Raw genomic sequence first — 143,334 nt, forward strand, 5'->3', positions numbered from 1 at the left:
GTTCTGGGTCCATCCTGGAAAGGCATGAAAAAACATGCAGCTAACTTTCACGTGTTTATGTTAAATGTCGGACTTCCCCAAAAATATTTGATTCATGAACCTTGTAAACGTCCATTCAAGGCATTTTACAGGAAATGCAATACAATTCAACTTCTCTCTATTCAGTATCTTGGGTGCATTGAAGAGAATTTGCAGTGTTCAGTGCAGACTGATGCTCAGACCAGTGGTACTTAGAGTCATTGAGATGTACATCATAGAAACAGACCCTTCAGTCCAACTCACCCATGCCGATCAGATATCCTAAATTAATCCATTTCCATTTACCAGCATTTGGTTCATATCCCCCGAACCCTTTCGTGTACCCATCCAGATGCCTTTTAAATGTTGTAATTGTACCTTTTACCACTGGGACTCCTTCTCAAGGCCAGGGAATTGATGCGACCCCTCAGTGAGAACTGAGAGAAAGGAGGGGCTCCCTTTTCACGCTCGGTCAAAGTTCACAATGGCCGTTGTTACCTCAGACCCTGAAATACCAGGTCACGACCCCACTTGGGGTCCTGAAGCCAACTTTGGGAAGCCGTGGCTCAAAGTGTGGAGGTTGCTGGCGAGGGCCAAGGGCTGTGTCAACAGCGTAGTCACTTGGGTAATGTGTGAGGCACTGGATCGAACTGGGAGAGGGGGCGTCCTGCTGTAAAAGGGGTCTGGGTACGAGATTTTGGGTTGCAAGCTCTTGAGGCCACAATGCGCTATGGTCAGCTCCGAATGAGTGCTCAGCTCCGAGACCACTTTAACTATTTTTTTCCCAAGCTGTGAGCGGGAACTAAATGACTCAACCTTAGGGCCTGGCTCCTGCAGCACCATCAATAGTAATCCCTGCATGTTTTTCAGAAGTGATCACTCCTCTCATAAGGCTTTGTGTTTCTCTCGCTGTGTTCTTCGAGATGTATTCCCCCAGCTGCCTACTTTTACAGTTCTGTCCCCCCCTCTCCCCCGTCCTGACAATTCTCATTGACGGATCTTGCCTTGAAATCAAGCCCTGGGGAAGACTTTGGAGCCCCTGGATTGGATCGAGAAGACATATGATTGGTTTAAATGTATCCAGAGGCACTATGCAAATCACAGCTATTGTTTGGGGGGTAGTAGGTTTGAAGGGATGGTATAACTCTTATCAACATTAACTCATTGGTGTCACTGTGGACAAATATATTAACTCACTGAGTTGGGTAGTAATGAGTTTAAATGGGTAAGTGGAGATGCAAACTTTTACTGCAGGTTGGAGTCATACCCACCATGTAGGAATGTGGTTGTGGTTGTTGGAGGTCAGTCATCTCTGCTCCAGGACATCTCTGTAGAGTTCCTCAGGTTGAAATTTTCCTTACCATCCTATTCAGAGACGTTAAACACCCCTAGAACAAGTGGCACTTGAACTCAGGCCTCCTAGCTCAGAGATAGGGATAATACCACTGCATCACAAGTACTTGACTGCCTCAGGATAGTATTTCCTAAGCAACCATTCCAGAGATTTTATTGCGCACCTCTGGAGCATGTGGGATTTGAACCCAGGCCGCTTGGCTCAGGGGGTAGGGATACTACCACTGTGCCTCAAGAACTGGAGTTCATCAGGATCATGTCCTAGGCTCAACTACATTCAATTGAATAGAATAGAATCCTACAGTGTGGCCCAACAAGTCCACACTGACCCTACCACCCAAACCCATTCCCTATTAGTCTACATTTACCTCTGACTAATACAGCTAACCTTGGATACTATGGACTATTTAGCATGGCCAATTCACCTAACCTGCACAACTTTGGACTCTGGGAGGGAACCGGAGCACCGAAAGGGAACCCACGGGCGGCACGGTGGCACAGTGGTTAGCACTGCTGCCTCACAGCGCCAGGGACCTGGGTTCAATTCCCGCCTCAGGCGACTGACTGTGTGGAGTTTGCACGTTCTCCCCGTGTCTGCGTGGGTTTCCTCCGGGTGCTCCGGTTTCCTCCCACAGTCCAAAGATGTGCGGGTCAGGTGAATTGGCCATGCTAAATTGCCCGTAGTGTTAGGTAAGGGGTATATGTAGGGATATGGGTGGGTTGGGCTTCAGCGGGTTGGTGTGGACTTGTTGGGCCGAAGGGCCTGTTTCTACACTGTAAGTAATCTAATCTAATCTAATCTAAATGGGGAGATCTTTGCACGGACAGTTGCTGAGGCTAGAATCGAACCCAGGTCCCTGGTGCTGTGAGGCAGCAGTGCTAACTACTGAGCCACCTTGCTGCCCAGTTGCTTCATCAATGACCTACCATCCATCATGAGGTCAGAAGTAGGAATGTTCTCTGTTAGCTGGGCAATGTTCAGTCCCATTCACAACCCCTCACATACAGAAGCAGTCCATGTCCCTATGCAGCAAGACTTGGATTTTTGATTTTGATTTTATTGTCAAGTGTGTTCAGTACAAAAGTACAGGGGTACAGTGAAAAGTGTACAATGCCACCACACAAGGTGCCATTTAGGTACAATTAGGGAGGTGTAGAATCTTCAGAACAAGTTTGAAAGAAAGAACAAAGTTAAAAGTTAACCATTGCAGCAATCATAGTCCAGTGACACCTTGTTAGTTTTAAGTAGAAAATAAAGAAGTAAAGCTGAAAGTTTAAACAATTGTTAAGTTCTTAGCCACAGTGAAACTGCACAGACAGGACCCACCTAAAGACCAGAAGTCCACTCTGAGGCCACGCTGGGCCAGGAGACTGCCATACCTCACAGGGGAGTTGCCCCACCAGGTCTGTGCTTGACGACATTCAAGCATGGGTTAGTTAGTGACGCGTAATATTTGCACTAGGCAATGACTGTCTCAAACAAGAGAGAATCTAACCATTTCCCTATTGATGTTTATTGGCATTACTATCACTGAACCCCACCCCCGCCACCAACTAGCAACATCCTGGCATTTGCAAAGATGCCTATATCAGGCCAGCGTTCTGCACCTGCATAAGCAAGTCAAAGGCATGGAGTTATGTGACAAATAGTTCGTCTCCTGACACCCCACTATTCACAAGGCACAAGCCAGGAATATGATGGAACATTTGACGCTTGCCAGGAAGCCTGAAGCTCCAACAATGCTCAAGAAGCTCAACAGCATCCAGGACAAAACAGTCCCAACTCACTTGCAACCCACCCACATCTTAAACACCCACTCCCTCCACCACCGAAATTTGGTGTGCATCACCTACAAGAAGCACTACAATGACTCATCAAGGCTCCTCCGACCTTGATGCTCTCCAACCTTCAATGTTTACTATCTTGAAGGACAAGGGCTGCAGACATATCGAAACACCACCACTTGCAAGTTCCCCTCTCAACCGCACCCTATCCTGACATCCCTTCAACGTCACTAGGTCAAAGTCCCGCAATTCCCTCTTCCCTAACTGCCCTGTAACTGCAGTGCTTTAAGAAGGTAGCTCACCAGCCCCTTCTCAAGAGAAATGGGGATGTGGATGTAGGATTGCTGGCGGAGCTGGAAGGTTCGTTTCCAGACGTTCCGTCACCCTACTAGGTAATGTTTTCAGTGGGTCTCCAAGCGAAGCACTGCTGGCAATCCCTGCTTCCTGTTTTATATGTTTGGGTTCCTTTGGGTTGGTGACGTAATTAGGGCTGGGCAAAAATGCTGCTCCAACCAGCGAAGCCCCGCATCCCATGAAAGAATTTAAAATAATCAAAATAAAAAAGACACAGACCATAAAAAAAGTGAAACGAATCTTCAAGTTCACTTCGGGGTTGAAGCAGCTGTGTGAGACTTGTCTTAAATTTTGGTTGGACCATACTTGCAAATATTTTGAACAGGTCGGGTCTCCATTTTATAAGAAGAATTCAGCAGCAATGAAGGAGTTGCTAAAGCAAACTCACAAGGATTATCGCTGCTGAAAATGTGTTGCTGGAAAAGCGCAGCAGGTCAGGCAGCATCCAAGGAACAGGAGAATCGACGTTTCGGGCATAAGCCCTTCTTCAGGAAGGGCTGTTCCTTGGATGCTGCCTGATCTGCTGCACTTTTCCAGCAACACATTTTCAGCTCTGATCTCCAGCATCTGCAGACCTCACTTTCTTCTCACAAGGATTATCGTTAAACTAAGATCACAAGAAGCCGAACAGGGTCTTTCTTGAGTTATTTGCCTGAAGGCAGATTCAACCTACAGCTCACGTCCAGGTTCAGCAAGAGCAGAATCCCTAAAGTGCAGATACAGGCCATTCAGCCCATTGAGTATACATTGACACTCCAAAGAGCACCCCCACCCACACCTTATTTCCCATGACAAATCCACCTAACCTGCACATCCCTGGACATTGTGGAATAATTTAGCATGGCTAACATGCACATCTTTGGACTGTGGGAGAAAACCAGAACATCCACAGACTCAGGGAGAATTTGCATACTCCACATGGACCATTATCTGATGCTGGAATTGATCCAAAGGGTCTGGTGCTGTGAGGCAGCAGGGCCAACCACTGAGCCACTGTGCTGCCCCATATGGAAATTGGGACTGTCCTTAGAATTAGAATTGGCTTTATTGTCCATAAGACATAGAAGTGGAAGCAAGGCCATTCGGTCCATCGAATCCACTCCACCATTTACAGTAATCACGGCTGATGGACAGTTCAATTCCACTTACCCGCCCTCTCACCATAGCCCTTGCAAGATCACAAATTTATCGATCTCTGCCTCGAAGACACCCAACGTCCCGGCCTCCACTATACTCCGTGGCAATGAATTCCACAGGCCCACCACTCTCTGGTTGAAGAAATGTCTCCTCATTTCCATTCTAAATTGACCCCCTCTATTTTTAAGGCTTTGCCCATGGGTCCTAGTCTCCCCGCCTAACAGAAACAATTTCCCAGCGTCCACCCTTTCTAAGCCATGCGATATCTTGTAAGTTTCTAATAGGTCTTCCCCCAACCTTCTAAAGTCTAATGAATGCAATCCCAGGACCCTCAGCCAATCATCATATGTTAGGTCTACCATTCCAGGGATCTGTCTGTGTGAATCTCCACTGACATGCAAAGAGGCCCACAGCCTGTGGTTTATAAGACCAGTGCTCTAACCACTGAGCTATGGTACCTGTTTGACCACATTGCACTCAAATGAGTGCACCAAAATGTGTGCAATATTGCTGCTTTTGGCGCCATCTTAGGTACAGGATACCTAGGTACAGAGACTTAAATATTTGTTACAGAATTGAAAGAAAAATAAATGAAGTCCAGCATGGGAATACAAAGTTTTTAAAAAATTACTCGAATCACCTTGAAAGATCCAGCATAAGAATAAAAGGTTTTTGAAAAATGTACTCAAATTACACATTTTCACCAAGTCCGTGCAAGCATCGAGTCTCCAGACCGCACCGGGCTAAGTATCCAGGCCATGACAGCTTTCCAAAACTCAAGGCCTCACTTCCAGTCTACAAAGGCCTTATGTTCCCTCCACAACTTCCAGGCCTGGGACTCACCTCCTCTCCACTGCCTCCGATCCGGGACTCACGCACCCCCCCCACCCCCACCACCAACAGCAGCCTGGCTTCAGAATCACCACTGGGACATGCCAGCGATAGTCGCCCGTCTGGGAGTCACCTCCTCAGTTTCCTCCGGGTCATTTTAAGAAGTTAAACGTTTGGGGAAAAGAAAACTGCAGAAAAGAGAAGGGGACAAAAAAGTAAAAGAACTGATGGAGCAGAGCATCTCCAGCTGGAGCTCCCTACGCTGCCGCCTCCATCTTGTTTTAGTTCAAAGCAAATGAGGGATAACAATAAGGAGGTCTCACTACAAACATACAATACTAAAAATCACACAACACCAGGTTATAGTCCAACATGGTTATTATATACAAGGCAGTAGTTAGGCCACAGCTGGAATTCTGTGAACAGTTTTAGTCCCATTATCTAAGGAATGACATCCCGGCATTGGAGTCTAGATTAGAGTGATGCTGGAAAAGCACAGCAGGTCAGGCAGCATATGAGGAGCAGGAAAATCGACGTTTCAGGCAAAAGCCCTTCATCAGGAATAGAGATTGCTCCATCAGGAATTGCTCCATTCCTGATGAAGGGCTTTTGCCCGAAACTTCAATTTTTCCTGCTCCTTGGATGCTGCCTGACTGGCTGTGCTTTTCCAGCATCATTCTTATCTAGACTCTGCTTTCCTGCATCTGCAGTCCTCGCTTTTGCCTATCCTGGCATTGGAGGCAGTCCAGAGAAGGGTCACTAGACTGATCCTGGAAATGGAGGGACTGCCTTATCAGGAGAAGTTGAGGCTGTACTCATTGGAGTTTAGATGAATGACCTTATTAAAACATGTAATTTTCTTAGGGAATATGACAGGGTAGATGTGGAGACCTTTGGAAGAGACTACGACCAGGGAGCATCATCTCTGAATTAGGGACTGTCCAGTTAAGGTCGAGAAGGCGAGGATTTCTATCTCTCAGAAAGCAGTGAATTTGTGGAATTCTTCAATGCAGAGGGTAGTCGAGGCTGGGTCGTTAACTATATTCGATGTTAAAAATCACACAACACCAGGTTATAGTCCAGCAGGTTTATTTGGAAGCACTAGCTTTCATACCACTGCCCCTTCATCAGGTACCACCCCCACCCCCATGTAAGATCGTAAGACTCAGAATTTATAGCAAAAGTTTACAGTGTGATGCAACTGAAATTATATATTGAAGAAGAACTGGATTGTTTGTTAAGTTGGTGTTAACCTGATTCCACAACCACCTGATGAAGGAGCGGCGCTCCGTAAGCTAATACTTCCAAATAAACCTGTTGCACTATAACCTGGTGTTGTGTGATTTTTAACTGTTGGTTTATAACCTGGTGTTGTGTGATTTTTAACTGTTGGACTATAACCTGGTGTTGTGTGATCTTTAACTGTTAGACTATAACCTGGTGTTGTGTGATTTTTAACTGTTGGTCTATAACCTGGTGTTGGGTGATCTTTAACTGTTAGACTATAACCTGGTGTTGGGTGATTTGTAACTGTTGGTCTTTAACCTGGTGTTGGGTGATCTTTAACTGTTAGACAATAACCTGGTGTTGTGTGAGTTTTAACTGTTGGACAATAACCTGGTGTTGGTTGAGTTTTAACTGTTGGACAATAACCTGATGTTGGGTGATCTTTAACTGTTAGACTATAACCTGGTGTTGGGTGAGTTTTAACTGTTGGACAATAACCTGGTGTTGGGTGATCTTTAACTGTTGGACAATAACCCGGTGTTGTGTGAGTTTTAACTGTTGGTCTATAACCTGGTGTTGGGTGAGTTTTAACTGTTGGACAATAACCTGATGTTGGGTGATCTTTAACTGTTAGACTATAACCTGGTGTTGGGTGAGTTTTAACTGTTGGACAATAACCTGGTGTTGGGTGATCTTTAACTGTTGGTCTATAACCTGGTGTTGGGTGAGTTTTAACTGTTGGACAATAACCTGATGTTGGGTGATCTTTAACTGTTGGTCTATAACCTGGTGTTGGGTGAGTTTTAACTGTTGGACAATAACCTGGTGTTGGGTGATCTTTAACTGTTAGACAATAACCTGGTGTTGGGTGAGTTTTAACTGTTGGACAATAACCTGGTGTTGGGTGATCTTTAACTGTTGGTCTATAACCTGGTGTTGGGTGATCTTTAACTGTTAGACAATAACCTGGTGTTGGGTGAGTTTTAACTGTTAGACAATAACCTGGTGTTGGGTGATTTTTCACTGTTAGACTATAACCTGGTGTTGGGTGAGTTTTAACTTTGTACACCCCAGTCCAACACTACCATCTCCAAATCATAGTCCAGCAGGTTTATTTGGAAGTACTAGCCTTCGGAGCGCTGCCCCTTCATCAGGTAGCTGGTATAATCAAGGATGAGACAGAGAGATTTATAATCAGTGAGGGTTGTGGGGAAGAGGTCTTTAGTTGGCTTGTGGGTGATCAGGTCTCATCCAGTGGAGGAGTGGTCAATGGGCTGAATGGCCTTAGACTGGGGGCTGGTCTGATAGGGGAGGCGGAGTTGACATTAAAGGGGCGGGGCCAACGCTCACGGGCGGGATTAGTCACTGCGGTGGGCGGGCAAAGGACGAAGCGGTTGGGACGCGCTGCGAGGGGGCGGAGTCAGGATGGCAGGGGCGGGGTCAGCGCGCGGGAGGGCGGAGCAGAGGCGGTGAGGGGCCGATACTGACGTGGAGGGGCTGGGGCCAGCGCAGCAGAGGGCGGGGCATAAGCTGTGAGGGGGCGAGACTGACGTGGAGGGGGCGGGGATAGCGGCGGGGAGGGCGGGGCATAAGCTGCGAGGGGGCGAGACTGACATGGTGAGGGCGGGGCATAAGCTGCGTGGGGGCGAGACTGACGTGGAGGGGGCGGGGCATAAGATGTGAGGGGACGAGACTGACGTGGAGGGGGAGAGTCTAGCGCCGGGAAAGGCTGGGCATTAACTGCGAAGGGGCAAGACTGACGCAGGAGTGGGCGGGGCCAGAGCCGGGGAGGCTGGGCAAAAGCAGAGAAGGGGCGAGACTGACGTGGAGGGGGCGGGGCTATAGCTGGGGAGGGCGGGGCATAAACTGCGAGGGGGCAAGACTGACGTGGGTGTGGGCGGGGCCAGAGCCGTGGAGGGCGGGGCAAAAGCGGAGAGGGGGCGCGACTGACGTGGAGGGGGCAGGGTCTGCGCGGAGAGCGGACGCAGGTGACGGGAGGGGCGGAGCAATCTGCCGAAGAGGGCGGAGCCTGAGCGGGGTGGGCGGGGCTGGAGGACGTCGGCGGGACCGGGACCGGGACCAGGACCAGGACCAGGACGGACGGACGGACGGAGGGAGGGAGAAGGTTCGAGTGACCAACGGCCCAAAGCCGGCAGGTTACAGCATCGCCGGAGGAGGAGGGAGAGAGAGAGCGATCGCGGCCACCGCCACCCAGGAAGCGGAGAGTGTAGGCCTGAGGCCCTCTGAGGGAGCGCCGCAGTGAGAGCAGCCGCCGTCGCCGAGTGTGGGGCCGCTCAATGCCATGTGATGTGGAGCTTCATCCGGGTAAGAGCGGGGGCGGGAGGGGGAACAGGCCTGAGGCCCAGGGGGAGACCCTTCACACACACACACACACACACACACCCCCATCAACCCCCACCCTCACCCCCCCTCACACCCCCACCCTCACCCCCCCTCACACCCCCACCCTCACCCCCCCTCACACCCCCATCAACCCCCACCCTCACCCCCCCTCACACCCCCATCAACCCCCACATACACCCCCATCAACCCCTACCCTCACCCCCACACACACCCCCATCAACCCCCACCCTCACCCCCCCATCAACCCCCACCCTCACCCCCCCTCACACCCCCATCAACCCCCACATACACCCCCATCAACCCCCACATACACCCCCATCAACCCCTACCCTCACCCCCACACACACCCCCATCAACCCCCACCCCCGTCAACCCCCACCCCCATCAACCCCCACACACACCCCCATCAACCCCCACATACACCCCCATCAACCCCCACATACACCCCCATCAACCCCCACCCCCATCAACCCCCACATACACCCCCATCAACCCCCACCCCCATCAACCCCCACCCTCACCCCCACATACACCCCCATCAACCCCCACCCCCATCAACCCCCACCCTCGCCCCCACATACACCCCCATCAACCCCCACCCTCGCCCCCACATACACCCCCATCAACCCCCACCCCCATCAACCCCCACCCTCACCCCCACACACCCCCATCAACCCCCACCCCCATCAACCCCCACCCCCATCAACCCCCACCCCCATCAACCCCCACCCCATCAACCCCCACCCTCACCCCCACACACACCCCCATCAACCCCCACCCTCACCCCCCACACACCCCCACCCTCACACCCCCATCAACCCCCACACACACCCCCATCAACCCCCACACACCCCCCCACCCTCACCCCCATCAACCCCCACCCACCCCCCATCAACCCCCACCCTCACCCCCACATACACCCCCATCAACCCCCTCACCCCCCCATCAACCCCTACCCTCACCTCCATCAACCCCTACCCTCACCCCCATCAACCCCCACCCTCACACCCCCACCATCCCCCACACACACACCCCCATCAACCCCCACCCTCACCCCCCATCAACCCCCACCCTCACCCCCACATACACCCCCATCAACCCCCTCACCCCCCATCAACCCCTACCCTCACCCCCATCAACCCCCACCATCCCCCCCACACACACCCCCATCAACCCCCACCCTCACCCCCCATCAACCCCCACCCTCACCCCCCATCAACCCCCACCCTCACCCCCCATCAACCCCCATCCTCACCCCCATCAACCCCCACCCACCCCCCATCAACCCCCACCCACCCCTCATCAACCCCCACCCTCACCCCCACATACACCCCCATCAACCCCCTCACCCCCCCATCAACCCCCACCATCACCCCCCATCAACCCCCACCATCACCCCCCATCAACCCCCACCCTCACCCCCATCAACCCCCACCCTCACCCCCCATCAACCTCCACACACACCCCCCCATCAACCCCCACCCTCACCCCCATCAACCCCCACCCTCACCCCCCATCAACCCCCACCCTCACCCTCCATCAACCCCCACCCTCCATCAACCCCCACCCTCACCCCCCATCAACCCCCACCCTCACCCCCCATCAACCCCCACCCTCACCCCCCATCAACCCCCATCCTCACCCCCATCAACCCCCACCCACCCCTCATCAACCCCCACCCTCACCCCCACATACACCCCCATCAACCCCCTCACCCCCCCATCAACCCCCACCATCACCCCCCATCAACCCCCACCATCACCCCCCATCAACCCCCACCCTCACCCCCATCAACCCCCACCCTCACCCCCCATCAACCTCCACACACCCCCCCCCATCAACCCCCACCCTCACCCCCATCAACCCCCACCCTCACCCCCCATCAACCCCCACCCTCACCCTCCATCAACCCCCACCCTCCATCAACCCCCACCCTCACCCCCATCAACCCCCACCCTCACCCCCATCAACCCTCAGCCCCACCCTCAGAATATTCTATTTCCACCATCCCACCTCACCCTGAGCATTTCCCTCCCCACCTCCAGTCCTGCCATCGCCTCTGAGCCGCAGTCCTGCAATCCCTCCTCCACAACTGCCAGTCTCTCCCTGCCTGCCCCACTCCCCCAGCCAATCACCTCCCTGGTCCTCTCAATTCCTCCATGTCCACCCTCAGTCCTGCCAATCTTTCCTCTTCCCCCACCTCAATCCTGCTAATCCCTCACACCCGTACCCTCACCCCAAGTCCTCCCAGAAATCACCCTGCCCCCACTCCCAAGACATCCCAATTCCTCCTTCCATCATCCCACTCTGGCCAGCAGCTGCCTATCCCCTTCCCCACTCCCTGTTCACCCACCCCATGCCATCCACAGGACTTGCTGATCCTCCCAAATGCCAGTCCTATGATTTCTCTTCCCCCACCCCCAACTCCAATTCCTGCCATATCTCTCTTACCGCCACCTCCAAACCAGCCTATTCCCCCTACCTCCCGGACCTGCCAGTTTCTCCCAACCAGCACCCAGCCTTGACAATTTCCGTCATCACACACTGCTGGTTCTCTTTCTGCATATCCCCCAAAGCTTCTCTATGTCCTACCAACTCCTCCTCAGGCCCTCCCAACTTCATGACTTCAGTTTTGACCCCACACTCTATGCAGTTGCCTCCGAATGCATTCTCCCTGGTGTTGGGGTCGTGGAATGTGAAGATAGTCCCTGTCATTCCTCCTCTCTGCTTGTGTGTGATGATCTCTGGTTTTGTGAGGGATTTACTTACCCTGGGTGATCTGTTGCCCCACAGATCAAGCTCCCAAGTGAGTTGATCCTGGGCTTCCTTTGCACAATCCTTCTAGCTGCACTGGGTGATGTGGAAGAGAAAGAAATGGGGATTATGGCATCTTAGTGTGGCTACTGTAGCCAATAACCCGAGAGAGTTGAGGTCAGAACCTGCAACTCATTCAGGAAAAATTCTGCCGAATTTACTCCCACACTCCCGGAGGAAATGAGCAATACGTTTTTGAACGGGCATGACTCACCCGAGGCAGGGTTCAAGTTTCCTCCTGATTTTTATTTGATGGTTGATGTCGAGAGTCGCTTCCCCAAAGTCATGGAAAGAAACCATTTGGCTGGTGCCAGCTGTCTGCCACAAAGCATTTTGCATCTCTCTAGCGCCTCCCAAAACACACTGTACCCAACTGAATGTCACTTGTGGTGTGGAAAGTGTGTCTGCCAGCTTGCAGGATCTTCGCAAATAGCATTGTGACAATGACCAGATGCCATTCCATCGCCAGTGCAGGCGAGATGGTTTATGTTAGCTCAGGAGGTCAGAAGGTCTAAAAACGCCTCTGCTTTTCCTCAAAGTAATACCTTGGTTTAACACGCCCTCCCTTGCCCCTTCCCCTCAAACAATTTTATTTTCAAAATGTTTCCTTAGTTTTTAAACTCAGTCTGGAGTTTCTATCCTGGCAATATTTATGGTCAGACATTCAGAATCCTTCTGTCTTAAATGATTGCCCTGAATTCTGTTTGTGTTCTCAATAGTTTTCAGTCAATTACTTACTGTCGCCATCTGGCGAGCTGTGGAATAGTTTTGAGGTGACGAATTAATTGCCTCACAGTTGGTTAGTTGATCTGCCCTTCCATGTATTGATTGTCCTGCTTGTCGATCTGTCACAATCCTGAGCTGACTCAGTGGTCATCCTCTGACTCAGGAAGCAGAGAGCCCTGAGGTGAGATGCTGCAGTGTCTGAGGTGCTACCTTTTGCCAGCCTGTTCAGTCAGATGGCACAGATGATACTGCAAAGAAGAGTGAGTCCTCTGCCGCCATCATCGCCGCCACCGTCCGTGTCTTGGCACCAATGCTTATGCCTCAGCCAAACATCACGAAAACATATCACTGGTTTATATTTTTTTTTCGTGGAACTTTACTGTGAATGAATTAGTGGAGTCATAGAGATGGAAACAGACCCTTCATCCGGCCCATCAATACTGATCAGATATCCTAAATTAATCTAGTCCCATTTGCCAGCATTTGGCCCATATCCCTCTAAAATCTTCCTATTCATGTACGCATCCAGATGCCTTAGAAATGTAATTCTATCAGCCTCCACCACTTCCTGTGGCAGAACCTCATTCCATACACGCACTACCCTCTGTGTGAAAAAGCTGCCCCTCAAGTTTCTTTTAAATCTTTCCTTTCTTCCTCTAAACCTACACCCTCTAGTTTTGGACTCACCTCCCCTGGGAAAAAGACCTCGTCTATTCACCCTATCCATGCCTGTCATTATCTCAACTTCTGACGCTCCAGGGAAAACAGCCCCAGCCTATTCAGCCTCTCCCTATAGCTCAAACCCTCCAGCGTGCTTGTAAATCTTAGCTGCGCTTCTGACCTTCTGAGGGGGTGGGGGTGAGCAGCCAGTACTGGAGGGGGTCTGCACAGAAAGGGAGAGAGGGTGCCCCCGATGGCAGTGGACAGTTTGATTTCAGCTGTGATGCTGCTGGTGTAGAACAGCTTGCCACCAGTCACCATTCACGCTTGTGTGTTGAAATGAGATGGAACTGATTCCAAATTCCCATGGAGTGGACTGGGGAAAAGGAATTAGCCCACCCCCACTCCCCTCAGCCTCCTTTCTTGAAGTGTCCTTCTTGGCTCCTTTCCCTTTCCTACTGCCTGGGTCTTGTTGTGCAGCCACTGACTGGTGTGGCACCGTGCTTGGTTTGCATTCTTTTTGCTGTAGCAGAGCTCCAACTGTTACCTTCTCGTTGAGCTGGTTATAGGCCAGGCAATTGTTTCAGGCGAAACTGGCTCTATCGCTGGAATGCAGACGGAAAGCGTTTTCTCAAACGAAAATAGACCTCCACCAATACACTTGCTCGTGCAAAAGTCAAGGTGCACTGTTTTTTTTTTGGAGAATTGATAAAATGGCATCATGTTCCCAAGGAAGTTGTTGCAGGGAGAGGCACTTTCTTTTCCCTGAAGGCCTTATTGTCGTGCAGGGCTGGCCCCTGTGTGCATTGTTTGTGGACCTCCTGTAATTGTGCTGTGCCACAAGACTGTGTGGTGGCTACTCACGGCTCCTTTTCAGCTTCAGAGACCGAGAGAGTGCAAGCTGGGGAGAGCCGGGAGTCGGGAGCCATCATCCTCCCGGAGTGTCTTTTGGGAACTGCCTCGGAGACTAATATCCCAAACTAAGCAGGTGCGTTGCAGTGCTTCTGTCTGGTGCTGGATGGCCCGTGCTGGGTTTGCTTGCCGCCTTTTATCTGCCCCCGATCCTCCTTTCTTGTCTGTGTGGCCGGTGTTCTGCCTTCCCTTGCCAGTACTGACTTGTGGCGTTGATTCCTGACCTCCCCAGATGCAGAACGGTACAATGATTACCATGCAGGGGAAGACCATTCGACTTAGTGTGTGCATGTGGAGCTGTGCAAGAGCCCCACGGGTGATCCTACTCCCTCTTGCCTTTTCCCCGCAGTCCTGCAAAAGGTTCCCTTTCAGCATTATCACCTGTTTTGAAAGTCACGACCGGACATGCTTCCACATCTCGCCTTGTCCATCCTACTACCCCCGCAGACTCGCACGGGCAGGCACGGTTTAGCCCCTGGTAAAAGCAGATAGATTTCATTCCTCTGACACTCATTGTGACTTCTAAAGGTCCTAAAGCACCTTGCAGCTGCTGGAGTGCTTTTTCTTTTGATTGGAGGGGAAGTATCTTAGAATCTCCACCGTGTGAAAACAGATCATTTGGCCCAACGATTCGACACAGACCCTTGGAAGAGTAACCCACCCAGACCCATTCCACTACCCTATTGCTATTACCCCTGACTAATGCACCTAACCTACACATCCCTGAGCACTGTAGCATGGCCAATCCACCCTAAGCTGCACATCTTTTGGAGTGTGGGAGGAAACTGGAGCACCCGGAGGAAACCCACGCAGACACACGGGAGAATGTGCAAACTCCACACAGACAGTGGCCTGAGGCTGGAATTGAACCTGGGTCCCTGGCGCTTTGAGGCAGCGGTGCTAACCACTGAGCTACCGTGCCACCAGTAGTCACTGCTGGGAAGAGTGTCAGCCTAACTGTGACGCACAACAAACAGCTCTGTCACCACGACCGGGCCATCAGTTTCTGAGAGGTTGGTTTAGGTGATAAATATTGTTCAGGACACCGGAATGAATTCCCCTCACCCCACCACTCTTGTTTGTAAAACCAATCGTGGGATCTTTAATACCCCCCTGACAATTTAAAGTTTCACATGAAATTTGGCACCAGACGCTCTGACTGGATTACGTGCTTGAGTCTCTAGTGCCAGTCTCCTGGCTTAGGATGGGACCCTGGGCTAGGGCACAGTGATGTAGCTCAGCAGTATGGACCTCGGCATGTCCCTTGATCTCACTGGAGTGACTGGATGTAAATTTGACTTGTTTGGTTTAAATAAAAAGGTTGTCGTCACCCGGAACAAAATTGCAAATGCAACCTGTTTGTAGGAAAACGTGTTCCCGATCCTGGAGCTCTGATGTGCCAGTTCGCTGCTGCCTCTCTGTCGATACGAAGGGTTCAGAGCAGAGTTGTGTAAAGTTGCGTGTCAGATTGACCTGCCCCTGAGTCCTGAGCATGTAACTCAGGCCGACGCTCCCTGGCGTTGCTGACTGCACTGTCACTGAGACAATAAGCCGGGCTGTCTCCTGTCCCGCTGGGAGGATGTAAGCGAGGCCACAGTCACTATTTTGAAGCAGGGCAGCTTATGGAGGAAAGCAGACTATCTGGTCGTTAGCTTTGTTACCCTTCGTGGGAACTTGTGTGCATTTCCTGCATCACATCGGGAACCACGCACCAAAATGTAGTGAGTTGATTGACTTTGGGACACCCTGTGGTTGAGAAAAGTGCTAGGAAAATGAAGATTGTATCGTCTGTTTGTCTCATTCTCTCCATCTTCCTGTTTCTCTCTCCCCCCCCCCCCCTTCTTGTTTCCCCATTCTTCTTTATTTCTTTGCCTTTACCTGTCCATTCTCCTTACACCCCAACGGCAGAATGTCTGCCGGCAGTCTCCATGTGAGGGTTTAGCTTGCGAAACCCTAAGTGGTTTGTTGGAAGCAGCTGATAACATTTTCTTCCTGGAAATATCACTTCTCTGTCTGTCTATGGGTTGTAGATGTTGTAAATGTCCCATTACGAAATTGATGAGCTGCTGCCACTGAATGCCGTGTAGCGTAGGGTCAAAGTGCTGTTCGGGAGTTCCTGGACTTTGCCTCAGTGCCACTGAAGGAACAACAATAGTGAATGGGAAACGTGCAGATGGTGATGATGTTCTCTAATGCCCTTGTCCTTCTAGATGATGGTGGTCAAGGGATTGGAAGGTGCTGTTAGCGAAGTCTTAATGAATTGGTGCAGTGCATCTTGTACGCACTGCAAGCACTTCCTCTGGATGGTAAATGGAGTTTTAAGCTGATGAACGAGATGCTGATTCAGCGGGCTGCTTCGTCCTGGATGGCGTTGAGGTCGTTTTTGAGTTTTGTTGGAACTGTACCCATCCATGCAAGTGGCTGTTTCAGTTACACTCCTGACTTGTGCCTGGTCGATGGTGGGGAGGTTTTGCAGGGTCAGGAGATGAACTACCTCTGGAGAACCTCCAGCTTCTGACCTGCCTTTGTAGCACAGTATCTATATGGCAAGTCCAGTTTTGGGTCAGTGATAACCCCAGGATGTTGACAATGAGGGATTCGGTGATGGGAATGCCAATGAACATCAAAAAGAGTTGGCTGGATTCTTTGTTGGAAAGGGCACTTATCATAGAATCCTTACAGTGTAGAAGCAGGCCATTCTGCCCATCAAGCCCACACTGACCCTTTGAAAGGCACATCACCCAGACCCACTCCCCCTACCCTATCCTTTTAATCCTGCATTGCCTATGGCTAACCCACCGAGCCTGCACATCCCTAAACAGTGAGAGGCAATTTCTCATGGCCAATGCACCCTAACCTGCCCATCTTTGGACTGGGGGAGGAAACCGAAGCATTCAGGGGAAACCCACGCAGACAGTGGGAGAACGTGCAAACCCCACACAGACAGTAGCCTGAGGCTGGAATTGAACTCGAATCCCTAGTGCTGTGAGGCCACATTAGCCACTGTGCCACCCAAGTATAGTATGAATATTACTTATCTGTTGTCAACTCAGACCTGAATATTGTCCAGGTATTGCTGCATGCAGCTCTGGTCTGCTTCAGCATCTGAGGGGCTGTACATAGCGCTGAACGTTGTCCAATCATCAACAAACTGTTTCTGACCTTGCAATCCGGGTAGGTCACAGAGTACAGTGAGTGTACAGGCAACAGCCTGTATCCTTGGCCCCTGTAGCTGTAGTTGCTGCATCTGTAACTGTCTGCGTCTGCACCTGTAACTGCAATTGCTGCAGGCATTTCTTGCTTTCTGGGTGACCTGTCCCCACGTTCAGGCCGTAACTGTATTTATAGATACCGTCGACCCCTGCTGCAGGGGGCACCTGGGGTCCTGCAGTAAAATGAGAATGAAAACTGGGAAAATGAGCAGAAAGGGAAGTGGGAAGTTTGCAGAAAACGAGAGCTTGTCTTCAATTAGAGCGAGCCCGTGACACGTTGAATCATTAATCACAAGTTATTGGACGGATTCCAGTGCTTTACTCCCTGCCACTGTTAACGGCTGTGTTTATATAATGAGTGACTCTGCTCCAGACTGCCTCGGTCTTGGGATCTTGCTCACTGGGAAGAGTGGGGAGCTGAAGCAGTCTTTGCTGCTGAGGCTCTGCGTGAATGCTATTAAAAAGGCAGCGCTGTCCCACCTTGAGGGTGAATTAGGGGCAGGAACCCTGTGAAGAAATTTAGTGGGGGGGGGGGGCGAAGGAGGAGGGAGGAGAGCACCCAAACCAAAGAATGGGAGCCACATGCACTTGCACATCAAAATCTATTCCTGCCTTGAAGTCCGTGCATCGTTCTCCTCACCTACCTCGCATTACCTCCCCCTCCACAGACTTGACCTGTCTCCAGCTTTCTCCCTCACCCCCACCACACTCCTTGAGGTCTGGTTTTTCCCCCCTGTTTTTCCATAGTCCTCAAACATCAGTGTTTATGGCTCTATAATACGCTTTTTAATTCCAAAAATATACTTTCGTCGTTAAAAGGCATCTGGATGTGTATGTGAGTAGGAAGGGTTTGGAGGGATATGGGCCGGGTGCTGGCAGGTGGGACTGGATAGGGTTGGGATATCTGGATGGGTTGGACCGAAGGGGCTGTTTCCGTGCTGTACATCTCTATGACTCTAAGTTTGGAAAAGTACATTCCAAAATATTTTAAAGTGCAGAACATGCAATAAAATTGAGATTTGCTACCGAGGGCATCTCGCACTTTGAGGTCCCTCAGTACAGTTGCACCCCATGTGCGATTTACTCTTTGTGTTCCATGTCAGACATTAACCCTGCCAAAGGTGCTCTGTGCTTACAAGACCGAAGACTGTGAGACCAGTTCCCCCGTTGCACTCTGCAGAAGCTCCCCCAAGCTTTAGTGCCTGCCTCCGTGCCTACCTTTCCGCCTCATTAGTCCAACTCCCTCGAACCTCTGGAATCCATGTCAGTTCAGTCATGGTCTACGCAGAGGAGGGTGACTTCTGCCTCTCTCAGATGTTTAGGTGATGTCTGCACCTGATGGTCAGTGTCTTGGCGTAATGAGGGAAATCTGGTTTCAATCAAGGTTTGCTGTTCCCACATCCATTTCAATTCCGTGAGTGTGTGTGTGTGTGTGTGTGTGTGTGTGATAGAGAGAGAGAGAGTGGTGTGTGTGTGTGAGAGAGTGGTGTGTGAGAGTGTGTGAAGGGATTCCTCTTCCTGTAACACCCACCCCCAGGCCTCCCCAAAATGGAGGCAAAAGTCTCTTGTGAGTGCGGCAGCCGTAACACGCTGTCAAGGGCAGCACCCTGCACTGGGGGAACCACACCGCAAGTGATGCTCCTAAGTAAGCTGTTAAAGCCCCCTGCTTCCCCTCCACACTGCCATGAAATAAACTGCTCAGGCTCCGACCCACAAAGGCTGAATCCTTCCTCAGGTCAGCTACTTATTTGGTCAAGTCAGTGATGGGTGTGGGATCAGGCCTTGATGGCCTGGCAGAGGAGGACTGTGTGGGACATGAGCAGGAGCCATTAATGACAAAGGAATAGGCTGGTGTTTCATTAGTTCCCCTGAAAGTTCCCTCTAACCCCAGCCCATGCAGTCTGGACCGCTGCCCTCCCTGCTTCGGACCAAGCGTCTCGTCTCTCAAACTTTCAGTCACCGGCTGTGCTTTCTCCTGGCCCATGAGGTCTCATGTGGTCGAACAGCTCGGTACCTGGTTGAGTCCATTGGCTGTGACAAGCTGCCCTGAGGGGGAGGTATTTGTGGCTGGGCATTGGTTTGAAGCTGTGCAGGGAGAGCTGTCGCTGTTTGATGTGTAAGTGCCAGGCAGTGAGTAAGGGTGACGGGAATTCACAGGCTGGCTCCTACTGACTTGCAGTTACACAAATAACAGCTGAGATCTGACACAGCCACGTTCTATTAATAGCCAGTGGGCTGTATCTCTCAGCTGTGTGCCAATTCTGATGATTAGGCAAGTAAGCTGAGAGAACCTTTTATGGTCAACTTTATGCAGTGGGCGAAATGGCTGCCTTTTGTTCACAAAATGGCTGGCCTGATGCTGGGAGCCACCTGCAGTATGGCTAAGCCAGTGAAGGGAGATTCCCCTGCACTTGCTGACTGAGCGCAGGGGGCTGCGAGGTGGGCAATGTGTTGTCTTTGGGGACGAGTGGGGCATACTAACATTAATTGCCTCTCTCTCTCTGTCCACTCTTTCCAGGCAATCCTTCGATCGAGCCCTCAAGAAAGGGTCTGGGACGTGCAGTGGCAGCATTTCAGCTGACATAGAGACTGGAACAGAGGGGGTGAGTGTTTGATCGAGGAGATGTGGGCGTGAAGGGGGTGGCAGTTGACTGTGCCCACCAGAGGATGGGTTAGTTTGGGAAAGGGGGGGGATGTATTTTTGCTTCCTGTATCCATTCCATGCCTGTTTCCTTGTGGTACACTCTCAGTGCAGGATCTCGGTTGGCACAGTAACAGGGATATAATAACTCGGGAAGTCTGACTGAAAATTGTTAAACACCAAACTAGAGCCACTACTCATGGCACACGCAGGCTAGTCTCAGCCTGTGGCTCTACTATTGTTTTATATTTTCTAATAATTCAGTTTAAAGATGTTGACATACCTCTGGAGCAAATGACACTTGAACCTGGACTTCCTGGTTCAGAGTTAGGGGCGCTGCTCCTGCACCACAACGTCCCTTTTCATAAACTCTCTTTCCATGACCAGGATGGGCAAAATGCTGACCGTTAGATCTCCAGGGAAACGGCCTGGGTCTGCTTCACAGACTTCTTTCTTCCTCTCCAAACAAGCTGCTCAAGATATGTTATGGCAGTCTCTGGAACAGGTGGGACTGGATCTCAGGCCTCCTGGGCTTAGTGTAGGGAGACACCCACAACATCACTCACCCACCCACCTCTCCCTCCCATCCATTCAGAAGTGCTGTCTCTCACAATTGGTTTTTCCATCACCAAATCGTGACTTTTTTTTTGCTTTTAACTACTAACCACCACCAGTAAATCTTCTGGGGCTTGACCCTAGGTCTCCTGGAGGCCTCTACAACTGCCTTCCACACCAAGAGCCTTGGGCCTGCTTTGCTTTTCTCCCACCCCCCTATGTCTAGAAGTGCTCTGACACACAACTGAATGGTTGTTCCCCTCACTGTGATTTTCCTTTTGTTTTTACTAGGCCTGCTTTACATAATTTCTAATCCAGCTGTGCAGCAGTGTCATTGCAAACCTCCAGAGCAGATGCACCGTGAGTCTGGGCCTTCTGGCTCAGGCAGGGCCGCTCCCGCTGGAAATCAAGGGGGCTCTACTTTGTCTGTCTTTTCTCCAGTCCGCAAGTGCGCTCTCCCACAACCACACAGCTTACCCACCACCAGATCAACGTGACGTATCCAACTGGTAACCACCACCAGTAAATCACCCGTGCAGCCAACTCGATATGTATGTCCAAGCCCTCAGCACTGAGAAAGGGGTTGGGTCTGTGTTTATAAAGAATTCAGATCCTCCATCCTTTGTAGGCAGTCAAGTGGTACCATTACTAGACTATTGATCCAGAGATCCTGGTAATTAGATTACTTAGTGTGGAAACAGGCCCTTCGGCCCAACAAGTCCACACCGACCCGCCGAAGCGCAACCCACCCGTACCCCTACATTTACCCCTTACCTGACACTACGGGCAATTTAGCATGGCCAATTCACCTGACCCGCACATCTTTGGACTGTGGGAAGAAACCGGAGCACCCGGAGGAAACCCACGCAGACACGGGGAGAACATGCAAACTCCACACAGTCGGTTGCATGAGGTGGGAATTGAACCCGGGTCTCAGGCGCTGTGAGGCAACAATGCTAACCACTGTGCCACCGTGCCGCCCACATGTTCTGGTTGAGCCAGGTTCCTATCCTGTGGTACCATTACTCGATTATTAATCTCGAGAGGAGAAAGTGAGGATTGCAGATGCTGGAGATCAGAGTCGAGAGTACGGTGCTGGAAAAGCACAGCAGGTCAGGCAGCATCCGAGGAGCAGGAGAATCAATGTTTCGGACATAAGCTGTTCATCAGGGCTGATGAAGGGCATATGCCCGAAACATCGATTCTCCTGCTCCCTCCGATGCTGCCCGACCTGCTGTGCTTTTCCAGCACCGTACTCTCGACAATTAATCCAGAGACAAGTTCAAATCCTGCCATGGCAGATAGTGGAACTTGAATTCTACAAATATCTGGGAGTCTAATAGACGACTATGAATCCTTGGTCAATTATGAAGAAAAACCCTTCTATTTCTCTCATTTTTCTCTCTGTCTATTTCAATCTTCTCTCCATGAATGATAGGAAAGCCATTTAAAAAAAAAATTCATTCATGGGACATGGACATCACTGGCTGGGTCAGGTTTTGTTGACCCTAATCGCCCAGAGAACTACAGTGCTATGGGTTTGGAGTCACGTGTAGACTCAGACCAGGTAAGGATAGCCGTTTCCTTCCCTTAAGGACGTTAGTGAACCAGATGGGTCTTTCCAACAATCGACCTTAGTGAGTCAGATGGGTTTTTCTGACAATTGACACCATTAAACTCTTAGTTTCAGATTTTTATTTGATTTTTGTGCCACCATTTGCCGTGGCAGGATTTGAACCTGGGTCTCTGGATTAACAGTCCAGTGATAATACCACGAGGCCACTTTCTGTCTCTGTTGGCTCTCTGAAGGAACTATCCAGTAAAACCCACTCTTTCCCCTGCTCAGTCGCTATATCGCTGCAAATGTTTCCCTTCCAAGTACTTTCCCAGCTCCCCCTTCGAAAGTTCCTATCAGATTGCTGGTTTGGGGCAGCGGGTTTCAGATCTCAGCAGGCAGCTTTTGTTTTTAATTTCCCTCTTGGTTCTTTTCCGTTCCCAGCAATCCCTGCGACAAAACACCCCCCTCCCTCAGGTCAGTTGGAGGCTCCACCTGACTCATTGCCAACTCCCCTTCATAGCAAGGTCAGTGACACACGCTGGGTTATGGTGACATGAAAATGTGGAAACAAACAAGTGCACCTCTCCCACGGATTTGCACAGACGTGTACTTAATGCCCCTGCCGCCTTCTAAGCCACATGCCACCCTTACATGGTTGGAATACAGTTCCTGGTTAGATATTCCGTACGAACATCTTCAAGAAACACTCCCACTTCCTGCTTCTGCCCACATCACCGAAGTCCCACATCCCTGTTTCCAATCTTTTCTGAAACCTCTGACATGCCTTCACAGCGCCCAGAGTTGAAGCCAAACCTGCATTTTTGCACCAGTTTATTAACTCCCTGCTCTTGTACTCCATCTCCCCCATTAATGCTGTCGCCGGCACTTCTTTTATCACCTCCTGCCTCGACCTATCTTGCCACATACTCGGCCGAGTCCCTCTGCTCCAGCACCCTCTTTAGATTTGTAGGCCTTATTTTATATTGTTTCCGTCCAGTATTCCTACAAAAATGAATCACTCTACGCATCTCTACATTGGATTTAACTTAATCAACTCCTTGCTTTATTCTGATGTATCGGCACTGCATCCCCTCCAGTAGCACCCAAGGGTGCTGTTTGTTGGTTACACCGCACAGCGGCTGTTCCCTTTGCTGGGATATGGCCGCTGCATGTGGAGCGGCAGGTTCTTCCTCTCATTGAGAGGTGACGAAACTGCCGCCAGTTGCGTCTTTCCCTGCTGTGGGTTGACGTGCTGCGTTGTTTCCGCAGGGCTGCAGCGGTGGGGCCGTAGATTGGTGCGACACAGGGACAAATGGAAAGAACGGAGAAGAAATACCTCAACGCGGAGCGTGAGGATGAGATGGTGAGTCAGAGATCCCCCAGGTGCCGCGCTTGGAGCAGAAAGAGAGAGAAGGGAAGGTGGCATAATCCGAGTAAGGGGTTGTCACCCATTCAAAACATCCAAGTGGGAATTTCGTCGATGAATCTGTGGAACTCTTGACCGCTTTGGAATAGGGTCAGTCAGGATGTCCGAGGATATCACTAAGGAATTGTGGGTAAAAGGCAGGAATGTTGAGTTGAAGATGACCAAATCAGCCATGATCTGGTTGAGAGGCAGAGCAAACCCTGTGGGCTGAATGGCCTGCTTCTGCACTTACGGTCTTTGTCCTGGGTGAGGATGGTGCTGATGGGGCAAAGTTGGCAGCACTGGTCTGTGGACCAGGCGGAGCAGTTGGTAGGTTGCAGTGAAGGGCCGAGAAGTTGCTGAGGGGAGAGAATGAGGCTGCAGTGGATGGGCAGGGAGTGTGGGCTTGGAGTTGGGTGGGCGATCAACCCCAGTTCTCACATGGAGAGATTGAGAGAGAATTGGGGGCTGGGGGAATCCGTGAGGTTGGGCCAGAAGTGATTCTAAAAGAAGAGGATGGGAGGAGGTTGGGCAGGTGTTGATGGGAGGGCGGAGTGAAGGTTTTGGGTGTAAGGAGGGGAGTGATGATGAGGACAGGCTCAACCGTTAGCACTGGTACCTCACGGCGCCAAGGATCCAGGTTCGATTCCACCCCTCGGGTGATGGTCTGCATGGAGTCTGTACATTCTCCCCGTGTCTGCGTGGGTTTCTGCCTGGTACTCTGGTTTCCTCCCACAGTCCAAAAATGTGCTGGTTAGGTGGGTTAGCTGTGGGAAATGCAGGGTTACAGGGATGAGGTGGGTCTGGCTGGGGTGCGCTTCGGAGTGTCAGTGTGGCCTTGATGAGCTGAATGGCCTGGTTCGACACCGTAGGGATTCTGTGAGGGAATGGTTGTGGAAACCGCAGTTTTGTGGGAGAGTGGGTGTGCGTACTTGAGATAATTAGTGGAGAGCTGGGTTGCATGGGGTGATTGTTGGAGGAGGGGTCATCAGGATCACGTAGGGGAGGGCTGGGCTCACAGGGCTTGGAAAGGAGTGTGGCTTGCAAAGGTTGGTGGTTGGGATCAGGGTCGTGTGAGGTTGGGTGTGAGTTGCGGAGTCTCTGATCGTGGGGTCTGGTTGGAATCACATCAGGCAATGGGAAAGGAGGGCGTGTTGGAGAAGGTTGAGGAGGATCAGGTTTCGGATGGGAGTGACGAGTTGGAGCAGCTTGAGTGATTGGGAATGGTAGATGTAAGGATGCAGAGGTTCAGGTTGGGAGGATTAGGGTTGCGTGAGGGATTGGGGAGGGTCAGTACGCAGCATTGAGCTGAGTCCGCGTTCGGCCTGACTGGATTCTGCTGACTCTGTTCTCCTGTTGCCACAGGAAGTGGTGGGTTACCAGCCATGCTGGTGGAAGCTGGGCCTGGTTGGTGTAGGAACAGTGTGCAGTGGCGGGCTGCTGCTCCTCGTTCTCTACTGGATGCCTGAGTGGAGCGTCAAGTGGATGTGCAGGGAAGTCTCGCTCCGAGATGCTACAGTTCTGCTGCTTTGGACCACGGTAAGTGATGCCTACAGCCACTCGGGAGAGGTGAGATATTGTAGAAAGCTGCCCTTTTTGATCCACTGCTTCTGAAAAGGTAACATTTTAGGTCATAATTCTTCACCTCAGTAAACGTTATTAAAAAATTGTAAGGCCATCACCTCACCACTCTTGGTGGGAGCTTGCTGTCTGCAAATTGGCTTCCACCTGATGCAGACAAAGTCAGAGGGCCACCTACAGCTGATCGGCAGTACTGCAAGCAGAGTTCACACCACCATCTGCACCCAGGCATTCTCTGACGGACGAGAGTATTTCTTAATTAACGTTCCTTTTAATTGCAGGATGAGTTCCGCACGTGCTTCAGGGTCAGGGTGCAGTTCATGGAGGCTCCGGGCTACGATCCCCTGGGAGCGCTGTTCCCCAGCCGTGATGAGGAACCTGTGTGCAGTGCAGCTTCTGTCATGATTGAGCCCTCGGAGTGTGAAAAGGACCTGCTGCGCGAGACTCCAGACGTGGAAAGAGTTCAGGTCAGATTGAGGGTTTCTTGTTTGCACTCCTTTCTGATCGAGATGGGACAGGACAGTGCATTGGGGCATACCCAGTGTTGTAACCATAACTTCGTTTGGCATCGTTACTGCCTCTTGTAATCCAGATGTTAAACAGAAGCGTAAGCCAGTCTATTAAACAATCTTCTTCCTGTCGTCTTGAAGGACAGAGACAAATGCAAGATTAATGTAGGAGGGATTGGAGTTTGGAGACCTGGCGATTACTACACTGAACATTTTGCTCCTGTTCCTCCTAAAATCCAAACCACCAAGTTGCCGCCATCTATCACCCCTCCTTGTTAACTCATGTCCATCGTACATACCATTCCCACGCACTGTTTCACGCTGAGACTCATTGAACCGCCTCATAACTCAAACTTATGCCCCTTTCCACTGTGGTGCATTGGGCCTATGTAGTGCGGACATTCCTGGGAGTAGGAGAATGGATTTTCCCTGGAGTGTAACTGTGCTGCGGAGTGTAATCAAATGAGGAAAACGCCCGAGTGCCTTGTGGCACTGAGGTATATCTTCGAGTAAAAAGCCCTTCATTCCTGATGAAGGGCTTATGCCCGAAACGTCGAATTTCCTGTTCCTTGGACGCTGCCTGACCTGCTGCGCTTTAACCAGCAACACATTTTCAGCACTGAGGTTTATAACTGTGTCGGATTATTATAAGTGCCAGAGGGGCTAAGTGAGCTGATCTCAGCTGATTGTCCCTGGATACAGGGTTAGGGAGGGCTGAGGGTGGGTTTGTTGAAATTTCCCCTCCCGATTTCAATCTGCGATAGGAGTATGAGTGGCACACTAGGCTGCCACGTGAGGCTGAGGTGCTGCTGGGATTTTGGCAGGGGTGACAGTGAATTACAAAATACCGCTTACGCCACTCCTGACCTTGTTACATGTCTCCCCTTTCTTTTTGCAAATTAGATCCGTTATTTCGTCCATCAAAACATCAAGTACATGTGGAGCCCGCGTGGGCAGGCGTTCCAGAGACTGGCAGCGCTGGAGGAGGGAATCCTGTGCTCAGCACTCCAAGCGTGTCAAAGTGCCACTCTGCCCACAACCAGCAAAGACTATCGGTACGTGCGCGCACGCTGAGGCGGCCATAGTGATGGTTTGGGCCGGGCTTCAGAGACAGGAGGGCTGCTCCCTCTGCTCCAGCGACGTAAATTGGCATTGACCTAGCCCAAGGCATCTCACGGCAGCACCAACAAATAAAATGTGACGCGGAGTCCTTTCAGGCAACATCAGGGCACATACACACATGTTGGGTCAGAGAGGTAAGTCTTGAGGGCCACCTTAAGGCAGGCAGGAGAAGTTTTTAGATTGAGGCTTCCAGAACTGAGGAGCTTTGCACCAAAGGCCCTGGCACTGAGGGTGAGTATTGGAGGTTGGGAATGTCTTTGAGAGGCCTGAAAACTGAAATCTCAGAGTCCTCGAGCTGGATGTGATTTCAGAGGTGAGAGAGAGAGAGAGGGCGTGTCCATTTCGGTGTTGTTTAACAGGCAGCTGGCATAGGTCATTCAGCTGAGTGGGGGAGACCTTGGGATTGAGGATGGCTCACTCTTCCGAGGATTCAATAGAGCTCACCTAATGGCGGATGATGGAATGATTTTGAACTGAAGGCCACGTAGGCTGAAGTGTTTCCCATCTTTCAGGTTGGCCGTCTCTCCATGTCTGTGGATAATTGCAGAAGGTGAGGTGCACGAGAGAGTGGTTGGTATTGTGACACCTAACGTGTTGACCCTGTCGTCATTGAGCCGGCTGTTGGTGGTGCTTCTGTTGGTGAAGGTCATGGTTTTGTATTGTGGAAGTGATGGTAAGGGTTTGGCGATGGAGGACGCCTAGGATCTGCATTTCCTGAGTGGAGTGGGAGTTAGCGTTGGGCCACAGGGCAGTGGGGTTGCTTGGTACGTGTGTCCCGGAGATGTTCTCTGAAGCATTCCGCAAGTAGGCGTCTCGTCTCCCCAAAGTAGAGGAGACCCCATTGGCAGCAGTGGATACAATAAATGATGTGTGGAAGAGCAGGTAAATCTCTGACGGGTGTGGAAAGCTCTTTTGGAAATTTGGACGACGATGAGAGGAGAGGGGTGGGGGGAGGGAAATATATCCCGGGTGGTGGAGGTCTGTAGGAGGCGGAAATGGCAGAGGATGATGCGATGTATCCTGATGGGATGGACAGTGAAGATTGAGGGGTTCTGTCCTTGTTGTGGTTGGAGGGGTGGGGTTCGAGGGCGGAGATGCATATGACATATGACAGCACATTCAAGGACTTTGGATTGGAAAAGGAGATGGAGATGGGACAATAATTTGGGAGGATGGCAGGGAGCAAGATATCTATCTCTGGTGGGGTACCTCGGGGTGGTGTGCATTGTTCTCACTGGTGTTTTTGGTGGGGCTCTTTAATGTGAGGGCACTGGTTTGACTCCAGCTTCTCAAATGTTTTATCTTCACAGGAAGCTCTTCTATGGTGAGAATCAGATTGACGTGAAAGTGCCTTCAATCCCTCGACTCCTGATAAAGGAGGTAAGGCGTTTGGGAACAGAACTTTGCGCCCTTTATCCAGTGGTTCTGCTGAGCCCTGTGAACTGGTTAAAAGGAAATGAGAGGGTGAGCGGGAGGCCACATTCCCCACGGCTGCAGCATGCAGGCCTCTGAGATGGCAGGGCAACTTGCATCACCATCTGACCTTTGGGTGGCACGGTCGCTCAGTGGTCAACACTGCTGCCTCACAGTGCCAGGAGCCTGTGTTTGATTCCAGCCTCGGGTGACTGACTGGAGTTCGCACATTCTCTCAATGTTTACGTGGGTTTCCTCCAAGTCTTTTGGTTTCCTTACAGTCCAAAGCTGTGCAGGTTAGGGTGGATTGGCCATGAGAAATTGTCCATAGTGTGCAGGCATGTGTATGTTAGGTAGGTTAACCGTGGGAAATGCAGGGTTACAGGGATAGGGTAGGGAAGTGGATTTGGATGGGATGCTCCAGGGAGGGTTGGTGTAGACTCGATGGACTGAACGGCCTGCTTCACACTGCAGGGACTCTATGATTCCTGCCAGCTGCATTCTGCTGAGCTAAAGGGAGAGGGCAGAGCAGGTTTGGGAAGGGAGCAATGTGATGGGGTTGATAAAAGTCTACATTCCATAAAGCAGGGCCTGGTATCTGGGCTCGGGAAAATAACATCCCTGTAATTAATGAGAGTGTGAACAATTTTCCTTTCAGTATTTGTATCCAATCTCTCTCAATACCGTCTGTGTGTTTGATGAGGGCAGTGTTGCGGAAGATTCACTTTCAGCTTAAATGAGTTGCAAGAGCTTTATTTTCAATTTAAGAGTAGAGGGAGCTTTATTGACGCTTAAGGAAGCTTAAATTGAAAGTTCTTTTAGTTTAAAAGTAGACCGAGATTTACAGTGTGTGTGCCCCTGTGCTGTCCCTGTCTTACCAGTGTTTGATGGGGACAAGAGTAGCAAGAGCTTTACTTCTGTATCTAATCCCGTGCTGTCCCTGTTCTGGGAGTGTTTGATGGGGGATAGTGTAGAGGGAGCTTTACTCTGTATCTAACCCCGTGCTGTCCCTGTCCTGGGAGTGTTTGATGGGGGACAGTGTAGAGGGAGCTTTACCCTGTATCTAACCCTGTGCTGTCCCTGTCCTGGGAGTGTTTGATGGGGGACAGTGTAGAGGGAGCTTTACCCTGTATCTAACCCTGTGCTGTCCCTGTCCTGGGAGTGTTGATGGTAGAGGGATCTTTACTCTGTTTCTAACCCCGTACTGACCCTGCCCGGGGAATGTTTGTTGGGGGACTGTGTGGAGAAAGCTTTACTTTCAGTTTAGAAGGGTAGAAGGAATTGACACTGACTGTAACCCATCTTGTACTTCTCTCATTTTCTGTAGGTGTTGAATCCATTCTACATTTTCCAAGTCTTCAGTGTGATTCTCTGGTCCTTTGATGATTATTACCTGTACGCGTCTGCCATTGTCTTCATGTCTGTCGTCTCCATCTGTACCTCCCTATACACTGTGAGAAAGGTAAACAGCTCCCTGTGAATAGCTGAGAAAACCAGCTCAGGCACCGTGAGAAACCCTCTGAACAGTCTCCTTTGTTTCATTCCCCCCCAGCAATACGTCCTCCTCCACGACATGGTGGCTGCCCACAACGTGGTTCGAGTGAGGGTTTACCGCAGCAACAACAGTGAGTCGGCACTTCTACAAAACGGTTTCTCGTCACGTTGCCTCTTACCGAGCCGCCACCTTCCCTCAAGTCCGCTCGTGGTGGCTAATTCCGGCTCTGGGAAGGACAGGCAGCGGGTGAAGCGTTCCTGGTTTCTTTCCCCCTCTATTCTTGGTCGTTTATTTCCTCTTTGTGTTTTCGTGTTCACAGCAACGGAGGAAATCTTCTCCACCGACCTGGTACCCGGCGATGTCATCGTCATCCCGATCAATGGCATGATAATGCCGTGTGACGCCGTACTGATCAGCGGAACGTGTGTGGTCAACGAGAGCTTGTTAACGGGTGAGGGGTGAACCGTGTGGGTGTCCTGGGCTGAGGGAGCTCATTAACGGGTGAGGGGTGAACCGTGCGGGTGTCCTGGGCTGAGGGAGCTCGTTAACGGGTGAGGGGTGAACCGTGCGGGTGTCCTGGGCTGAGGGAGCTTGTTAACGGGTGAGGGGTGAACCGTGCGGGTGTCCTGGGCTGAGGGAGCTTGTTAACGGGTGAGGGGTGAACCGTGCGGGTGTCCTGGGCTGAGGGAGCTTGTTAACGGGTGAGGGGTGAACCGTGTGGGTGCACTGGGCTGAGGGAGCTTGTTAACGGGTGAGGGGTGAACCGTGCGGGTGCACTGGGCTGAGGGAGCTTGTTAACGGGTGAGGGGTGAACCGTGCGGGTGTCCTGGGCTGAGGGAGGTGGTTAACGGGTGAGGGGTGACCCATGTGGGTGTCCTGGGCTGAGGGAGCTTGTTAACGGGTGAGGGGTGAACCGTGCGGGTGTCCTGGGCTGAGGGAGCTTGTTAACGGGTGAGGGGTGAACCGTGCGGGTGCACTGGGCTGAGGGAGGTGGTTAACGGGTGAGGGGTGAACCGTGTGGGTGTCCTGGGCTGAGGGAGCTTGTTAATGGGTGAGGGGTGAACCGTGCGGGTGTCCTGGGCTGAGGGAGGTGGTTAACGGGTGAGGGGTGAACCGTGCGGGTGCACTGGGCTGAGGGAGGTGGTTAACGGGTGAGGGGTGAACCGTGCGGGTGTCCTGGGCTGAGGGAGGTGGTTAACGGGTGAGGGGTGAACTGTGTGGGTGCGCTGGGCTGAGGGAGCTTGTTAACGGGTGAGGGGTGAACTGTGCGGGTGCACTGGGCTGAGGGAGGTGGTTAACGGGTGAGGGGTGAACCGTGCGGGTGCACTGGGCTGAGGGAGGTGGTTAACGGGTGAGGGGTGAACCGTGCGGGCGTATGGGGCTGTCCGCTGCGGGCCCTCTCTTGCCCTGTCCTTACAACAGCATCCATTGCAGTGTTCCCTGTGAAACCTCCCCTTCCTTGGTAGCTAGTTTAGATTTACTGTCACGTGTACTCAAGTACAGGACTACAGTGAAATGTGTCTAATGTCGCCACATACGACACCATCTTGAGTCGGGACAAAAGACGCACGTACAAAGTAGGAAAAGAAACCGAAACAAAGTTTTCGGAAGTTGGGCACGGGATAATAAGTAGAAGAATGTATGAAGAAGATAAGCATGTTTCTTAATATAAGTTGGGGAGGCAATGTCCTCATGGTAGTATCGCTGGATTGTTAATCCTGCTACGGCAGATGGTGGAATGTGTATTCAATATAAAGGAAAACTGGAAGCAAGAGTCTAATGGTGACCATGACACCCTTGTCGATTGTTGGGAAAACCCGTCTATCTCGCTATTGTCCTTCAGGGAAGGAAACTGCCATCCTGACCTGGTCTGGCCTACATGTGACTCCAGACCCACAACCATGTGGTTTACTCTTAACTGCCCTCTGGGCAATTAGGGATGGATAATAAATGCTGCCTCGCCAACCATGGCTTCATTCCGTGAATTAATTTTTTTGTAAAAACTAGAGAAATGAAGGAATTAAGTTAGAAGTTCAGCAGTCTTTGAGTCCTCCTCTTAGCTCGGTCTCTCCGGCAGACTGCCCATTGCTGCAGATACCAGGGGACCACCTTCACCACTCGCTCTTCCTGCGTTGGTCCACGATGCTATCGCTGCTGCTGAAGCTGCTGCCTCCGGAGCATGCCCAGGCAGGACCCCCCCCCCCCCCCCCCCCCCCCCCACACACACCGGGATGCTGGGCCGAGAGACTGCCACGCTCCACAGAGATACCAGTCTGTCGTCCGATGTCTGACCTGATCAGTAGGAGGCATTGCCCTGCCAAATGACTAAACCTGCCAGAACCATAGTGACAGTCAGAATGGGCTCATCGCTGAGGTTATCGTTGATTACAAAGGGGAATTGGACACAGGAGTGAGGATGGTGTTCTGTTCTGGAGAGACCCTCTATGGAGTACTGCGGGCATTATTGGACTCCATGTTTAAAGAAGGATGTAAATGTGTTAAAAGCAAGGGGGGGTGGTGGGAAGTGAAAGATTGTGGGGGATTGGTTGGGGAGAGGCGAGAATGTGAAATAATCAGGTCAACCTCCACTGGTGGAGCAAGTTTGAGCAACTGAGTGACCTCCAAATCCATACGTTTGTACGTTCAGAGGAAGGCGAGGTGTTTGTCAAAATAGGGAACAATGGGAATATCTTGCCGAAGGCTGGAGGGGTTCACTGGTTGAATGAATGAGGCCTGTTCTCCCTGGAGCAGTGAAGGGAGATTAGATATACAAAGCAGAACAGGCAGCGTCTATGGAGAAAGATTCAGCGTTAACATTTCAGATCACGGCGGCCCCTCTTTGGGACAGTTCTGCAGACCTCCAGCTGCTTTTGAGGGGCAATTTAATAGCTGTGTACTAAATTGTGAGAGGTTTTTGATGGACTAAGTGGTGAGTGAGTGCCAAGATGAGAGTGGTGCTGGAAAAGCACAGCAACATCTAAGGAGCAGGAAAATCGACGTTTCGGCCAAAAGCCCTTCTTCATTCCTGATGAAGCACTTTTGCCCGAATCATTGATTCTCCTGCTCCTCGGATGCTGCCTGACCTGCTGTTGCTTTTCCAGCACCACTCTCATCTTGACTCTGACCTCCAGTATCTGCAGTCCCTCGCTTCCTCCCTGATGAGTGAGTGAGTCCAGGGACACTATGTCCAAAGGGCACAGATTGAAGATAAAAATAACCCATGGGGGAGGTGAGGAACGTGAAGAGAAACATTTAAGCGCGGCGTGTCGCAGTCTGGATTACGCCGCTCGAGAGGATGCTTGGAGCGGATACAGTGGGAGCTTTCAAAAGGTGAGGTTGAATAAATATGTGAAGGAGAGAATAGCTGCAGGTCTGCGGGTCAAGTGGAAGGGAGTGGGCTAATTGTATGGTAAGGTCCAGCACCGTTCAAGGCAATGCAATCTAGCATTGCATCCTGTGTTCCCTCCGTGTCAGATGCTCAGCGGCAGCAATGTGGACCATCACTAAGATGCACCACGGCTGCCTTAACTGCGCCTCCAAGACCTCGAACGTTTAAAATGACAAGGGCGGCATTGGGAGCCCAACCTCCTGGAAATTCCTCTCCGAGTCGCTGGATCAAAAATCCTGGAGTCCCTTCCCTAACAGCATTGTGGGTGTCCCTTAACACCCCTCAGACTGGAGAACTTGCAAGAGGCAACTCCAACGCTACCAGTACCACCGCCTTGAGGGCAATTAGGGATGGGTAATAAATGCTGGCCTGGTCAACGAAACCCATATCCCATGAACGACTGAAAAGAACGCAGCATGAGTTGTCCAGCCTCCTCCCCTCATTTGACTCGGATCAATTATCACTGGTCACCACCTTCGAAAGACTCTCTCTTGTGGCCCATGAATTGCCTTTTTAATGGCGTGTCTTGCTTTCTGTCTTCCCCCGCCCCACCACAGGGGAAAGTGTGCCCATCCTGAAAACCAACCTCCCGGTCCCTTCCCAGTGCAATGGGACGGCGCAGGAAGAGGAGGAGGAAGAGGTATACAGTCCAGAGAACCACAAGCGCCATACTCTCTTCTGCGGCACGGCGGTCATCCAGACGCGGTTTTACAGGGGTGAGCCGGTGAAAGCTGTCGTTGTCCGTACAGGTACGTGGGGGAGAATGAGGTTGATGATAGGGTCTGAGCTGCCTGACTTGACCTTGACCATATCTCGAGAAGTTCTCAATCCTTGTTTTTTTCTCCCCCCACTCTCCATCTCTCCTCAGGCTTTTACACCTCGAAAGGGCAGCTGGTTTGCTCGATCCTTTACCCGAAGCCCACCGACTTCAAGCTGTACCGCGATGCATATCGGTTCCTGCTCTGCCTGGTGTGCCTGGCTGGGGTCGGCATGGTCTACAGCATAGTCAGCAGTGCCCTGAACGGGGTGAGGATGGAGTGCGACCTGGGTAGCGGCGGCCTTGCAATCCACTCTCCTTTCTTTGTTGTTATCGTAGATGTCACAGAGTGCCTACAGTGTGGAAACAGGCCCTTCGGCCCAACAAGTCCACACCAGTCCTCTGAAGAGTAATCCATCCAGTTCCATGCCCACTACCCTATATTTACCCCCTGACTAATGCACCCAACCTGCACATCTTTGGACGCCTCATCTTCCGCCTTGGGACCCTGCAACCACACAGGATCAACGTGGATTTCACCAGTTTCCTCATTTCTCCACCCTCACCGTATCCCAGTCTCAAGCCTGGAACTCAGCACCACATCCTTGACCAGTCCTACCTGTCCATCTTCCTTCCTTCCCATCGATCCGCTCCACTCTCCCCTCCAACCTATCACTTCCACCCCCACCTTCATCTACCAATCACATTCCCAGCTACCATCCCCCCCAGCCCCCATCCTGCTCCGATTTATCTCTCAGCACTGTCCCCCGCAACCTCGGATGCTGCCAGACCTGCTGTGCTTTTCCAGCACCACCCTCTCGACTCTGATCTCCAGCATCTGCAGTCCTCACTTTCTCCTAGGTGCTGTCATATCCCGAGGCCAAGTTCCAGAACTCCGTGTTTGAACCCCTCGGTCAGATTTTGACCCCTGCTACTTTACTGAAACCGCTCTGTATCATGTCACCGCTGCCATCCGATGACGAAGCCAACCGTTCTCCACCTGTCTGCAGCCTGAGGCCTAGTCTCCTGCACAATCCTTTCACAACACCTCTCTGCTGTCACCTAGCTGAATGTAGCTGGTCTCGCCCGCGGTGCTTTTCCCGCACCACACTCTCGGCATCTTTGGACTGTGGGAGGAAACCGGAGCACCCGGAGGAAACCCACGCAGCCGCAGGGGGGATTGTGGAAACTCCACACGGACAGTCGGCTGAGGCGGGAATCGAACCCAGGTCCCTGGTGCTGTGAGGCAGCAGTGCTAACCTCTGAGCCATTATGCAGCCCATCGTTGTATTTCTTTGACTTGTCGGCTCAGCTCCTGTGTTGCCGTGGGTTTGAGGCAAGGTCTTAATGTTGGGGTGAGGGGCACCCAGGCCTGGCTTCCGCTGGGATGTTGATTGTGCTGGGATTAGCCTCCGTGCCTCTCTCACCTGTCAGTTTAGTAGAAATTCAAAATAGACCAGTTATATTCCAGGTGATAGATTAAGCATTTGTGACATTTTAGTGCATTTGGATGAAATGTTAGAGGTCACCGTGGGGGTGATGGTACTGGATAGTAAATCCAGAGACTGAGGCTAATGGTCCAGAAACGAGGGTTCAAACCCCTCCGTGACAGCTGGTGGAAGTCAAATTCACTTATTAAATCTGGAAAGTAATTAAATAGTAAAGGTTAAAAAGTAGCATCAGTTCATTGGTTCACCAATGGCCTTAGGATTATAGAATCCCTAGAGTATGGAAGAAGGCCATTCAGCCCATCGAGTCCAACCAACCCTCTGAAGAGCATCCCACCCCCTCCGCCCAGGCTATCCCTGCAGCCCTGCATTTCTTCATGGCCTATCCACCTGACCTGCATATCTGTGGGAGGAAACCAGAGCACTCGGAGGAAGCCCACGCAGACACAGGGAGAAAGTGCTTTTGGAGTGGTTGCTAAACAGTATGGTGCATGTTTCCAGTATCTGAGGGCTACAGGAAGGTAAACAAGCTGCAAATATTTAAGGGCCTTGGGTTGATGAAAATGGCTGTTCAGATGTTTCAACTTGTTAAATGGGTCTCCTGATGGCCCACCTTAACCAGTTTTGTCCTGTCGTTACCGGTCAGTCTTCCGTGACGTGACCCTATGTGTTAACAGTGTACAGCGGCACCTTCCAAACCTTTTCCCCAACGTTCCTCAGTTTCAAGGCTTGAAAATGATCTCGACCCTGATGTGAGACTGGAGACAGCAGAGGTGTGAGAGAGATGTGTGACAACTGGTGAGGAGATGTCCAGGAAATGGGGCAGCGGTGAACTATGGGAGCATCTGTTAGTGTGGCTTGGCTGCTTTAACTTGGTCAGAACACCACATCAGCCTTCTGAAGGGCACCATCCCCCACTTTGGAAAGGCCTGCCTTGCATACCTGGGAGAAGCAAATTATTTCTTTAAGCTGCAGCGTATATGTCTCCCTGACCTATCCTGGTGTTAATTGTGTTTGGCCTGGGGTGCGGTGGAGAAGAGGTTGTGGGAGGGTGTTTGCGATTGACCTTTACTGACCTCTCCCCTTTCTTGACCCCAGGAGGTGGCTCAGCGTATCGTCATCGAGGCGCTGGACATCATCACGATCACCGTGCCGCCCGCCCTCCCCGCTGCCATGACGGCTGGCATCGTCTACGCTCAGCATCGCCTCAAGAAGAAGGGCATCTACTCTATCAGCCCGCAGCGCATCAATGTGTGTGGGCAGCTCAATCTGGTCTGCTTTGACAAGGTCAGTGCCCTTGGAGAGGGGGACAGCGGCGCTGAGCAGGTGGGAGGGAGGTTGGGCTGCTCCTTAATGTGTCCGTCCACTCCCTGCACATTCCTAAAATCTCCACCTGTCTCCTCCCATCACGTCCCATTTTCTCTGAGGGTCTGACCCGCTGACTCGGCCCTGACTGTCCCCTTCAAGCTTTCCTTCTGCTCACTGGTCAGGTACAGCATTGTGGCCAAACTGCGTTGATTGAAGGTGAGCTCTATCTCACAGTGTTGTTGAAAACCAACGACCCAACATTGCCCCATTCCTCTTGAGGACACTGCGTGTCATCCCTCAAGCGTAATATCCCGATGTATTAGGTTTCTGAAATGATTTCCCAACGAGGTTTGAGAAAATCTGTAGCTGAGGTTGAGGTTCTGGATGTAGGTTCGCTTGTTGAGCTGGAAGGTTCATGATCAGAAGCTTTGTCCGGAGGCTCACTGAAGCTGTTACCTAGTGAGGTGACGAAACGTCTGAAAATGAACCTTCCAGCTCAGTGAGCAATCCTACATCCATAAATTCCCAACCTTTGTGTGAATCGGCACCTTTGACTGATGAAGTAAAAGTTAAACATTGCGATGGATAGAGGGCGAGCGCTTCCTCTTAGTGCTCAGGTTGGTCACATCTCCACTTTCACTTTAGCAATTGGGACAAATTCCCAACAGGGAACTGGGCCATTCAGTCCATCCAAGTACTGTTGTTGACGTCCCACATAAGCTCCTCCCACTTCTATCTCACTCCATTAACTGCTCTTTCTGTTCCTTCCTCCCTTGTGCATTTATGCAGCTTCTGCCCTGAACGTGTCTACATTTATGACTTTGACCACTGCTGTGTGATTGAGTTTCTCAGTCTCACCACTCTCTGTAGAGATGTTTCTCCTGAATTCCAATGCGACTGTCTATCTGATACCTTTGGCTCCGATTACTGGTCTCTCTGATAATGCAAGCATCCTTTCTACATTCAACCTATCGATCTTCTCCAAACTTTGAAAAGTTGCTATCAGTTGGCCATGTCTATGACAGAAGAGAGCCCCATCCTGTTCAGGCTTTCCCAGCTGGTTCACTGTGTCCATGTATACAGAGTAGAATTATCCTACCTACTATGACAGTCCTTTCCCTCTCCCACCCGCAGCTTCTCTAACTATCTTCATTTATTTAACCTCTGCTTCTGTTGTTCTGCAGACAGGGACGCTGACCGAGGATGGTCTGGACATGTGGGGTTTTCTCCGTGCTCAGGATGGAAGGTGAGGCCAGTAATATCTAGCCCAAACCCCTTAGTGTGTGGGGGAGTGTACGTGTGTGTGTTGGGGGGTGTATACGTGTGTGTGGGGGGAGGGTGTACATTGTGTGTGTGTGGGGGGAGGGTGTACATTGTGTGTGTGGGGGGTGGTGTACATGTGTGTGTCAGGGGAGCCTGGAATTGGAATTGTGATAATCTACTTGCTTCCTGTTTGTAACTGGGTTCCAAGTAACCCACAGCAGCAGGTGGTTAGGTAACCAGGGTGGGTTAATCCGTTCGCTTGGTCTCTCGAGCTTGGGTATGAGGCGTACAGCACGGGAACAGACCCTTTGGTCCAACCAGTCCATGCCAACCGTAATCCAAACTAAACTACTCCCGCATTCCATGTGCTTGAACTTATCGGAATGTCTTTTAAACGTTGTAACTATATCTGCATCCTCCACTTCTCCTGGGAGTTCATTCCACACGCAAACCACTTTCTGTGTTAAAACAACAAAAAAAGCCCCCTTCCATGTCTTGTTTAAATCTTTCTCCTCTCGCCTTAAAAATATGCTCCTTCAGTCGTGAAATCCCTTACCCGAGGGAAAAGGCACTTTATCGCTACTCATGATTTTATAAACCATCCCATAACCTCCTACACTCCTGAGGGGGAAAAAGAAATCCGGCCTATTCAGTCTCTCCTCATAACTCAAATCCTCCATTCCCGGCAACGTCCTGGTCAATCTCTCCTGAACCCTCTCCAGTTTAATGATATCCTTCCTACACCAGGGCGAGCAGAACTGGACACAGTTACTCCAGAAGGGACCTCACCAACATCCTGTACAACCTCAACATGCCGTCCCAACTCCTGTACTCACAAGGTCTGTGCAATGACGGCAAGCGTGCGACATGCCTTCTTAACCATATATGAGGCAAACTTCAAAGAATTATGAACCTAAACCCCTAGACCCCTCTGTTCTGCAATATTACCCAAAGCCCTACATTTAATTGTATAAATTGTTGTACCAAAATGCGAAACCTGGCATTTATTGAATTAAACTCCATCTGCCACTCCTCAGCCCATTGACCCAATTGATCAAGATCTCTTTGTAACCTTAGATACCTTCTACACCGTCCACTATATCACCAATCTGCAAACATACTTCCGCTGCCTGCTGTATTCTCATCCATCTAATTTATATAAATGACAACCAGACATGGACCCAGCACCGATGCATACATACTTATCTGTACGGTAGCATAGTGGCTATGGAACCAGGCTAACAGCCCAGCGGAGGTCAGTTCACCGCCCCGGGCTGCCTGCTCCCGCTCCAGGTCACCGCCCCGGGCTGCCTGCTCCCGCTCCAGGTCACCGCCCCGGGCTGCCTGCTCCCGCTCCAGGTCACCGCCCCGGGCTGCCTGCTCCCGCTCCAGGTCACCGCCCCGGGCTGCCTGCTCCCGCTCCAGGTCACCGCCCCGGGCTGCCTGCTCCCGCTCCAGGTCACCGCCCCGGGCTGCCTGCTCCCGCTCCAGGTCACCGCCCCGGGCTGCCTGCTCCCGCTCCAGGTCACCGCCCCGGGCTGCCTGCTCCCGCTCCAGGTCACCGCCCCGGGCTGCCTGCTCCCGCTCCAGGTCACCGCCCCGGGCTGCCTGCTCCCGCTCCAGGTCACCGCCCCGGGCTGCCTGCTCCCGCTCCAGGTCACCGCCCCGGGCTGCCTGCTCCCGCTCCAGGTCACCGCCCCGGGCTGCCTGCTCCCGCTCCAGGTCACCGCCCCGGGCTGCCTGCTCCCGCTCCAGGTCACCGCCCCGGGCTGCCTGCTCCCGCTCCAGGTCACCGCCCCGGGCTGCCTGCTCCCGCTCCAGGTCACCGCCCCGGGCTGCCTGCTCCCGCTCCAGGTCACCGCCCCGGGCTGCCTGCTCCCGCTCCAGGTCACCGCCCCGGGCTGCCTGCTCCCGCTCCAGGTCACCGCCCCGGGCTGCCTGCTCCCGCTCCAGGTCACCGCCCCGGGCTGCCTGCTCCCGCTCCAGGTCACCGCCCCGGGCTGCCTGCTCCCGCTCCAGGTCACCGCCCCGGGCTGCCTGCTCCCGCTCCAGGTCACCGCCCCGGGCTGCCTGCTCCCGCTCCAGGTCACCGCCCCGGGCTGCCTGCTCCCGCTCCAGGTCACCGCCCCGGGCTGCCTGCTCCCGCTCCAGGTCACCGCCCCGGGCTGCCTGCTCCCGCTCCAGGTCACCGCCCCGGGCTGCCTGCTCCCGCTCCAGGTCACCGCCCCGGGCTGCCTGCTCCCGCTCCAGGTCACCGCCCCGGGCTGCCTGCTCCCGCTCCAGGTCACCGCCCCGGGCTGCCTGCTCCCGCTCCAGGTCACCGCCCCGGGCTGCCTGCTCCCGCTCCAGGTCACCGCCCCGGGCTGCCTGCTCCCGCTCCAGGTCACCGCCCCGGGCTGCCTGCTCCCGCTCCAGGTCACCGCCCCGGGCTGCCTGCTCCCGCTCCAGGTCACCGCCCCGGGCTGCCTGCTCCCGCTCCAGGTCACCGCCCCGGGCTGCCTGCTCCCGCTCCAGGTCACCGCCCCGGGCTGCCTGCTCCCGCTCCAGGTCACCGCCCCGGGCTGCCTGCTCCCGCTCCAGGTCACCGCCCCGGGCTGCCTGCTCCCGCTCCAGGTCACCGCCCCGGGCTGCCTGCTCCCGCTCCAGGTCACCGCCCCGGGCTGCCTGCTCCCGCTCCAGGTCACCGCCCCGGGCTGCCTGCTCCCGCTCCAGGTCACCGCCCCGGGCTGCCTGCTCCCGCTCCAGGTCACCGCCCCGGGCTGCCTGCTCCCGCTCCAGGTCACCGCCCCGGGCTGCCTGCTCCCGCTCCAGGTCACCGCCCCGGGCTGCCTGCTCCCGCTCCAGGTCACCGCCCCGGGCTGCCTGCTCCCGCTCCAGGTCACCGCCCCGGGCTGCCTGCTCCCGCTCCAGGTCACCGCCCCGGGCTGCCTGCTCCCGCTCCAGGTCACCGCCCCGGGCTGCCTGCTCCCGCTCCAGGTCACCGCCCCGGGCTGCCTGCTCCCGCTCCAGGTCACCGCCCCGGGCTGCCTGCTCCCGCTCCAGGTCACCGCCCCGGGCTGCCTGCTCCCGCTCCAGGTCACCGCCCCGGGCTGCCTGCTCCCGCTCCAGGTCACCGCCCCGGGCTGCCTGCTCCCGCTCCAGGTCACCGCCCCGGGCTGCCTGCTCCCGCTCCAGGTCACCGCCCCGGGCTGCTGCCCACTTCTGCCATCACCACCTCCACAACTGAGCTCCTCCCCTGAAGGTAACACTCAACGTGCCACGTCTCCTAGGAAGGGCAGGGTTATATCTGTGTCCTGACAATTTACGCTTCCAGCCTTAAATTTTTCTATCTCCTCATTTTGAGCGTTGCACTGCACAGGCAGGTCCCCAGCTCGTCTCCATTCTGAGCTGGCCTTGCATCACGTGCTGTTTTCCCTCCCAGAGCTAGTCTCCTCCTCTGTGCAGCCTGTCTGACTTGGCCCGTGGTGAGTAACCGTCCTGTCCTATGCCCCTCTGCAGGTTTCTCTCCCTGGAACGCGACGTCTCTGGCCAGAATCTCTCTCGGTCGCACTTCATTGCTGCCATGGCGACCTGCCACTCACTGACTAACATCGAGGGGAAGATTTCTGGGGACCCACTAGACTGCAAGATGTTTGAGGCGACGGGCTGGGTAAGTGACTCGTTCCTCCAGCAGCAACCTGAAATTGTCCAAGACTGCCATCCGTATCTGAGCTGTCCAACTGCCTGCTGTGCCTGTGCTCCCAGGCCCACACTGGCTCCTGGTTCAGCCAAGCCTTTGCTGTGCTTTGTTTCCAAATCCCTTCATAATTTCCCCGACTCTACTGCATGTGCCCTGAGCTCAGAAATTGCCTTCCCAAAACCCTCTGCGTCTCTCTGCTGCTGACACCGCCTCCAGGGCAGAGCCCCCCTCCAGAAAGTAACACTCAACGGAAAGTGCAGTTGAATGGCCTGAGGGACCCCTCTCGGACATGACGGACCATGGGTTGCATCAGCGTTGTTCTGGCTTTCTGCTTCCTTGAAGCAACGTCGCTTGTGACTGAAGAGACCGACGCTGGAGTGACGGTCCCGGCCGCAGAGATCACATCAGTATGTGGTCGCTGATCTGTTAGAGCAGCTGCACTCCTTCCTGTGTGCCCGCTTAGCTTCTTCCTTCTCCCTGTGTTGAGGTGTTGGTTCAGGGGGCTTCTCCACTTCCTGCAGTCAGCTGCAGGTCTTTCCCAGTGCTCCATAACAATATCAAGCGCCTTCATGTCCCTCATGTAGACATCCTTGTAGCTCAGCTGGGGGCGCCCTGTGGGTCTCTTCCCGGACGTGAGCTCTCCATAGAGGATATCCTTTGGCATGCGTCCATCTTCCATGCGGTGGACATGGGCCAGCCAGCGCAGTCTCCGCTGCCCAAGCAGTGTGCATGCTGGGAAGGCCAGTGCGCGATAGGACCGCTGTGTTGGACACTGTTTTGCCAGGATATGGCGGATACTCCTCAAGTGGAAGGTATTCAGTCTTCTCTCCTGTCTGGTATGTATAGTCCATGTTTCACTGCCGTACAACAGTGTGCTTATGTAGCAGCCACTGTAGATTGACATCTTTGTCTTCACTGTCAGCTCTAGCCATGAGGCGAGCAAGAGTTGAGGTTGCTTTCCCAATCCTCTTGTCAATCTCGGTGTCCAAGGAGAGTTTGGCTGTGATGGTAGAACCAAAGTACGTTAACTGATGGATGACGATGAGCCCGTAGTTGTTATGTATCCTGTCCCAGGACGCTTGTCGTCTTCAGACTGAGAGTCAGCCCGAAATCCTTGCAAGCGTGGAAGAGGCGATCTATCAGTAACTGGAGTGCCTGCTAGGTGTGTGTTGCAACTGCAGCATCGTCGGCAAACAGCCGATGTCCCTGATGAGTGCTGCACGTACTTCTGTCTTGGCTCTGAGGCGGGCCAGGTTGAAGAGCCTGCAGTAGGTAAGTCCCCTCCATTGCTGTGCCAAAGGCATGTTTCAGGAGCACAGCAAAATAAAACCCCAGAGAGTGTGGGAGTGAGGGCGCAGCCTTGTTTGCCACTGCTGCGAATGTCAAAGGACTCAGAAGAGCCGCCGTTGAACTGCACTGTCCCATTCATGTTTCTGCGGAAGGACTCTATCATGTTCAGCAGTTTCAGTGAGCAGCCAATCTTCAAGGGAACCTTGAACAGGCCGTTTCTGCTGACCAGGCCCAACGCCTCGGTGAGGTCAATGAAAGTGACATACACAGGCACTTTCTGTTCCTGCATTGGCGAAGGGTGAGGATCATGTCTACTGTTGACCTTTTAACTCTGAAGCCACACTGTGACTCTGAGTATACCCCTTCTGCCAGTTTCTGCAGGCGAGACAAGATGACCTGAGCAAAGGTTTTGCCAACGATGTTGAGGAGAGAGAGAGAGACGCTTCTGTAGTTGTTGCAGTCGCTTCTCTCATCCTTGTTCTTGTGGGGGGGCAATGATCTTGGCACCCCTCATGGCCTGTGGTACAGCTCCTTCTTGCCAGCACTGACAGAGGACTTCATCCAATGGGAGCAGGAAGCTACCTTTGATCAGATCGGGAGGAATCCCATCACTATCCAGGCCCTTAGCTGTGGCCAAGCTGTCAATGGCCTTGCTTATCTCTTCCCCTGATGACTCTGTGTCTCGCTTGTCCATGGTCAGCAAGCATGTGATGGCATCAAGCGCTGAAGCAGACGCTGTGTACTCTCTGGGGTCAAGATCAGTGTAGTGTTCATCCCAGCTCTCCATCTGTGGGCCTTTGTATGTGTTTACTTCCCCAGTAGAGGATGTGAGGGGGACTGCCTTGTTCTGAGCTGGTCCTAGTGCCGCCTTGATGCCTTCATACATTCCCCTAATGTTCCCGTTATAGCGGCCGTCTGAATTTCCTCACTTAGCTGCGTCCTGTACTCATTAGCGCAACGCCTGGCACTCTGCTGAACCTTGTTCCTGGCAGTGCTGAGAATCTGCAGGTTCTTCCTGTTAGCTGACCGCTTGTCCTCAGCTGGGGCGACACGCTTGGCTTCAACAATAGGGGTCATCTCGGTTGCCTTAGCCTCTAACGAGTCGTTTGTCTTACAGGTTGTCTTCCCAAAGATGGCCAGGGCTGCGCGGTACATGGTTTCCCGCAAGGATTCCCACTTATCTGTGGCAGAGTCTCCGTGTCGCGAGGTGCTGAGTTCTCTCTCTGGAAAGCCACTGTTGTATAAGGTCTGGCTGGGACATCTTGCTGACATTGATTGTAAGGTTTACCCTGTTGCTTATTGCGATGGAATCTCTTAGGCTGCAACCTGATCTTGCACCCACTGAGGTGCGTTACGGACTGCACTGTGGTAAGTGCGTGCATGAAGAACATGCGTGATGGCAGCACGCCTAATTAGGATCAGATGGTAATGCCAATGCTTTGAGCCCGGCTGTCTCCAGGAAACCTTATGCTGAGGCTTTGTCTGGAAGGAGGAGTTGGTGATGCACAAGTCGTGGTAAGTGCACAGCCCGAGGAGTCGCTGTCCATTCTCGTTCATTTTGCCAACACCAAAATCCGCAAGGCAGGAGGGCCACGAGTCGGGTTCTGCACCCAGAAGAGCAAGTTGCTCCTTCCTAACGAGGGCTGCAAGATTGTCGTTGAACTCGTCCTTTATGTGGAGGACCTTGCCGGGGCCTACATGCTGATGAGGGTGACTGGGCCTGCGATGGTGTTGAGGTAAAATGTTGAGGGTCACTCTGGGCCCTTGCTGCCTGGTTCTACTGCTTCCATCAGGCTGTTTGTCACTGCTAAGCTGACCCCGTGCTCTCTGGGCTTGTCAGAGCTCTTCTGCAGCCAGTAAACCGTGTAGTCCTTCTCTGTCAGTGAGCCCGCCTCTGTCAGCCTTGTTTCCTGGAGGGCAGCTAGCTCCACATTGACTCTCCCGAGCTCGTTATTTACAGCAGCTGGTTTCCTAGAGTCGCTGATGTCCTGGAGGTTTCCCGGAAAGGCCGGTCATCATTGTCCGGACATTCCAACTTGCCGGATTTAGAGCTCTCCTCTTTTGTTGTCGGTGCGGTGATTAGAGTTTGCCGTTCGGTTAATTCCCAATCCCCGTACACCGAATGAGGATAGCAGATTGTGGTGGGACAGCACCTTACTGACTGTCCCTCCCCCTGCCGGGAGCAGCCCCTGGCGTTGTGTGTCGTGTTGATGCTGTGGGTGAAGCCGGAGAATCCTCTCCGGGTGTGGTGGTGTTCGGGTGCAAGCCTCAGCTATGTGGTATGGCCTCACGACACTGGCTAATCCAAAGCAACAGCAAAGCCGTTATAGTTTGGTCCCAGCACGGTCACAGGAGCTGCCAAAACGAGGTTGTAGGTAATGGCGAACTGCCTTCAGGGCCCTGGCTCCGGACCTTTCCTCCAGGTTTACTCCTGAAGCCTTTCCTACAGCTGGGTCTGACTGCCATGCAGCGGAGGTTGGAAACGAGAGATTTCCTTCTCCTTCCCGGGAAGCAGCCTGCCCTGGGTGGGGGGATGGAGCCTCTCCTCACCCTCTTCATCCACACCTCCCCTGACCCTTCCCCCATCCACATCTCCCCGACCCCTCCCCCATCCACATCACCCCTGACCCCCTTCATCTGCATCTTCCCTGACCCCTCCCCCATCCACATCTCCCCGACCCCTCCTCCATCCATATCACCCCTGACCCCCTTCATCTGCATCTCCCCTGACCCCTCCCCCGACCCCTCCCCCATCCGCATCTCTCCTGACCCCCCCCATCCACATCTCTCCTGACCCCCCCATCCGCATCTCTCCTGACCCCCTATCCACATCGCCCCTGACCCCTCCCCCATCCGCGTCTCCCCGAACCCCCTCATCCGCGTCTCCCCGACCCCCCCCCCCTCATCCGCGTCTCCCCTGACCCTCCTCATCCGCGTCTCCCCTGACCCTCCTCATCCGCGTCTCCCCCGACCCCCCTCATCCGCGTCTCCCCCGACCCCCCTCATCCGCGTCTCCCCCGACCCCCCTCATCCGCGTCTCCCCCCACCCCCCTCATCCGCGTCTCCCCCGACCCCCCCATCCGCGTCTCCCCAACCCCCCCATCTGCGTCTCCCCCGACTCCCCCTCATCTGCGTCTCCCCCGACTCCCCCTCATCTGCGTCTCCCCCGACTCCCCCTCATCCGCGTCTCCCCCGACTCCCCTCATCCGCGTCTCCCCCGACCCCCCTCATCCGCGTCTCCCCCGACCCCCCTCATCCGCGTCTCCCCCGACCCCCCTCATCCGCGTCTCCCCCGACCCCCCTCATCCGCGTCTCCCCCGACCCCCCTCATCCGCGTCTCCCCCGACCCCCCTCATCCGCGTCTCCCCCGACCCCCCTCATCCGCGTCTCCCCCGACTCCCCTCATCCGCGTCTCCCCCGACCCCCCTCATCCGCGTCTCCCCCGACCCCCCTCATCCACGTCTCTCCCGACTCCCCCTCATCCGCGTCTCCCCCGACTCCCCCTCATCCGCGTCTCCCCCGACTCCCCTCATCCGCGTCTCCCCCCACCCCCCTCATCCGCGTCTCCCCCGACTCCCCCTCATCCGCGTCTCCACCGACCCCCCCCCATCGGCGTCTCCCCTGAACCCCCCAGAACCCCCCCATCCGCGTCTCCCCTCACCCCCCCCATCCGCGTCTCTCCTCACCCCCCCATCCGCGTCTCTCCTCACCCCCCCATCCGCGTCTCTCCTCACCCCCCCATCCGCGTCTCTCCTCACCCCCCCATCCGCGTCTCCCCTGAACCCCCCCATCCGCGTCTCCCCTCATCCGCGTCTCCCCTTTTATATCTCCAACTCCCCTCCCTATCCACTCTCCCACATAACTTGCATCATCCTCTGTCTCTTGCTCGCTCTCGCTTTCTTCCCCCACCCCACCCCACCCCACCCCGTCAAGAACATCGTGTTACGACAGGTGATAAATACTGCTGCTTAATTTGAACCAGGAAAACTGAAAAGGTTTATCCCGTTCAGTAATCTGTGAAAATTTGACAAGAACTATTTAAAGTTAAAATTAACAACTTCATTTCTTAAAGTATAACCGAGAATAATTAACAGCTATTTAAACTCCTTCCTCTAACCTATTTTTTACTTTACCTTCTATAATGCTAGTCCAATAAAATCCCAGATTAAGATTTACCAAAAATTCAAATTTTCAAAACCAGTCAGATGTCGAATCTTCTTGTTATATCTTCCTCTCTCATCTTTTCTTCTTCTTAGGGATTTCTGTTTCGCAGGTTACTGGTTGATGAAGGTACCTTTAAGAGAGCTATTTTTCGGGCATTCTGTACATGCCAGTGACTTGGCAGCTCTCCTCCCAACTGTTCAAATTTCCCTGGTCTTAGAGCTTCAAGCATCAGATTGTGTCATTGGCTTTCAAGATTGTCATTATATAAAATTCAAACTTGATTGGAGTTTGGTATTTTTCCAGGTCTAATTTAAACTGATTTGTTTTGTTGTCTCCAGGCAACCTAGCTAATCTAGTTGCTTGACCAAAAAGTTACATTATATCTTGTTCAGAACACTTGGTTCTGCTATCTTTTAACTCTCTTAAAGGTGCAGTTCCACCTACACCTTCATAACAATAGAACATTCCAGCGCAGTACAGGACCTTCAGCCCTCGATGTTGCACCGACTTGTGGAAGCAATCTGAAGCCCATCTAACCTACACCATTCCATTCTCATCCATATGTCTATCCAATGACCATTTAAATGGCCTTAAAGTAGGCAAATCTACTACTGTTGCAGGCAGCGTGTTCCACTCCCCTACTACTCTCTCAGTAAAGAACTTACTTCTGACATCTGTCCTATCTCTATCACCCCTCAATTTAAAGCTATGTCCCGGCGTACTAGCCATCACTGTCCGAGGAAAAAGGCTTCACTGTCCACCCTATCTAACCCTCTGATTATCTTACATGTCTCAATTAAGTCACCTCTCAACCTTCTGTCTGACGAAAACAGCCTCCGGTCCCTCAAACTTTTCTCCTAAGACCTTCCCTCCATATCTGACAACCTCCTATTAAATCTCCTCTGAACCTTTCCAAAGCTTCCACATCCTTCCTATAATGGTGTAACCAAAACTGTACGAATTAGTCCAAGTGCGGCTGCACCAGAAGTTTGTATAGCTGCAGCATGACCTCGTGGCTCTAAAACTCGATCCCTCTGGATGGCAACTTTCAGGGATCTGTGTACATGGACCCAGAGATCTCTCTGCTCATCTACACGACCAAGAATCTTACCATTAGCCCAGTACTCTTTATTCCTGTTGTTCCTTGCAAAGGGAATCACCTCAAATTTTTCCACATTAAACTCCATTCGCCTCTTCTCAGCCCAGCTCTGCAGCTAATCTATGTCCCTCTGTAACCTGCAACATCCTTCAGCACTACCCTCAGCTCCACTGACCTTAGCGTCATCCGCAAATTTACTGACCCATCTTTCCATGCCCTCATCCAGGTCATTTATAAAAATGATTATCAGCAGTGGACGTAAAAAAGATCCTTGCGGTCCACCGCTAGTAATAGCCTCACCTGACTTGGGGTCAAAGTTCATTTCTGACCGTGATGCTAAGAGCACCTCGGGTGAGAGACCCAGTGGTGAACCCCCTTTTTCTTTTAAACTGTGGTCACCCTTCCTGTCTTGGCTTGTAGGTCCTGGAGGAGCCCACCGCTGAGGAGACAGCCCTGCACGACCAGATCATGCCCACTGTTGTACATCCCCCACGGCAGACTACCTCTGCGACACCCAGCTGTGGGGATGCTGACATGGTAGGTGGAGACCGGCTGGCCGGGAGGGTGGCGAGAGGACCCGTGGAACGTGGAGCAGTGCCATGTTTGTAGCGAATGGCAATGTGTTGCAAGAACTGCTCACCTTTGCTTCATTGATGGGAAGTGGGCATCGCTGACCAGATCTGCATGTCTTGCTCCTACCTCATCGACATGGAGAGGTTGGCGGTGAACCACTGTAGTCTGTGTGGTGTAGGGATACCTGCAGTGGGGTCTGGGGATTTTGGCCCAGAGACAGGGAAGCAACAAAGAAACTGTTCAAAGTCATGGAGTGGAGTTACGGGATTTCTTTCAATTCTTCACAAGGTGACGGTGTCGCGGGCAGTTAAGAGTCAAGCACATTGCTGTGGGTCTGGAATCACATGTAGGCTAGACCGGGTAAGGACGGCAGATTCCTTCCCTGAAGCACATGAGTGACCCAGATGGGTTTTCCCAACAATCACCAATGGATTCACGGACATCATTAGACTCTTAATTCCAGATTTTACCGAGTTCAAATTCCGCCACCTGCCACGGGATTTGAACCTGGGTCCCTAGAACATTACCTGGGCCTCTGGATTAGCACACTTGTGGTAATACCACTAGGCCGCCGCGTCCCATTGTTCCCACGCGTCTGCTGTCCTTCTCCTTCGAGATAGCAGAGGTCATGTGTTTGAAAGGTACTGGCGAGGAAGCCTGGATGAGTTGTTGCAGTGCATCGTTTAGACACCTTCCCCCTTCCACATGTCTGCCAGATCATTCAGCTGTTCTTCCAGGAGCTTACTGACCTTGACTAACTTGACGGGGTAGGTTAATTAAAAACGGGAGAAGTCCTGACAGCTGAGGCAAGTCAATTTATTGGTCTCATTAAATCAACGGGCAGTGCTAGCAGCTTATACATCAGCGGATTAACCTCGAGGATAATGCTTTACAGCACTGACCAATCCAGCCTGCATGGGAGAGATGTTCTGGAGCAGGTACAAAGAAAACTGGTCACGAGGGTAATGCAAAACCTAAAAGGTCATAGCAATCAGGAAAAAAAATAGTCTATCTTAACCCAACCTCCCCCACTTTCTCCAGAACAGGAGAACCAACTAATACAAGTCCAATTCCAGTAAAGGGTTAACCCCACTTGGTGATTACTAAAACTCCTTCATCAGTGAGATCTACCTTTTTATTTTACTTGGTTGGGGGGTGATATGTAGAAAGAAGAGAGTTATTTGTAAACGTGGTAGTGATGTACGTAATTGAGGAGCGCTGAATAATTTCTGCATTATCAATTTCCTTCTGATCGCTGTGAGCAAGCCCTTTTCCCTGCTTCTATACTGAGATTTTGATTTCTCTCCCTTGCTCTGCAGGAGCTACAGGAGCTGATGGTGAGTACAGCACTCTCCCGTTCCCTCCCTTCCACTCCGTCCGTTTCGACTGCGTTCTTTCTTTGACAACGGAAGGTTAAAGAGGTAAAAGTTGCGGCGGCACCGGAGGTCTGTAATTTGGGCCCGGCGACTGGTGGGGGAGTATAGCCCGAGAGTCGCCGCGCCTTAGGCAGGGCCTCAGCCACGACAGGAATTCACCTGCACCGCCCGGTGTCCCTCCGCACTATTATCCAGCCAACCGAGCATCGTGGAGCAGTTGGCGAAAGATTTGACGGGAGGTCGTGACTCGAAAACCGGTCTTAAGGAGCCGTCTTAAAGAAGAGGGAGGCAGAGCGTTAGAGGGAGGGATTGCCGAGGTGTGATCTCTGTTTTGGTATCCCTTCCCTCGTTACCGTTGGTAACGCCAGCCATTGCTATCCATCCCCAATTGCCCTCGATGTTAAAACAGAGGATGCTGGAGGGTTGTTGGTCACTGACACTGGGCGGGCAAGGGCCTTGATACGGTTTCTATGAAACTACCCGCAGTTTGCCATCACCAACGCTGCTGATGTGCCCTCGCCCCCTCCTCCTAAAAACAAACCAGTCTGGGTGAAGAGGGAGGTATCCCAGGAGGGGAGTTCTGGGACCCAGATGACCAGCAATGGGGATGGTACAGGAGGGAACTTGCAGGCCATCACTGCCAGGAGAATGGTACTGTTCTGGTGGGAGGTTGCTCTGGTATGTGGAGGTTGGGGCTGGCCCAGGATGAGGGAGGGAGACAGGAGGCCAAGCACCCCCTGGGTTTGCATTCCTGCTTCAGCCCTCAGCACCAGGGGAGAGACCCCACCAACTGGCCATTCACCCGTGCAGCTGGAGTGGTGGGGTCTTCCTGTTTTACGGAATGGCGACTGCGTTGGCCTGCACTGTTTCCAGGCCGCTGCTGCCAGCGTGATACGCTGCACTTTGTTCCTCCCTGTGTCTTTGGCCGCCTTTGGTTGATGTTTTCCGTCTCGCTTCCCTGCAGAATTGCTATGAGATCGGCATCATCAGCCAGTTTCCCTTCTCCTCAGCGTTACAGCGCATGAGTGTGATAACGCGGACTCTGGGCGAGAGGCGCCTAGCAGCCTACATGAAGGGGGCGCCGGAGACGGTGGCCAGCCTGTGCAAGAAAGAAACGGGTCAGTCTGCAGTTCTCCTTCACAGCCACGGGCCGGGTCGTAAACCATCCCACCTCCTCGCCTCCGTCTGCCTGCTCTGACCCCTCCTCCGTCTGCCTGCCCTGACCCTCCTCGCCTCCGTCTGCCTGCCCTGACCCTCCTCACCTCCGTCTGCCTGCCCTGACCCTCCTCGCCTCCGTCTGCCTGCCCTGACCCCTCCCTCCGTCTGCCTGCCCTGACCCTCCTCGCCTCCGTCTGCCTGCCCTGACCCTCCTCGCCTCCGTCTGCCTGCCCTGACCCTCATCGCCTCCATCTGCCTGCCCTGACCCCTCCCCGTCTCTGTCTGCCTGCCCTGACCCTCCTCGCCTCCGTCTGCCTACCCTGACCCTCCTCGCCTCCGTCTGCCTGCCCTGACCCTCCTCGCCTCCGTCTGCCTGCCCTGACCCCTCCCCGTCTGCCTGCCCTGACCCTCCTCGCCTCCATCTGCCTGCCCTGACCCTCATCGCCTCCGTCTGCCTGCCCTGACCCTCCTCGCCTCCGTCTGCCTGCCCTGACCCTCCTCGCCTCCGTCTGCCTGCCCTGACCCTCCTCGCCTCCGTCTGCCTGCCCTGACCCTCCTCGCCTCCGTCTGCCTGCCCTGACCCTCCTCGCCTCCGTCTGCCTGCCCTGACCCTCCTCGCATCCGTCTGCCTGCCCTGACCCTCCTCGCATCCGTCTGCCTGCCCTGACCCTCCTCGCATCCGTCTGCCTGCCCTGACCCTCCTCGCATCCGTCTGCCTGCCCTGACCCTCCTCGCCTCCGTCTGCCTGCCCTGACCCTCCTCGCCTCCGTCTGCCTGCCCTGACCCCTCCCCGTCTGCCTACCCTGACCCCTCCCCCATCTGCCTGCCTGACCCCCCTCGCCTCCGTCTGCCTGCCCTGACCCCCCTCGCCTCCGTCTGCCTGCCCTGACCCCCCTCGCCTCCGTCTGCCTGCGCTGACCCCTCCCCGTCTGCCTGCCCTGACTCTCCTCGCCTCCATCTGCCTGCGCTGACCCCTCGCCTCCATCTGCCTGTCCTGACCCCCCTCGCCTCCGTCTGCCTGCCCTGACCCCCCTCGCCTCCGTCTGCCTGCCCTGACCCCCCTCGCCTCCGTCTGCCTGCCCTGACCCCCCTCGCCTCCGTCTGCCTGCCCTGACCCCCCTCGCCTCCGTCTGCCTGCCCTGACCCCCCTCGCCTCCGTCTGCCTGCCCTGACCCCCCTCGCCTCCGTCTGCCTGCCCTGACCCCTCCCCGTCTGCCTGCCCTGACTCTCCTCGCCTCCATCTGCCTGCGCTGACCCCTCCCCTGTCTGCCTGTCCTGACCCTCCTCGCCTCCATCTGCCTGAGCTGACCCTCCTCGCCTCCATCTGCCTGCCCTGACCCCTCCCCGTCTGCCTGCACTGACCCTCCTCGCCCCAATCTGCCTGCCTTGACCCTCCTCGCCCCAATCTGCCTGCCCTGACCCTCCTCGCCTCCGTCTGCCTGCCCTGACCCTCCTCGCCTCCGTCTGCCTGCCCTGACCAGCCCCATCTGCCTCATAACTGGGAATTCCAGTGCAGCGTACTCGGGAAGGTGGTGTGAATGTGAATCCTCCCAAGTTCCTGGAAAAGCCAGAGTCCCTGGATGAACCCAGGGCTGTGACAGCTCCTTGACCTTCCCCTTTTGTGGCAGTTCCAGAGAATTTTTCGGAGGTCTTGGAGAAGTACACTCAGCAGGGCCTGAGGGTGATCGCCGTGGCCCACCGCAAGCTGGAAGCGAAGCTGACTTGGCACAAGGTGCAGAACGTCAACAGGTAGGAACAGATCGCGCCGTGACCGTGCTGAATGGTGCAGCAGGGCTTGAGGCCCGAATGGCCTGGGCCTGCACCTAGTTTCTGTGTTTCTCTGTGAAGAGCTTTGGAGCTGCCTGAGAGGCGCTATATAAATGCAAGTCTTTGTTTCGTTCCCACGTGTACTTGCCAGCAGAGATCACAAGACTGGGAACAGGTCCCTGACTCCTAATTTCCCCCTAGTCCAGGATGTCTGCAGGAGTTGTAGCATTCCGTGGGTGTCCTGAGGATTAAACAGTAAATGGTCTGCTGTCTCATATGTGCCTAAGCTGTTTATTCACCAGTGGAATAAGCTTTTAAACATCACCTCTGATGCTAACCAGAACATAGGAGGTGGTCATCACAGTCTGACCTTGCAGCCACCCCTGGTGGGTTATCAGACTTTCGATGTCCCTGGATGTCCTGACTCTCGTTCCTGGCTTTCCCAGACGCTTGCGCCTCACCTCCAGTCTGCCGGCCGGGGGAGTAGGCCACGATGTCTAGCTCGTCTGCCGCAGGCTGGTCCCTGAGGGCACCCCAAGAGCGCTGTGCAACTGGAGCCCCCCCCCCCCCCCCCCCCCCCCCCCCCCCCCCCCCCGCCTCCGGCCTAACTAAGCAATGTGTCTCTCTGTACAGGGCTGTGATCGAGGGCAACATGGAATTCCTTGGACTGATCATGATGCAGAACAAGCTGAAGCCGCGCTCTATTCCCATCCTCAGTGAGCTCCAAAAAGCCTGTATCCGTGCAGTGATGGTGACCGGTGGGTGTTTCTGGGACTAGGTGGGGAGAGTACATGTTAGCGTAGGAAATGCAGCAGCCGATCCATCAAACGCAAATCCCTGCGAACCGCAGTGAGATTAGTGAGCAGATGATCCGTTTTGTAATGGTATTATTTGGGGGATAAATGTTTGGGTAAATCCTGTGCTCCTTAGAGAAATAGAGCAGTGCAAGTTTGCTTAAATTAGGCCCTTCAAGTCCACACCGACCCACCGACGAGTGACCCACCCAAACCTATTTCCCTCTGACTAATGCACCTAACATTATGGGTAATTTAGCATGGCCAGTTCACCCTGACCTGCACATCTTTGGACCATGGGAGGAAACCAGAGCACCCGGAGGAAACCCACACAGACACGGGGAGAATGTGCAAACTCCACACAGACAGTCACCCAGAGGAGGAATTGAACCCAGGTCCCTGGCGCTGTGAGGCAGCAGTGCTAACCACTGAGCCACTGTGCTGCCCTGTGGTTGGGGATATGGAGGGGGTGGTGGGGTTGCATTCAATTCTGGTCTCCCTACGATGAGAAGGATGTTGTGAAACTTGAAAAGATTCAGAAAAGGTTTACAAGGATGTTGCCAGAGTCGGAGGCTTTGAGCTACAGGGAGAGGGTGAATAGGCTGGGGCTGTTTTCCCTGCAGCTGCGGGATGACCATATAGAAGTTTATAAAATCGCGGGAAATGGGTCAGGAGCTGTAAGCAGCATGTCCTAAACCTTCCATTTCTCCTGATCTCCCCCCCGCACCCCCTCGGTTGACAGGGGATAACATGCTGACAGCGGTCTCTGTGGCCCGTGAATGTGGGATGATCCCGCCGAACGGGAAGGTGATAGTCACGGAAGCGTTGCCACCAAAGAATGGCCAGTCTGCCACAATCCACTGGCAGTATGCTGAGGACCCGAGCGTGTGGAAGAAGCCGGTGACGAATGAAACCAAGGTAAGGAAAACTGATGGCGTCGCTCAGTCTGTTCCGCCTTTAGCCACTTGTTAAAACATTGAGTCTGGATGGCACACTCCAGGGTCAAAGACATTACAAGATTCAAGATGTTCTGGGCAAATTCTTCTCGATCCTAAGATCTCTCATCAAGTCATTATTCTTGATGAGCCATTTGCCACGTGAACCCACCACAAACCTGTAAAAGAATATATTGGTTCCTTTTCTAAGTTCCATAATTTCCTTTTCCAGATGTTTATATTTCACGGTCTTTCTTCCCAGGCTTGCTCCAACATGTTCTCCATCCGTGTCGTTACATCCACAATTATTACACGAGTATCTCTTTTTAAAAATGACATCAGGAATCCACAGCTTCCTAATGCTATCTTTAATATGGGGTTCTAAATATGCCACCCATCCTTTCTTTTTGACATATCTGACTAATTTCTCAACAATCTTATTATGTCTTTTAATTCGCACGTTTTTAACTTCTGGGCACCAACCTGGTATGTGAAAAACTGTCTCAACTGAATCATTGCATCTTCTGCAGGTCTAGCTGTTAAATGGTCTTCTATAAGATAATGCTGTTCTCGTTGGATTATAAATTGGAAAAATAATCTTAGCTGTTTTCATATGTCAAGGATGTCAGGCTGTTTGGAGGGAGTGGAGCAGCTCCACTAGATAGATACCTAGGGAATAGGATCTATGCAAAATCACAGAAGTGTAATGGCGCAGAAAGAGGCCATTTGGCCCTTTGTGTGCACACTGGCTCTTCAAACGCACATTGTTACCTACTGCCAGTTTCCTGCTTTGTCCCCATCCCCTTGTGCGTGATTTCTGTTTGATTCGGTTATGTGGAGACTTGGAAAGCTGCGGTGGCCCTCCTTTCTAGAGGAGAGTTTGTTGAGGTTTCCAAGCCCATGAGCGGGATGATTGAATAAGGAACTGGTGGGAAGGTCAGTCACCCGAGGGAGCACGGATCGAAAACAATTGGTAAAATTGCCAGGGCTGGGGATGAGAATGAATATTTTTTTCTGAAGGCGTTGAGTTGAGACGTAGAATGTGCTGCCTGACACTGCAGTGGATGCGTATTCAATAAAATCTTGCAAATGAGAAGCAGTTGACCCGAGGGTAAAGGAGGGAAAAATCAACCAGAGTTTGCTGCTGCCCCCTCACCGGTCAGTGCATGGTTACCTGGTTTAGCTACAGCGTACCCTGTGGTCTGTTTTCCTCCACCATCATGCTTGGCAAATGGGGTAACTTTATTGAGGTAATTGAGGTGGCTGTAGCACACAAGTCAGGAGTGTGATGGAATGCACCCTACTCGCTTGGTTGGTGCAGATCCAGCAAGAAGCTCTTGACGCCGTCTGGGACAAAGCAGCCTGCCATCCCAACCCACGACCTTCTACGTTCACTCTCTCCACCGCTGACGCTCAGCAGCAGCAGCAGTGCGTACCATTGACAAGATGCACAACAACTTGCCCAGGCCGTTTTCCAAATCCAGGGCCCCTATCATCCGGAAGGACAGTGTCGGCAGGTACATGGGATCACCTCCATCCGCAAGTTCCCGTCAAAGCCACTCACCGTCCTGACTTGGAAATATATTGTCATTACTTCAGTGCTGCTGGGTCAAAGTCCCGGAACTCCCTCGCTAACAGTCCACACCACGGCTGTTAAAGGAGGTTCCGTGCTACCACCTGCAGGGCAGTGGCGGGAGGGGCACTAATTGCTGACAGAAGCAAATGTTTAAAATATTTTAAATAAAATTTTAATAATTAATATAATTTAAAATTTGATTTCAAAAAGCACTATCTGTACGATGCCTGTGCTACGGTTTGCCAGTGAAGGAAGGATATTCCCCATGTTACATTTTAGGGGTCTATGATCACCATTCCCTAGTATAGATAGTTGATGACGTCTTTGCAATTCTGAGCGTCCCTGGCGCTGTGAGGCAGCAGTGCTAACCACTGCGCCACCGTGCCACCCGCTATTGTCAGCACAGAGTGTTTTAGTCTAATTGGAATGGTTGGGACGGCATCCTATTCTCGAGCAGAGGTGTGGGGCAACTCTTCCCTCAGTCGCCCTCTTCCCCTTTTGATCTGTCTTCCACTTTCCTGGCGAGGACTGCTCCCTGGGCACCTTCAGATGAGAACGTCTGCCTACCGGGTCTGTCGCTTTAGGGGTTCCCCTCTGTCCCGGGTCTGTTCTGTTCTGTTGGCCCCTGCACAGATCCTCCGGTGTGGATCGAACCTAGCCCTGGTGCGGTTAATCCCAGCACAGAATCTGGTTGCTGAGCTCTCCTGGCCCCTGCATGGCTTTGCAGCGCGAATGTGGCATCTCTCAGTTACTTGGTCCCAGCACAGATTTCCAGGCTGGCCTTGGTGCCTCCTGTCCTGGGTATACCTCTCTCTGAGCCTGGCACTTATTGCTGGATCATATTTCTCGGGGCAGGGTCTTTTCTCTGTGTCAATCAGTTGTCTGAACCTTTTTGGCCAGGGGACAGCTCGTTATGACGTTGGCTGATCATCGTCCCCTTGCCCATCCTTACCATTCTTTCCAAGCAACACGCTGATGATTGGGTGCGTTTGGCGTCAGGTAAGATGCTGCTGTTGAGCATCATGGCCTCTGTTTTTTCTCATATTTCTCTCTGCTTTCATTTTGGAAAGCTAAGCACAGTACTTCTGCCTCACAGCACCAGGGACTGGGTTCGATTCCACCCTCTGGCAACTGTCCTTGTGGAGTTTGCACCATTCTCCCTGTGTCTGCATGGGTTTCCTCCCACAGTCCAAAGATGTGCAGGTTAGGTAGGTTGGCCATGCTATGTTGTCCTGTGTAGTGCAGATTAGGTGGGTTAGCCAGGGGAAATGCAGGCTTATAGGGATGGGGTTGGGGGCTGTGTCTAGGTGGGATGCTCTTCAGAGATCCAGTGTAGACTTGATTGGCCGAATGGCCTGCTTCCACACTGTACAGGTTCTGTGATGAAATAATGCTGTTATAGCTGTTAAATGAAATCCATGCTGTGCAGTAAATAGCAGGAAAATCCAGTTTTTAAGGGATCCCAACAACTAAGTTGTGTTGCTTTCTGTCCTCTACACTAGTGGGACCAGACTCTGTTAAGGTGACGTTTATTTTGAGCAATAAGTACGTACACATGTGCCTTTAGTTTCTCTTAGATCTGATGTTTCAACCTTCCCTCACTGACATCTTCACTTCCCAGGATTTCCATATAAACATAGAGAATCACCGTCTGAAAGAAGGGCCCCAGTCGCCTGAAATCTCCTACCATTTCGCCATGAGCGGGAAGTCCTTCTCTGTGATCGCAGAACACTTCCCGGACTTGCTTCCCAAGGTTAGTCTGCATTTCCTTATCTTGCACTCGCTGTCTCGAGTTCGCTTTCAATGGGAAGGTGTGGGAATGCATGGTGGTCTGACGGCATGTGTGTGTGTGTGTGTGACAAGAGACACTATAAGCAGCTGCTGTCATGGGCTTGGCAGTGTGTTGGCACCTTCCCCGAATACCGGGAAGGTTTACCGGCAAACCTGACCCCATCCTTTTGTTCATGGCTTTACTGAATTGTGGAATCATAAAACATGGCCATTCAGTCCAACAGCTCTGCTGTTAATGCTGTACAAGAGCCTCCTCCCACGTGTGCTGTCAGCATTGTTTCCGTACCGTTTCTCCTCAGTGTACTTATCCAACCTGTTCCAATTTGTAATTTGAGCTGACTTCCTAATTTCATACTGTGCCCATTTTCTCTCTTTGCCCAACCCCCCCACCAAGTATTCTTTCCTTTTTATTTTCTATTCGCTTTCATCCCTCGCTCCTTTCCTTCAAATGTTGAAGACCTGTCTTTTGTGTTTCCAATTCCTTTCTCGTTTCCTTGCATCAATACTTAGTGCTTGATATATCAACATTACACACTTGGCATCCAAGTCAGCAAAACACCCCCAGGACAGATACAGCACAGGCTTAGACATCAAGGAGAGCTGCCTCTACCCTGACTCCATCAAACACTCCCAGGACAAGGACAGCACAGAGTTAGACATCAAGGAGAGCTGTCTCTACCCTGACTCCATCAAACACTCCCAGGACAAGGACAGCACAGGGCTGATGAAGGGCTCTGGCCCGAAACGTCGAATTTCCTGTTCCTTGGATGCTGCCTAACCTGCTGTGCTTTAACCAGCAACACATTTTCAGCACAGGGTTAGACATCAAGGAGAGCTGCCTCTACCCTGACTCCATTAAACACTCCCATCGCAGGGACAGCACAGGGTTAGACATCAAGGAGAGCTGTCTCTACCCTGACCCCATTAAACACTCCCATCGCAGGGACAGTACGGGGTTAGATACAGGGCAAAGTTCTGTCTATACTGTCTCCAGTCAAATACTGCCAGGACAGTGTCAATATGGGGTTAAATATAGGTCCTGTATCGGTAATTCTGTAACTAAGTTGGGCTTGGTCTGTACCATGGGGAGAATTCCGCTGGGAGCTGCTGGAATTGCCAGTGGGTGGATGGATATTTGTGTCTGTGTTGCCTGGGATTTGCCATGAGGAATGTAATGGTCTGTGGTTTGTCCCTTACCCAGCTGCTCCTGTGTGGCACGGTTTATGCTCGTATGGCTCCAGATCAGAAAACTCAGCTGGTGGAGGCCCTTCAGAAAGTGGAGTGAGTATTGACAACAGACTTGACTGAGTGATGCAATGTTCGCAACCCATTACAGTATTAACATCACTGCTCTGCTAGGTTTATCGGAAACCTCCTCTCCGATTACAGTACCTGACACATTACATTTATATAGTACCTTCTGTTGTTGTGAGAAACATGCTGAAGCATTTCATGAGAGTAAGTGTTGGGACAGTTGACCGAGACCTGGGACAAAGGCGTTTCTTAGCGTGCCAATTTTAAGGAGTATATTAAAGATGGAGAGAGAGAGAGAGATGGAGGGGTTTAAAGAGGGAATTCCAGAACATAGAGTCATTGAATCTCTACAGGGTGGAAGTAGGCCATTAAGCCCATCGGATCCACTTCAACCCTCTGAAGAGCATCCCACCCAGATGCATCTCTCCCTCTCCCTCTCCCTCTTCTCCGCCCCCCCGCCCCCTGCCCAAACTTCTGTAACCTTGCATTTCCCAGGGCGATGGCCCTAACTTGCACATCTTTGGACTGTGAAAGGAAGCCCATGCAGACATGAGGAAAATGTGTAAACTCCGCCCAGAGAGTTGCCCGAGGGTGGAATTAAACTCCTGGTCCCTAGTGCTGTGAGGAAGCAGTGCTCACCACTGCGGCACGATCCTGCCCCAGTTAGATTAACTCAATGAATTTCTCAGTGCTGTTAGTGGAACCCACCCCAGTTTATAATTAGATACCATGACTAGGTCCCATGTTCCTGAAAAGCTCACCTCCAGACATGCAATGGTTAAAAGTGGGGACATTTCAAAAGCCAGCATTCAGTGTTGTGGGATGAGAAAGTTTGGGGTTGACCAACAGGAAATGAAGATGGCAGTCCTGATATTGGAGACCATTGCAGGTCTGTGGGCATGGGGGGAACGGGTGAATAGGACCAGAGTGCTTTTCTGGCTGAGCTCCAGTTCACATTGGGTTCAAGGTGCAATTATGCAGTGCACACCCAGAATGCCTGAATCTTCAGCCTTCACTCTCTCCCCAACCACTGATGCTCAGTAGCTCCTGCGACAGCACTGTCCAAATCTGAGATCACTCCCATGTCGAAGAACAAAGGCAGTGTATATGTGGGGATACCGTCCCAGTTCTCCAACGAGCTACTCATATCATCCTGACTTTTACTCATTCCTGGGATGTGGGTATCACTGACCTCTGTTGTCCTGGAGAACGTGGTGGTGAGCTGCCACTTTGAACAGCAGCAGCAGTTTGTGTTGTGTACGTAGTCCCAAAGCACTGTGAGAAAAGGCTTTCCAGGACTCTGACCCAGCTTCAGGAGAGTGCCCGCAGTCAGGATTATTACTGCCAACCTCTTGCCAGGCCCCAGCAATATCGCACTGAAATGTCAGGCCGGATTTGTTGCTCAAAGCCCGGAAGTGGGGCTTCCTGTCTCTGAGGTGAGTGAGCTGCTAGCGTTGGGAATCGTTGGTGGAGTAGGTGCATGCACGTTGTTGAATGAATTAAATAAACCTTGTGGCTTTATTTTGTTTTGAAACAGCTATTATGTCGGAATGTGTGGCGATGGTGCTAATGATTGTGGGGTGAGTAACAACATACGGCCAAAACTATTTGTTGCGATTACTTTTATTACTTACCTTGTCAATCAAGTGCAGTGATCTGTTCAAGTCCAGCCCTGAACGACACTGTGCCCCTCTGTCTAACCCGAGCTCCCTTCTGGATCCAGCTGATGAACCTCAGGAGGGCAGTGAGGGATTGGGCCTAATGTCACTGACTCCAGTAACCATCCTTGGCCCACCATCACGTACAGTGAAAACTCACCTCCAGGTGGCACCTCTGGTCTGCACAATTCTGTTGGCTCCTGATTTATGCTCAGAGCACATTGAGCGCACGCTCAGCAAATCTTCGCCTAGTGTGGGGCTGACCATCCGGCAGTAACCACGCCTGGTCTGACTTCATTTTTCTAAACTTGCTAGTAAACAGCCATAATAACTCTGACTGATCTTGTATGCTTGCTAGCGAACAGCAGCAGTCATCCTGTGCTTGCTAGCCAGTAATCAAAGGCCCGAAACGCTGATTTTCCTGCTCCTCGGATGCTGCCCGACCTTCTGTGCTTTTCCAGGACCACTCTAATCTTGACAATAATCAGAGGCAGTAATGCTGGCTGATCTCAGTTGTGCTCACCAGCTAATGAGCTGGCAGTTCCCCTGCCTGATCTTGCTCTAATATGCCCTGAGGACTGACGGATAACTTGTTTGAGCTCAAGGTCCGATTTGATTTGTGAGCTGTTAACCACGAGGAACTATCTTTACCCCTTCCATCACACTTGCAGCATTTATTATATGAGGAACCCTCTTGCTAATTGGATTGGTAATCTCCCATTCCAATATTTTTTAATGTTCATACCGTGAAAGTGCTGCGTGGTGTATTCCAATGCATTAAAGGAAACATTAATTTGTGTGTGTCAAATATGTAAGTTTTCGTATAACTTGTTTTAAGAATAACGCTTGATTTGACCTGATATATATTTATTTGATTTATTATTGTCACATGTTCCGAGATACAGTGGAAAGTATTGCTTTGCTTGCTATCCAGATAAATCCTGTCTTAAAAAGGAATGCCAGAGTAATAGAACAGACTGCTACAGAGAAGATGCAGTAAAAGACCAACTCTTAAATATGAGAGATTTCCTTATTGGACGCAAATCCGTCTAACTCTGCCCTGATGTAATTTAAAGTCATAAATCAGGAACTGAAAGCTTGCCACAGAAATAGTGACCACAACAACAAAGAAAAGTTATTGTAAACATCGATCTGGTTCATTAATGTCCTCTCGGGGAGGAATTCTGCCGTCCTTCCCTTGTCCGGCCTACTCTGGACTCTTGGCCGGCTCCTGACTTGCCTCCAAAACGTTCATGTCAAGGGGACTTTGGGACGGGCAGCATATGCTCGACTTGCCAGCAGTAGCACTGCTGCCTCACAGCACCAGGGATCTGGGTTCAATTCCACCCTTGGGCGACTGTCTGTGTGGAGTTTGGGTGGGTTTCTCTTCAGAGGGCCAGTGTGGACTTGTTGGGCCAAAGGGCCTGTTTCCACACTGTAGAGAATCTAATCATTCTCCCCATGTCTGTGTGGGTTTACTCCGGTTTCCTCCCATAGTCCAAAGACGGTGGCACAGTGGTTAGAGCTGTCTCACAGCGCCTGAGACCCAGGTTCAATTCCTGACTCAGGTGACTGACTCTGTGGAGTTTGCACGTTCTCCCCGTGTTTGCGTGGGTTTCCTCCGGGTGCTCCGGTTTCCTCCCACAGTCAGGTGAATTGGCCATGCTAAATTGCCCGTAGTGTTAGGTAAGGGGTAAATGTAGGGGTATGGGTGGGTTGTGCTTCGGACGATCGGTGTGGACTTGTTGGGCCGAAGGGCCTGTTTCCACACTGTAAGTAATCTAATCTAATCTACTGTACAGGTTAGATGAATTGGCCACGCAAAATTGCCTGTACTGTTCAGGGATGTGTAGGTTAGGGGAAAATTTGGAGTAGTAGGGGAATGGGTTGGATGGGTTACACTTCTGAGGGTCGGTGTGGAATTGTTAGGCCAAAAGGCCTGATTCCACACTGTAGGGATTCCATGATTATATTAAGGTGAAGGTATATTCTGGATACATCTGAGGAGGATGCTGAATTGGCTTTTGTTATGTTCAGGATCCTCTCGATGATGGGGATATCAGGGGAGGTGCGGTGCTGGTTATGGGGAGGCCTGTGTGGGGTATAACATGAAGCATGGAACGGCCTATTTCTGCACCTTGACATCACACCGCTGTGTCCCTACCACAGGCGCTGAAGCGAGCTCACGCCGGGATCTCCCTCTCGGAGCTCGAGGCTTCCGTGGCGTCACCTTTCACCTCAAAGACTCCGGACATTTCCTGCGTGCCGGATCTCATCAGGTAATGGGGCAGAAATACATTCAGCACCTCTCTGAAGTGGTGTGGCGTGGGGGGGAGGGGAGGGTTGGTTCGCGATCTTCTCCTTGGAGATTTATTAATGGTTTGTTTTTCCTCAGGGAGGGTCGGGCAGCCCTGGTCACCTCGTTCTGCGTGTTCAAATTCATGGCTTTGTACAGCATCATCCAGTATCTCTCCGTCTTGCTGCTTTATTCTGTACGTCAGCTGATTTCTGCACTGACTGGGGCGGGGTGTGTTTGTGTGGGTGTTTGAGAGTGAGACTGGAAGCATGGTCTTGAGTTCTCGCCTGCTGTCTACTGCATCTGGGGTTGGGGAGGTGGGCAACATTGAGAAGGGGGAAGGTGGGTGAACCAACGCAGGGGAGCTGTGGCTCAGGGTGGACCGAGGATTGACAACACGGAGGCAAGTTGGCGAGTGGTGAGAATGGGCACTACAGTGCAGGGAGTGGGGGTGGTGCGCTGTTAGGGGACACGTGGGGAGTCGGGGGGAAGCACGGGAGAGTCAGGCACAAGCTGGTCCTGGTGGGTGGGGTTCACCCGGCCGGGGAATGTGGGGGAAGGTGTGGAGGAGTTTGGAACCACCCTGGGATGCAGCAAGTTAGGCAGAGAGAGAAAGCAGCCTGGGAAAGTGTTGAGGGGTGGCGGGGAAGACCAGGTAATGGACCGAATGGTTGCGAGGCTGGAGAAATAGCCCAGGCAGAGAGTCGATACTGGAGGGCAGTGGGGGAACCTCACAGCAGGGAATTAGAGAGCGAGGGGGGTAGGGGGAGCAGGATGAGAGACTGCTTGGGAGGTATGTAGAGGGTGTGGCATCAACTTAGGGGTCTGGGATGTCATAAAAAATGAGGGCTGTGATAGAAGAGGAAGTGGTATGGATTAGGGAATGCTAAAGGGATGGGAGGTGGGTTTTGTCAGATGGAAGATAGGATGTAAATATTGTGTGCTAGAATAGTTGTGCTGCACATGTCTCGTGACTTCTGCTAGCGTTGAAATGAAGCTTTCTGATGTGACTTTTTGATTGGCTTTGTTTGCAGGTCCTGAGTAACCTGGGAGATGTGCAGTATCTGTTCATCGACTTGGCCATCATCATGTCCATTGCTTTTACAAGTGAGTAAAGGGCACACGGGGTAGGCTGCTTTTCAAAAAGCTGGCTCTTCCTAGAATCAGCGATGGGAGCTAAACCTGCAGCCCCTGACCCCCAATGGGCCCTGATCACGTGCTGACTCCACCCTGACCCTTTAGCTGTTGGTTTGGTCGCAGCCGTGTGGTGAATGAACTAATCCTAGCCCAGGGTTAATAGTAAGCAGGGGAAGGCCTTTGGCATGGTGTAAAAGGCCGCAGAGATCAGACATGGATTCCTGACTCTGCTACACCCTTTGGCTCTGATCCATCATTGTGTAAACTTCAACCTCCTCTGTTCACTAACGTCCACTACCTTTACCCGACAATAATCTTCTGGCAGCAGTCTTGAAGCTTCATTTCACTCCCAGTCTTTTTGGGAATGCATTCCAAATTTCTCCCGACACAGGAAGGGTGCTCTTAAATTGGAAAGCCTTCAGAAAACATTTACCACGATGTTACCATGACTGGAGGGTTCGAACTATAAGGAGAGGCTGGATAGACTGGGACCTTGCTCACTGGAGTGTAGGACGTTGAGGGGTGACCTTCTGGACTTTTATGAAACCTTGAGGGGCATAGATGAGGTGAACAGCAAAAGTCTTTTCCCTGGAGGGGGGGTGTGGTTTTCGAGATGAGAGGAGAAAGATTTTTTTTAAAAAAAGACACGAAGGGCAGTTTTTTTCCACAGAGGTTGGTTCATGTGTGGAATGTGTTGCCAGAGAAAGTGGTGGCTGCAGATACAGTTACTACAATGGAAAGACAAATGCATTGATAGGAAAGGTTTAGAGGGATGTCTGCATCCAGGTGGGACTGATTTAGTTTGGGAAACTTGGTCAGTGTGGACAAGTTGGATTGAAGGGTATGTTTCTGTGCCGTATGACTCTGTGACACTGCCCTCTGAGAGAGGAATTGCTTCCTGATATTACCCCTGAACAGCCTTGAAGGCTCTGCCTCCTTGTTCTAGACACTCTCTTCAGGGGAGAACAGTTCCTTTCTGTGCCTACCTTTTTTTAGATACTGTAACTAACCCACTCCTCGATCTCCTGTAATTTGGGGATTGCAAGCTTGATTGCAGCAACCGGTTGTGGTAACTTCGGCCTTTCAGTCCTGCCTTGGTCGATCTTCACCACAGCTCCTTCAGAGCCAAGGTTCCTGCCCCAGAGCCACTGGCGGGATCGTGAGGTACTCCTGGAAAAGGGTTACGAGCCCTGAGCGAGCTCACTACCTGGCACCCTATGACCCATGGTGACAGTGGAGTAGCAGAAGGATGTCTGGGATTTGGCTGATGACCAAGACAGAGAGAGTGAGAGGGGCTGATTGAAGGTCCACATGTGCTTCTCTTGTTGTTGAAAACTAAATACAGCCAGGGCTGCTTTTCTTGTCATCACGCAGCACAGAAACAGTCCCTTCGGTCCAACGTGCTCATACCAGCCAGACGTACCAATCTGGCCTAGTCCCATTTAGCCCATATCCCTCCAAACCCTTCCTATTCATATACCCATCCAGACGCCTTTTAAATGTTGCAATTGTACCAGCCCCCACCACATCCTCTGGCAGCTCATTCCATGCCCGTACCACCCTCTGCATGAAAAAGTTGCCCCTCAGGTCCCTTTTAAATCTTTCCCCCCTCACCCTAAACCTGTGCCCTCTAGTTTATTTCTTTCCGGGACACGGTCAGCAGTTGTTGTCCCATCCTCATTACCCATGGATCGGAAAAGCTTGCTCAGGCAGTTAAGAGCCGCTCCCATGGCTGGATTTCTCTGGAGCACTACGCCATCTCCCGTAAAGCATCTTGAAATGTTAACTTTGATTTTCTCTCCGAGTGTGCCCCCCGTGGATCCTGGGGACCCCTGTTTTGAAAAAAGGCTGAATTTGAGTCACCGGGAAAGGGTGGTTTTCGAAGGCCTCTGGCAAGCAGCACAACATAAGAGCTGCTCCTGCTTCCTTTGCCTGACTCGAGGTCTCTGGAGCCTGACATAGAGGCAGTCAACGTGGAAGTTAATGTTGGGGACAGTTAGGAGCTGGATCAGAGGGAAGGCTAACTCTGTCCATGTAACTACTTGCCTTGCAGTGAGCCTGAATTCATCCTGGAAGGAGCTGGTCCCACGCAAGCCACCGTCCAGCCTGATCTCAGTGCCGATGCTGCTGTCCGTGTCGATGCAGATCCTCCTCTCGTCGGCCTTTCAGGTCACGGCCTTCCTGCTGGTTAAGGAACAGCCCTGGTACGAGACGTGGACCCCCTCCTCAAAGTAAGAGTTGCTCAGCAGCCATCGCTGAAATGCAGATAATTCACAGAACTTGGGCCTGACTGGCAGGGTCAGCATTTGTTATCTTCTGAATTATCTCCTTGCGTCACTGCAGTCCATCAGGTGTGGGGGAAATCACTGTGCCCTATGCATCGACATCTACGTGCTTGTTGAGATCAGAGCCAAAACGTAGTAATTACAGAGGGAGTTACTTACTCCTGGCCCTGTCCTAGGAGTAAGTGAGGACTGCAGATGCTGGAGATCAGAGTTGAGAGTGTGGTGCTGGAAAAGCACAGCAGGTCAGGCAGCATCCGAGGAGCAGGAGAATCGATGTTTCGGGTGTAAGCCCTTCATCAGGAATGCTTATGGCTCCTTTTCCAGCACCACACTCTCTACTCTGCCCTGGGAGTTTTTGATTGGGGGACAGTGCAGAGGAAGCTTTGCTCGGTATCTAACTCTGTGCTGTCCCTGTCCCGGAAGGGTTTGATAGGGACAGTGTAGAAGGAGCTTTACTCTGTATCTAATCCCGTGCTGTCCCTGTCCTGGAAGGGTTTGATAGGGACAGTGTAGAAGGAGCTTTACTCTGTATCTAATCCCGTGCTGTCCCTGTCCTGGAAGGGTTTGATAGGGACAGTGTTGAGGGAGCTTTACTCTGTATCTAACCCTGTGCTGTCCCTGTCCTGGGAGGGTTTGGTGGGGGGACAGTGTAGAGGGACTGTTACTCTGTATTTAACCCCATGCTGTCCCTGTCCTGGGAGGGTTTGATGGGGGACAATGTAGAGGGAGCTTTACTCTGTATCTAACCCCGTGCTGTCTCTGTCCTGGGAGGGTTTGATGGGGGGGACATTGTCGAGAAAGCTTTACTCTATCTCAGTGCTGATTGTAAATGGCTAAAATGACCATCATGCTTGATTTTGCTCTGCCAATGTTTTAACGTAAACGTTTTGTTTAATTTGTTGGGCTGTCCAAGATGCAAGCTTCATTTAACAGCAAGTGACTGGTCGTCTTCTTTCTGCAGTGTTTGTAATGGGATCCAGGGGAACACCAACGTTTCACTTCACAATGAGTCTGAAGTGGATGAGCACAATATCTCGAATTATGAAAATACGACACTTTTTTTTGTCTCCTGTTGCCAGTATCTGGCAGTTGCTTTTGTGTTCTCGAAGGGACGACCCTTCAGGCAGCCTGTCTACAGAAACTGTGAGTTGAGTGTCTCTGTGTCTTGGGTATTTGTATTAGTCCAAATCACTCTTGGGTCTGGCCCTTCTCTGGGACCCAATGTAGCTTGCTGTCTAGCCGCTGTGAGGTGGGGGTGTTATACTGAGGGAGGGGAAGTTTCCTTTTAGACCCATGAGAAGGAGATTAGGCCGGCCGATCTGGGGGAAAGGAATGAAAGGACCGACCAGGTTACTGAAAGGTCATAGGCTGTGGTGGAGGCTGGTCTGGGACAAAGCCACCAGCAAAGAACATTATGGCCTAACGGCCTGTTTCTGTGTATAGTCATATCCCAAAGGATACTTCATTGAGAAAGGTGACTGTTCTTGTGTCCTGGCCAATCCTCTTCCCACAATTAGTACTGTTGCTGCCAATGGGATCTTACTGTACATTGCTTGACCTTTTATTCTAATGGTGTCCACACTCCAGGCACAAGTGTTTTGTTAACAACAAAGCACTTTTTTTTTAAAAAAAAAATGATCCGGAGTATGCAAATGACTCCATATCAATTCAATACTTTCCTTCGTCCATGTTATCCTCTGTCTCGATGTGCACGGTCTGGAGCAATGTGCTCCTCTCACCCTTGCGATTGTTTTTTCTCATGATCCAGTGATGTTCCCCTCGACTGGTGAGAGCGTGTCAGCCTATTGGGAGGGCCTGCTTATGCTGGATACCACCTTGCAGTCTCCCTCGTTAACAGGGGCAATCCAGATCCCTGTGCTTTACCACCCACTCAGTGAGCATGTCTGGGTTGGGTTACAGGCGGGAATCTAATCGAGGTGTTTGGTGTGGTTATATACGGAATAACAAATGCCCAGGAGTGAGTTACGGGCTGGAATCAATATATAGAATAGCAGATACCCGGGAGCGAGTTAGAGACTGCACTCTTATCAAGGGATTCCGGAGGATCTGAGATTGAGATTATGATCTGATTCTGCTCTTTTTCAGATTTATTTATGGGTTGTATTCTGGTCCTTTACGGTTTCATCATTCTGATTATGATGTACCCAATTGACGCGGTTGATAACTTCTTTCAGGTAAGAGAAGTAGGGATCGTCGCTTGGCTCAGTGAAGGGTTGAGGAGGTGCTAATCCACAATCATTGTGCTAGATACCATGGCTACACTCTGAGGCGCGATTCAAGCCAAGGCCCAGTGAGGAAAATGTATGTCTGCAATATAAGGCCCGCTTTCAATGTGGATTCTTGGTCAAGTTGGGTGTTTTGGTGGAGCAGTGTGGTCTCTTCTGCTTCTCAAGGGGGTGGGTGGGAGTTGCTGGTGGAACACGGAGGAGAGGGGTGTTGTTTTTGGATCTGTATCACTCGTCTGCTCAAGGATAATTTTCTCCAGCCGTGTCCCTGAGCCCTGCACTCCATTATCATTGATGTTTTCTTCAATCCAGTTCTATCCCTGCAACCTTTAAACATCCTCCTCAACCCCACCCCTTCGTCTTCTGGAACCTGTCTTTGTAAAATAACTGTGCGTTTGCTGCCAACCCCATGCAGTTGTAAAAGATGTTCCCTTGCTGTGCTGTGTATTAAATCTGTTACCGGAGTCCAGTGTGAGGCGCTCTGGAGGGGTCATTCAGAGTGCCACGCTACCTCGTGGGCGGCACGGTGGCACAGTGGTTAGCACTGCTGCCTCACAGCGCCAGAGACCCAGGTTCAATTCCCGCCTCAGGCGACTGACTGTGTGGAGTTTGCACGTTCTCCCCGTGTCTGCGTGGGTTTCCTCCGGGTGCTCCGGTTTCTTCCCACAGTCCAAAGATGTGCAGGTCAGGTGAATTGGCCATGCTAAATTGCCCGTAGTGTTAGGGGTATGGGTAGGTTGCGCTTCGGCGGGTCGGTGTGGACTTGTTGGGCCGAAGGGCCTGTTTCCACGCTGTAAGTAATCTAATCTAATCTAATCCTTATGGCCACCCCTGTGTGAGCTGCACTACAGAGCACATTGTGTGTAGGCCTCAGGTCAATCCTGACTGTGATGCCCCTGCAGTTGGTTAGCCAGGCAACATCGAACTGCTTCAGGAAGAGAAGCCTAATTTGAGAAGCATCTCAAACTCGATATTGGGTGGGAACGAACAAAGTTTAATGAAGAATATCTACGTATAATTAATGAACCTACCTAACAATTGAACGCATTTTTTATTTCTTTCTGTTCTTCCTCCCCAGCTGGTCTGTGTACCTTCGGATTGGCGAAATAAGATGTTGTTTTTAATTCTGGCCAACGTAACTCTTTGTATTCTGGTGGAGGTGAGTGTGAGATGCGCACTTGGGAATCTCCTGCTCCCAAAGATGGGAGGAGGAACGTGGCAAGGTCCCTGCAGATGGGAACGGGTACGGTTATAGTCAAGCTGTATGTGAAACCTATGGGGTGTGCTGCAGGGTTGTTGTGACGTTGGGATCCCTGTTAAACTGATGGATAAGACTTGTTGTAGTGTCCTTTTAGGGGCTGTGGGCATTACTGGCTCAGCTAGCATTTATTCCTCATCCCTAGCTGCTCTTGCAAAGGTGATGGTGAGCTGCCATCTTATGTCGCTGCAGTCTGTGTGGTGTCGGGACACCTGCCATGCCGTTGGGGAGAGAAGTGTAGGTTTTTGACCCACCAACAGTGAAGGGACAGCGATGCCAACTTTAATAGATGCACCATAGAAAGCATTCCATCCGGATGCTTCACGGCTTGGTCCAGCAACTGCTGTGCCCAGGACCATAAGAAACTACAGAGAGTTATGAACATGACCCAGTCCATATAACAAGCCAACCTTCCATCCATTGACTCCACGCACACTCCTTGGTGCCTTGGGAAGGCAGCCAATATTATCAATGACCTCTCCCACCCCCGGTTATAATCCCTTCCATCAGGCAGAAGATACAAAACACGTACCAACAGACTGGAGTACAGCTTCATTCCTGCTGCTGTTAGACTGCTGAACGGACTTCTCAAATTTCAACTTTAATGTTGATCTCGCTGTTTCTGCGCCTTTCTGCAGCTGTAACGTTGTACTCCTCGCTCTGTTCGATTACCCGATACATGCAAAGCAAAACCTTTCACTGTACCTAGGCACATGTGACAACAATGAGTGAAATCAAATCCAATATGTTTCCGAGTTAGGGTGATGTGGGGCTTGCAGGGGATGGTGTTGAAAAATGTGGTGCTGGAAAAACACAGCAGGTCAGGCAGCACCTGAGGAACAGGAGAATCGACGTTTCGGGCATTAGCCCTTCTTCAGGCTTATGCCCGAAACGTCGATTCTCCTGTTCCTCGGATGCTGCCTGACCTGCTGCGCTTTTCCAGCAACACATTTTTCAGCTCTGATCTCCAGCATCTGCAGACCTCACTTTTGCCTATTAAATGTTGTAACTGTACCAGACTCCTCCACTTCCTCTGACAGCTCATTCCATACATGCACCACCCTCTGCATGAAAATGTTGCCCCTTGGGTCCCTGTTAAATCTTTCCCCTCTCTCCTTAAACCTATGCCCTCTGCTTTTGAACTCCCCTTCCCTGCGTAAAAGACAATGGTTTTTCAACCTATCCCAGCAACATCCTTAAACCCTTTCAAGTTTAACCACATCTCTCCTCGAGCAGGGAGGCCAGACTTGAACACAGTATTGCAAAAATGGCCTGACCAATGTCCTGTACCGCAGTGTGACAATCTCAACTCCTACAGTCAGTGAGCTGACCAATAAAGGCAAGCATCAACTTAAGAGTTGATGGTGGCTGAAGGTTAGGTATGGAGAAGATGGTACAGCACAAGGGGAAGGCCATTTGGCCCATTCTGTCAGTGCTTTCTCTTTCAGTGAACCATTAGTTGCACTCCTCACTTTTCTGCAGAGTTCCACTGTCTATTCCTTTACAGATTTTCATCCAATTTACTTTTGAAAGTTCGAAAACAAGAGGTTCCATTGGCATTTTTAAGTAGAGAATTCTCTCTCTCTCTCAAGTTACTGTTTAATTAATCTCCACATTTCACCTCCAGTTTGTTCTTCCTGTTGCTATATCCTCTTATACTGATGGTTCAGCCATGGTGGGATTTGACCTATGTCTTCAGAGCATTACCCTGAGTCTTTCGGATTTCTAGGCCGTTCTATGATCTTCCCTGTTAGGGTTGAGAGGCCATAGCAGTAGGAAGTTATTCAAAGTTTGGGAGATTTGTAGCTCGGGTGCTCGTTGTTGTGGTTCTGTTCGCCGAGGTGGGAGTTTTTGTTGCAAACGTTTCGTCCCCTGTCTAGGTGACATCCTCAGTGCTTGGGAGCCTCCTGTGAAGCACTTCTGTGATGTTTCCTTTGGCATTTATAGTGGCTTGTCTCTGCCGCTTACAATATAATAGTATATTGTATGCTGCAACCCAAAGGACTAGCCACACTACCATACATCAGGAGCATTTCCAAACTGACAGCCAGACTGCTGTGACCACTAGGACTCATTACAGCACACAAACCAACACTACTATTATAGGGCAGGCCAAACAGAGAACAGCCAGGGAATTCCTAGAGGCATGGCACTCATAACTGATTCTATCAACAAACACATCGACCTGGGCCCAATATACCGGCCACTGCAGCGGACAGCAACTGACAACCGGAAGTGGCAGAGACAAGCCACTATAAATGCCGAAGGAAACATCACAGAAGCGCTTCACAGGAGGCTCCCAAGCACTGAGGATGTCACCTAGACAGGGGAATGAAATGTCTGCAACAAAAACTCCCAGCTCGGTGAACAGAACCACAACAGTAAGAAGTTATTCCACCAGGCAAAATGCAGTCGGTGGAGAATAGTTATACACACCAACAGATCCAAGGACAGCTTCTTCCCTGCTGTTGTTAGACTTCTGAACGGACCTCTCACATTTTACTGACTTGTACGGTCAATCCTAGTTGTTAACCCCTGGATGTGATTGACAGATTTTGCCAGGCATATCCATCTGACCTCAGCTTGTGGTACTATGAGACAGAGGTATTTCTTGTTTTTGGGATGTGGGTATCGGTGGTTTGGCTGGTATTTATTACCTGTCCACGGGTGCCCGTGAGGTAGTTTGATTTGTTGGGAATGTTGGGTGAAAGTGCTTCCACCGTGCCATCGAGGGAAGTGGGTTCCTGGGTTTTGCACCCTGTGATTACTGAAGGAAGGGCCCCGACACCCGTGATTCAGGAGAGGCTGTTTTATTGTCACCTGCCTGAAGTAGATGGAGGTTTCAGGCCTGGGAGGTGTGGTTGAAAGAGCCTTGCCTGGTTGTTGCGGATGGTACATGCTGCAGTCTTAGTGGCTGTTTCGGGTGAAGAGGAGCAATGAGAAACAGTGTCCTTTTGGCGAGAAGTGGGGACGCATCCCATGGCTCAAGATAGGTCTCAATAATTGCTCTTTTCTTGCTGCTTTTGTTGTAGAATGTCTTGTGTGACCACAGCTTCCAGTGGCTAAGGAATCTCTGCAGTGGAAGCCACCATGAGCATCCTGTCCCTCATACCTACGCACAGGTAGGAGGCTGGTATCCCAGCACCTGTTTTATGGACAGCTGGAGTTCAGTATAGTCGGTGGAGTTGGAATATGGTGGGGCTTTCTCTCACTGTTTGGATACTGGGAGTGGACTGGGCTCACCACAAATGTTGGGAACGTTTACCAAAACTGAAAATGTGTTGCTGGAAAAGCGCAGCAGGTCAGGCAGCGTCCAAGGAACAGAAAATTAGACGTTTCGGGCATAAGCCCTTCTTCAGGAATGAAGGTTCATGAAGAAGGGCTTATGCCCGAAACGTTGAATTTCCTGTTCCTTGGATGCTGCCTGACCTGCTGTGCTTTTCCAGCAACACCTTTTCAGCTCTGATCTCCAGCACCTGCAGTCCTCACTTTCTCCTCAACGTTTACCAGAAGCAGGACTACTTGAAACAGCTTAACCCCGAAGGCCCAAGTGGCCGCACTCTATTCGCCAAATGACAATTCTCCTGCCCTTGACCCGGTTGGATTGCTGAGATGATGTCTGTTTCGTTTATCGCACCTTCTGGAAAGACTGTTTGAAATAGGCACAGATGTAGGCCATTCAACGCATCACCTATGCTCAGACATTCCATGAGATCATGGCGCCTGTGTTTTCAGGCATTAGAACTCCGTATTCTGACATTCAGTTCCATCTCCTGTTAAAGAGTGAAGGAAATGTACAGCACGGAAACAGACTCCATACCGACCAGGTATCCTCAATTAATCTAGTCCCATTTGCCAGTATTTGGCCTGTAATCCCTCTAAACCCTTCCTATTCATGTTCTCATCCAGGTGCCTTTTAAATGCTCTAATTGTACCAGCCTCCACCACCTCCTGGGGCAAAGACCTTTGCTATTCACCCCATCCGTGCCCCTCATGATTTTATAAACCTCTATAAGGTCACCCCTCTTAGCCTCTGACGCTCCAGGGAAAATACCCCAGCCTGTTCAGCCTCTCCCTATAGCTCAAACCTTCCAACCCTTGTAGCATTCTACCTAAAACCCACCTATTTTACCAAGGTTCAGTTGTTCCCTCTGACACACCCAGGGTACTTGCCTATGTTATCCAGACTCTGTGTAAATGTCCCCACATCCTCGCCCTTCATGGAGCTTATGTCAGTCTTGCTGCCTCTTACCATTTTAGAAACTTCCACTCAGCCAACCACACTGTAACCTAACTCTCACAAAAGTTCTGTTCTTCATTACCCAGGCCCATGTTCACCAAACTCCATTGGGTCCAAGTCTGGCACCACCCCAACGTCAGAATTCTCATCTTTATGCTAAAACTATCTTGTATTTCAGTCTGTTTGGTGAGAAATGATTGTGAAGCTGTTGCGTTGATTATGAAAACTGGTTCGCTTATGTGCTTTAGGGAAGGAAACCTGTGTCAGGGCCTTTGGGTGACTCTTGTTGCTCATTGACCCAGGTTCATAGAACCTTAGCAGCCCTATTGTGTGGAAACAGGCCATTCGGTCCAACAAGTCCACACTGACCCTCCTCGAGCATCCCACCCAGGCCCTATCCCTGTAACCCTGCCTTTCCCATGGCTAATCCACCTAACCTGCACACCTTTGGACTGGGGGAGGAAACCCACACAGACACAGCAAGAACATGCCAACTCCATACAGACAGTTGCCCGAGGGTGGAATTGTGCCCCGGTCCCTGGCGCTGTGGGGCAGCACTGTCCTACCAGATGATGTATTGCCGTGTTTTTGGTTGCACTTCAGATGGGAGCAGGGATAGGCTACTCATGAACGTGACCATCATCAAGCCGGTTATTGGCAATAAATGCCAACTTTGTCAGTGGCGTTCATGTCCTAAGACCATAAGACAATTTCTGTCCTTAAAAGAATTTCATTGCATACTTGGGATGAACATAAAGTAAGTGCAGGAGTAGACCGTTCAGTCCATCGAGCCCTGCTCGTCCTGACAAAACCATTATAATTTATAAGCTCAGCAGGTCTGGCAGCATCAGTGAAGGGAAATCAGAGTTAATGCTATGGGTCCAGTGATCGTCAGAACCCAGACCTGAAATGTTAACTGATTTCTCTTCACAGATGTTGCCAGGCGTGCTGAGCTTTCCCAGCAGTTTCCGGCTTTGTTTCTCATTTACAGTATCTGCAGTTCTTTTGGTTTCTACCATGGATTGATCATGGCTTTCTGCTCCACTCTCCAGTCCTTATCCCGTGATTCCCCCAAGGGACCAAAAATCCATCAATCCGAGCCTTCGGGATGTTCAACAGTGGACCACACACAATCCTCTGGAGAGAGAATTCTGAATATTTATCACTGAGTGAAGGAATTCCTCCTCCTCCCACTCCCTAATCTCCCTGGCTGTTGTAGATTCTTGCTAGGTTCCACCAAGATTACTGCGTTCGCCCTCTGTCACTCACTGCGTCAGGCAGCATCCAAGGAGCAGGAGAGTAGATGTTTCAACCATCAGCCCTTCATCAGGAATGTGGGGTGGTGGAGAGAGAAGCGGGTTGAAGAGAGAAATATGAGGGTGAGTGAGATATCTGGAAAGGGGTAGATGGAAAGGGGGGGAGTGGAGCTGATAGGTGGAAGATGGAGAGTTAGGACAGTTCAAGAGGGCGGTGCCGAGTTGGAGGGTCGGATCTGGGATGAGGTGGGGGGGAGGGGAGATGATGAAACGGGTGAAGCCAACATTGATCCCGTGGAGTCGGAGGGTGCCAAGGCGGAAGATGACTCGTTCTTCCTCCAGTCGTCAGGTAGTTTGTGTTTGGCGGTGGAGGAGGTCCACGACTTGCATGTGGAGTGGGAGGGGGAGTTGAAGTGGTCAGCCACAGGGCGGTGGGGTTGTTTGGCGTGGGTGTCCCGGAGATGTTCCCTGAAACGTTCCGTGAGTTAGTGCCCTGTCTCCCTAATGTAGACGAGAGCAATGGATGCAGCAGATGAAGTGTTTGGATGTGCAGGAAAATCAGTCAGATGTGTGCCAGCACCCTGCCTGCCCATGCCTCATACCCCTCCATTCCTTGCAGATTCATGTGCTTATCTGAAAGCTCCTCAATCGCCCCTAACGTAACTGCCTCCACCATTATTCCCTGGCAGAGCATCCCGGCATCTGCCACTCTCTGGGTCTTAAAAAAAAAAGCTTGCCCTCCCATCTCCTTTGAACTTGCCTCCCCTCACCTTAAACACATGCCTTTGAGCTGAGGCCACGATCAGATTAGCCGAGATTGTTGTGAATGGTGGAGCAGGCTAGAGGGGCCGAATGGCTATACCGGAGCATGTCGCTGTTCCTCGACCGTGGTCGATTCCGTTTCAGGATGTCTGTCTCTGTCTCTGTCTCTGTTCAGGCGGACGTGAGCCCTGCGACACTGAGCTGTGGGAGGAGGCTCTTCCGTCACCGAGGTCGACCCCCCAAGGCCAAGTACAAGCGGCTGGCCCAGGAGCTATTGGTGGACCCTGACTGGCCGCCCAGACCCAAGACCAGCACCAAGGCGAGGGGCATCGCTGCCGAGGACGGGGGGCAGGGCTGGAGCCCGGGCAACACCGCCACCCAGTTATGACTAACCGTCGGGGAATCGGACTGGCTGAGGCCGCGTGGTTGGGGCTGATGTTGGTGGTGCAGGGGGCCCAACCAGCAGCTGTGGTGTCAGGAGGGGGGGGGGGGGAAGCATGCACCGGTTCCTGGCGTTCCATGCGGGTGAGGTCTCGGACGCCGGGTTACACACACATACCTGACCCCATAGGGTGCGGTTCCGGCGAAAGTGTGCGGAGGGGGGGTGGTGGGCAGGGGAGCGATTTGAAGCCCCTCCCCCTCCCCATCCCCACCCCCACCGCACCCCGGCATCGGAACCACCCCTTGGCGTCAAAATGGCCTACCCGCCCTACCTCAAACGACAAACTGGGCAATTTGAGGTGGTGATGTTGGCACACACTGACCCCCCCCACCCTCCCCCACCCCCTCCTCCCCAACCACCCCAACCCCTCCTCCCCAACCACCCCACCCCCTCCTCCGCAACCACCTCACCCCCTCCTCCCCAACCACCACCACCACTGGGAAAACCATGCACCTGGTCCATTCAGCAGCCTCCATGTGTTTTGGGGCAGTTGCTGGAGAGAAGCTGTGTTGTACCGAGCGTCTACCTTGCCCCTGTCGAACCCCCCCCGCCCCCCCGCCGTGACTCTAAGAAACAAATGGAAATCACAAAGGGACTTGGTCATGTGCTCTGATGTTTGCTTTAAATTTCGAAAGCGGCCCAATTTCATTGCCCCTTTTCTGTTCAGGACGAAGAAACATCAAAGCACATGGAGAAATGTACCATTAATTCCAGGAGGGAAATGGTTGCTGTCTTCATGAAGTTCAAGCGGTACTGTCGTGGCTTCAGACACAATTCTCCATCTCACTCAGGTTCCCCCTCCCCACTCTAACCAGGCTATGTTTTGTTGGAAGGAAGAGCATGTTTAATTTTCTCTCTGTCTCTGTCTGTGTCTCTCACTTGATGTCTGTCCTCACTTCCTCAACACCTTTTGGGTTCCCTGTCACTCTCCCTCTCTTGCACTCTTCAACCCCACTCCCCTACACTCTCTCTCTCTCTCACTCTCTCTCACTCTCTTTCTCTCTCTTTCTCTCTCTTTTTCTCTCTCTCTCTCTCTCTCTCTCTCTCTCTCTCTCTCTCACACCCTCCAACCCCCAGTTGCCCTGTTCCCCCCTTCCACCATCGCTTGCACACTCCCCACACACCCCAGATTGCAACCTGGATTACATGTTTGTTCTGTTTCAGCTCTTCTCTCCCTGACCCCCCCCCCCCCCCCCCCAAGTTCAGCAATTATACCAGTGGAGGGGTAAGGCTGAACAAGAATGAAAAGTCATCCTGGGTTTTGGGGGTGGGGTGTGGTGGGTGGTGGGGTTACATGTGGATGTAGTTACTGGGTGAGACGTTATGGGGATGAGTGTTAAAGTCTGATTGAAACTTGGGGCCACACAATCAACTCTCATGAGAAAACTCTTCAGTCGCACAGCAAATGAGGGATACATCCATAAATTATTTATTGCCACAAGTGCAGCATTTTGGGGAAAACGGGGTTGGGGTTCTTTTTAAATTATTCACCGCACAGGTCCTGCTCTGAGAGCGGTCTACTGGTCTCGCAGTTCAGACCATTGAAAAGCCAGCACCTTCTAATTGGGGATAAAAAATATATTAAAGAGGCTTTGCTATTGAATATTTTAATTAATATAAATTCACAATAAAAATAATGAACTTAAATTTGTCCATTTGTGTCCCGTAGTCAGAATAGCCAGGAGGCACTGAATGGCTGTCTGATGTGACTGTGTTCTCCAGTAGTGTCTTGCTTGGAGTTGGTGGGGTGGGAGTGGTTAAATGAAGTACCAAGTGAGATGATGAATTGCTCTCTTTGCAGAGGGGCAGTTGGGATTTGACCAGCCAAATGGCCGCCATGCCTGCAGTGTGAAGTTCTAATCAGTGGGAAGGGTGAAATGATGGCACTGTAAGCGGCTGGGTGTCATCGAATGCTCCAGTTCACCCTCGCTGTGTCAACTTCACTCGAATGTGGTCAAAAGTCAAACTGCTTTCCTGTAGGAGGAACAGGTGCAGGGTGATAACCTAATGACCAGCTTCAGTGTGTGATGGTGGACGAGGAGACCAGTCGTGCAAGCTTCACCCTAATTTGAGATCTCCAGCCTGAATTTTTACAGCCTGTGTTTCTCTACCTACCTGTCTTTCCGTTTCGTGACCTTTGAAGAATGGACTAGATCGGCTGTTGGCAAGTTGGGAGAAAGGCTGGCCTCTTTCGTTGATGTGATGGGGGAGTGCACAAAAGGCATTTGAATGTTCGATCAGCCCATGATCGGTGAGGCAGAGGCAACAGGCTGAATGGCCTGTTCCTATTTAGCTTTTCCTCAGTCAGGAATGAGGAACTATTTGAATTTCTGATTGGGAAGCAGTTGAGGGATTCACAGCAAACTAACTGCACAGCGTCTAGTCAAAAGTCACCACTATCTGCAGCGCTCAGATGTAGAGGATTAGTCGCCAGCAAAATGTAGTCAGTGGAAATTGCTTTTATCTTGTCACGGGATGTGAGGATGGCCCAGCCAGGCCATCCCACCCCATCAGGGCAACAGTGAGGACTGCAGATGCTGGGGAATCGGAGTCTAGATTAGGTGCTGGAAAAGCACAGCAGGTCAGGCAGCATCCGAGGCACAGGAGAATCAACGTTTTGGGCAAATCCCGTCCCATCTCCAATTGCCCTTTGATAAGGCAGTGGTGCTACTTTAAACTGCTGCAGTCCATGAGAGGCAGGGGGTTTTTGGGGAGGGGGTTTCCAAGATTGTGACTGTGACTGAACAGGTCATTCTGCTATAACGTGTGTTTCCTTTACACGAATTCACTATAACACATTTGACAAATGGGGGATGCTTCTTAAAGTGAGTATTGGTTATAAATGCAATTCCAGCCCTGTTAGTTTAAATGGTGCTGGTATTCCACGGTTCTCTTATAACGCGGTACTGCACTAGGACTGAACTGCCTTTTGTTTGCATTGCCAACTCAATTGGCCACCTGCAGCTGGAAGGCATAGACCTTGCTCATCCTCTACGCCGATTGGTTGTTTCCCTTGCCGGTCATCACGGTGCCGTGCTCGGAATGGTAATCGTCGCTGTCCATCATGCGCAAACCCCACCTCCTTTCCCGCGCCTATTGGTCGACGCCACTATCCATCATGCGTAAGCGCCACCACCTTTCCCACGCGGATTGGTCAACGCCACTGACCATCATGCGCAAATCCCACCTCCTTTCCCGTGTCGATTGGTCGACGCCATTATCCATCATGAGCAAACCCCACCTCCTTTCCCGCGCTGATTGGTCGACGCCACTATCCATCATTCGCAAACCCTGCCTGCCTTCCGCGTCGATTGAGTGTTCCCCCTTTCCGGTCACCGTGGGTGTCGATACACGGGTCGCACAACCCCTCCCCTCGCGGATTGGTCGTCACCGCTATCGATCATACTCAAGCCCCACCCCCTTTCCCCTCGCCGATTCGGTCTTGCTGCTGTCATTCATCCTGCCGCCTCTTCCTCCCCTCCCACTGAGTGACGTCGACTACGTTCGGGTCCCGCCCTCTTTCGCGGCGCTGCAGCCCAGGCGACAGTTGGCCGCCCGCCGTTGCTGGGGCGACGGTGACTAAAAGTTTTTAAAATTTAAACGGAGAGAGGAGAAGACTAAACCCCAGCACGGCGTTCCCGATATTATAGTGTCTTGACGATTTGGAGGCGATCCCGTCGTCGAAAGTGACCAAAAAGTTGTCAACCGGCAGCCGGGTCAAAGGTCAGGGGCAAGAGACATGATGGAGACAGATTGAGGTAAATGACACAGAGAGGAGGAGGAATACAAATACAGTGTATACCTTATAAAACACTGGTGTGGTCTTAACAGGAATGTCTGTCCAATTTCTGGGTGCAATGAGGAGGGAGGACAACGTTCCCTGGGGGGTGATTTGTTTTTTTTTCCCCCCCCTGGGGCAGAGGGCTGACTTAAAAGAGGTTTATAAAATCATGAGGGGCATGGATAAGGTGAGAGGGGAATGATTGAAAAGGGACCCGAGAGGCGTCTTCTTCACGCAGAGGGTGGTACGTGTATGGAATGAGCTACCAGAGGAAGTGGTGGAGGCTGGTACAATTGCAACATCTAAAAGGCACCTGGATGGGGATAAGATTAAGGTTAGATTCGCCCGCACCCAAGAGTAACCCACCCAGACCCATTTACCTCTGACGAACGCACCTAAGACTATGGGCAATTTAGCACGGCCAATTCACCGTTGGACTGTGGGGGGAACTGGAGTACCTGGAGGAAACCCACGCAGACACAGGGAGAATGTGCAAACTCCACACAGACAGTGACCCAAGTCCGGAATCGAACCTGGGACGCTAGTGCTGTGAGACAGCAGTGCTAACTACTGAGTCACCGTGCCACCCCAATAAGAGTACGAAGGGTGCTGGCAGGTGGGACTAGATTGGGTTGGGCTATCTGGTCGGCATGAATGAGTTGGACCAAAGGGTCTGTTTCTATGTGAGAGCAAACTGTTTTTACTCTAGATGTTAGATTTGATTTATTGTTGTCATCTGTACCAAAGTACACTGAAAATTGAAAAAATTGCAGATGCTGTAAATCAGAAACAAAAACTGAAGTTACTGGAAAAGCTCAGCAAGTCTGGCAGCATCTATGAAGGGAAATCAGAGTTAATGTTTTGGGTCCGGTCACCCTTCCTCAGAACCTAAGTACAGTGAAAAGCTTTCTTTTGCGAGCAGTACAGGCAGATCACAGCAAACAAGGACATACAGATCAGAGGGTGCTTAGACACAGCAAGTTTACATTGCACAGGAGGTCATTCAGTCATACAGCATGGAAACATAACCTTCGGTCTAACCAGTCCATGCCAACCATAATTCCAAATAAAGTTAGTCCCACTTGCCTGCTAGTCTGCGAAGGAAAATCAATGTTAACATGATCAACATTATTTGAAGAACAAGAGTCCATTAAGCAGTCTAATTACAGCGGGGAAGAATCTGCTCTTGAACCTGTTGGTGAGTGTGTTCGAGCTTCTGCCTGACGGAAGAGGTTGGAAAGAGGGGTCTTTGGCAGCCTTTCCACAGCAACAAGAAGTGTAAATGGAGTTTGTTGAGTTCCCCTGCTCTCCTAGAGGAAGGGAAAGCTTCTCCTGATGTTGGCTTGAGTGTTGTAATGGATGTGCATTGTAGTGGACATTGAACACCCAGGCAAAGGGAGGCTGGATGGAGGAGGTATGTCTGTGGTTGGGAGGCGAGTGGCTTGAAGGATGGTGTCTTAAGGAGATATGGGGGGTGCAGCAGCAGGGAGGTGATAGGATGGTAGCAACGAGGTTGAATGTCCAATGTAGGGGAGGTGGCAGGGAGGTTGATGGGAAGGTATGGGAGGCATAGCAGGACGATGTATCGGGAGAATAACAGAGAGGTTGAAGGGAATGTATGGGGTGTGGTGGGGAGATGTGGTAGGCAAGGAGGTGTTGGGGGGAAATGGGAGGTGGAGGGGAGTTGTGGGATTGGAAGAGGTGCTGGTGGTAGAGATGTGGTCAGCCTAAGCTTTAGCCTCACATATGAGTCAGACGCACCCCAATGCAAGAAACTAAACCCTCCGGTGACTCCAATGGTATGACTGTATGGGTGTTGTCAAGTCACAGGTGCTGACTTTCAGATGAGACATGACACTGAGGCATTATATCCCTTTTGAGTGGACATAGGAAGATGTCGTAACGTTATCAGAAGGACAGTGGAAGGTGGGCAATCGTCTAGATGTCTTGGGGGCCAGACCTTTCTCTTATTTGGTGTGGCACAATGGCTCAGTGGTTAGCACCGCAGCCTCTCAGCACCAGGGACCCAGGTTTGCTTCCAGCCTTGGACGACTGTCTGTGTGAAGTTGGCACATTCTTGTCGTGTCCATGTGGGTTTCCTCCCACTGTCCAAAGATATGCAGGTCAGGTGGATTTTCCATGCTAAATTGCCCATAGTGTTAGGTGCATTCGTCAGAGGAAAATGCATCTGGGTGGGTTACTCTTCAGAGGGTCAGTGTGGATTTGTTGGGCCAAATGGCCTGTTTCCCCACTGTAGGGAATAGAACATGGAATTCAATGTAGCTAAGTGCGAAGTCGTTCACTTTGGTAGGAATAACAAGATGATGGATTACTGGGCTAATGGTTGGCTACTTGGTAGTGTGGATGAGCAGAGGGATCTTGGTGTCTATGTACACAGATCTCTGAAAGTTGCCACCCAGGTATATAGTGCTGTGAGGAAGGCATATGGTGTACTGGGCTTTATTGGCAGAGGAATTGAGTTCCGGAGTCCTGAGGTCATGTTGCAGTTGTATAAGACTCTGGTGAGGCCTCATCTGGAGTATTGTGTGCAGTTTTGGTCGCCATACTATAGGAAGGATGTGGAAGCTTTAGAACGAGTGCAGAGGAGGTTTACCAGGATGTTGCCTGGAATGGTAGGAAAATCTTATGAGGAAAGGCTGAGGCACTTGGGGCTGTTCTCATTGGAGAAGAGAAGGTTTAGGGGAGATCTGATAGAAGTGTATAAGATGATTAGGGGTTTAGATAGGGTCGACACTGAGAACCTTTTACCGCTAATGGAGTCAGGTGTTACTAGGGGACATAGCTTTAAATTAAGGGGTGGTAGGTATAGGACAGATGTTAGGGGTAGATTCTTCACACAGCGGGTTGTGAGTTCATGGAATGCCCTGCCCGTATCAGTGGTGAACTCTCCTTCTTTATGGTCATTTAAGCGGGCATTGGATAGGCATTTGGAAGTTATTGGGCTAGTATAGGTTAGGTAGGATTCGGTCGGCGCAACATCGAGGGCCGAAGGGCCTGTACTGCGCTGTATCCTTCTATGTTCTATGTTCTATAACATTACAGCGCAGTACAGGCCCTTCAGCCCTCGATGTTGTGCTGACCTGTCATGCCAATCTGAAGCCCATCTAACCTACACTATTCCATGTACGTCCATATGCTTGTCCAATGACGACTTAAATGTACTTAATGTTGGCAAATCTACTCCCTTTGAAGGCAAAGCATTCCATACCCTTACTACTCTCTGAGTAAAGAAACTACCTCTGACATCTGTCCTATATCTATCACCCCTCAATTTAAAGCTATGTCCCCTCGTGTTTGCCGTCACCATACTTGGAAAAAGGCTCTCCCTGTCCACCCTATCTAACCCTCTGATTATCTTAAATGTCTCTATTAAGTCACCTCTCAACCTTCTTCTCTCTAATGAAAACAGCCTCAAGTCCCTCGGCCTTTCCTCGTAAGACATTCCTTCCATACCAGGCAACATCCTAGTAAATCTCTGCAACCTTTCCAAAGCTTCCACATCCTTCTTATAATGTGGTGACCAGAACTGTACACAATACACCAAGTGCAGCCACACCAGAAGTTTGTACAGCTGTAGCATAACCTCATAATTCCAGAACTCGATCCCTCTACTAATAAAAGCTAAAACACTGTATGCCTTCTTAACAGCCCTGTCAACCTGGGTGGCAACTTTCAAGGATCTGTGTACCTGGACACCGAGATCTCTCTGCTCATCTGCACTACCAAGAATCTTACCATTAGCCCAGTACTTGGCATTCCGATTCCTCTGACCAAAGTGAATCACCTCACACTTGTCTGCATTAAACTCCATTTGCCACCTCTCAGCCCAGCTCTGCAGCTTATCTATGTCTCTCTGTAACCGACAACATCCTTCGTCACGATCCACAACTCCATCAACCTTAGTGTCATTTGCAAATTTACTAACCCACCCTTCTACGCCCTCATCCAGGTCGTTTATAAAAATGACAAGCAGCAGTGGACCCAACACCGCCCCTTGTGGTACACCACTGGTAACTGGACTCCAGGATGAACATTTCCCATCAACCAACACTCTGTCTTCTTTCAGCAAGCCAATTACTGATCCAAACTGCTACATCTCCCACAATCCCATTCTTCCGCATTTTGTACAATAGCCTACTGTGGGGAACCTTATCGAACGCCTTGCTGAAATCTATATACACCATATCAACTGGTTTACTCTCATCTACCTGTTTGGTCACCTTCTCAAAGAACTCAATAAGGTTTGTGAGGCATATCCTAGCCTTCACAAAACCGTGCTGACTATCCCTAATCAAATTATTCTTTTCTAGATGATTATAAATCCTATCTCTTATAACCTTTTCCAACACTTTACCAACAACTGAAGTAAGGCTCACTGGTCTATAAATACCAGGGTTGTCTCTCCTCCCCTTCTTGAACAGGGGAACCGCATTTGCTATCCTCCAGTCTTCTGGCACTATTCCTGTAGAAAATGACAATTTAAAGATCAATGCCAAAGGCTCGGCAATCTCCTCCCTGGCTTCCCTGAGGATCCTAGGATAAATCCCAAATGGCCCAGGGCACTTATCTATTTTCACACTCTGCAGTATTTCTAATACCTCTTCCTTGTGAACCTTAATCACACCCAGTCTAGTAGCCTGTATCTCAGTATTCTCCTCGACAACATTGTCGTTTTCTAGAGTGAATACTGTCGAAAAATATTCATTAAGTGCTTCCCCCATTTCCTCTGACTCCACACACAACTTCCCACTACTATCCTTGATTGGCCCTAATCTTACTCTCGTCATTCTTTTATTCCTCAAATACCTATAGAAAGCTTAGGGTTTACCCTGATCCCATTCACCAACAACTTCTCATGTCTCCTCCTGGCTCTTCTGAGCTCTCTCTTTAGGTCTTTCCTGGCTACCTTGTAACCCTCAAGTGCCCTAACTGAGCCTTCACATCTCATCTTAACATAAGCCTTCTTCTTCTTGACCAGAGATTCCACTTCCTTCGTAAACCACGGCTCCCACGCTCTACAGCTTCCTCCCTGCCTGATAGGTACATTCCTATCTAGGACACACAGGAGCTTTTCCTTGAATAAGCTCCACATTTCTAATGTGCCCATCCCCTGCGGTTTCCTTCGCTATCCTATGCTTCCTAAATCTTGCCTAATCGCATCATAATTGCCTTTCCCCCAGCTGTAACTCTTGCCCAGTGGTATACACCTATCCCTTTCTATCACTAAAGTAAACAGAACAGAATTGTGATCGCTATCATCAATGTGCTCACCTACTTCCAAGTCTAACACCTGGCTGGGTTCATTACCCAGTACTAAATCTAATGTGGCTTCGCCCCTTGTTGGCCTATCCAAATACTGTGTCAGGAAGCCCTCCTGCGCACACTGGACAAAAACTGACCAATCTATAGTACTCGTACTATAGTGTTCCCAGTCAATATTTGGAAAGTTGAAGTCCCTCATAACAACTACCCTGTCTCTCTCACTCCTATCGAGAATCATCTTTGCTATCCTTTCCTCTACATCTCTGGAACTATTCGAAGGCCTATAGAAAACTCCCAACCATGGTGACCTCTCCTTTCCTATTTCTAACCTCAGTCCATACTACCTCAGTTGACGAGTCCCCAAACATCCTTTCTGCAACTAAAACTGTCCTTGACCAACAATGCCACACCATCCCCTCTTTTACCATTTTCTCTGTTCTTACTGAAACATCTAAATCCTGGAACCTGCAACAACCATTCCTGACCCTGCTGTATCCATGTCTCCGAAATGGCCACAACATCGAAGTCCCAGGTACCAACCCATGCTGCAAGTTCACCCACCTTATTCCAGATGCTCCTGGTGTTGAAGTAGACACACTTCAAATCAACCTCTTGCCTGCCGGTGCCATCTTGCGTCCCTGAAACTTGATTTCGGACCTCCCTACTCTCAACCTTTTCTACACTCAAACTACAATTTTGATTCGTACCCCCCCCCCCCCAGCTGGATTAGTTTAAACCCACCCCATTAACCTGAGCGAATTTCGCCCCCAGGATATTGGTACCCCTCTGATTCAGATGAAGACCATCCTGCTTGTAGAGGTCCCACCTATCCCAGAAAGAGCCCCAATTATCCAAGAATCCAAAACCCTCCCTCCTGCACCATCCCTGTAGACACATGTTCAACTCCTCTCTCTCCCTATTCCTTGGTTCACTAGCACATGGCATGGGCAACAAACCAGAGACAACAACTCTATCCGCCCTAGCTCTAAGCTTCCATCCGAGCTCCCTGAATTTCTGCCTTAAATCCCCATCTCTCTTCCTACCTATGTCGCTGGTGCCGATGTGGACGACGACTTGGGGCTGCTCCCCCTTCCCCTTAAGGATCCCATATCTAATCCAATGTTCCTTCTGGAAACATAGATGCAGAAAAGATAAATGAGAACGGTTCTAGCGATTAGGGATTTTAGCCCTGTGGCTAGTTTGGAGAAGCTAGGGTTGTTCATCTGAGAAAACAGAAGGCCGAGAGGAAATTTCAGCGACATGTTCAAAATCACGAGGTTTCTGAGCTGTGTGAAAACTGTTCCTATTGTAGGAAAGATTTAAGGTGATTGGTGAAAAAAACGTTGGAGTCTTTTCAGATGGCTCGTAGTTAGATATTGTGGTGGAGGCAGATTCAGTTGAGGCTTTTAAAGAGGGAATTGGATCATTGCCTGAAGGAAAAATATTTGCAGGGCAACAAGTAACTTGCAGGGGAGCGGGATTAACTGAGCTCCTGTCTCAGAGCCAGCACAGACTCATTGGGCTAAATGGCCTCTGTCACTGCTATTGCCATTTTGTGATTTAAATTCAAATCCGGGGAGGGAGACATTTAGTAACCATAGCCTGGGGTTTTGAGGGGATAATGGATTTCTTTTCGGCTTTGGAGCCACAGCCCGTGCTCTGATATTGTGCTGCTCCTTTTCTTCACGTGTTTAAACTTTATTTCTTTGTGATAAAGACCTAAATGCAAACAAAAACATTATTTAATCTCCTCTTGGGGAAGTAAAGGAATGAAGCTGTGATTCTCAATCTGTCAGGAATCAAAACTGGGTGTTGCATTTTTAGAAACTGCCAGAGCCGCATCTGTTGAGAAATACGCAATGCAGGAGGAAGCCATTTGGCCCATTTAGTCTGCTGGCTCCTTCAAAGACATTTCCATATAGTTACACACCACATGGAACTGTGCTACTTTGCAGTTTACTTACAGCCCTGTACAACTTTTCCATTTATTTATCCCTTTTTGAAAGTTCTTATTAAATTTAGTTCTAGCTCTCAACCACTCGCTATATCTAAATAACAATTCTCCTTTCTTCTCACGCTGATTATTTTGCTAATTAATGTAATTCACTGAATTTTTATAGCACAATAGGAAGCCATTTGGCCCATCATATTCACACTGGTTGTTTGAATATGCATTATGATATAGTGCCATTCTTCCTTCTTTTCCCCATACCCTTGCACATTGGATCTGTTTAAATAATTATCCAATTCCCTCTTAAACTCCTTGATTGAACATGCTCCCTCCACACTTTCAGACACTGCATCCTGGTATCCAACTACTCGCAAATGACCATATGTCTTCTCACATCACATTACTACATGTGCAGATCACTTCCAACCAGTTCCCTCTTGTTCTTGATCAGTTTAGGAGCAGGGATAGTTTCTCCCTAACTACCCCTTCATGATTTTAAAAGCTGCAATCAAATCCCCTCCTGGCCTTATCCTTGTCTAAGACAAGCAGTTTCAACGTCAACGATTCATCTTTGTGAACTTTCTCATCGATGGAACATTTCTCATAAAGCTCTTTGGAGTTCTCTACCCCAGAGAGTCGTAGTGCTCAATCTTTGTGTCTATTGCAGACTGGGATTTGTAGATTTTCTGACATGGGATTAGAGTGCAAATCGAGTTAAGGTCTGACACTAGTCATGCCCTGAAGAAGAGTTTTTAGACTCAACATTAGCTCTGTTCCTTGTCCCACAGAGTTGCCAGCCTGCTGAATTTCTCCAGCATTTTCTGTCTTTCTATCAGCGATTATCTGAATGATGAGGACTGATATGAACTACTCCTGCTCCTGTTTCTTAGATTCCCAGTGCACTGTGCAAGCATAAATAGAGAGTGTTAACAGAATAATGCACTATGTAGAGCATCACAGCCAACGCCCAATCGTGATGCACATATGAGAGTCCCTGGGTGGTGATTGGGTGCAGGAGGCTTTGCTGACTTCCCTCTCTGCAGCTCAGGAGGCTGAACCTGACTGTCGTGCTCCAGTAGCTAATCTGTGACCAAATTTCCCACCCTCCATGGTTTTTTGAGTGAAGTTCAGTTTTTTTTAAGTCACCCAGATTCCTGAATTTCTTAGCCAATAGCCAGGCTATGGCTATCAATGCATGCATGGTACTTAGTTGAGGAACAAAGGTGCAAAAATGCAAAAGTTGCTATCTGAGATGCACACTCCAGCAGCAACTTCACAAAAATGATGTCTTGTTGAAAACAGCTACTTGTCACCGTTTTGGGCAGCACGGTGGCTCGGTGGTTAGCACTGCTGCCGCACAGGGCCAGAGCTCTGGGTTCAATTCCAACCTCAGGCGACTATCTGTGTGGAGTTTGCACATTCTCCCTGTGTCTGTGTGGACTTCCTCCAGGTGCTGCGGTTTCCTCCCACAATCCAAAGATGTGCAGGTCAGGTGAATTGGCCGTGCTAAATTGCCCGTAATGTTCAGGGTGTAAGTTAGATGCGTTGGTCACTGGTAAATGTAGAGTGGTAGGGGAATGGGTCTGGGTGGGTTACTTTTCGGAAGGTCAGTGTGTACCTTTTGGGCCACAATATAGGGGCTCTATGAATACTTATTTCAAGTGGTATTAAATTCCTGGACTTGCACAGTTCAATACAAACTAAACCCACCAAAGAAGCTGAAGTTTTCTCCATTTCAGTTTATGTCATAGAGTCATACAGCATGGAAATAGACGCTTCAGACCAACTCATCTGTGCTGATCAGACATCCCAATCTGACCTACTCCCATTTGCCAGCATTTGGCCCATATCCCTCCTTAACCCTTTCTATCCATGTGCCCATCCAGATGCCTTTTAAAATGTACCAGCCTCCACCACTTTCTCTGGCAGCTCAATCCATACACGCACCACCCTCTGCATGAGAAAATTACATCTCAGCTCCCTTTTAAATCTTTTCCCTCTCACCTTAACCCTATGCCTTCTAGTTTTGGACCCCCCCCCCTCCCTAGGATAAAGCCTGTGGCTATTCCCTTTATCCATGCCCCCTCATGATTTTATAAACCTCTATAAAGTAAGTCCTAATGCCATAACAAGTGGTAATAGCTGCTCATTAACCTGTCTTAACATTGAACATTCACAGTTGCAATTAAAGTGTCATTCTTTCAGTTTTTAGTGATTGTTGGAAAATACTAAGTAAAAGTTTTTAATTAAAATTTGGAAAAAAAAGTATCATGTCTATTGTTTCTATTATCTTGCCTTTTTTCCCCTCTCAGTACTTCTCTTTGCAAATTTTATTTGACTTGGAAGTCAACTCCTCTAATTTATACTCCCTTGTTCAGTTCACTAAGACCCGGGTGCTCTTTGGACATACCTGTTTCCACCAGACACACCTGCAAGGGGGTGGGGTGGGGAGTGTGGTGAAGCTGGAATCCTTGGAGGTGAAGGACGCGGAGTTGTCAGTAGGTCACCTGTGATTGGCGCCGTGTAGAGTGTTGCTCAGTTTGTGTTTTTGAGAGTCTCAGTGGTGGCTCTCCACCGGTCCCATCGAACATCACAAAGAACGGTCAGTTAGTAAAATGTCTCATGATATTAATTTAAATAACACGTTAAATGGGTGATCGTCTTCTTACATGTACAAACGTACAAATTAGGAGTCTCAAGCTTATGTCATTGTCATTCAGTGAGGTTATAGAATCTCTACAGTATGGAAGTAGGCCATTCAGCCCTGAGGGTGGGCTTGAACCTGAGTCCCTAGCTCTATGAGGCACCAGTGTTAACCACTGTGCTGCCCAGATGTCTGATCTTACTATGAACCCAACTTACTTCCCCATCCACCAGCTTCAATCTTAGACTCCCTTGTTTAATTAAGAACCTGTATTAAAATGTTCAATATGTTGCCGTGCGAAAGAGAATTCCACATACAAATAGAGTCATAGAGATGTACAGCATGGAAACAGACCCTTCGGTCCAACACATCCATGCCGACTAGATATCCCAACCCAATATAGTCCCACCTGCCAGCACCAAGCCCATATCCCTCCAAACCCTTCCTATTCATATACCCATCGAAATGCCTCTTAAATGTTGCATTTGTACCAGCCTCCACCTCAGGCAGCTCATTCCATACACGTACCACCCTCTGCATGAAAAAGTTGCCCCTTAGGTCCCTTTGTATCTTTCCCCTCTCACCCTAAACCTATGCCCTCTAGTTCTGGACTCCCCAACCCCAGGGAAAAGACTATTTATCCTATCTATGCCCCTCATAATTTTGTAAACCTCTATAAGATCACCCCTCAGCTTCCAAAAGTCCAGGGAAAACAGCCCCAGCCTGTTCAGCCTCTCCCTGTAGCTCAGATCCTCCAACCCTGGCAACATCCTTGTAAATCTTTTCTGAACTCTTTCAAGTTTCACAACATCTTTCCGATAGGAAGGAGACCAGAATAGCATGCAATATTCCAACAGTGGCCTAACCAATGTCCTGTACTGACACAAAATGACCTCCCAACTCCTGTACTCAATACTCTGACCAAAAAAGGAAAGCATACCAAACACCTTCTTCACTATCCTATCTACTTGCGACTCCACTTTCTTGGAGTACAGGTTCATAGCTCCTTGGTCTCTTTGTTCAGCAACACTCCCTAGGACCTTACCATTAAGTGTATAAGTCCTGCTAAGATTTGCTTTCCGAAAATGCAGCACCTCGCATTTACCTGAATTAAACTCAATCTGCCACTCCTCAGCCCATTGACACATCTGGTCAAGATCCTGTTGTAATCTGAGGTAACCCTCTTCGCTATCCACTACACCTCCAATTTTGGTGTCATCTGTAAACTTACTAACTGTACCTCTTATGCTTGCATCCAAATCATTTATGTAAATGACAAAAAGTAGAGGGCCCACACCGATTCTTGTGGCACTCCACTGATCACAGGCCCCCAGTCTGAAAAACAACCCTCCATCACCACCCTCTGTCTTCTACCTTTGAGCCAGTTCTGTATCCAAATGGCTGGTTCTCCCTGTATTCCATGAGATCTAACCTTGCTAACCAGTCTCCCATGGGGAACCTTGTCGAACGCCTTACTGAAGTCCATATGGATCACATCTACTACTCTGCCCTCATCAATCTTCTTTGTTACTTCTTCAAAAAACTCAATCAAATTTGTGAGACATGATTTCCCACGCACAAAGCCATGTTGACTATTCCGAATCAGTCCTTGCCTTTCCAAATACATGTACATCCTGTCCCTCAGGATTCCCTCCAACAACTTGCCCATCACCGAGGTCAGGCTCGCCAGTCTATAGTTCCCTGGCTTATCTTTACCGCCCTTCTTAAACAATGGCACCACATTTGCCAACCTCCAGTCTTCCAGCACCTCACCTGTGACTATCGATGATACAAATATCTCAGCAAGGGGCCTAGCAATCACTTCTCTAGCTTCCCACGGAGTTCTCGGGTACACCTGATCAGGTCCTGGGGATTTATCCACCTTTAACCGTTTCAAGACATCCAGCACTTCGTCCTCTGTAATCTGAACATTTTTCAAGATGTCACCATCTATTTCCCTACAGTCTATATCTTCCATATCCTTTTCCACAGTAAATACTGATGCAAAATGTTCATCTAGTATCTCCCCCATTTTCTGTGGCTCCACACAAAGGCCGCCTTGCTGATCTTTGAGGGGCCCTATTCTCTCCCTAGTTACCCTTTTGTCCTTAATATATTTGTAAAAACCCTTTGGATTCTCCTTAATTGTATTTGCCAAAGCTATCTCATGTCCCTTTTCACCCTCCTGATTTCCCTCTGAAGTATACTCCTATTTTCTTCATACTCTTCTAAGGATTCACTCGATCTATCCTGTCTGTACCTGACATATGCCTCCTTTTTCTTAACCAATGCCTCAATTTCTTTAGCCATCCAGCATTCCCTATACCTACCAGCCTTCCCTTTTCACCCTGACAGGAATAAACTTTCTCTGGACTCTTATCTAATTTCTGAAGGCTTCCCATTTTCCAGCCGTGCCTTTACCTGCGAACATCTGCCTCCAATCAGCTTTCGAAAGTTCTTGCCTAATACCATCAAAATTGACCTTTCTCCAATTCAGAACTTCAACTTTTAGATCTGGTCTATCCTCTGTGAACCTATGTGACAAATAAAATTCTCACCTCTGCCTTAATAGTCTGAGTACTTGACCTATTGTAACCTCTTAGTTTTAAAATGTGTCTCCAAGTCTCTCCCAAAAGGGAAACATACTGTCAGGATCCATGATGTCAAACAGGGCCAATATCCTATTTATTTCAATAAGATCACCTCTCTGGTTTCTGTTTAGATGCCATTTCTCTCGCTTCCCCCAACTTCAAGCCTCAATGTTCGACCATCTACTCCACCTCCCACAGAAATTGTTCGAGAGTAAAGAGATGGTAAAATGTCTACCGTCTATTATTAATATCTCTCAGTGTAGCCAGATTTTGAGGAAGGAAGGACTGTAAGTCGAAGCTTTATCGACCTGTTCCTCTTCCCATGTTGGCAGGTATTCAGATTCCCTGCTGTTGAAGATGAAGACAGATACTTTGACCTACCCTAGAAAGATGTACGCCCCTCAGAACTATGCGGATGAAGACAGTCTCCCCGTTCGGGCGGTGCCAAGACCGCTGGATGTAGAGCCAGTTCGGATGGACTCCCTCTCTGACCTGGATGTGTCCCTGACACCCGACAAGATTGGCAAGTCCGTGGGAATACTGAAAAAGCGAGAAGGGCCAGGCAGCGATGTGGCAAGCAGGAGAGTCAGCCGGCGGCAGGTAATTACATTGCCCCCTTCCGCTGAACAATATTAACATATTCCAGGGACCCTCCTTGCGCCGGTCATAATTAACACATTCTAGAGAACCCCTTTCCCTATGGGCAATATTAACACATTCCAGGGACCCCCTTTCCCATGGGTAATATTAACACATTCCAGGGACCCCCTTTCCCATGGGTAATATTAACACATTCCAGGGACCCCCTTTCCCATGGGTAATATTAACACACTCCAGGGACCCCCTTTCCCATGGGTAATATTAACACACTCCAGGGACCCCTTTCCCATGGGTAATATTAACACATTCCGGGGACCCCCTTTCCCATGGTAATATTAACACATTCCAGGGACCCCCTTTCCCATGGACAATATTCAGACATTCCAGGGACCCCCTTTCCCATGGGTAATATTAACACATTACAGGGACCCCTTTCCCATGGGCAATATTAACACATTCCAGGGACCCCCTTTCCCATGGGTAATATTAACACACTCCAGGGACCCCTTTCCCATGGGTAATATTAACACATTACAGGGACCCCTTTCCCTATGGGCAATATTAACACATTCCAGGGACCCCTTTCCCATGGGCAATATTAACACATTCCAGGGACCCCCTTTCCCATGGGTAATATTAACACATTCCAGGGACCCCTTTCCCATGGGTAATATTAACACATTCCAGGGACCCTTTCCCTATGGGCAATATTAACACATTCCAGGGACCCCCTTTCCCATGGGTAATATTAACACATTCCAGGGACCCCTTTCCCATGGGTAATATTAACACATTCCAATGACCTCCCAACTTCCCCTAATCAATGTTAGCACTTTTCAAGAGGCCCCCTCCTTCCCCCAGCTAATGCTAACGCGTTTCTAGGACCCATTTCTCTTTGGACCATATTAAAGCATTCTGGTGACTCCCTTCCCCTGGCCAATGTTTCCACATTCCAAACTGCGCCCGTCCACAATCACTATCAACGCACTGGCAGAGAGCCTTGAACTCTGTATACAGTCAGGGTCGAGATCCCGACTGAAGCTCTTGAAGGTTTGGCGTGGGTCTTCCAAGAACATCTCAATATGCTTTGTTAATTCCTCAGATCCCAGGCAGGCACTGTGAGTACAGACACATCGAAGTTCACTCTGTGCCCATTTCCTATGGAGCATTCAACTGGTCACGTATTCAGGACTGTGTATATAGGCAGCTTTCTTGTGCAGAATTGACAGCACAGGAACAGGGTACCGAGCCCAAGTGGTCCACACAAGTGTTCATTCTCCATGCAAGCCTCCTGCCACCTTCAGTCAGCACATCATTCCACTCTTTCCTTCTCCTCTCGCATGGGTTTATTCAGCTTCTCTGTAAATGCATCTAGACCATCCACCTCCCTGTGGCCAAGAGTTCCCCATTCTCTCCACTCTGGGCAAAAAGTTTAATTTATCAGTGACTCTACTGTGCAGTTCAAACCCTTAGCCCCTGGCACCCCAGGGACGTTCTACAGATGCTGAGCTAGACCAGGCCATTCTGTCTATCAAAGCAGTTCCATCCAGAATTCATACGGTCATTCCATCCCTAGAGGTCTGACTGTGGAATTGTAAATATTTATTGGTGGGCTTTAGCTTCTGGTATGCACCAGATACTTGTAGATTTGTGAGAAGGACTTCAGAGATTTATTCCACAACACTACCAACTGGCTGGAGCCCATTAGTATTTGTCCAGGCCATTCCAATTTCTTTTGTTTCTTCCTTGAACAAAAATAATTTAAGTCATAAGAGTCACACAGCACAGAAACAGATCCTTTGCTCCAACTCGTCCATGCTGACCAGATATCCTAAATTAATCTAGTCCCATTTCCTAGCATTTGACTCATGTACCCATCCAGATGCCTTTTAAATGTTGTAATTGTACCAGCCTCCACCTTCTCCTCTGGGAGCTCATCCCATACATGCACCACCCTCTGCATGGAAAAAGTTACCCCTTAGGTTCCTTTTAAATATTTCCCCTCTCACCTTAAACCTATGCCATCTAAGGCTGTACATTTGCTCACTGAACTGATAGGTTTGTGCTCAGACATTTTATCGCCATGCTAGTTAACGTCATCAGTGAGCCTCCGGTGAAGTGCTGGTGTTCTGTCTCGCTTTCTGTTTGTGTGCCTTGGTCTGTTAAGGTGGGTGATAACCGTTTCCGGTTTTTTTTCTCAGAGGTTGGTAAATGAGGTCCAGATTGATGTGATTATTGATGGAGTTCCAGTTTGAATGCCAGGCCCTAGGAATTCCCGTGCACGTCTCTGTTTAGCCTGTCCCGGGCTGGATGTGTTATCCCACTCAAAATGGTGTCCTTCTTCATCTGTGCGGATTTGGACCCCATTTACCAACCTCTGAGAATATGGACAGGAAATGATATCACCCATTTTAACAGACCAAGACACACAAATAGAAAGCGAGACAGAACACCAGCACTTCACCAGAGGCTCACTGATGACGTTAACTAGCATGGCGATAAAATGTCTGAGCACAAACCTATCAGTTCAGTGAGCAAACGTACAGCCTTAGATGGCATAGGTTTAACATGAGAGGGGAAAGATTTATAAGGAACCTAAGGGGTAACTTTTTCCGTGCAGAGGGTGGTGCATGTATGGGATGAGCTCCCAGAGGAGAAGGTGGAGGCTGGTACAATTACAACATTTAAAAGGCATCTGGATGGGTACATGAGTAGGAAGGGTTTAGAGGGATATGGGCCAAATGCTAAGAACCGTCTGAGAACAAACCTAGCAGCTCAGTGAACAAATTTACAACTTGAACCTCAACCTGAGGTACAAATCTTCTCAAAAATTCATTATGCCTTCTAGTTTTGGGCTCCCCTACTCTGGGAAAAAGACTTTGGCTATTCACCCTATCCATGCCCCTCATGATTTTGTAAACCTCTATAAAGTTAGCCTCCAATGCTCCACGTAAAATAGCTCCAGCCTCTTCAGCCTCTCCCCATAGCTGAAACTCTCCAACCCTGGCAACATCCTTGTCAATGTTTTCTAAACCCTTTCAAGTTGAACAATATCTTTCCTATAGCAGGGAGACCAGGATTGAATGCAGTATTCCAGAAATGGCCGAACCAATGTCCCGTACAGCCGCAACATGACTTCCCAACTGTTATACTCAATGCACTAATCAATAAAGACAAGCATACCAAACCCTTCATCAATGCAAACACAAGCTGGACTCTTCAAACTGTGTTTTAGTCTGGCTCCTATATTGTTTCGTACTGCAAGTTGAGGCTAGGTGTAGTGATCAGAGATGGGTGTTTTAAGACAGCTTTACTAGGTCACCCGATATAGTCACATCCCCAATTTGAAGTTAGTTAGTTACAGTGTGGAGACAGGCTCTTCGGCCGCAGACACAGGGAGAATGTGCAAACTCCACCCAGACAGTTGCCTGAGGTGGGAATTGAACCCGGGTCTCTGGCGCTGTGAGGCAGCAGTGCTAACCACTGTGCCACCCACTTGTATTGTTATTCTGGCTATAGTGCCATTATAAATTCTGAGAACCCCGTCTATCAGGGGGAATTGGCCAAGATAAACATGTAACATTGTAATGACAACATTCCAAAAGTGGTGATGCCACAGCACTGTTGCTGAAGAAACGGTGTGTTAAATTTACACAGGCAGTTTACTATGTCACTGCAGGCATGCTCATTTATCATGGAAGAAGCTGCCAGGAAGTGGCTGCATACATTAACACATACCCACTTGCCTCCAGCAATAATCCCTGTTGTAATATGTCTCTTCTTTCTAACTCTCAACCCTCACTCATTTCTCAGAAAATATGTCAATATTCCTATAGTAAAAAAGATACCTAAGGGCTGATTTTCCAGATGGGTGTCCATAAGACATAGGAGTGGAAGTAAGGCCATTCGGCCCATCGAGTCCAATCCGCCATGCAATCATGGCTGATGGGCCTCAACATAAAACACTAAATGTCTGAGAGTGCTGAGATATGATGGCTGTGTGGTTGTTGCCACTTCAATGGGCAAGCAACAAATATGGTGCAGAGACAGGTTCTCAGTCTCGCAGTTGTGTGTGCCAGTGGGTGAGAATCTGGGTCACAATGTGGGTTGGACAGTTGGCCATCAGATGACTGTGGAATGTCTGATTTTAGAATTCTAAACTTCTTTCCATTTGCAGGTACGGTTTGACACTGACCCTGGCTCGGAGGGCTCTGACAAGAAAGCATTAATCCCAGGTGACCCAGACCACCAGGAAGACGGCACAAGCCCTGTGGACACAGCTCCGGAATTGGCTTCCGAGGGGACGGAATCGAACGTTCAGACTGTGACCAATCCATCCTCCAGCAACGAGAAGGCTAAAGGCCCCAGAGACCACGGCGACTCACGGAAGACCAGAGCAGTCAAAGCAGCCAGGCCAAGCAGGGCTTGCAAGCCCCCTCGGCAGGGAGGGCTCCTGGGGGGTACTGAGGACCATGGGGCCCCTCCCCTTGCCATCCCGGAGTATAACACCACCCTGGCATTGGGGCAGGAGCTTCAGCAGCTGAGGAAAGCAGGCTTTGATGCGAAAAAAGCTGCCGCAGAGCAGCTGAAGAGGTCGTCGGTGACAAGGAATTGCGTAGAGGGGAAAGTGTCGGAAGGTAAAGATTGGGATGCAAGGGAATAGATTGCGTGGGCACTATGCGACTCAGTAGCTCAATGGTTAGCCTGGCTGCCTCAACGCCAGGGACCCTGGTTTGATTCCACCCTTGAGTGACTGTTTGTTTACATGTTCCCCTTCATGTCGCCGTGGGTTTTCTCTGGGTGCTCCCACTGTCTAAAGGTGTGCAGGTTAGATGGATTGGCCATGGGAGATGCATGGTTCCAGTGATAGGGTGGGGAATTGTGGGCCTGGTGGGGGATACTCTTCAGAGGGTCATTGTGAACTTGATGGGCTGGATGGCCTGCTTCCATATTGTAGCGATTCTGTGATTGAGTGAATGAGTCCAGTTTGCTAAAAGCTGAACTGGTCAGGGAATCTGCCTTGGTGTTCAATGTGGGGTAAGCACAGGATAAAAACATAGTTATCAATTTGTCAGAACAGACGATTGGTTTCTGTACAAACTGGATGAGACATTTTGGGGCAAACGAGTTAAACTGGCCTATTGGTGACCACATAGTCAGTGAGGATTGTCCTAAAAACCCATCTGGTTCACTCATATTCTTCAGGGAAGGAAAGCTACCGTCCTCACCCAGTCTGCTCGACAGATCCACAATGATGTGACTGACTCTTAACTGTCCTCTAGGCAATTCGGGATAGGCAGTGAATGTTGATCAAGCAAGTGATACCCACATTCCATGAGCAACAAAAAACTATGTGATGATTTAATTGAGGTAGTTAAGGTAATTAGAGGGCCACTTGGAGACCATAGGCTTTTAGTTTAGTTAATATGTCAGCATAGGATGGACCAAATGGCCTGTTCCTGTGCTGTAATGTTATTTGTTCCTTGTTTGTAGGATTCTAAGGTAGATGGGGATAGTGAGGAATGATGGTCAGTAATAGTCATCAGTCATGATCTAACTGTAGGTGCAGCAGGCTTGATAGACCATATGGCTTCCTCCTCCTTCCCTGCCTGGCCTCTCCATAGTGTTGGCTGTTTATTCTTCTCCATCTCGTCCTGTAACTTATCCATTCCTCTCCCGATCTGTTGCAGTTTATGGCAGACCCATGTCCATCACTCACTTCCCATGTTCTCTCTCTCTCTCTCTATCTATCTCTCTATCTCTATCTCTATCTCTCTCTCTCTCTCTCTCTCTCTCTCTCTCTCTCTCTCTCTCTATCTCTCTCTCTCTCTCCCCCCCCCCCCCCCCCCCACTATCTGCTACAGAAAACCAGCCTGCTTCCTCCACAGTCCTCACTGAGCCACTAACTGCTGTCCTCATCGCTGCACACTCATCTCTGCATCTCATTCATGCCAAGTCATCAATTCTTTCATGATATTGTCCACATTTCTTATTTTCTGCTTTTAACCATGGGCTTATTTGCTATAAGGAGAAGCCTGGGTACTCTAGACCAGTGAGTCTGACATCAGTATTGTGCAAGTTGTTGGAGGGAAATCTGAGAGATAGGATTTGCACGCATTTGGAAAGGCAAAGACTGATAATGGACAGTCAACATGGCTTTGTGTGTGGGAAATTGTCTCACTAAGTTAATTGAGTTTTTTGAGACATGACCAAAAGGTTAGATGAGGGCAGAGCAGTCAACATTGTCTACGTGGACATTACTAAAGTTCTAACAAGGTTCTGCATGGTAGACTGGTTAGTAAAGTTAGGTCACATGGGACTCAGAGGGAGCTTGCCAATTGGATACAAAATTGGTTTAATAGGAGACAGAGGGTGGGTGGTGGAGCATTGTGTTTCAGACTGGAGGCCTGTGACCAGTGGGTCCCAGTGTCATTTTATATAAACGATTTGAATGAGAATTTAGGAAGAATGCTTCGTACATTTGCAAATGACAGCAAAATTGGTGAGGTAGTGGACAGTAATGAAAGTAATGTAAGATTACAGCGGTATCTTGGTCAATTGAGCCAATGGGCGGAGGAGTGGAAGATGAAGTTTAATTTGGATAATATTAGGTATAAAATTTTGTAAAACAAGCAAGGACTTATACAGTTAATGATAGGGTCCTGGGTGGTGTTGTCAAACAGAGAGACCTCGGAGTTTGGAAGCACCGTTCCTTGAAAGTTGTGTCACAGGTAGTCATGGTGTTGAAGAAGGCACTTAGCACACTCGCCTTTATTACTCAGACTACTAAATATTGGAGTTGGGACATCATGTTGCAGTTGTGCAGAATGTTGGTGAGGGCCTGTTTGGACTATTGTGTCCTGGTCAGGTTACCCTGCTGTGGGAAGAATATTATTAAATTGGAGAAGGTTCAGAAATGATTTACAATGATGTTGCTGGGACTGTTGTTTGTGTTATAAGGAGATGCTGGATAGACTGGAACGTTTCTTTCACTGGAGCGTAGGAGGTTGAGGGGTGACCTTATAGAGGTTTATAAAATTATGAAGGTGAATAGTAAAGGTCTAGGATAGGGGAGTTCAAAAGTAGAAGGCATATTTTTAAGGTGAGAGGAGAAGGATTTAAAAGAGACCTGAGGGGCAACAATTTGACACAGAGCATGGTTTGCATGTGCAATGAACTACCATAGGAAGTGGTAGATGTGGGGAGAGTTACAACATTTAAAAGACTTTTGGACAGGTACACGAATAGGAAATGTTCAGAGGGATATGGGCCACATGCAGACAAGTGGGACTTGGTCAGCATTGATGTGTTGGAACGAAGGATCTGTTTCCATGCTGTATGACTGTGTGGCTGTATCCAGTGCTGGGCCAGGCCAATCTTTGCTGCTCATCTGTTAATTACCTTGGAGATGATGAAGGTGAGCTGCCGACTTGACGTGCTGCAATCCACATGCTGGAGGGACACCCACACAGTGCTGTTAGGGAGGGAGTTCCAGGATTTTGACCCAGCAACACTGAAAGAACGGTGATATATTTCCAAGTCAGGATGGCGAATAACGTGGAGTGGAATTTGCAGGAGGTGGCGTTCCATGTATCTGTTGCCCTTGTCTTTCTAGGTTGTGGCTTTGGAAGGTGCTGTTGCAGGCTTCTGGGAGAGTTGCTACAGTGCATCTTGTGGATGGTACACACTGCTGCTACTGAGTGTCGGTGACGGAGGGAGTGGATGCTTGCGGACGCCAAACCAATCAAATAGGTTGCTTTGTCCTATGTTGAGCTTCTTGAGTGTTGTTGGAGCAGCCCCCATCCAGGCAAATGGAGAGTATTGCTTTTGTTGTCAGTAACAAAGTCAGTCTTGCAATAGCCTTGTCACTCTGTCATTAGAATGTTTTTACTTGCAGGAACAAGTCACCACGGAGCGTGCAGATGTGATGTAATCGTTTCATGTTTTCACTTCTTGCAAAGGGGATGGTTGCATCTTTACTGTCTGTTAATGGTGACCAGCTGCAAACTTTTATTGCTGAGGGTTATCTTCCCTGCAGAATTTCTTACAAGCTGTGGCTGTTCCGAAAGGGTCAGATAGCATCCGGAATGGCCTCTGTCAATTGGGCTGTTGCAGGGTCCTAATGTCTGCCCAATGTATTTGCCACACGTCTGTGTACTCGCTGCACAGAGTGGGTATGTCAGACAACACTGGACAAGGGTATGACACGTTCGCGAAGCACGGAGCATAGGCAGGGTTATGATGCGTTACGATCTGGCCCAATAGTGTTACAAACCCGAGGGGCCGAATGGCCACCTGTTTGTTGCTCGTGTGCCATTCTACTGGCTGCAGTGAATGAAGTTCTAAACTGATTTGTGGAGGTCTTAGGATGTGGGAAAAGAGCTATTTCCACATGGCAAGGGGCTAGGAGAGAAAGGATAGCACTGATAGAAGATGAGATGGTCAAGCCCATTCTCGCAGGAGGGTGAGGGTGGGGCTGGGGGAGAGAAAAAGGAGAGTGTGAGTAAAAGGAGAGAAAGGTGAGGGTGGAAAAGCCAGTCACTTATCTACCTTTTGTTTTCTTGCCTTTCCTCGGATTTGGAACTGAGCGCTCCAAATATTTCCTTCACCTAACAGCAGTTAACCTCTGATTAAAAGCAGAAATTGGTGAAAATTTAGGAGCGGGAGGTCATGTTGCAGCTGTACAGGACGCTTTTGGAACACTGCGTGCAATTCTGGTCTCCCTGCTATAGGAAAGATGTTAAATTTGAAAGATTTAGAAATATGTTGTCAGGGTTGGAGGGTTTGAGCTGTTGGGAGACACTGAATAGGCTGGGGCTGTTTTCCCTGGAGCATCAGGGGCTGAGGGATGACATATAGTAGTTTATAAAATCATGAGGGACATGGATAGAGTAAACAGCCATGGTCTTTTTCCCAGGGTAGGGGAGTCCAAAACCTAAAGGGCATATGTTTAAGGTGAACAGGGAAAGATTTAAAAGGGTCGTAAGGGAGAATCTTTTCATGCAGAGAGTAATGCATGTATGGAATGAGCTGCCCAGGGAAGTGGTGAAGGCTGGAACAATTACAACATTTAAAAAGTATCTGGATGGATATTTAGAAAGGAAGGGTTTAAAATGATATAGGCTAAATGCTGGCAAACAAGACTAGATTGGGCTAGGATGTCTGGTCAGCATGGACGGGTTGGACCAAAGGGTCTATTTCTGTGCTGTACAACTCCATGTTTAGCAGTGTCTGTGGAGAGAGAAGCAAAGGGGACATTTCAGGTTGTGACCTTTCAATAGAATAGGTGGGTGAACAGATGTTGTTGCATGTTCAGGAGCTGAAAATGTGTTCCTGGTTAAAGCGCAGCAGGTCAGGCAGCATCCAAGGAACAGGAAATTCGACGTTTTGGGCATAAGCCCTTCTTCAGGAATGAGGAAAGCGTGTCCAGCAGGCTAAGATAAAAGGTAGGGAGGAGGGACTTGGGGGAGGGGCGATGGAGATGTGATAGGTGGAAGGAGGTCAAGGTGAGGGTGATAGGCCGGAGTGGGGTGGGGGCGGAGGGGTCAGGAAGAAAATTGCAGGTTAGGAAGGCGGTGCTGAGTTTGAGGGAATCGACTGAGACAAGGTGGGGGGAGGGGAAATGAGGAAACTGGAGAAATCTGAGTTCATCCCTTGTGGTTGGAGGGTTCCCAGGCGGAAGATGAGGCGCACTTCCTCCAACCGTCGTGTTGTTATGTTCTGGCTATGGAGGAGTCCCAGGACCTGCATGTCCTCGGTGGAGTGGGAGGGTGAGTTAAAGTGTTGAGCCACGGGGTGGTTGGGTTGGTTGATCCGGGCGTCCCAGAGGTGTTCCCTGAAGCGTTCCGCAAGTAGGTGACCTGTCTCCCCAACATAGAGGAGGCCACATCGGGTGCAGCGAATGCAATAGATGATGTGTGTGGAGGTGCAGGTGAGTTTGTGACGGATATGGAAGGATCCCTTGGGGCCTTGGAGAGAGGTAAGGGAGGAGGTGTGGGCGCAAGTTTTGCATTTCCTGCGGTTGCAGGGGAAGGTGCCGGGAGTGGAGGTTGGGTTGGTGGGGGGTGTGGACCTGACGAGGGAGTCACGAAGGGAGTGGTCTTTGCGGAATGCTGATAGGGGAGGGGAGGGAAATATATCCCTGGTGGTGGGGTCCGTTTGGAGGTGGTGGAAATGATGGCGGATGATACGCTGTATACGGAGGTTGGTGGGGTGGTAGGTGAGAACCAGTGGGGTTCTGTCTTGGTGGCAGTTGGAGGAGCAGGGCTCAAGGGCGGAGGAGCGGGAAGTGGAGGAGATGCGGTGGAGGGCATCGTCGATCACGTCTGGGGGGAATCTGCGGTCTTTGAAGAAGGAGGCCATCTGGGCTGTACGGTATTGGAACTGGTCCTCCTGGGAGCAGATGCGGCAGAGACGAAGGAATTGGGAATATGGGATGGCGTTTTTACAGGGGGCAGGGTGGGAGGAGGTGTAGTCCAGGTAGCTGTGGGAGTCAGTCGGTTTATAGTAGATGTCTGTGTTGATTCGGTCGCCCGAGATAGAAATGGAAAGGTCTAGGTAGCGGAGGGAGGAGTCTGACACTCCTCCCTCCGCTACCTAGGTGAATTTGAGGTCGGGGTGGAAGGTGTTGGTAAAGTTGATGAACTGTTCAACCTCCTCGTGGGAGCACGAGGCAGCGCCGATACAGTCATCGATGTAGCGGAGGAAAAGGTGGGGGGTGGTGCCAGTGTAGTTGCGGAAGATGGACTGTTCCACATATCCTATGAAGAGGCAGGCATAGCTGGGGCCCATGCGGGTGCCCATGGCAACTCCTTTAGTTTGGAGGAAGTGGGAGGATTGGAAAGAGAAGTTGTTCAGGGTGAGGACCAGTTCAGTCAGGCGAAGGAGGGTGTCAGTGGAAGGGTACTGGTTGGTGCGGCAGGAAAGGAAGAAGCGGAGGGCTTTGAGTCCTTCGTGATGGGGGATGGAGGTGTACAGGGACTGGATGTCCATCGTGAAGATAAGGCATTGGGGACCGGGGAAGCGAAAATCATGGAGGAGGTGGAGGGCGTGGGTGGTGTCCCGAACGTAGGTGGGGAGTTCTTGGATGTTCAGGAGGCAGGGTGAGTTTAAATTTACGAAGAGCGAATGTGTAAACATTGGAATGGCAGGTGTGAAGCTAACTGAAGCTTTGATGAGAAAATTCAAAGCAAATTCCATCCCCTCAAAATCACAGGTTTGTTCCAATGCAGAAGGAGGCCATTCAGCCCATTATATCTGTACCAGCTTTATAAATAAGCAATGCACTTAATGCCATTCCCTCATAACCATGCACTGACTCCATCTCTACTTCCCGCTGCCTTGGGTAGGCAGCCAACATCATCAATGAGTCCTCCCACCTCCGGTTATAATCACTTCCAACCTCTTCTGTCAGGCAGAAGATACAAAATATGGACCAACAGATTCAAGAACCGCTTCTTCCCCACTATTACTGGATTTCTGAATTGACCTCTCAAATTTTAAATTTAGTGTTGATCTTGCTCTTTGTGCACTTTCTCCGCAGCCGTAACATTGTATTCCTCGCTCTGTTCTATCACCCTAATACACTCTGTATGGTATGAGCTGCCTGTACTGCACACAGAACAAAACTTTTCCCTGCACCTAGGTACATGGGACAATAATAGATCAAATTAAATAACCTATGCACATTAGCTAAACATTCTAAATATTATAGGATATTAAAAAAAAGATGTGTGGAGAGAAGTTGGAGGGGGTGGGATGAAATAAATATATGACTTGCTCCTTTGGAGAGCCAGGATAGACATGATGGGTTGATAGGCCTTCTTCCACATAGAATTGAATTCTATGATTAATCCTGGACCCTGTCATCCAGCAGATCGTACAAGAACATGACCCGTGTGTTCTGTTGCAGGCCTGAACGTACCAAAGGACCAACAACGTTACAAAGGACTGGTGAGCCTGGAGGTGCCTGTGGATGAAGTGCTGAGTGTGGCTGCACAGGAGAAAATGCTGCTGGTCAAACCGAGGCCAGAGAGCAAGAAGGTAACGAGCTCAGTCCAGCAGAAGCAAGAAGGAAGTTTCTCACATCCCCTGGTTGTCCCAAAACTCTTTATAGAACCATAAAATAGTGACTGGGTTTCTGCCTGTAATTGTTTTCAAAACAGATTATTTCCTGGGATGTGGAGGTCGCTAGCTAACATTTATTAGGTAAAAACAAGGACTGCAGATGCTGGAAACCAGAGCCTAGATTAGAGTGATGCTGGAAAAGCACAGCAGGTCAGGCTTGCCTATTCCCACCTGCCCCCGTAAAAGTGAGCTGTCCTTTTGAACTGCTGCAGTCCATGTAGTGTAGCATCACCCACAGTGCTGACATTTGAATCATTTATTGTCACGTGTATACAGTATAAAATATAGTGAAAAGTTTATACTGTCACCCTGCATCAGCGCTATTATCATTAACTTAAAATAAAATGAAAGGTAACTTAAAGAGCATCCAACTTTTCCTTCTCCACTGCTACAGTCCCACTCTGGGCATCACCAGCACATTCCACTCCACGGCCAGAGTCCCACTCTGGGCATCACCAGCCCATTCCACTCCGCGGCCAGAGTACACTCCAGGGTTTATCAGCCCACACCTTCCATGCAGGATCTTTACTGTCACCTTGAAAATTCTGTCTCCCTGGATACTTATACATCTCTCCACACTAGGCCTCAGCTGGGAGTGCCAAGGCCACACTGTTCATAATGGAGTACATTGCAGTCACTGTTGTAATGAAGGAACTGTGTCAACCAACTGTGCCCAGCAAGCTGCCAGACACACTAATAGTGACAAGCTAATCTGTTTTAGTGTTGAGGGACACAGAGCTGCCGTCTCTCCCTGCTGTCCTTCTCTGAATGTTGCCTTGGGCTCTTTTTAAGGTCTGGGGAATGTGAGATCACATAGTTTGGACCTCAAAGACAAGACAGAGCAACAACGTGTTGCTCCAAGATTCTAATGCAACCACACAGCAGATTGCAGAATCTGGAACTGAAAGGAGTTAGGTCCATGTCCAGGGTGGAGGCGGGTTCAGTCATAGCTTCTCAAGAAGAATTGCATCATCAACAGCAGAGAAAACAAAAATCACAGGACTACAGGACGAAAGGCATTGGAGTGGGACCAGCTGAATTGCTCTTTCAGACGGGCAGACGATGGCATCATGGTAATGTCACTGAGCTAAGAATTCAGGGGCCCGGGCTTATGTTATAGAGGACACTGGTTCAAATCCCACCACGACAATTTAAATTCTGTTTCTAAAATCTGGAATTAAAAGCTATCCTCAGTAACAGTGACCATCATTAGTTGCCACAAAAACCCTTCTGGTGTATTCATGTCCTCTTAGGGGAGAAAAGCTGCCATCCTTACCCAGTCTGGCTTACACACAACTCCAGACTCTCAGCACACTTTGAAATAGCAGAACTAGCCAGTCCGTTTTCAAGGTCGGTCAGGATTGAGCACCTTGTCCAGTGATGTTGACATTCCATGAAAGATTAAGTTAAAATATTTCCCCTAAAGATCACATGTTCTGGTCAAGCAGCTTACCTTCATTGCTCATGACTTTAAGTGTTGGAATTGGGACGTCATGTTGAGGTTGTACAGGACATTGGTGAGACCTCTTCTGGAGTACTGTGTCCAGTTCTGGTCACCCTGATATAGGAAGAATATTATAAAATTCAAGGGGGTTCAGAAAAGATTAAAAGTCATAGTCATAGAGATGTACAGCAGGGAAACACTCTTCGGTCCAACCCATCCATGCCAACTAGACATCCCAACCCAATCTAGTCCCACCTGCCAGCACCCGGCCCATATCCCTCCAAACCTTCCTACTCATATACGCATCCAAATGCCTCTTAAATGTTGCAATTGTACCAGCCTCCACCGCTTCCTCTGGCAGCTCATCCCATACACGTACCACCCTCTGCGTGAAAAAGTTGACCCTTAGGTCTCTTTTATATCTTTCCACTCTCACCCTAAACCTATGCCCTCTAGTTCTGGACTCCCCCACCCCAGGGAAAAGACTTTGCCTATTTATCCTATCCATGCCTCATAATTTTGTAAACCTCTATAAGGTCACCCCTCAGCCTCTGACGGTCCAGGGAAAACAGCCCCAGCCTGTTTAGCCTCTCCCTGTAGCTCAGATCCTCCAACCCTGGCAACATCCTTGTAAATCTTTTCTGAACCCTTTCAAGTTTCACAACATCTTTCCAATAGGAAGGAGACCAGAATTGCACACAATATTCCAACAGTGGCCTAACCAATGTCCTGTACAGCCGCAACATGACCTCCCAACTCCTGTACTCAATACCCTGACCAATAAAGGAAAGCATACCAAATGCCTTCTTCACTATCCTATCTACCTGCGACTCCACTTTCAAGAAGCTATGAACCTGCACTTCAAGGTCTCTTTGTTCAGCAACACTCCCTCGGACCTTACCATTAAGTGTATAAGTCCCACTAAGACTTGCTTTCCCAAAATTCAGCACCTCGCATTTATCTGAATTAAACTCCATCTGCCACTGCTCAGCCCATTGGACCATCTGATCAAGATCCCATTGCACTCTGAGGTAACCTTCTTCGCTGTCTACTACACCTCCAATTTTGGTGTCATTTGAAAACTTACTAACTATACCTCTTATGCTCACATCCAAATCAATTATACAAATGTAGTGGACCCAGCACTGATCCTTGTGACACTCCACTGGTCACAGGCCTCCAGTCTGAAAAACAACCCTCCACCACCACCCTCTGTCTTCTACCTTTGAGCCAGTTCTGTATCCAAATGGCTAGTTCTCCCTGTATTCCATGAGATCTAACCTTGCTAATCAGTCTCCCATGGGGAAACTTGTCAAACGCCTTACTGAAGTCCATATAGATCACATTGACTGCTCTGCCCTCATCAATCCTCGTTGTTACTTCTTCAAAAAACTCAATCAAATTTGTGAGACATGATTTCCCATGCACAAAGCCATGTTGACTATCCCTAATCAGTCCTTGCCTTTCCAAATACATGTACATCTTGTCCCTCAGGATTCCCTCCAACAACTTGCCCACCACCGAGGTCAGGCTCACTGGTCTATAGTTCCCTGGCTTGTCCTTACTGTCCTTCTTAAACAGTGGCACCACGTTTGCCAACCTCCAGTCTTCCGGCACCTCACCTGTCATTATCAATGATACAAATATCTCAGCAAGAGGTCCAGCAATCACTTCTCTGGCTTCCCACAGAGTTCCTGGGTACACCTGATCAGGTCCTGGGGATTTATCCACCTTTAACCGTTTCAAGACATCCAGCACTTCCTCCTCTGTAATCTGGACATTTTTCAAGATGTCACCATCTATTTCCCTCCAGTCTATATCTTCTATATCCTTTTCCACAGTAAATGCTGATGCAAAATATTCATTTATTGTCTCCCCCATTTTCTGTGGCTCCACACAAAGGCTGCCTTGCTGATCTTTGAGGGGCCCTATTCTCTCCCTAGTTACCCTTTTGTCCTTAATATATTTGTAAAAGCCCTTTGTATTCACCTTAATTGTATTTGCCAACGCTATCTCATGTCCCCGTTTTGCCCTCCTGATTTCCCTCTGAAGTATACTCCTACTGCCTTTATACTCTTCTAAGGATTCACTCAATCTATCCTGTCTATACCTGACATATGCTTCCTTCTTTTTCTTAACCAAACCCTCAATTTCTTTAGTCATCCAGCATTCCCTATACCTACCAGCCTTTCCTTTCACCCTGACAGGAATATACTTTCTCTGGATTCTTGTTATCTAATTTCTGAATGCTTCCCATTTTCCAGCCGTCCCTTTACCTGCGAACATCTGTCTCCAATCAGCTTTCGAAAGTTCTTGCCTAATACCGTCAAAATTGGCCTTTCTCCAGTTTAGAACTTCAACTTTTAGATCTGGTCTATCCTTTTCCATCACTATTTTAAAACAAATAGAATTATGGTCGCTGGCCCCAACCAGAATGTTACTGGGATTGGCGGGTTTGGGATATAAAAATAGACTGGAAAGCAAGCGAGGGAACTGCAGAGGTGTTAATATATCGTTCCTGTTGCAGCAGGTCACTGAGATGGAAGCCCCTGATCTCATGATGTTCTATGATCCACTGGAGCTGTTAACGGAGACCCCTTACCTCTCCGTGGAGGGCCTGCCTGACTTGAAGGTGCAGCCACAGCCAAAACCTGCTGCTTCATCCTTTGACCTTTTTCGCAAGCTAAAACAGTGGGAGTCCTAGCTACAGCAAGACTGCAGGATGGAAAGCTGTGGGAATGTATACTCAGTGTAAAAAGTGTACATATATATAATTTATATCAGTCCTTTCAGCTGTATAATGTCATTCCCAATTATGTTGATGAAAACCGGTGGATTTTGGAACATTTCAAGACAGGACACTTTGAAATTGGGCAAAGTATTTTAACATTGAAATATGAATATGTGGTGCTAGAATAAGGTTTTTCTCACGTAATGCTGCTGGTGACAGTATTCCGAAACTCCCTCTAGCAACTAACATTTCTTCAGTAACTAATACCGTGAAGCACCATATTCAGTTTCAGAATTACCCATCAATGCAGTGAACAAACCTCCAAACTTATCGAAATGGGCCAAACAGGTTCGCAAGTAGGATTCTGAAGGGCTCTGCTCCCCTCTTAGACCACAGGGTCCACACCTTTAGGAAAATGGAGAGAAATCCGTCAAGTTTCTCTTCTTGCTTTTGGCCTACCTGAAATAGGCCAAAGCCTTCCCTCAGGTCCCCATGGAGATGGGCAATAATGGTTCTAGGCTCAGTGTCACCTGCTGTGGAGGCACTGTTCGCACACAAGCTCCCACGGACAGCAATGGAGGCAGGTGACCATATAGTCTGATCTTGGTACTGGTTAGTTCAGAAGGAATCTTGACCAGGAGAGAATTTTCCTTTTTAACGCCCCACTCCAGTGGAAAAATGTGTACTCCTCACGTTGGTGAAGACGGAATTAGGCTAGTGTTCAGTTCACAGGCACAGTCATCCCACTCCCTGACAGCTCCGAAAGAGTGTTTCATAGATTGTTTGCTCTTTTGTGGCTCTGAATCCCCTCCCAGTAAGCAGCATTCAGGAATTTGATCATCACTCACCTTTTATACTGCACATTGCCAATTTTAAATAATACAAATTTTGTAATTTTGTTTGCATAACAAACTGACAGAAGCGTATTTTTATATGAATTAAAGATTCTTTTTCTACTTCATCTCCAAAGCTGCCTTCTGTCGACATAGTCCTCAAAATGCATTCTTGTTTTGAACTGGTCAAAGTGACTTTCGGTGGAATGTTGAGAACTTTCTTTCACTGAGGCCTGAAGAAGTTATTTCTGATTTGAGGCTCTAACTCTGCTTCTCTGTCATCAGATGCTGCCAGACCTGCTGAGTTTCTCCAACACTTTGTTTTTTTTTTAAACTTTTTTTTGCACTTCATGATCCCTTTCAGTGCTTGACACAATTATTTTGGAAGTGTGGTGACTGTCGTTCTCTAGGTAAACGTGGCAGCCAGCAGCTTGAAGCAGAATCGAGATGAATCATTCTTTAAATGCAGGTATATTTTCTTTTTGTTAATACTGATTTGAGGGAGAATTGTGGCCGTTGAAACCTTTCCTGGCTGCACTATCAATTGGACTTGGTAATGGGGGCCTTGATAAATGAAGATGGGAACAAAGGAACCAATCAATATGTTGGTAGTGAGATGAAGCAAGGCGAGAGGAGGGTAATGTGGACTGTGGAGCTTGTTGGGCTGGATTCCCCTAAGAGCCAAACAAAATGTATTGCCTTTTCTTCACAGGGTGGCTCAGTGGTTAGCATTGCTGCCTCACAGCACTGGGGTACCAGGTTCGATTCCACCCTCAGGCTGTGTGGAGTATGCACACTCTTCCCATGTTTACTTGAGTTTCCTCCAGGGCTCCAGTTACCTCCCAAGGTCCAAAGCTATGGAGATTAAAGTGGATTGACCATGCTAAATTGCCCGATAGTGTCTAGGGATGTGGAGGTTAGGTGGATTAGCCATGGGAAAAGCAGGATTACCGGTATAGGGGAGGGGGATCAGTTTGGGAGGGATGTTGTTCAGAGGGTCAGTATGTATGGACTGAATGACCTGCTTCCCCGCTGTAGCGATTCCATGATTCAGGGTTGCAGATTCTATATATTAACCACTTATACACCTGATCAAGCATTACATTACAAAGAATGGCTTCTCTGACAATTGAGTAAAAAGTGAGGTCTGCAGATGCTGGAGATCAGAGCTGAAAATGTGTTGCTGGTTAAAGCGCTGACAATTGAGGCCACATTAAGGGTGATCTTAAGCTGACTTCTCCGCGTGAGGAAAGTAAAGGGTTAACAGTTGATGGTATTACACAAATTGTTCCAGTTCATAGCATTAAAATTATTTTTTGTCTCTGAACATGTCATTTATGTGAATGGGACAAACATACGCCAGGGGTAAGTACACAAATGTAATTTTAGTAAGATCCAAAGATTATTATAGAAATATACACAGAACAGACTAAATGAGGTCAAATTGGGATACTGACTCCTGAAACTCCTGTTAAATATCTGCTATAAATAAAAATTTCTAGAGATGCTTTTTTTATATAAATATTTTTATTGAAAACCTTTTTAAATCTTTTACAAAACATCTATACACAAAAACCCCACCATCAAAACAGAAAAAAAGGCAGTACAACAAAGCCATAACACAGTACTATTGTTAATAAACGACCTACTATTCTACCAGAACAAACATATCACTTAGCTTAAACTAAACTAAGTTAACATATTAAATAAATACTAACTTAAACTAAATTCAAATAACTTAAATTGAATAATATCTCTCTATTTTATTCTATTTCACTCATCACATCTTCACTGAGGCTCCCATCCCTGGGAGTACCATCTATCATAACCATTAAGAGGTACTTCTTTTTAATGAAGGTTCTTTCCTCCATGAGTTTGTACTGAAGACTTTTGACTTCAGCTCAACAGAGACTCCTTGGGGGCTCTACAATATATCCACAACTTAAAGTGATGCTTCGACCTTGTGATTCAGTGGCTATTAAAGCCGAGCCCTGTTGATGATCTATTGTCACCTTCACATTGAGTTATAGACACCTGCTTTGTCAAGGTTAGGGAAGAGGGAAAAGGAGAGCTGATACCTTCACATTCAGGGGTTGCTGTTGCATACCTCTCTAATTACTGGTTATAAGAAATCTCTCATGCAGCTTTCAAAACCTAAGAATGCCTTCAAGTCGGTTACATTTAAACATACAAAGTTAATCATTTGGCCCCTTGAGGCTGCTCAAGTTATTCAATAAGTTCACGGCCAATCGATTTGTGTTTCAAGTTCCAGGTTCTCATCTAACCCAGATGACCTTTAATTCCCTTTCCAAACAGGAATATATCCTTTACAATCTTAAAAATATTCAGTGAGCCCACCTACGCCACCTTTTGAGGTTCCGAAGTGTCTCAAACCCCTGAGAGAAAAGAATTCACATCTCTGTCCAAAACAGGATGGCCCTAAATTAAAATAAACAGGTAGGAGGCTGCAAGAACACAGCAAGCCAAGCAGCATCAAGAGGTGGAGAAGTCAATGTTTTGGATATAACCCTTCTTCAAGACCTTCCAGCCTCCTGCCTATTTTGGATTGCAGCATCTGCAGTTTTTTTTTTAAAGATTAGATTAGATTCCCTACAGTGTGGAAACAGGCCTTTGGCCCAACAAGTTCACACAGACCTTCGAAGAGCAACCTACCCAGACCCATTCCCCTACATTTACTCCTGACTAATGCATTTAACACTACGGGCAATTTAGCACGGCCAATTCACCTAACCTGCGCATCTTTGGACTGTGGGAGGAAATCAGAGCACCCGGAGGAAAGCCACGCAGACATGGGGAGAATGTGCAAACTCCACACAGAACCTGGTTCCATGGCACTGCGAGGCAGCGTCTCTTGCCCTAAATTAAAGCAGCACTGTAAGATAATTTTGTATTAACAATGTAGCTTCACACCCTTCTAAGAAATTTGGGGTCCATGTGGTGCATAATGCCCCTAACTCTGTGGCAGGAGGCCCAGATTGAAGTCCCACTTCTCACGGGGTGTGTAATACCATCTCTGAACAGGGTGATAACCTGTACAAAACATGACATGCATAGCAACCCCATTCCAAAACCCATCAACATACAGCAATGTGGTGGGGAGCAAAGAGTCTGTTTTGATAAGACAGAGAAACATTGGGCCAGAACATATTGATTCCTGAAACAGTGAAGGTGCATCTTTAAAAGTGACAATTGGGGTGGGGGTGGGGAAGCCATGGACTTTGCCTTTAAAACACTGGTAATGAAAATGTGAGCTTGACTGGGTGGCAGCACATCTAGGTCCAAAGCTGCATCATCGCGCAGGCGCAGTTGGCCCAGGCCGTGGGAGTACCCGCGTGCGCAGTCGGTCGGTGGCAGGGGAGGGGGTGTGCCGCTTGCGCGCGTGCGCTGTGTGGCCGGCATGGGGGGGCGGGCGTTGCGCGTGCGCACTCGGTCTCGGCGGAAAATGGCGCGAAGCGGCGGAGCGGAGTTTTCCGCCGTCGAGTTCGAGGAAACGAAACGGACTTTTCAAAGAAACATCAACCAGGTACCGTCCCGGAGAGAGGGAGAGCGGGGTACTGAGGGAAAACAGGCCATGGGGAGAGCCAGGGCTGAGGAAAATCACAGGGACAGGAGCTTCATAATATAACACGGGAGAGACCGAAATTAACCCGGGATAAATACCGAGAGGGGGGAGATAAACCCGGGATAAATACAGGGAGGGGGGGGAATACACCCGGGATAAATACAGGGAGGGGGGAATACACCCGGGATAAATACAGGGAGGGGGGGAGAATACACCCGGGATAAATACCGAGAGGGGGAATACACCCGGGATAAATACAGGGAGGGGGGGAATACACCCGGGATAAATACCGAGAGGGGGAATACACCCGGGATAAATACAGGGAGGGGGGGAATACACCCGGGATAAATACCGAGAGGGGGGGAGAATACACCCGGGATAAATACCGAGAGGGGGAATACACCCGGGATAAATACAGGGAGGGGGGAATACACCCAGGATAAATTCAGGGAGGGGGGGAGTACACCCGGGATAAATACAGGGAGGGGGGAATACACCCGGGATAAATACAGGGAGGGGGGAATACACCCGGGATAAACACCGAGAGTGGGGAGATAAACCCGGGATAAATACAGGGAGGGGCGAATACACCCGGGATAAATACAGGGAGGAGGGTGTACACCCGGGATAAATACAGGGAGGGGGGGAATACAGCCGGGATAAACACCGAGACGGGGGAATACACCCGGGATAAATACAGGGAGGGGGAATACACCCGGGATAAACACCGAGAGGGGGGAATACACCCGGGATAAATACAGGGAGGGGAGGAATACACCCGGGATAAATACAGGGAGGGGGGAATACACCAGGGATAAATACCGAGAGGGGGGAATACCCCCGGGATAAATACAGGGAGGGGGAATACACCCGGGATAAATACAGGGAGGGGAGGAATACACCCGGGATAAATACAGGGAGGGGGGAATACACCAGGGATAAATACCAAGAGGGGGGAATACACCCGGGATAAATACAGGGAGGGGGGAATACACCCAGGATAAATTCAGGGAGGGGGGGAATACACCCGGGATAAATACAGGGAGGGGGGAGATAAACCCGGGATAAATACAGGGAGGGGGGGAGATAAACCCGGGATAAATACAGGGAGGGTGGAATACACCCGGGATAAATACAGGGAGGGTGGAATACACCCGGGATAAATACAAGGAGGGGGGGAGATAAACCCGGGATAAATACAGGGAGGGGGGAATACACCCGGGATAAATACCGAGAGGGGGGAATACACCCGGGATAAATACAGGGAGGGGGAAAATACACCCGGGATAAATACCGAGAGGGGGAATACACCCGGGATAAATACAGGGAGGGGAGGAATACACCCGGGATAAATACAGGGAGGGGGAATACACCCGGGATAAATACCGAGAGGGTGGAATACACCCGGGATAAATACAGGGAGGGGGGGAATACACCCGGGATAAATACAGGGAGGGGGGGAATACACCCGGGATAAATACCGAGAGGGGGGAATACACCCGGGATAAATACAGGGCGGCGGAAATACACCCGTGATAGATACCAAGAGGGGGGAATACACCCAGGATAAGTACGGGGCGGGGGTGGGGGGAGATACGCCCGGGATAAATACTGAGAGGGGGAATACACCCGGGATAAATACAGGGAGGGGGAAATACACCCGGAATAAAGACCGAGAGAGGGGAATACACCCAGGATAAATACCGAGAGGGGGTTATACACCCGGGATAAATACAGAGAAGGGGGAATTACCCCGGGATAAATACCGAGATGGGGAAATACACCCAGGATAAATACCGAGAGGGGAAAATACACCCGGGATAAATACCGAGATGGGGAAATACACCCAGGATAAATACCGAGAGGAAGAAATAAACCCGGGATAAATACCGAGAGGGGGAATACACCCGGGATAAATGCCCAGAGGGGGAAGTACACCCGGGATAAATACCGAGGGGGAGAAACACACCCAGGATAAATCCCGAGAGAGGAAATACACCCGGGATAAATACCGAGAGGGAGAAATGCACCGGGGATAAATACAGGGAGGGTGAAATAAACCCGGAATAAATACCGAGAGGGTGAAATAAACCCGGAATAAATACCGAGAGGGGGAAATAAACTCAGGATAAATACAATGAGGGAGAACTAACCCCGGGATAATTGCAGCGAGGGAGAAATAAACAAGGGATAAATGCCAAGAGGGAGAAAAACATTCAGGATAGATACCGAGAGGGAGAAATACATCCGGGATAAATCCCCAGAGGGAGAAATACCCAGAGGGAGAAATAAACCCGGGATGAATACCAAGAGGGAAAAATACACCTGGGATAAATACCCAGAGGTAGAATTGCTCCCGGAATAAATGTCGAGAAGGAGAAATAAATCCATGATAAATACCCAGAGGCAGAAATAAATCCATGATAAATGCAGAGAGCCTGAAATAAACCAGTGATAAATGCTGCAAGGCTGAAGTAAACCCAGGATAGATACCCAGAGGGAGAAATACACCTGGGATAGATACCCAGAGGGAGAAGTAAACTCAGGATAAATGCTGAGCGGGAGAAATAAACCCGAGACAAAGAGAGAGGGCCATTAAATTTGGTTCTTAACTGACTATGGGACACTGTTCTAGACAGGATTCCAAGAGATTTGGACTTAATGTCTTAGAGCACTAACTTATGACAGAGACAGGATATGGTTTTATCTTTAGGTGAATTTGCACATGTTCTCTGTCCTATTGCAGGAGCTGGAGGAAGCTGTAATACTAATGAGTGAGCTGAACAAGAACCTCTCCTACTGGGCTGAGAAGACTGGGGAAATTGAGAAAATGGCCAAGGTCAGTGATTTGAGATGCTGTCTGTTGTAGATTCATTCAAATGCGTCATGCTTTGATCTTTTCAGTCAATCATAAAGGAGGAGAATGTTAAAAAATCAAACAACATCCTTAGTCCAACAGGTTTATTTGGAGGCACTAGCTTCCGAAGCACTGCTTTTTCATCAGGTGGTTGTGAAGCAGGATCATGACACACAATTTATAGCAAAAGATTAAAGTGTGATGCAGCTGAAATAGCCATTGTACTGTAAGATGACACTGTAATCTTTTGCTATAAATTCTGTGTTATAGTCCTGCTTCACAACCACCTGATGAAGAAGCGGCGCTTCTAAAGCGAGTTCAAAAGAAACGTACAGCACAGAAACAGACCATTCGGGCCAATTCTTCCATGCTGACCAGATATCCCAACCTAATATAGTCCCATTTGTCAGCACCCAGCCCATATCCCTCAAAACCTTTTCTATTCGTATTCCCATCCAGATGCTTTTTAAATGTTGCAACTGTACCAGCCTCCACCACTTCCTCTGGCTGGTCAATCCATACACATACCACCCTCTGCATGAAAAAGTTGCTCCTTAGCTCCCTTTTATATCTTTCCCCTCTCACCCTAAACCTATGCCCTCTAGTTCTGGACTCCCCCATCACAGGAAAAAGATCCTGTTTATTTATCCTATCCATGCCCCTCATGATTTTATAAACCTCTATGAGCTCAACTCTCAGTCTTGGACACTCCAGAGAAAACAGCCCCAGCATATTCAGCCTCTCCCTATTGTCGTCCCGTTTCCCTCCCTCAGTCGAAGCAAAATGCTCAGAGACACAGTATAGTTTTACCTCCTCCATCTTTATTTCAGGCCCTGCAGGGAGAGAGAACGATCAGCCATGTGCACAGGTACATGAGTTCTTGGTCTTCTCTTTGGAACAATAGATTCTTAATGAGTTATATAGTCACTTTACAGTGAGGAGCATCCAGATAAGGCAACATACATATTGATTGGGTGACCATTACAATCAGCAAGTGTCAATAGTAAAGATTAAGCCATCTGCTGTTACACAATTAATGTTCTTAAAGTTAACTAGCTTCACATAATGAATACTTTTCACCTTGTTAAACTGACCTTTCATACTGAATGCTTCCAATATTGTTAAATGGCACTACATAATGAATGCTTTTCCACCTTATTAACCCATTACTCTTGCCTCCCAGCACTCCAATATTAACTGTAAATTCTTATCTGATCTGAGTCATGCTTAGCTGAACCTCTTGTTTCACAAAACTCAAAACGTAACTCTTTCCCTACCTGCTCATACCCTATACACATTCTCACCCCTGTAGCTCAAATCCTTTAACTTGTAAATCTTTTCTGAATTCTTTCAAGTTTCACAACATCTTTCCGATAGAAAGACTCCGACTTTCAAGGAGCTATGAACCTGCATTCTGAGGTCTCTTTGTTCAGCAACACTCCCTAGGACCTTACTATAAGTTTATCAGTCCTGCTAAGATTTGCTTTCTCAAAATGGAGCACCCCACATTTATCTAAATTAAACACCATCAGTCACTCACCCATCGGCTCCTCTGATCAAGATCCCATTGTAGTCTGAGGTAACCTTCTTCGCTATACACTACACCTCCAATTTTGGTGTAATCTGCAAACTTACTAACTGTACCTCCTATATTCATATCCAAATCATTTATATAAATGATAAAAAGTAGTGGACCCAGCACCGATCCTTGTGGCACTCCACTGGTCATAGGCCTCCAGTCTGAAAAGCAACCCTCCATCACTACCCTGTGTTTTCTACCTTTGAGCCAGTTCTGTATCCAAATGGCTAGTTCTCTCTGTATTCCATGAGATCTAACCTTGCTAACCACTTTCCCAAGGGGAACCTTATCGAACGCCTTACTGAAATCCATATAGGTAACGTCCATCACTTTGCTCTCATCAATCCTCTTTGTTACAAACCTGTTGGACGATCACCTGGTGTTGTGTGATTTTTAACTTGGTTCACCCAGTCCAACACCAGCTCCTCCAAATCATAAAGGAGGACATAACTGAACACTTCGAAAAACAAAGCTCAATTCACCAGTATCTGCACGGTTTCATGAAGGACAAGTCTTGCTTGACAAAATTGCTGGAGTTCTTTGAGGACATAACCAGGAAGGTAGATAAAGAGATCCACTGGATGTTGCGTATCCAGAAGGTTTCATCCCAGGGGGTGACAGGTAGAGTATTGACTTGGATAGAGGATTGGCTGACCAATAGAAAGCAGATGGTCGGGATAAATGGGTCCTTCTCTGATTGCGATCTGTAACTAGTGGGGTGCTGCAGGGTTCAGTTCTTGGATCTGATCTATTTCCAATCTTTATCAATGATCTGCAAGCAGGGACAGAGTGTAACGTAGCAAAGTTCACGGATGATAGTGAAATAGATGGGAAAGCAGACACTGATAAAGAGTTTACAAATAAATATCGATAGGCCTGGAGTTTGGGCCAGAATCTGACAGATGGAGTTTAATGTGATTAGATTAGATTCCCTGCAGTATGGAAACAGGCCATTCAGCCCAACAAGTCTACACCAACCCTCCGAACAGTAACCCACCCAGACCCATTCCTCTCCATTTACCCCTAACTAATGCACCGAACATTGTGGGGAATTTGGCATGGCCAATTCACCTGACCTGCACGTCTTTGGACTATGGAAGGAAACTGGAGGACCCGAAGGAAATCCACACAGACACTGCGAGAATGTGCAATCTCCACACAGACAGTCGCCCGAGGCTGGAATCGAACCCGCGTCCCTGGCACTGTGTGGCAGCAGTGCTAGCCACAGTGCCACCCCCAGATAAATGTGAGGTTGTCCATTTTGCCCAGAAAAATAAAAAGGCCAAATTGTTATTTAAATGGGAAACAGATTCAAAGTGTGTCAGTGCAGAGAGATCTGGGCATCTTTGTGCATGAGTTGCAGAAAGTGGGTATGCAGTTGCAGCTTATAATAAGAAATACAGTCCTGGCATTTATTACAAAAGGACTGGATTATAAAAGTGAAGAAGTGTTGACACAATTTTATAGGGTGTTGGTGAGACCACATCTTGAATATGGTGTCCAGTTTTGGTATCCTTAGTTGAGGAAGGAGGTGGAAGCACTGGAGGCGGTTCAGAAAACGTTCACCAGGTTGATTCCAGGGATGAAAAAGCTATTGTACAAGGAGCAGCTGACTAGCTTGGGCTTGTACTTCCTGGAGTTCAGAAGAATGAGGGAGAATCTGATTGAGGTATATAAAATAATAAGGTAGACGTTGAACAGATATTTCCCCTTTGTGAGTCAGTCTCAAACAAAAGGGCATAGATATAGAATGAGAGGAGGAGAAACTGTTTCTCTCAGAAGGTTGTGAATTTGTGGAGGTCTAAGCCTCAAAGTGCAATGGAAACAGAATCAGTCAACAGATTCAAGAAAGGAATAGATAGGCTTCTGATGAAAAGCGGAATAAAGAGCAATGGGGGGATCGGTTGGAGAGTGGAGTTGAGACCTTCATCAGATCAGCCATGGACGAAGTTGGATCAAAGGGTCTGTTTCCATGCTGTACATCTCTGTGACTATGACTCCAGATCATGTTAAATGGTGGAATGTGTTCAAAGGACTGCCTTTTCCTGCATGTTCCTATGTGTCATGAAAAGTGATATGCTGACAAAAGTTAGAGAATTTCACAAGTAACTTGCTTTTGAACTACAAGGAATTCATGTGAGATTCTCCTAAACACCATGCAGCAGTAAATTTCAGAGGGCAGCTGCAGTGTTGAGGTGAGCATTCTCTCCCAGCGAGGATACTTAACATTCTCCTGGCTTGTGTGTGATAAGGCTCCAGTGATGCTGGAGATTTCTTGTGCCTACTGCTCTTTGGGTGGCTCTGTGATAATTTTCAGCCAGCTCCTGTCTTTTAGTATTGAGCCCATTTTAAAGCAGCAGCACTCCATAATGATCAAGGAAAAAATTCTATGGTGACTCCTGTTAGGTTAACCATAATCAACTTGGATCAAATTTGCCATTTGCGTTCTGAAACCGAATAGCTTAATACTTTATTCAGGAATGCATCAGAAAAGGCTTTGTGATAACTTTTATGTAGAGACTCGAACATTTGAATAATAACATCCAGTATTGCACCATCCTGAAACAATGCAACTAGGGGGTGTCATGATGGTTCAGTGGTTAGCACTGCTGCCTCACAGCACCAGGGACCTGGGTTCGATTCTAACCTTGGGCGATGGTCTGATTGGAGTTTGCACGTTCTCCTCTTGTCTGCGTGGGTTTCCTCCCGCAGTCCAAAGATGTGCAGGTTAGGATGGATTGGCCATGGTACATTGCCCATAGTGTCCAGGGATGTGTAGGTTGGGTAGATTGACCATGGGGAACGCAGGGATAAGATACGAGGTGGGTCTGGGTGGGATGCTCTTGGAAGGTCAGTGTGGAATAGATGGGCCAAATGGCCTGCTCCCATACTGTAGGGATTCTACGAAATATAGAATTATAGTGTTTTTAACAAAGTCAGAGCAGCTCTCTGGTCCAAGAGTATAATGATGACAATGAAACCATTGTTGGGACAAAGCCAACTAGTTCACTGATGTCCTTTTATGAAAGGAAACTGCTGTCCTTAACTGGTCTGGCTTACATAGGACACCAGACCTACAGCCATGTGGTTGAATCTAATTTGTTCTTTAAAATTGTAGCTGTCAGCTCGGAATACACAGCTCTGGATTCTCTAAGTGTTTGTTAACCTCATCTTCTTTCCTGTCAGGTGTGGAATATGTTTCAGAATAGACTGGCAACCCTCAAGAGCACAGTGACAACTGTAACCGAGCAGTCAGAGTTTCCTCAGACTTGAGGTACTTGCGATTGTACTGAAGAACTATGATTGCGACTTGAAGGATTGATACGGGAAACATTTTTTGAAACAGTGAAATAGAGAAAATAATATGCCCTCAATTTTCCTTCCCTTTCGTCATCTTAGAGTAAATTTTGGGTTTGTTAACATGATGAATATCGATGCAGTTCGATGGTATGGTTGGTGTTTTGGGCAGCAGGTAGTCCCAGATTAAACACTGAGTTAAAACTGCTGCACTCAGCTTCTTCCTTTCACTCTGTAACCAGTAAGATGTCATTTCAAGGTCCAGATCCACATGCGTTGGGACTCTTTATGAGGTAATTCCACAACATCAAGGTCCTTTGAACCAATACATTTTTTTAAATTGATAGACAATGAGGCTGTGAAAGCCTCAGTGGTTTGAACAAATAACGTATCAATGAAACTACAAACACTTTTTATTCTAACCTTTTCTGTGGCTCCTACACCAGGTGATTAATAGATAGACTCCCTGTGGTCTGCAAGTTGAGCCAGGAGCTGAGGTGCTGCGTAATAAATCATTTAATTTCAGAAGCAGGTCTGTCTTGGATGGCTGTGTATTGAGAATGAGAACTCCAACGGCGTGCTATGAGAAATCAACAAGAACTGGGGACCCACTTACGTTGGGTTTTTTTTAAGCCAGATCCAAAGAAGTTTTTAAACGTATGAGCTTGATTTGGCACTTAATTGCAAATTGTTCAACTGCTCCATTGTGCTGTCACAATTTTGTTAACAGCATCCTATTGTCTGTCTAGAGGCATTAAGTAAATTGAGTTCTTGTACCTTACTGATCATCTAGTGATTATTTGTTCCCTGGCTGATTAAACTGATCCAGTTTTGTTAGGTTCTTTTCCTGAGGTTTCACACACAAGATACAATTCGCACACACCAACCTCTGAAAACAGATAAAGTTTAGTAAGTTGTAAAAGCTAGGTGACCCCCTTTGATCTCCCTCGCAGGCGTGCGAGGTCGAGTCAAAAGAGGCACTGAACAAAGAAAACACACCTCCTTTATGCAGGTCAATTGGTCATGCTCACAAATACTCTGGCCACTCTTCCGCCATAGTCACATGCCACTCAAGACAACCCACAGTCAATGTTACTGCAGGGTATAATGGTAGGATGAGACCATCCTCAGAGATAATGTAAATGCCCTAATCCTGGGGAATTGTTATGCAGACAATTTCCTGACTCAGTGATTCCCCAAGACAATGCAGATGCAACATATCTAGCTTCAGGGGATGACTAAAAAGCATTTTTGAATGGAAGAGATTGAACAATAGTTTAATTTGATAATAGTAGGGTGAGTAGTAGCAAATGACTGTCTAATTGGGGTGAGGGTCATTCGCATTCTTGCCTGACTGTCATCCCCAACCACTTCCAGCATGTTCACATAGTGTAGTTCAACCCTTTAATATTACATTAATGTCCAGATAGTTATTCGTATTTAATCTTTTAACATTACATTCCTCCCTTTTATTATTCCGTGATGACTACCTAGATGACACTACCAGCTTTCATAAGAATCTTACTGCCAGTATTTAAGCAAGTTATTGATATACAACATGCAATGATTATAACAAAAAAAATTACAATTCCATACAGTAAATAGAATTTGCAGAATCCTCCCATTTGAGAAAAACGTTCACCAGTAAAGTTCTTAAATCCGCAGTCCTTAGTGACCATTCCACCCACTCCAAGTGGAATGGAAAAGAGTCAAGTTATCCAAAATCTCCTTCAATAAAGTCTAACCTGAAAACAAAATTCAGTTGTCCTTCTGCATCACTCCACAGAGAAATCTGATTTCTTGGATAAGGGCAGTTAAATACTTAACAAAACTGATGAGACTTCCATTTTTCCGGAGATGCTTCAGATGGAAGATACCAGCGCATCTGAGTGTGCAGCAGCAGGCTAGGTGAGCGCAGTATTCTTTGCTGCTTCTGCTCCAGCTCTGCTGTTAAATGTAACAAAGCCAACTGGCTGTTTTGATGTTAGCTTGATTAGTGTACCGTCATATCCCTTAAATGATCAAAAGACAAGGTAAAGCTCACATGGTTTAATGTCCATAGGAAGGGCACCGACAAAAATCATACCAACTTTCTCTTCTCTGTTGTTAACTTCTTCAATTTTTTTTTCATGCTCATCGCTAGGGAGCTGATTGAATCTGTTGCGTCAGGTTGTGGAGGGGTGGGCGATGATCCGAAGGCGTGCTTTACCTGTGAACGGAGAAACTCCAGAGACGATGTTAGCTGCTTAAAGTATCTTTCATTTCCTCTCTCATTCCTTCCTTGCCAAGGTGGTTATCAGTATGAAGACAGTCACACATTTAACTACACTAAATTGTGTCTACCTATTTCAATATTCTCAGTCATCTTGAAGTCTGTTACTCTATTCACCATTTATGACATTATCACGTTTTATACAATTCAAAAACTTCTAAACTGTACGATCTAAACAATTCAGTCAATTATAAACAACAATCAATGGTCCTAAAATCAAACCCTTGGGGGACCCATTTCAGGTTATTCAAAAATTATTTTCCTTTAACAGATTAATACTTAGCTAATATGAAAGCTGTCAGGAAAAGTATTTCAAAACTCTGGAACAGCCAGGAAACAACCAAATATTTCCTGTGCTCTAGCCATTGAAGAGGCAATTTCAGTTCAGATTTAAATCTCAAATGTTTGTGGGAAACAAATGCAGAATATATTAAAGTATGTTCTCCAAATGAAACTTTCCAAATAAAACAGTTGGAATTACAGTGGCAACTTTGGTAGAGATCAACATTCTTTGAATGTGCAATATGAAGAAAGCTAATGCAGTCTTAACAATAATTGACAGAACTTATCAGCTCGTCCTCAAGTTTTAATATTCTCTAACATCTTAACAAAACCTCAAACTTAAAATGCATTCTTTTTGTGAACACACTGCATTAAAAAAAGCAGCAAGAATCCAGCAAGAGAAGCTGGCTCCAGTCTCTCGTGCTGCAGAAGCATGAGCAGCAACTGGGAGACCTGGAGAAGAGGACGGATGAGGTGGAGCACAGGGTCACAGCGGTGGAAGCTGATGCCAGTTCATTCAAGGATGAGATCCAAGCCCTGAAGACGCAGTTTCATAACTTGCGTGACCAAGTAGATGATCTTGAAAACAGGGGCAGGAGAAAAAGCATTCAGATCATCGGTCTGCCTGAACGTGAGGAAGGTGAGCGGCCTGCGGAATTTGTTGAAGATTGGCTTCCGAAATTCCTTGACTTGGAGGCTGGCATGAGAGGATTGAAGATACGAGAGGGCTCACCGGGTCGCAGCGCGGAGTTCGGGTCTGGGTCAACACCCTCATCCTTTCCTGGTTCGGTTCCATCATTACCAGGTTAAGGAGAGAGTTATGGAGGCTTCCAGACTCTAGGAGAAGGATCCAAAGGCCCTAATTTACAAGGGGTCTAAGATCATGTTTTTTCAGAACTTTTCAGCGGCGGTGATCCAGAAACGAAAATCATATGATGGTGTCAAGAGAAGAGTGAAGGGGCTTGGGATTCTGTACTCCGAGATATTCGGCAGTGCTTCAGATCACCTTAGATGGATCCGTGCATCTCTTTGACACATCGGAGAAGGCAAGAGACATTGTGGACAAACTAACCTAAGTTAAACAATTGTAGTATGTGTAAATATTGTTGCTTGGGTATGCGTTTATCATTCTGTAAAAGAAATGGAGGAAATCCGGTTGGAGCTTTGTTTTTTCCCCTTTACTTTTCCTCTGTTGATAATAATTTGGTTCAGACTATGTCTGGCGGTGGTTAAGATGTACATTTTGGTTGAGATGGTTAGATGCCTATTTATGGGCAGTTCGGGATGGGTAGTTGCCCTCTCCAGGCAGGGGGTGAGTTCCCCTACTCAGCGCTGTTGGTGCTTTATATGTTGGTTTGTTTTCTGGTTTTTGTTTTTTATTTTTAATAATTTTGTATGTTTGTTAAATGTAGTGGTTTTAGTTTATGTAGTTTTTATATTTGGAGGACCATGCGACACTAAGGCTCAGCAATTTGTGGTTCAGGTTCCTCCTCTCTGGAATTTAAATGTAATTGCAGAAGATTATGCTAATGATTTGATTAAATGGTGTACATGAAATATCAAGGAAAGTCACTCACCAATTAAGAGGAAGAAGGTACTCTTCAGTCTTAGGAGGTGAATATTACTTTGTTACAGGGGACTCATTTTCTTGACAAGGAGCATCTGAAATTACAGCAGAATGGCTTTGACTGAGTTTATTTTTCATCATTTAATACCAGAAGTAAGGGAGTGGCTATATTGGTTAGGAAAAATCTCTCATTTAAATTGTTAGAATGTGTTAAAGACACACACGGGAGGTTTGTAATTCTTAAAGCCTTGATAAATGGGGAGGAATATGGTTTTTTAAATGTTTATTGTCCCCCAGCTCATCCTCTTAAACTCTTGGTAGATGCTTTTTCGAAACTGATAAGTCTCAAGTCTCAGCACATCATTATAGGGGGAGATTTTAACTGCCTCATGGACCCCACAGTAGACGGGTTGCCTTAAGGTACCTCGATACCCTCTGCACAAACTAAACACTTATTGGGTTTGTGGGGGGACTTCGGGTTGGTGGATATCTGGAGGTGTCTCCACCCTACAGGTAGGGGTTTCATGTTTTTCCCCAATCTGTATAGATGCCACACGAGAATTGACTTTTTCTGACCCCAGCGGTAACCCTGGATCTGGTGGCATCCTGTATGATTGGTAATATTGACAGCTCTGATCATGCTCCAGTGTACCTTATGGTTAAGATTAAGGATGTTACAGTGGATTCAAGGTACTGGCGAATGGACCCCTTTATTCTCATGGACAGTAAGTTTGTGGAGTATTTCGGGAATTTCAGGTATTCCTAGACAACAACATAGGCTCGGTTGATAGCTCATCTGTTCTCAGGGAAACTGCCAAAGCTTATGCCAGGGGTTAGTTATTTCATATTCCACCAGTAGGAAGTGGCAGAAGGGTGAGCAGCAACGTCTCCTTGAAGCACAGTTGAAGGCAGCCGAGAAGGCCTATTTTGACAGACCTTCGTTGGTCAAGCTACAGAGGATTACAGCACTGCGGTCTGCACTAAATTCCATGCTCACACGGACAGCAAAGAAGGAGCTGGTTTTTGCAAAGCAAAGGTTATACAAGCATGGTGACAAGCCAGGCAAATACTTAGCATACCTTACCAGAAAGAGAAGTGCCCCACAAACCTTTACAGCGATTAGGTAAGGGTCTGGGAACCTAACATGTGATTCTAAAAAGATTAATGTGGCGTTCCAGAGATTCTACTCTAAGTTATATCAGTCTGAGAATTGTGAGGAGGGGCAGGCCAAAATGGAATCCTTTTTAGAGATCTGAAGCTCCCGGGTGTGACTCCCGAACAACACATTTCTCAATGCCCCATTATCAGAACAAGAAGTGCAGGAAGCTGTGAGGCAGCTTCAGAGTGGAAAGGCGCCCGGTCCTGACAGACTTCCCAGTGAATTCTATAGGGAATGTCTAAGTATACTGTCAGGCCTGATGCTGAATATGTTTAATGATTCACACAGTCATGATTGTCTCCCATCATCTCTGAGAGAGGCCAATATTTCACTTAAAAAAGGGAAGGATCCGGAAGACTGTGCTTCATACAGGCCCATCTTGCTTTTAAATGTGGACTTTAAGATCCCCTCTCTAAGGCTCTCGCGTTAAGGCTGGAGACTGTGTTACCCTCTGTTATTAAAGTGGATTAGGCAGGCTTCATAAAGAGTCGCAGATCCTCCAATAATTTTAGGAGGCTGCTTAACATAATTCAAGCATGCCAACAGCCGTCAATACAGGGATTGGTGATTTCTTAGAGGCAGAGAAGGCATTTGACCGAGTTGAGTGGCCATACCTTTTCTATACTGTAGACCGTTTGGTCTGGGCGAAGTTTTCACAAGATGGGTAAAGGTTCTCTACAGTGTACCTCTCGCGGCGGTCATTACCAACAGGTCCTCTTTCACCATTACCTTTTACGTTGGTGATTGAACCGTTGGCAGAGGCCGTTTGTGGGGATCTCAAGATATCAGCTCCAGAAGTGGGGTCACAATTACGTAAGATCTCGCTGTATCAGACAATGTTCTAATTTTCTTGACAATTACAGCAGTCTCAGTGCCTTGCCTGATACAATGCATTCATGCGTTTGGTGCCTTTTCAGGGTACAACATTAATTTTGCTAAATCAGAGACTATGCCCATGGACGGTCTTACAAAAGAGTTGGCTCTTGAGTGACTATAGATTCCCATTTAGGTGCTCACAGAGGGGTTTTGTGTATTTGGGCATATTCATTACTCCAGTTCTGGATTGGCTGTTCAATTATTTGAAAAAAATGAAACAAAACCTCCAAAGATGGGAGGCACTTCCAGTCTCGTGGTTGGGTCGGATAGCGCTTATTAAGATGAATATTCTCCCTCGTTTGCTATACCCTATACAGATGCTCCCCTGATTTTCAATAAATTAACACTCAGGAGACTGAACGCTTGGTTCAGTTCCTTTATCTGGCACTGTAAACAGTCCCTCATTAAATTAGCCAAACTGCAATTGCCTCACAGATTGGGGGGAGTACACCTTCCGGACATTAAAAATTACCAATTAAGCTCGCTTTTGACCAATGTGAGTGATTGGGTTTGTGGGGACCCTCTTTCAATATGGCTAGATATCGAAGTCTCCCAGGCAAGGTGCCCCCTTACCAGTTTGCTGTTTTTGGACAAGATGAGGACAGTTAAAGAATATTGCCATAACCTAATAGTCATCAATACTGTTAAAGCATGGAGGGCAATTCAGCAGAGGGAAGGTAATATTGGCAAAACATCTTTGTTTACACCTTTAGTGGGTATGCTGGGCTTTCAACTGGGTATGATAGATTCAGGATTTAAAAGTTGGGCAGCTAGGGGTATAGCTTGCATGGATGATTTATTTGAGGGAGACGTAATGATGTCCTTCAATCAGTTAGTACGATTTACCTAATAGAGACCTGTTTCGTTTTTTTCAAGTTAGGGATTTTATTCAAGAAAAAAACCACACTTTTGACTGATCCCTACAAATCTGACATAGAAAGAGGAATACTAAGGGCTAAGAGTATACTCTCTACGTCAGCATCGACCTGGACCCCAGATACAAATCACTGCAGCTGAAACTGACACCCGGAAGCGGCAAGAACAAACCAATATAAATACCGGGAGAAACATCAAAGCAGCGCTTCACACGAGGCTCCCACCGCACTGATGATGTTCCCTAGCCAGGGAACGAAACGTTTGCAGCAAAAACTTCCAGCTCGGCGAGCAGAACCACAACAGTATACTCTCTGTCGGTACTTTATATCACCAATTGGGGGGGGTGACACCTCAGATGAGTCTGATCGACTCTGCAAGATGTGGGAAAGAGAGCTGGGTGTTGAAGTTTCTTCAGAGGCATGGGAGGATATTTGGGAGAATGCAAGGAAGATATCAATTTGCAATAGGACCCATGCTTTACAGTTGAAGATTCTCCACAGGGTCCACTTAGCCCCAGACCATTTGTCAAAATTTAAACCAGGGGTATCTTCAGCGTGTCCCAAGTGCAAGGTCCGCACCCATTGTCTTTGGTCTTGTGACAGGCTCCAAACATATTGGAGCGCTGTGGTGGGTGCAATGGAGAGGATTTTAGGTGTAGGGATGGAGAAGGACCCTATTTCTCTCCTTTTGAGCCTCCCATTATATTTCCTGCAGACGCGCATCAGAAAAAAACTTTTCAATATTCTTACGTTCTGTGTAAGGAAGAATATCTTGCTAGGTTGGATATCCGAAAACCCCCAGGCCTGTCGGGTTGGCGGGAGATTGTTATGGAACATGTTCCCCTGCATTTTCTCACAATATAGTCCACCACAAAACTGAGCATTTTTACAAGACATGGCGACCTTTTTGAAATACCTGGACACAGATTTATCTGCCACACTAACAAGGGCTTTTATATAGCCGTAACGATTGTGTTTCATGAGTCCAATATCCAGGGAGGAGGAGCTGTGAATGTATGAGTGTTTTGTTTGGCTGGGCTGAGTTATTACTATTTATTTGTTTGTTTTTAAGTATTTATTTATTTAGTTAAATAGCTAGTTTAGTTTTTTAAAATAATTTATACTTTATATATGTTTATACATTCATATAGGAGGGTGGGTTGGTGAATCTTTTATTATTTGGGTTTAGTTTTGTACTATTTTTGTACTGTTTTGAATTGCATTGTTCTGTATTTGTTGTAATATTTAAAAATCTATTTTTTTAAAATAAAAATATAAAAAAGCAGCAAAGATATTATCATACAATACTCTCATCTGGCTAAAGCATGACCACTGGCAATTGTTTTTTGAATTAGGCATTGTAGAATTTCAAATAAATCAGGAGCTCAAGGTCCTCAATCAATTTGTTTTAAGGTTACAAGTTTGATCATTTTAAAAAGGACATAATGCTGAACAGTTTCAATGTAAAAACAAAATCTGCCCTATTACATAGGCCACATAACACATTGAATTGAGATCCTGATTCAACAAGTCAAAACAGTTACTTAAAAGGATTTTGTGAACCAGTATTTTAACAAACCAAAATATTTAAATATTCTCAGCATGGCACAATTTACATTGAACCATGTAAACCTTGACACAAATAGGAGTACAACCTTAATTTTAGCGTTTCTTTTTTTTTAAAGAGCCTCTGGTCAGAATTCTTCTCATTTTAATATGGGAGAAAAACACCCACATTTGAGACCCCCCTCAGTTCATCCAGAAATGATCCACGAAATGGAAAACAAGGAGTCAAAAAGAGGCCTCAAAAGATTCACACCAGAGTCGGATAAGAATAAATCATGCCCACAGACCCCCAATCAACCACCACAGCACAGAAAAAAAAAACACAAGCATCGGTCCAAGATTCCCAAAGCTCCGCAAACCCCACAGCACCCGGCACGCACTTACTAAAATATCCTCACCTCAGTGGAAACCAGACGAGGCCACATAGGAAAGAAAGACCAGCTGTACTTCACGACAAAATCACACCCATAAGAAGAGAAAAGCCTCGCAGCGGACCACATGGTGCCACAGTCCAAGCCACTCCCCTTCCCCAGAAGAAGGACTCTCAGAGTTGAGTTCACAGCACAAAAACCTGGACAAAGCTTCCCCGGTAGTCAATGCACTTTACTGCCGGGATCCGAGCAGACCAGCTACACTTCTCCCCCAATTCCCAGTGATGCCGTGCTGTCCTAAAAGTACTTCTAAGGGGAGATATGGGAGACAATAGGCAACAATTTTAAGAAGTACCAAATTCTAACTTTTTTTTAATGCTCTGGAGCCTCAAACCTTATTTCCATAGAGGACTTTAAATTCCTTTTTCCCGGGAGGACTTTAACCCCCTTTTCACTTTACCTCCCGCAAGGACTCAAATCCTTATTTAACCATGGGGACTCTTAACCCTTTTAAAACCCAGCTTCACACAAAGCGACTCGGTGGTGTGCAAGTGTGCGCGTTATCTCAAAGATTCCGTCACCAGCAATTCCCAGGAGACAAGAGGTTGACTGAGTGTTAAATTTAGAGAGAGAGAGATCAAGGTGAAGCTTACCTTGTGTGCCCATCTGTCTCACGCAACCAATGTTCAGACAACCACTTGTTCAGTCTACCTGGAAGTTCCATTTATGTTGGAATCCCACTGCTGCCAACATATGATAGGTTCTTTTCCCAAGGATTCTCACACACCAACTTCTGCAAACAGTTAAAGTTTAATAACGTTTGTACAAGCTTTGACCACCCCCTCCCCCGGGCATGTGAGGTTGAGTCAAAAGAGGCACTGAACAACGAAAACACACCTCCTTTGTACAGGTCAATTGGTCATGCTCACAGAGACGCTGGCCATTCACCCCCCCCCCACCCCATTGTCACATGCCACTCAAGACAACCCCCAGTCACTTCTTCACAGTCACATGTTACCCCAGGTATAATGTAGGATGAGATCATCCTCAGAGAAAATGAATATGTCCTAATCCTGGGGAATCGTTACGCAGACCATTTCCTGACTCAGTGAGTCCCCAGGACAATGTAGGTGTGACATACCTAGCTTCAGGGGATGGCTAGAAAGCATTTCTGAATGGAAGAGATTGAATGATAGTTTAATTTGATAATAGTAGGAAGAGAAGCAGCAAATGACTGTCTAATTGGTGTGGGGATCATTCACGTTCTTGCCTGACTGTCATCCCCATCTACTTCTAGAATGTTCACTCAGTGTAATTTAACCTTTTAATATTACATTAATGTCTAGAGAGATATTCCCATTTAATCTTTTAACATTACAATGTGAGGAGGCATTGGCTATGTCTTAACAAGCATATTAATCACTATTTTGCTTAAATAAATACCACTTATTTAAGATGCTACAACATACACAACCATTTGATTATTTCTTTTATTCTGTAGTATTATTATCAGTCTAGTACATGGTGTTCCTGCCCTGTGCAAAGAGGTATGTACGGTTTGGTGCTCCGTCTTCAATGTGGTTGTCTCTGGCCATTTCTCCACGGGGCTACTATTTGAGTCTAGGGAAAATCTGCTCTCCTATACCCACTTCTCAAAACGCAACTTTCCGTTCCACCTCTGCAGCAACTGATGCTTCTCCCACCCGCTCTGCAGTTTGATCCATCACCTCTCTCCCCAATCCATCTTGGACCTGTTCAGAACAGTGACTTGGTAGAAGCCATGGTCAACAAATGACACATTCTCTTTGTTAACTCTAAAATGTGAAGTCCGTCTTTCATGAGACAGGGCCTAATTTGGAACCTTAACGGGATAAGTTTTCCATTCAAATCAAAACAACCTGGGGAGTGGTACAGTCAATGGCAGAACCCTTAGTAGCAACAATGTACAGAGGGATCTAGGCGTACAGGTCCACAGTTCCCTGAAAGTGCCAACACAAGTGGTCAAGAAGGGATATAGCATGTTGCCTTCATCAGTCGGGCATGGCGTATAAGAATTAGCATATCACGTTGCAGCTGTATAGAACATTTAGTTAGGTCACATTTGGAATGTTGTATACAATTCTGGTCGCTGCACTATAAGAAGGAAATGCAGGCTTTGGTGAGGATAGAGAAACAGTTTAGCAGGATGTTGCCTGGTGTGGACAGGTGGAGATATGAGATGCAAGTTTTTTTTTAACGCAGAGGATGGTAAGTGCCTGGAATGTGTTGCCAGAGGAGGTGGTGAAAGTGGATACAGTAATAACATTTGAGAGGCATCTTGACAGATATACAAATAGACAGAAAATAGAGCGATATGGACCACATAGAGACAAAAGGCCTTTAGTTTAGAAAGGCATCTGTGTTGGCACAGTATTAGTGAGCTGAAGGGCCTTTTCCTATGCTGCAATGTTCTTTGCTCTTTATCACAATCCAACCTGTTGTGATACTCATCCCTTATCTACCTGTCTCCAGGCTTTAACTGAACTCTACCGCCCTTGAACTCCCTGCTCTTCACTCCTAGGACCATCTTAAAAATCTCAGATGCTGCAAGGTCATTTCTGTTGTACTAAAGACCCTGGTACTCTGACTGCCATGCTCCTGTAATCAAGAACCGACACGACCTGATCTTTACTCAAAACTAGTGTCACCACAGCAGTTGATCAGTTCATTGGCTCGTTGCTGTTTCTGGGAGCTGGTTATGTGTGATTTCACTGCTCTGTTTCCCATACTGCAACAATGATGGAGAAAGTGAGGACTGCGGATCCTGGTGAGTCAGTGTCGAAAAGGGTGGTGCTGGAAAAGTACAGCAGGGCAGGCAGCATCCAGGAGCAGGAGAGGCGACGTTTCGGGAATAAGCAACAATGATGAAAAGCACTTCATACTCTGTCCGGCGTAAATGTAATGGGTTTGTGAAAAGTACTGTACAAATGAAATTCTTTCCTATTTCATTGTCCCATCCTCTAGATACCCTACACCTCACTTTCGCAGACTAAAGACTTTATCGTTCCCACCAGGATTATGAAACCCCCTCCAGTCCACTTTTTTTCCATCCACAGTGACTTCTCTTCCATTTCAACCAAAACATGATTGATGCACCGTGCTGCAAAAAAAACCATGAGTGTCTTCCCAAAGTTTCAATGCCTCTATCCCTGGAGTTTCACTTCTGACATCATTACTGCACCATTGCCAAATTCTAAGCTGCCATTTAACAATGGGCCACTACCGCTCAGGGCAAATACTGCCTTCAACCTCGGCAGAACCATCTTCGTGCTGTCACACTGGAGTACTTTCACCTAGTGCTGCTAAACCATACAGTAAGTATCTACCTGTGCCTGTCTCCTTCACCTTCACAAGAAATAGGAGCTGGTGTTGATTATATAACTCGTCAAACCTGCTGCACCATTCAGTCCAGTGATAGACCATACTGTATGGAAACAGACCCGTTGATCCTACCAATCCATGCTGACCGTAATCGCAAACTAGTCCCACATGCCTGTGCTTGGCCCATATCCCACCAAACATTTCTTAGTCATGTACTTATCCAAAAGTCTTTTAAATGTTGCAACTGTACCCGCATCCACCACTTTCTTTGGCAGTTAGTTCATTCCACACACGAACCACTCTGTGCTTAAAAAGTTGCCTCTCATACCTTTTTAAAATCTTTCTACTCTCACCTTAAAAGTAGTCTTGAAATGCCCCACTCTAGGAAAAGAAGACCTGCCAGCCATTCACCCTATCTATACCCCTCATTAATTTATAAATTTCTTTAATGTCACCCCTCAACCCCCTACACTCCAGTGGAAAATCTCCTAGTCTTGGCACAGTGGTTAGCACTGCTGCCTCACAGCGCCAGGGACCTGGGTTCAATTCCCGCCTCAGGCAACTGACTGTGTGGAGTTTGCACATTCTCCCCGTGTCTGCGTGGGTTTCCTCCGGGTGCTCCGGTTTCCTCCCACAGTCCAAAGATGTGCGGGTCAGGTGAATTGGCCATGCTAAATTGCCTGTAGTGTTAGGTAAGGGGTATATGTAGGGGTATGGGTGGGTTGCGCTTCGGCGGGTCGGTGTGGACTTGTTGGGCCGAAGGGCCTGTTTCCACACTGTAAGTCTAATCTAATCTAACCAGCCTCTTCATATAATTCAAACCCTTCATTCCTGACAACATCCTGGTAAACCTCTTCTGAAACCTCTCTGAATGTTAATAACCTTCCTATAATAGGGTAATCAGAACTGGGCACAGCACTCCAGAAGAGGCCTCATTGGCTTCACCTCCACTTTCCTATCTGCTCCCTATAATTCTTTAATTCCCTGAGAAAGCACTTTGACTTAGAAGACTTTGTAGAATCATAAAATCCCTGCAGTGCAAATAGACATCATTCAGCCCATCAAGTCTGTACTTACCCTTCCAAGAGTATTGTGCCCAGACCCAGGTGGGTGGAAATAACCAGTCAAAGATGGGGAAATGGCTAAGAGCCTTGAGGCCATATGGAATCCTGAACAAGGGCAGCATGATGGCTCAATAGTTAGCGCTGCTGCCTCAGCGTTAGGGACCTAGTCCAATTCCACCCTCGGGACGAGTGTCTGTGTGGAGTTTGCACATTCTCCATGTCTGCGTGGGTTTCCTCCAGGTACTCTGGTTTCCTTCCACAATCATTAAGATATGCAGGTTAGGTGAATTAGCCATGGGAAATGTACAGTTATAGGAAGGAAGGGGGTGTCTGAGTGGAATGCTGTATGGAGGGTCAGTGGGGACTTGATGGGCCAAATGGCCTGCTACCACACTGTAGGGATTCTATGGTTATAACCGGTAGAGAATATTGATGGGATAAACACAAATGATTCAGACTTTTACCCCATCAGTAATTGTAATTTTTCACTTCTGAAATAGGACTTCAGTCATAGAGTCATGCTAATTTACTCGTAAGCACCCTGTTTGTGTTTCCATTGAAGTTCAATGCTTATGCCTTCCTCAAAAGCTGAAGGCTTCATTTCCTTACAGAATAGAAAGTGAGCATGTGCACTTTGAAGGATTTCTCCAAATTCAGCTGCAGGTTCCTCTTTGGATTTTCAACCCAACACTGGTCCAGACTTTATCTCAACCGCGTCTGCTGTTTTTCTCACTTCTTTGTACTCATCCTGGAGAATGTCTCTAAACACTGAAACCAAGCAATCGGAACTTACATTTATTGGAGTGAAATGTGTTGCCTGAAGTGGCAGTGGATGGAACCAGGTTGAACAGTAACTTTCGCTTGCAAAAGCAAAGTTTTCTGGGCTGTGGGGAAAGGATTGGGCAGTAAGTGGGACTAATTGGCTGACTTGAGAGAGCTGAAATTTGTGTTCTTGTGCTGTTTGATTGACAGTCCCCTTGAGGTTATGACCGTCACAATCCTTTACAAATGGTTAATAGAAAGCATTCTGTCCAAGTGTCTAACAGCGTTACACTACTCTGCCCAGGACGGTAAGAAACTACAGAAGGTTGTGTGCATAGCCCAGACCATCACTGAAGCCAACCTCCCATCCACAGACTCCATTTACACTTCTCATTGCCGCGGAAAGACTGTCAACACCATCAAAGACCCCTCCCACCCGGGTAATACAGTCTTCCAACCTCTTCCATTAGGCAGAAGATTCAGAAACACACACACAGACACACACACATCAACAGGTTCTTCCCAGCTAAGGCTGCTGAATGCACCTCTCTAATTTCAATTTCAATCAAATGTTGATCTTGCTTTTATGCACCTCACTTTGTTTAAACACCCTGTGATCTGCATTGTCTTGTTTGTCTGTACTGCTTGCAAAACAAAACATTTCACCGTACTTATGAAGATGTGACAATAAATCAAATCAAATAGATTTCTCATCTAAACATAACTACAGCATCTCCAGGATCAATTTCACCTAGCTCCCCAGAATAATCTTTGGCCTTTTTGCCTCATCATCAATTTGTCTTTTGGTAGGTAAAAAAATGAGCACTTTAATACAGGGCTGGCACAGTGGCTCAGTGGTTAGCACTGCTGCCTCACAGCACCAGGGACCTGGGTTCAATTCCTGCCTCAGGCAATTGTCTGTGTCGAATTTGCACGTTCTCCCTGTGTCTGTGTGGGTTTCTTCCCACAGTAGAAAGATGTGCAGGTTAAGTGAATTGACCATATTGTTAGGTGCATTAGCCAGGAGTAACTATAGGTCACCCTGAAGTAGACTAAACGATAGACATCTTGGGCACCTTACCTGTATTCAAACAACTTTGAAAAGTGGTGAACTGCTGGCTCATGGAAGTAACAGGTTGTCAGAGAATGGGGTCAGTCCTCATCCGGCAGCTGCCACCTTTAAGTGGAGGATGGATCAGGAAAACTGAAAAATGACCAAAGGAAGGGTTTCTCAACACTTCAACCCAAGACCAACATGTTTTCATAAACAACTGAGATTAACACATTCTGTGTTGTTACCACAACCTATCGGGATTAACACATTCTCTGCCAACTGTCTCTTCATCTTGTATCAATGAGCCACCCTCACATCGTGGATTATGTGGATTTCCTATCTATTGAGCTAATGGATCATATCTAAACCATTGTCTAACAAATTAACTTAATATTGCTTCCAAGCATTTTGGAGTATTTCTGGCTGTCAGACACTATGTACAGGTATGATCATGCACAAGCTTCCACTATGCACTGCACCACATCTTGGCTTCTCCACTACCTCCTTCAACATCATAATACTTTTCCAAGAGCTTTTCCTACTTCTGATAAAAGTTTGGACAGGAGAGTAAAATCTTACATCAAAATCTGTGTGTGAAATATTGGCCTCACCTTTAGTGATAGCTGAATCTGCTCTGATGAAATGAAAATGCAGCATTTGGGATCTGGGGAGCTGGGGTAAGTAACTGTGTCCTAGGCTAATAACATTGAAAGAACTAATCCATGCATGAACTCAAAAGGAATTATTTATCTTGATTTATCAAAATCAGGTGCAGAAAGAGGGAAATAAAGTTTGCATTGGGAACAAAATCAACAGAAAAAATGCACTTCTAACATAACCAACAATTAGTACTTGAAGGAATGAGATTGCAAACATGTTAAGAGTTAGTCTTTGATGTCGGAGGGATACATTAGCCGTAATTAACAATTACTGAATGAACCTCTGACAGCTTGTCCAAGGTCATTTAAATGTATCAAAACCTGAAATGAATCTCTGTATCACTTCAAATCAGCTCCAGTTTTCTGATTGAGAGATTTAATTCTTATCTATATTTGCACAGTTGAATGCATTTCAGTGGTGAAGTAGGCATGAGATACCATTTTTGCTAAGCGACTAGTAAACCCACAGAATTTTGCTATCAGTTTGGATTTCTGTGTTTATTCTTGCATTGGCCCTTGCCTGAAGTTGCTGTGTATGTGTCCATAAATAATCACACGTCATGTAACATCCATTATTTGTTATTTATGCGTTGGTTAATGAAACTCATCAATGCTTACATATTTATGAGCATGCTGAACTCGTCAGTGTGCTTTGCATGTAAATTAATCAGTTGGAAAATACAGGTGATTTACTGGTGGTGGTGGTTAATAGATGCAAAAAAAAGCACAGGAGACTTGGTGTTGAAATAAAAGCATGTTCACTTTGGTCCAACCAGTCCATGCTGACCATAATCCCATATTAAACTAGTTCCACCTGCCTCTGCTTGGTTCGTATCCTTCCAAACATTTCTTCTTCATGTACTTATCCAATGTCTTTTAAACATTGTAACTGTACCCACGTCCACAACTGGAAGTTCATTCCACACATGAACCACTCTCTGTAAAAAAAAAATGCCTCTCGTGTGTTTTTAAAATCTTTCTCCTCGCACCTTAAGAATGTGTGCCCCTCCCCCGGAGTCTTGAAATCCCCCACCCTAGGAAAAGACATCTGTTATTCACCTTATGTATACTCATAATTTAAAAATCTCTACATGGTCAAGGGAAAGGACCTGGTCTATTCACCCTAAGCATACCCCTCATGATTTTATAAACCTCTATAAAGTCACCCTTCAACTCCACTTTTCTGTCATCTTCAAAACCTGTGCCAATCAAAAATCTACTTAACTCTGCCTTGAATAAACCCAATGACCCAATATTGACTAATTTCTGTTGGAAGAGAATTCCTCACTAAAATGGGAGACTCTGAATATTTCTTGGATGTTTTTGCATGCTGATGCATTTGCATGTTAGCAGTGAAAGAAGTCTCAGCCTCTCCCCACAACTCAAACCTTCCATTCCTGGATAGAGAGGGGAATAAAATGAGCAGTATGGAAGAGGCATCAGTTAGAGGTGTATGATTTGTAATGTGTTCTCTGTAAACAAAAGCTTACAAGTGAAAAAAAAATTCAACTGCAGTTCTTTTCTTCACCATCTGGCTATCCGAGTGTTGACAGATAGCCTCGCCATAATTTTGACAGCACATTACATACCATTCCATTCAGGCTTACAACCAGACTAGTGGAGTTTATATAAAAAAGGTATAACGGATAACAACTCAAACAGATGACATTAATTGTAGATACTTGGGAGCTGTTACAACAGCATCAGGAGTAGGCTATACAGCGTTTTAAACCCTGTTTCCAACATTCGATCAGTTAATGGATCTGCAGCAGTTCCACGTTTGCTGCCCTTGATTCACATTGGTACCATGATTATTACAGATACCCCCCGCTACCCAAAAGTAGAGCGTACCTAGGAAACCTTTCAGAAGCCAAAAATGGCATAAAGTAAGGGTGCAAGATTTATATGGGAAAAAGAATTGCTGTGTTTCGTAAAAGCGAAAATCCTCTTCAGATTCGTGAAAACAAGTACTAATGGAGATCTTTCGTAAAAGCGAAATTGCGTAAAGCGAACATTCGAAAAGCAGGGAATACCCGTATCTGTAAAGGAAGGGTGTGCAGGGCCTGAAGGTGAGCAAGTGACGCTTGGTGAAATGCTGCTTCGGAGAGACAGCACAGATATAATGAGCTGAATAGTTTCCTCTATACTGTGACCTTTCTGTGGTTTCCCAGTAGATATCAGGTTGGAAGTGGTGCATAAGAAGTAGGAACAGAAGGTTATGCAGCCCCACAATCCTGCTCAGCAAGTTCAGTAAAATCATGGCTAATCTGATTGTGGCTTTAACTCCACTTTTCTGCCATCCTCAAATCCTTTGTCAATCAAAAATCTTTTTAACTCTGCCGTGAATAAATTCAATGACCCAATAGCGACTAATTTCTGTGGAAGAGAATTCCTCACTAAAATGGGAGACTCTGAATATTTCTTGGATATTTTTGCATGCTGATGTATTTGCATATTAGCTGTTTGTTCATGCAAATTATTTGATCAGACCCCCTCAGTTATAGTTTCTGCAAAACACAATCATTATCTGTGATATCCTAACGCTGTCTGGTAGTCACCAACAATAAATTTTGGATTTCCTTTGCCTTTGAGTTGAATTTCTTTCAGGATTCAGAAGAGATTTATGGGGAGGCAATGGCCAGTGGTATTGGCACTGGATTGTTAATCTAGAGACCTGGGTTACATTCTGAGACTGAGGTTTGAATCACACCACGGCAAATGGTGGAATTTGACTTCAATAAAAATCTGGAATTAAGTGTCTCATGACAATCATGAAATGATTGTTGTTAAAAGCCCATCCTGTTCACTAATCTCATTTAGGGAAGGAAACTCCCATCCTTATATTGCCTGGCCTACATGTGACTCCATAGCCAAGGTGGTTGACTCTTAACTGCCCTTTGGGCAGTTAGAGATGGGCAATAAATGCAGGCCTACCCAGTGACATCCATGTCCTGTGAATGAAATTTTAAAAATTTACCGGGATGTTGCTGGGTACAAAAGGTTTGAGTTGTAAAGAAAGGCTGGGACTTTTTCACTGGAGCATAAGAGGTCGAGAGGTGATCTTATGGATGTTTTTTAAACCATGAGGGGTATAGATAGGTAGGTGTCTTTTCTATAGGATGGGGGATTTCAAGGATAAGCAGTGAGAGGAGAGAGATTTAAAAGAAATGAGGGACAAACTTTTTACATGGAGAGTGGTTCACGTGGAATGAATTTCCTGAGGAAGTGGTGGATCACAGAATCCCTACAATGTGGAAACAGGCCCTTCAGCCCAACAAGTCCACACTGACCCTCTGAAGAGTAACCTACCCTGACCCATTCCCCTACCTTATTATCCTCTATTTACCGCTGAATAGTGCACTCAATGTGGGCACAATTACAATGTTTAAAAGACTCTTGGATAATTACCTGAACAGGAAAGGTTTGGAGGGATATGGGCCAAGCGCAGGCAGGTGGGACTAGTTTAGTATACGTTCAGCATGGAATGGTTGAACTGAAGGGTCTGTTCCTGTGCTGAATGACTCTATAATCTTGGATAAACCTGCCCCAAATTTAGTTAGTTTAAGTTGGTAAGGGAGAGGGGAGGAGTCTACAGGAAACAGAAGCAGCCTAACTGGAAAGGGCAAGATACCATAGGAAAGTAAAAAAAACCAAAGACGGTTGTTGATGGGAAGGGGATAATTAAAATGATGGGATTGGAATCTAAAGAGATGGTTAAGCATAAAGTGAGAGGAATACTTACTAAAAATGGGTTTATACACTAATTCACACACTATCTGTAATGATGCAGGCATCATGTGTTGGGAAGAACCTGTCATGACAGGATTACTAGGAAACAAGTGGCTTTCATTGGTTGAGAGTAGGTGAAATATTGCAGCAGTGATCAAGCCTAAAGATTCATTAGGTCACGCAACCCCCATCAGTAAAAACACGAGAGGTTTTAAAGTTGTCAGCATTCAGTCTGAGCTCTTTCAGCCATTGTTTGGAGCAACAGCTAGAAGCTTATCTTGCAACCAAACAGGGACCAGGATCTGTAGCTTAGGCAGCCCTGAACTACTTTGTTATTCATTGAACCAGTGAGATAGGCAACAGGGAAAAGGAAATGGAGTTCCAACTATGTGCAAAGGATGTTATCTAAACCGTTTGTAAAAAGTTCAACAAGGGAAGATTTACTATTGAACCCAGTAATTGCAAGCAGATAAAAGAAGCAAAAGGGGAGAGCATCTGGGTAACACAGCCCATAGTATTTAACACACCTTAATAGATGAATGAATAAGACCAGAGAATTCAGAGATGGGGGCAAATATTAGAATGGCTGGCTTCAGTGCAGACAGTAGAACTTGGGAATTACGAGCAATTATTTAGAGGGGCAGAAAGTCAGAGACGGTTTCCACATGGATGTGCTGGAGCCAGTGCTGTTCACAGCTTACATTAACTAGTTATACTTGGAGCTGAAAATGTGTTGCTGGTTAATGCACAGCAGGTTAGGCAGCATCCAAGGAACAGGAAATTCGACGTTTCGGGCCAGAGCCCTTCATCAGGAAGGCTCTGGTCCGAAATGTCGAATTTCCTGTTCCTTGGATGCTGCCTGACCTGCTGTGCTTTAACCAGCAACACATTTTCAGCTCTGATCTCCAGCATCTGCAGACCTCACTTTTTACTCGTAGTTATACTTGGAATCCAGAACATAATTGTTTGTGTTTGTGGTCATAGCCAATACTGGGGAAGGTTGCGGCAAATTGCAGCATGTCACTTATTTGTAGAATGGGCACATAATCAGTAAATAAGCATCAGTGCAAATAAATGTGAGTTCATACATTTTGGTAGCACAAATTGGGAATTATGTCAAAGGTGAGGTGGGTGAACAAAGGAAACTTGAGGACAAATACATTGATCATGTAGTAATTGGAATCATAGCCAAGTGGATCTCGTTGATTGGGCTTGTTAACCTGGGCCAAAAGGGAGCCCTGGCTGTCAGATATAAACAGGAGATGAGCTGTTCAGGGAGAGGTGGGCGCCGCAGGGAATGGAGAGCATTATTTCCCCCTCCAACTCTATTTTGATTTAACCCCTGCCCTGCCCTGCCCTTCACTGTTTGACCATGCAGCATTGCCCTTTGATGTGAAGGGCACTGCTTGTCACTGGCCACTCAGGTGTTTCTTTGCTTCCTGGTGGTGGATATTGAATAAAGACCTGTACACACACAACATGGGTGCTGGGGAAAAAAATAACACTACCGCAGTTAGGCGGTAATGTGTGGAAAGGAAAAAAAATAAACAGAAGATTATTTAACCC

The 143,334-nt window shown here is 48.7% G+C and overlaps 3 protein-coding genes across 5 annotated transcripts; all 3 read left to right on the forward strand.

Annotated features, from left to right (window-relative positions):
• Nucleotides 1-8,758: 8,758 nt before the first annotated feature.
• On the forward strand, nucleotides 8,759-78,513 carry LOC132835130 (polyamine-transporting ATPase 13A3-like). The gene is made up of 33 exons (XM_060854449.1): nucleotides 8,759-9,030; nucleotides 19,912-19,996; nucleotides 23,417-23,510; nucleotides 24,918-25,091; nucleotides 25,415-25,600; nucleotides 26,546-26,697; nucleotides 28,075-28,144; nucleotides 29,505-29,639; nucleotides 29,730-29,802; nucleotides 29,992-30,123; nucleotides 33,618-33,809; nucleotides 33,929-34,086; nucleotides 36,364-36,552; nucleotides 37,758-37,819; nucleotides 41,335-41,485; nucleotides 48,489-48,605; nucleotides 49,961-49,978; nucleotides 50,982-51,135; nucleotides 52,804-52,924; nucleotides 53,576-53,700; nucleotides 54,479-54,654; nucleotides 57,869-58,000; nucleotides 59,240-59,319; nucleotides 60,830-60,872; nucleotides 63,120-63,229; nucleotides 63,346-63,442; nucleotides 64,281-64,353; nucleotides 66,437-66,614; nucleotides 67,630-67,811; nucleotides 68,775-68,863; nucleotides 69,993-70,073; nucleotides 73,205-73,294; nucleotides 76,606-78,513. The coding sequence occupies exons 3-33, from the start codon at nucleotides 23,460-23,462 to the stop codon at nucleotides 76,816-76,818; spliced, it is 3,804 nt and encodes a 1,267-aa protein (XP_060710432.1). The 5' UTR covers nucleotides 8,759-9,030; nucleotides 19,912-19,996; nucleotides 23,417-23,459; the 3' UTR covers nucleotides 76,819-78,513.
• A 1,824-nt stretch (nucleotides 78,514-80,337) lies between these two features.
• Nucleotides 80,338-110,940, forward strand: ppp1r35 (protein phosphatase 1, regulatory subunit 35). 3 transcript variants are annotated; one of them, XM_060854614.1, is made up of 5 exons: nucleotides 80,338-80,630; nucleotides 93,509-93,722; nucleotides 97,900-98,359; nucleotides 105,634-105,764; nucleotides 109,820-110,940. In XM_060854614.1, exons 2-5 carry the CDS (start codon nucleotides 93,513-93,515, stop codon nucleotides 109,994-109,996), a joined length of 978 nt encoding a protein of 325 aa, XP_060710597.1. In that variant the 5' UTR covers nucleotides 80,338-80,630; nucleotides 93,509-93,512; the 3' UTR covers nucleotides 109,997-110,940. The 3 variants fall into 3 exon arrangements, with proteins under 3 accessions (XP_060710597.1, XP_060710596.1, XP_060710595.1); XM_060854613.1 differs by having other exon boundaries at nucleotides 80,340-80,630; nucleotides 93,455-93,722; nucleotides 109,823-110,940; XM_060854612.1 differs by having other exon boundaries at nucleotides 80,341-80,630; nucleotides 93,455-93,722.
• A 3,340-nt stretch (nucleotides 110,941-114,280) lies between these two features.
• Nucleotides 114,281-122,376, forward strand: LOC132835275 (uncharacterized). The gene is made up of 3 exons (XM_060854686.1): nucleotides 114,281-114,400; nucleotides 117,186-117,278; nucleotides 122,062-122,376. The coding sequence occupies exons 1-3, from the start codon at nucleotides 114,320-114,322 to the stop codon at nucleotides 122,146-122,148; spliced, it is 261 nt and encodes an 86-aa protein (XP_060710669.1). The 5' UTR covers nucleotides 114,281-114,319; the 3' UTR covers nucleotides 122,149-122,376.
• The last annotated feature ends 20,958 nt before the right edge of the window (nucleotides 122,377-143,334 follow it).

Source organism: Hemiscyllium ocellatum, chromosome 44, assembly GCF_020745735.1.
Source record: "Hemiscyllium ocellatum isolate sHemOce1 chromosome 44, sHemOce1.pat.X.cur, whole genome shotgun sequence".
In the NCBI taxonomy this organism is placed as follows: Eukaryota; Metazoa; Chordata; class Chondrichthyes; order Orectolobiformes; family Hemiscylliidae; genus Hemiscyllium; species Hemiscyllium ocellatum.

Bases quoted from the DNA above. Each gene is read 5' to 3' on its own strand.
- LOC132835130 (XM_060854449.1), top strand. From the start codon at position 23,460: ATGGAAAGAACGGAGAAGAAATACCTCAACGCGGAGCGTGAGGATGAG. The intron at 63,443-64,280 runs GTACGTCAGCTG...CTTTGTTTGCAG, and splicing joins CCGTCTTGCTGCTTTATTCT to GTCCTGAGTAACCTGGGAGA. The intron at 66,615-67,629 runs GTAAGAGTTGCT...TTCTTTCTGCAG, and splicing joins ACGTGGACCCCCTCCTCAAA to TGTTTGTAATGGGATCCAGG.
- ppp1r35 (XM_060854612.1), top strand. From the start codon at position 93,480: ATGAAGACAGATACTTTGACCTACCCTAGAAAGATGTACGCCCCTCAG. The intron at 93,723-97,899 runs GTAATTACATTG...TTCCATTTGCAG, and splicing joins GGAGAGTCAGCCGGCGGCAG to GTACGGTTTGACACTGACCC. The intron at 98,360-105,633 runs GTAAAGATTGGG...GTTCTGTTGCAG, and splicing joins AGAGGGGAAAGTGTCGGAAG to GCCTGAACGTACCAAAGGAC.
- LOC132835275 (XM_060854686.1), top strand. From the start codon at position 114,320: ATGGCGCGAAGCGGCGGAGCGGAGTTTTCCGCCGTCGAGTTCGAGGAA. The intron at 114,401-117,185 runs GTACCGTCCCGG...GTCCTATTGCAG, and splicing joins TTCAAAGAAACATCAACCAG to GAGCTGGAGGAAGCTGTAAT. The intron at 117,279-122,061 runs GTCAGTGATTTG...CTTTCCTGTCAG, and splicing joins AAATTGAGAAAATGGCCAAG to GTGTGGAATATGTTTCAGAA.